Below are 144,179 nucleotides of genomic sequence, written 5' to 3'. Positions count from 1 at the left end.
CGCCTAATTCTCAGCAACACTCCTGGGGTCAGCTCGCCCCCTGCAGCCGAGCCCTTGCACTAAAAGTAGCCTGTCCAAGAAGGGGGCTGGCATTGCCTCAACACCAGGAAGGGGTCATAGTAGCGCCTCCTCGGGCTGGTGTACAGCTGCCCAATCCTCTTCACTGGGCACTCCGCTTCAAAGTGGGCAAGGGTTGCAAAGTCCGGGTGACAGCAAAGCAGAAATGCAGCTTGAAAAAGACATCAACCATGCGTGTCGCATGCAAAGCTGCCCGCGATGAGAGGCCACCACGGGGAAGTGGGCGCAGGGCAAGTGCAGCCACCCTCCCCTGGTGTAAGAGAATCCATGGGCCCCCTCCAGGTTGTTAGGACACCACTCGCGAGCTTAGGCCTCGCCTCCTCTGTGTTTCTGTAGAATGGCCAGTTCTGTCTTCAGAGGCCAGAGTAACTGGTGGCTAAACGCAGATTCTATAGATCTGGACAACATGAGTTCCCTGCTCAGAGGCTTACGAGAGAGACAGAGAGAAGAAATAAAGGGAGAGGGAGACACAGAGAAAGAAAGAGTGTCTCGAGAGGATAGCTCAGGGGCAACGCGCTCGCCTTGAATACAACACGACGTGGAGCAACACAGGTTCTGGGTGCTTTATAAATTACCAGTTAAAACAGCAGGAGAGACAGGGACATAGAAGGAGACAGATAGAGCGAGACATAAAGGGCGAGGAACAGAGAGCATAGGAGAGACACAGAGAGGGATGGAGCTAGAGAGAGAGTTATTGCAAATCAGAATTCTTTGCACAATAAAGACAAGGCTGTTCCTGGCCCAGGAAGGATAGTAGGAATGACTGCAATATGAGAAGGGAGAGGAGAGCAGGCTAGGCTTGCAAAGCTGGAAGGGGAACCCTTCAGACTTATTTCACAAAGGTGTCCGTGTGACAAATCAACTTCTGGGGCACCAGTGGTCTAGGGATGAATATCAGTTTCTAAACCATCAATCAGCCCCACACCTCAGAAGGGATCCGAACAGATTGGAAACACAACCAAATTATAAATCTCCTTTCCTAATTTTGGTAACGTAGATGGAATGGCAGGCTTATCTCTGCAAGGTCGTTGTGAGGAATTCGACCATCCACACGGGGAGAGTGCGCTCCCCTGGGCTTTTTGATTTTTTTTTAATAATGAGAATTAATGATGGGAGATCAACCCCCGAGGATGGTGTGAGGCTATTCTGTACACAGTCCATCTGCTTCCCGCACAAAACGCATAGTCACATGTACTCCGGGAAGGCACAGCCTACAGGTGCCATCTTCCCCTGTCATATTCAGCTGGAATGTGATAGCCCCGGGTACATCAAAGCATCTCCAGAAGGGTGAAGGCACATCTTCCTCCAGTCATGAGCAGCCTAATTTAAATATCAAAGGTTCTATGGATCTGCATTCTTTTTGGCTACTCCGGCTGGTGGCAGTGCATACTAATGAGATAATTGAAGCAAACCTCTAGGAGAGGCTTGGATGCTGGAAGAGACAACAGGAAGGCGGGACTAACACCCTTTTGGTATGCAATGTGTTAACTTGAAGCTAGATCCCACCTCTCTGTATGAAAGTCAGCAAATGGCATGTCTGCGCACAGCAATTACTGCATGTGTCCCTGCAGAGCAGATCCCTTTCAGAGGGACAAAGGATGTGATTTGGGAGAGACAGAAATTCTGCTCCAAGCACATACTTCAAGGGAAGACTGCGCTTTAATCAAGAGTCACAGAGGGCACAGCTAACCAGAGAGACACTTTAATCTACAACAGACAGGAGGATGGTTGGAACTTAAGTATATGTTGTCACCCCTTGTCTGTCCTGTTGCAGAGCAGCCTGGTCCTGACCTCATGCATAACATAAGATCGTTCGTGGGGACCCGGGATTTGTTCATTAAAGAAGGATATTTGGCTTTAAAAGAGGGCTAAACCCCTCACTTGACAGATCATCTGAAGACTTCAAAAGGAGTGAGAAAAGGGGTACAACGTCCTTTTGTCACGGCATGGTTTTTTCGCAATTTTTGTTAATGAAAAAACTCAGCACATTTTTTGGGGGCTTAGACAAATATATATATGGGGTGTGGGTGTTTGATAATAGGAAAATATTTAAGGGGATGGGGGTTGGGTAGGAATCCCCCCAAAACGTTTTTTTCATCAAACAATCTGCAGTAAAACCCCCCACCAAAAAAACATCCCACAATGAAATGAAATGGCACCAGAAGAAGGACTCTGTTGGACCCGAGCTCAAGGTACAGTCCAACATACATCTTCCGCCAGTGAAGTAGGCCAGGAGTTCCAAGAGGGAAGCAGGATCCCTACCCTAAACATCTCCCAGGGAACAGAGGGAGATACTGGACAAGGAAGACCCGTCCAGCAGCTCCAGAACCGGTACCTAGCCAACACACAGCATGCCCTGCTAGGTTCTGCCATCAAACTTCCTAGGTGGGAAGTGCCGGAGAGTCCCCGGACAAAGGACAAGGCCGTTACCTGCAATCACTCTTCTGAGCTTTGGGCCATCAGCCTTAGGACGATACCAGCCAAGTGAAGAAGCTAGGAGGAACGCCCCACAAGCATCATCCAGTGTCCATCTTTTAAGGGAATTTTTGAGACAGTTGAGTCCTCGAACTACCTCTGGCTCCACCGTTGACTGTTGGCATGCCCTAGTCACCAGATCCATCCGAGCCGCCTCGACCAGCATTCCAGATCCGCTAACCAGCACAGAGACAATGATTCTTGGCCCCGAGCTGCCACGTCGGACAGGCTGCAGACGTCCATCCAGCCTTGCCTGCTGAACTGCCTGCCGCCTAGTACCCGCAGCTGTCTCTCACCAGTATCTCTGTCTCATGGGCTACGAAGTGCCCAGGAACCACCTCGATGCTGACGAGGACCAAGAATATTTTCAGCACCAGGTACATTGTGGTGCCATCCCCCCTCCCCGTCCTCCTCCAAAGGCCCCTAGAGACGGATACAACCATTTCCTCCCTTGGTGCTGGAACCGAATAATCTTGAACTGTAAGACTAATTACTTTACCAAGTACCCTCCTGTCAGTATCAAGAGTGCATCCCTATCTTTCGTGAAACTGCCTGTCCTCTGTGTTCCTTTACAGGGTGGTCATATTTGTAGTGTGCTAGAACTATCTTTTGTAGCAATAATAAAGTAGATATGTTTATACAACCATGACTGGACAGTCCCTTTTATTATTGGGTAATAATTGTATTTTCGCTGTGATGCAACTAACCAACGATCCGTGACCTTGCAGAGATAAGCCTGCCGTTCCGTCCATGTTACCAAAATCCGACAAGTAGGTCTTAAAATTCACTTGTGTTCCAATCTGTCCAGATCCCTACTAGAGGTGTGGGGTTGATTGGGCTTCAGAAACCGATATTCATCCCTGAACCACTGGTTCCCCGGAAGTTGATTCATCAGATTGGTGACAAGCGGTCGGATCAGTTGGACCATTTAGCACAGCTTAGTCACCAAACGATAAATGTACTGCAGCAGTCAACGTTTAGTCACTGCTATGTAATAGTAATAGTCATGAAGCGTAACACTGAGACTATAAAAGACATGACAAAGGATGTCCTGCACATCTTATGTCAAGAGATGGGACTTCCCCACAGCATTAAGGTTAATAAACCTGAGTTGCTGACCAGCCTCCAAGCTTGGGTAGAAGCGGGGGCGGTTGGGGAGGTGACCCCAGAGGACGGGCTAGGCCCTGTGTACCCAAACGGACAAGACCTTCCGGAGGGGAGAAATGACAAAGTCGACCTCATGAACAGTGTCTTTGACCAATCATCCCGCTGGGGGGCAAGTGTGGTTTCTCTACACTTGATAGTGTCAGTGAGAAAAGGGGCTTGTGCGGAAAATCACAGGTCCCAGGTCTCAGGACAGTCTCTAAGTGGCCCAGTAATTGTTCCGGCTGTAAATGAGGTACTGGCTAGAAAGCTTGTGCTCGAGAAGAGGAGACTAGCACTAGAGGAACAAAAACAGTGGGACAAGGTCACCATAGAGATGTGCAAGGGGGTGCCTGAAGAGCAGAAAGAGGCCAACAAGTCTGCCTCTAGCAAAAGCAGCAGTAGTGGCTCAAACCAGAGTGCCCGGGAGAAGCCCCAGTGGCAAATTCACAAAGATTTAGTACTGGCTTTTAAAGTGGGGAAGATTATTTTCGACTGGTTTGAAGTGCTCGAGTTGCCATTCCAGCTGCAGAAGGTGGATGAGGTACTGTGGGGTGCAGCCCTGATGAGTGGCTTATCAACACCAGTGACTGAGGCAACTCTTCAGCTAACTCCTGAGGAAAGGCCTGTTTATGAGAGCATAAAGGAAGCCCTACTCAGGAAGTTCTGTAAAACCCCAGAACAGGATCTCAAGAGCTTCAAGGACTCAGAAAGAAAAGTGGCCAGACATTTGAAGCATTCAAATACTTGTTAAAATATCTGAGCGGGTGGGTGACTGGTAACAAAGCTGACACATTTAAAGGGATGTACAATTTGATTGCGTGTGAGCATGTGGTGAAAAATTCTGAGGTTGACCTACACCAGCATTGTGTGGACAAAACTACCACAGACCCGAGGGAGCTTGCAAAGGCTGCCGACAGGTTTGTGAGTCCTCGTGTTCATAAAAAGGCTCATGCGAGCACACCCAAACTAGAAGAGAAATCAGCAGGCAAAAAGTAAAGAAGGATGGGAAGGACAAAGGTCCGACCCAATCCTCTTCAAAGTCAGTTCCCCAAAAGAATGAAGAGAAACCCCGAAACTCTAGTTCAGCCGTGCACAGAGAAAAGAAGAGCGCAGGCACCCCTAACACTGGGGCACCTGCGTTCTCACCACCCAAAGGTTGTTTCATGTGTATGGAGCTGGGCCATAGGAAAGGGGATCCTGCTTGCCAGGGCTTACCCAAGCAAGCCATAGTGAATGTTGGACTTGTGGAAGAGGCCATCATTAGTGTGGGCCTCTCAGAGCAGGATTTTCCACTAGGCTAGGGAATGACCGAATGTGGATTGGTTACATTGAGTGGGAACGGTACTGGATCTTCAGAAGAGACCCCAGTTCCCAATAATACTTAACTCTATCTAGAGCATGTGTATATCAATGGACACAAAACTCCTGCGGTCCGAGACACCACGGCTAGCGTCATCTCTGGCACCCGGCAGTGGGTACAGCCAGGCCATTATATTGATGGGCCTGAGTTGTGTGCGCATGGATTTGATGGTAACAGTAAGTGCCCCTTGTCGATAGTAGAGTTCGGCTGGTGATGTGTAAAGGCCCAGCGCAGTGTAGTGGTGAAATACTCCCTCCCTGTCCCATGTCTGTTGGGTAATGATCTTCCTGATCCCAAAAAAGTCACAGCAGCTACACGATCGAGGGCCAAAGAGAACACCAGATGGAACGCTCTGAAAGCCGCAGGGCCTGGAGTGCTTCCAGAGGACTTGCTGGAAGGATCAGTGTGGCCGGTCGCCCATAGACCAGTTCTACAGACTACTGAGTCACCTAATCCTGTGGGAGATGTGCTAGTAGGCACTGAGGACCCTGTTTAGCAGGTGATTCAGTGACTTCAGAGTTGCATGGCATAGTGCAGGAACATGAGGTGGAGGACCAGGTGGGTGTAGATCTGAAGGGACTGCCCAAGCTGGATGAGTTTGCATCAGCTGGGGGCCCAAGTCAGACTGACTTCTTCACAGGCCAGAAAGTGTCCCACTCTGGCGGGTCTGCATAAGCAGGTGGCAGAGCAGGCTAAGGGCGATAACCCTGGACTGTTCAAAGTGTATTATTAGGACGGACTCCTGCACAGTGAGCCAAATGATTCTGAGGGCGAGGACACCAGGAGGTTGGTCGTTCCGTAATGCCACAGAAAGTTCCTTTTGGATTTGGCTCACCAAATTCCTTTAGCGGGTCACCGGTTGTCAGTGCACTTTTACTGCCCTCAGGTCAGCGTAAAGGTTAAGGCATTTGTCCGGTTCTGCCAACTTGACAAGCTTCTGGCAAGTCAGGTTGTGCCAGAAAGGTACCCTTAATTGCATTACCTGTGGTTGTGCTGCCTTTCGAGAGAATAGGCATGGATATTGTGAGTCCTTTGGATCCTCAAAACAGCTCAGGGAATAGATATATCTTGGTGGTGGTAGACCATCCCACAAGATACCCTGAGGCTGTCCCTCTGAAGAGCATCAAAGCCCTAAGTGCTTGAAATGGTTCTGAATGGGATATTCTCCTGCGTTGGATTCACCAAGCATATCAGCATATTTGAAGGCTATGTGGGAAGAGTGTGGAGTCACCTATCGGTTCTCTACCGCCTTCCATCCACAAATCAATGGGCTTGTTGAGCAGTTCAACAAGATCCTGAAAGGCATGATATGTGGCTTGGAAGAGCACCTGAGGAGAACATGGGATATTCTCCTGCCATGCTTTCTGTTCGCTTACAGGAACGTGCCACAGATCAGAGTAGGGTTTAGCCCTTTTGAGCTTCTGTTTGGACACATTGTACGAGGTCCCCTCATTCTAGTGAAGGAGGGATGGTAAAGCAAACCCTCATCCCTGTCAATGGGATGGACTATTTACTCGGCTTTCGGTCTAGAATGGCAAACTCCATGGAACAGTCGGCAAATAATCTAAAGGCCAGTCAGGAGCTGATGAAGCACTGGCATGACCAGAAGGCCACAGCGACAGTCTTTTCTCTAGGCCAGTGGGTGTGGATTATGAAGCCTGTTAAACACAGTGCCCTTCAGGACAAGTGGACTGGGCCTTACAGTGTGCTGGAAAAAAGACAGTGAGGTGAATTATCTTGTTGAGGTGAAAGGACCTAAACAGTTTTGCAGGGTCTTACATGTCAAACGGCTAAATCCCCATTACAGCTGGCATGACCCGGTCATGGCATTAGTGACTGACGGAGAGACTGAGATGGAGACCGACCTCTTCCCAGACCTCTGGTACACTGAAGCCACAGATGGGTCAGTTGAAGGTGTCAACCTTGCAACAGACCTGTCAGAACAGCAACTGACAGACAGTTGCCGGTTACTGGGACAGTTTGCCAGTCTGTATTCTCTGAATCCTGGTTGCGTAGATTGGTGCACCCATGATGTGGACACTGGAGACAGTAAACCGGTGAAGAGTAGAATTCACCAGATGTCCGATAAGGTCAGGGACACTATCAAGGAGAAAGTTTCCAAGATGTTGTCCTGAGGAGTGATAGAGCCATCCCACATCCCTGGGCTAGTCCAGAGGTACTCGTCCCTAAAAAGACCAGTGGTGGGAAGACTGAAGATCGCTTTTGTGTGGACTACAGGGGGCTCAATTCTATCATGAAGACAGATGCTCAACACATTCCTTGGGGTGATGAGCTAATTGACAAGCTTGGCGCTGCCAAGTACATGAGTACCTTTGAACTCACAGCAGGGTACTAGCAGATTGGCTTGACAGATGGAGCGAGAAAGAGGCCAGCAGTCTCAACCCCAGAAAGAATGCCCGTGCCACTTTTCAGAGGATGGTTAACCAGGTTTTGTCTGGGCTGGAAAACATCAGTGTCACCTATTTAGACGACATTTCTGTGTTCAGCCACACCTGGGAGGATCATGCATCCAACCTGTAACAAGTGCTTCAGGTGCTGCAGAATGCAGTCCTGACTATCAAAGCCACAAAGTGCCAGATAGCGCAGGGCACAGTGACTTACCTGGGCCACCTGGTAGGTGGAGGTAAGAAACAACCTCTCAAAGCGAAGGTACAGGCTGTAAAGGATTGGGACATCCCCACCACACAGATGCAGGGGAGAGCCTTTTTCACCGGGTACTACCGGTCATTGATCAGAGGGTGTGGGACCATTGCCATGGCCCTGAATGATGTAATGTCCAAAATGATGCCAAAGAAGGTAACTTGGACCCCCGCCTGTCAAACCTCCTTTCAGGATTTAAATAATGGATTGTGCAGGGCCCCAGTTCGGAAAGTGCCAGACTATGGTCAGGAATTCATTATCCAGACTGACACCTGTGTTTTTGGGATTGGAGCAGTGTTAGCGCAGCTAAACTCTGAAGGGTTAGAGCAACCTGTCGCCTACATTAGCAGGCAGTTGACAAAAAGGGAAAGTAACTGGGCTGTCATAGAAAAAGAGGCGTATGCAGTCGTATGGGCCGTAAAGAAGCCGAAACCCTACATCTTTGGTTCTAACTTTACGATCCAGATGGACCACAGGCCTCTGCAATGGTTAATGGCAAGCAAGGGGAGAACCCTAAGCTTTTGCGTTGGACCATATGCCTATATGCCTACAGGGTTTAGATATGGACATCCAACACAAGCCAGGCTTCCAGCTTTGGAATGCAGATGGCCTCAGACGGTTTGTTCACCTTGATGATGTACCATAGCCTCAGTAGGGTGGTGGTTCACATGTTGAGGCCTGGGGGAATGTGAGGAATTCGAACATCTGCATGGGGAGATTGCACTTGCCTGGGCTTTAGATTTTTTAATAATGATAATGAATGATGGGAGATCAACCTCCGAGGAATGTGTGAGGCCATTCCGCATACCGTCTATCTGCTTCCCGCACAAAACATATAGTCAGATCTATTCCGGGAAGACACAGCCTATAGGTGCCATCTTCCCCTGTCATATTCAGCTGGAATGTGACAGCACTGGGTGCATCTCCAGAAGGGGAAGGCACACCTTCCTCCAGTCATGAGCAGCCCAATTTAAATATCAAAGGATCCATGGATCTGCATTCCTTGTGGCTACTCTGACTGGTGGCAGTGCAGACTAATGAGATAATTGAAGCAAGCCAAGAGGAGAGGCTTGGTTGCCCGAAGGGACAACAGGAAGGCCGGACTAACACCCCTTTGGTATGCAATGTGTCACCTGGAAGCTAGTTCCCACGTCTCTGCATGAAAGGCAGTGAATGGCCTGTCTTGGTCCAGCAGTTACCACACGTGTCCCTGCAGAGCAGACCCCTTTCAGAGGGACAAAGGATGTGATTTGGGAGAGACAGGAAATCTGCTCCCAGCACATACTTCAAGGGAAGCCTGCGTTTTAATCAAGAATCACAGAGGGCTCAGTTAACAAGGGAAACACTTTGATATACAGCAGACAGAAAGATGGGTGGGGCTTAGGTATATGGTGTCACCCCATTGTCTGTCCTGTTGCAGAGCACTCTGATCCTGACCTCATGCATAACAGAAGATTGTTGGTGGGGAACCAGGATTGGTTCATTAAGGTAGGCTATACCTGCACCAATCACTGGGGCCCATTTGGCTTTAAAAGAGGGCTGAACCCCTCACTTGACAGATCATCTGAAGACTTCAAAAGGAGTAAGAAGGAGGACTCATTTGGACCCAAGCTGAAGGTACAGTCTACTTTACATCTCTCGCCAGTGAAGGAAGGCTGGGAGTTCCAAGAGGGAAGCAAGATCCCTCCCCTAAACAGCTCCCAGGTACAGAGGGAGATACCAGACTCAGAGCACCCGTCCAGAAGCTCAAGAACTAGTACCCTGCCAGCACACAGCATGCCTTGCTAGGTTCTTCCAGCAAACTTCCTAGGTGGGAAGTGCTGGAGAGTCTCTGGACAAAGGACAAGGCCATTGCCTGCAATCACTCTCCTCAGCTTTGGGCCCTCCGCCTTGAAAGGACTCAAGCCCTCCGAAGAAGCTAGGAGGAGTGCCACACAAGCATCATCCAGGGTCCATCTTTTAAGTACATTTTCGAGATAGTCAAGTCCTTGAACCATATCCATCTGCATCGCTGACTGTTGTCATGCCGAGGTCACCAGAGCCGTCCGAGCCACCTCGACCAGCATTCCAGATCCGCTAACCAGCACAGAGACAGCGATTCTTGGCCCAGGGTTGCTGCTCAGGACAGCCTGCATGCGTCCGTCCAGCCTCGCTTGCTGAACTGCCTTCCGGCTGGTACCCCCAGCAGTGTCCCGGCACTAACTCTGTCTCATGGGCTGCAAAGTGCCCTGGAACCGCCTCGATGCTGTTGAGCACCAAGAACTTCTTCAGCACCAGGTACATTGTGGTTCTACCCCCTGGTCCTTCTTGGAAGGCCCCTAGAGACAGTTATGACCCTTTTCACCCTTGGTGTTGGAACAGAATAACCTTGAACTGTAAGACGGATTACTTTATCAACTACTCTCCTGTCATTATCCAGACTGCATCCCTGTCCTCCGTGAAACTGTCTGTCCTCTGTGTTCCTTTACAGGGTGGGTTATATTTGTAGTGTGTTAGAACAGTCTTTTGTAGTAATAAGAATGTAGATATGTTGATACAACCTTGTCTCGACATTCCCTTTTATCATTGGGTTGTATTTTCACTGTGTTGCAACTAATGATCCACGACCTTGCAGAGATAAGCCTGCCGTTCTGTCCACTTTACCAAAATTGTACAAGGAGGTCATACAATTCACTGGCATTCCAATCAGTTCGGATCCCTTCAAGTGCACTAGAGGGGTGGGTTGATTGATGGTTTAGAAACCGATATTCATCCCTGGACCACTTGTGTCCCGGAAGTTGATCCGTAACAATCGTGGATCGTTGGTTAGTTGCAACACAGCGAAAATACAATTATTACCCAATGATAAAAGGGACTGTCATGTCAATGTTGTATAAAAATGTCTACTTTATTATTATCACAACAGACAGTTCTAACACACTATGAAATACAACCCACCCTGTAAAGGAATGCAGAGGACAGACAGTTTCAAAGAAGGAAAAGGGATGCACTCTGGATACTGACAGGAGCGTAGCCAGTATTGTAATTAATCACAAGAGTTTTAGATGTTAAGAGTCTTAAAATGTCTCTAGGGGCCTTCAGCAAAGGACCAGGGGGACACATCCACCGTGTACCTGGTGCTCTAGGTGTTCTTGATGCTCGACAGGTTTTTTTTTCAACTTCAGGTCACTTTACAGGTTTCTGGGACAGAGTTCAAGATGGGAGTCAATCTTGGGTATCTGCCAGCAAGACGGTTCGGCTAGAGAACCTGGGCGAACGGCTGCAGGCTGGCCTACACGGTGGCTTGGAGTCAGGAATCATTGTCTCAAGTGCTGATTGTCAGTTCTGATGCACTGGCTGAGACATCTCAGATGTCTTTAAGTGGCTGCAGCTTCACAACGGTCAGAGTTGCATTCAGTTGCAGCTCGAGGAACTCGACTGGCTCGAATATGTCCTTTAAGGCAGACGTCAATAGATGCTCGTCGAGGCACTTCTCCCAGCTTCTTCAATGGGCTTGTGTCGTCCTTTAAGGTGGATGGATCAAACTGTGGAGTGTGTTGCAGGCAGCTGCCTTGTCTTATGTTTTAGGTGCAGATACCTTCTGGCGATTCCCACCTAGGAAGCTTACTGCAGAGCCCAGCAGGGCACACTGTGTGCTGGCGGCGTACCAGTTCTTCAGTGGCCTGTGGGTCCTCTGAGGCCTTTATCTCTCTCTGTTCCCTGGGAGATGTTTAGTGGAGGGATCTTGCTTCCCCATTTGGAGGTCCTGACCTTCCTTCACTGGTGGAGGCTGTAAGGCAGGCTGTACCTTCAGCCAGGGTCCAATGATGAGTTCTTCTTGCTACTCCTTGCAAAGTCTTCAGATGATCTGCCCAATAAAGAGGCCCAGCCTTCTTTTAAAGCCAAATTGGCCACATTGATTGGTGTAGGCTAAGCCTCCCTTAATGAACCAATCCTGGTGTCCCCACTAACAATCCCCTGTATGCGTGAATTAATTCCCAGAGTACTTTTCACCAGGAAAGGTAAAGGGATGAAAACATGTGATACTAAGTCCCACCCATCTTCCTGTCTGTTGTGGATCAAAGTGTCTCTCTGCTTAATGGATCTCTCTGTGGTTCCTGATTCAAGCGACAGGTCTCCCTTGAAGCTGCAGTGCGACCAGACTCTCTGGATCCTGCAAACCACATTCTCGTACCTTATGAATGGGGACTCCCTGCAGGGCGAAATACTGTAAACCTGCAGTCCAAGACAGGACAGCTCACAGTCATAGATATTGAGGGCGGGAGCTCACTTCAGGTTGACACAGTTGCATATGAAATGTTGTTGGTGTTTCCTGTCTCCTTTGTCAACGTCTGCAGCCAGGCCCCATGTGTGCCTGTTTGAATTACCCTCTGATTGGTATGCAAATCATGCCAGCATCTGCAGGGCTCAACAAAAGAGCAGTGCGGATCCATGAGCCTTTGTTAATTAATCAGGCTGGCCCTGTCGTCGGGAGGATTTGGTCCTCCCCCTTTGGATGGGACATGGTGTATCCCTGGCTGTCATATCTCAACTAAATTTGACAGGCAGACTGTGCCTCCAGCCTGTGTCCACCCAGAGTACACAGGTCTATGCGTTTGTCGTGCTGTGAGAATAGGAAAATATGTGTGGATTAGCCCCACACATTTTCTGAGGTTGCTCTGCCATCATTCCATTTAATGAAAAATGTTAAAAATCCCAGGTGAGCGCATGCCCACCATGCGATGGACGAATTCCTCACAGTTGTTCACAGTTACCTTCAACACTCTGTTCAGATTTGGGCTGTTCGCCTTAAACGACGACACAAGCCCAGTGGACAAGCTAAGAGGAGTGCATCGACAACCATCAACTAGCTTACGCATAAAAGGAAATTTTTGAGCCAGTCAAGCCCCTCAAGCTGCAACGGAATGCACTGCTCACTGTTGTCACGTTGCAGTCGCTAATGTTGTCTCAGACGACTTGCCCAGTGCTTCAGACCCACCAAGCAGCAAGGAGACAACGGTTCTGTTGCATAAGCTGCAAAGCACCCTTTAACCGACTCTACACTGTCGAGTACCAAAGAACTTCTACAAGTAGAAGGTGCATTGTGGTTCTGTCCCCCTGGTCCTTTCTCAGAAAATCCCTAGCGACATTTTTTACGACCCATTGTTTCCTTTGTGCTGAAACCAAGTATTCTTGAGCTATTATGTTTGATTACTTTACCGACTACCCTCCTGTCAGTATCCAGAGTGGATCCCTTTTCCATCTTGAAACTGTCTGTCCTCTGCATTCCTTAACAGGGTGGGTTGTATTTTGTAGTGTGCTACAACTTTCTGTTGAATAATAATAAATTAGATATGTTTATACAACCTTGACTGGACAGTCCCTTTTTATCATTGGGTAATATTTGTATTTTCACTGTGTTGCAACTAACCAACGATCCACGACCTTGCAGAGATAGGCCTACAGTGTCGTCCACATTGCCAAAATGGGACAAGGAGGTGTATAATTGACTTGCATTTCCAATCTGTTCAGATCCCTTCTGTTGTACTAGAGGTGTGGGGCCGATTGATGGTTTAGAATCCGATATTCATCCCTGGACCACTGGTGCCCCGGAAGTTGATTTGTCACATTGGTGGCAGGAGTCGGATCTAGTTGGAGACTTGTGCACAGCTTATTCACCCAACAATAAAAGTACTGTTGCAGGCAACATGTAGACACTGCTAGGTATTTGTAATAATCATGGATCTTGATATAGAGGCTGTAAAAGGCATGAGCAAGGCTGTCCTGCACGTCTTATGTCAAGTAAGGGGACTTCGTCACAGCACTAAGGTTAATAAGCCTGTGCTGCTGACCAGCCTCCAAGCTTGGGTAGAAGTTATTGGGGTTAGGGAGCAGACCGCAGAGGATAGACTAGGCCCAATGTACCCAAATGGAAGTGACTTTCCAGAAAGGGAAGTAAGTGTAAGATGACGAGGAAGACAGCATGAGCCATGTTTCTCACCAACCATTCCGCTGGGGGGATGGGCAAGTGTGGTATCTCAACACTATAGCGTGTCAGTGAGGTCAAAGGCTAGTGCGACGTCCCGCAGGTCCCAGGCCGCAGGTCCCAGGCCTTGGCAAAGGTCTATAAGTGGCACTGTAATTGTTCCAGCTGTCAACGAGGTTGCGGCTAGAAAGCTCCTGCTAGAGGAGAGGAGACTAGCACTAGAGAAACAGAAGCAGCGGACAAGGTCACCATAGAGCTGCACAAGCTGGCGCTTGAAGAGAAGAATTAGGCCAACAGATCGACCTTTAGTGAAAGCAGCAGTAGTGGTTCAAACCAGAGTGCCCAGGATATGCCCCGGCAACACATCTCCAAAAACTTAGTGGAGGCTTACGAAGTGGGGAAGGATATTTTTGACTAGTTTCAAACACTCGAGCTGGTAGATTTTTGTATACAACCTTGACTGGACAGTCCCTTTTATCATTGGTAATAATTGTATTTTCGCTTTGGTGCAACTAACCAACGGTCCACGACCTTGTGGAGATAAGCCTGCCGTTCCATCCACGTTACCAAAATTGGAGAAGGAGGTTTATAATTTGCTTGTGTTTCCTATCTGTTCCGATCCCTTCTGGTGTACTAGAGGTGTGGGGCTGTTTGATGGTTTAAAAACTGATATTCATCCCTAGACCACTGGTGCACCGGAAGTTGTTTTGTCACAGTAAGATCCATCCAGACCTAAATATTTTACTGTGATTGATTAAAAGTATGTGTTCTTTTTAATCCCATTCCATGAAAATTCACGTTTTTTGACCTTGCTCACTTACCATAGAATTAAGTTGCAATATAATACTCGTTTACCCCAGGGGTACTGTGAATCGCAGATTAAATCTATGTGTGCAGCACTATAGAGGAAGACAGCAGAAGAGACTCAGTGACACTGCTAACTGTATTGGCAGAGAAAGGGTATAACGTGGACAAAGAGAAAATGCAATACTGTCAGGAGGAGGTTCTGTACATAAGTAAGCTGATATCGAAAGAAGGAAGGAGGGTGACACCTGAAACAGCAGAAGCAATAATGAAAACAGGCAGGCCAGAGACAGTGAAAGAGTAACAGCAATTCATAGGCCTTTGCAATTATTGTATGGCATGGATCTTTAATTATAGCCCATATGCCAGGCCACTTTTAAAAGGACCTAAGCACGCACAGAATAACAACAGTGACATAGCCTGGACAGGAGAAATGATAGATACCTTTGATGAGTTGTAGTTAGAAATTAGCACAACTGCAGTGTTAGGGATCCCCAATTATAATGAGAAATTCTTGTTGTTTTCCCAGTCAAATGGAGTAGTGTTGATGGCTGTCTTCGCACTGAAAACTACAGTGGTACAGAAACCATTAGCATTTTACAGTGGGATACTAGAACCAGTAATGAGGGGCAATTATCTGTGCGAGCAAGCTTTGGCCGCAGCGGCTTTTGCAATTGAGAAATCACAAACATAAAAATGGGCTGTCAGTTACATTATATGTTGAACATGCTGTTTGCCATCCTTGAAAATCCCAAACACAGATTGATAACAAAGAGAGCTTCTGGTTATGAAGTGATAATATCAAATCCATTTATCAAAATTGTCAGGTATCGAGTGTTAAACCCAGTCAGATTCATAGCATAACCAGTGAAGGAGGGAGGTTATGTGCACGATTGCACAAACTCCACTGAGTATCATGATGAGGTACCCCATGTCAAGGAATATGCCGTAGGAGGGGGGATAATTCTCCTCATTGACAGGTCATTGTCAGTAGACCAGAGCAGACGAGAGTGTCCGTTTTGAGACAGTGACAAGTGCGAGATTGCCAGCAAATTTCTCAGCAAAAGCGGCGGAGTTGGTAACGTTGATATTAGTGCTTAAAGCGGATGATGATGAGGCGGTAACAGTGTACTTTGACTCCGCCTACGTGACATCAACAATAAACGCAGTCACAGGACTGCCACAATGGAAAAGGAGGGGCTTCCTGCATGCAGACGGCACACTGTTATGAAGATCATTCAGACATAGCACATAGTGTTTAGTAATCATATGTTTATTCCAAGATCACAAGTAGGAAACGACCCACAGCCAGGGAACAGCCAACTTCTCCTCTGCAGAGGGATGCCCACAATCAAACCAATACATTCCAACCCCAGAACCTTGTTGTGGATGAATGGCAACAGTGACCCTGAAGCTCATGCTGAGAACTATGTGCAGTGAAACAATAGTAATAAATAAACTAAGTGTAAACAGTAACGAACATCCTAATACCTCCTTTCCTTATAATTCAACAACACACTTTATCTCCTCCCTTCCTAACACACTGAACAACCATCACGTTCTTAGACACCTCCCTCCATCCACCTTAATGACAGCCACCCACTCTTTGTTCCAGACACCACCACCTTTGAACAGAACGGAAGAGCCCAAATCCTACACAACTTGTTTGGGCTCCTGAAACACTGATGAACACTTCCATACTTTGATAGAAAGTTTCACTTCAATCCACTCCCCCACCTTCACTCTGAAGTCCTTGCAACAGTTCCTTTGATCGTAACATACCTTGGCCTTGGTACCATACTCAGAAATCTTCTCCTTCAAATTCTCCAGATCCATACCCACACTCCTAGATTTGCCCATCGACCCAGAATATAAGTGCGAGTTAGGTCTCCTTCCACGCAACACCTCAAAAGGAGACACTCCCGTCACACTGTGGGGCGACAACCTACACTGAAAAGTCCTTTCCATCACTGTTCTAACCCAATCGCCACCAGTAGCGATGATCCTAATTGCTTCCATGAGGGTCCTGTTAAAAACGCTCAATGCACACATTGCTCTGAGGTTGGTATAGTGACATGGTCACTTGCTCCAGACCACACTTGCTCAAAAAAATCTCTAAATTCCGTAAACACTAATTGTGAACCATTGTCAGATAAACACCTTCTGGGAACAACTGCTCCAGAAACTTGATAATGCTGCCGCTGGAAATATCTCTCAAAACACAAACCTCAGGCCATTTTGATAACAAATCAATCACTACCGACAAATAATTGTCTCTTCCCCCTCCAATGTTAAACGGGCCAAACAGATCTAATGCAAACTTATCCCAGGGCACCCTGGGACATTTTCTTGCCACCATGGGTACTTTCTGCACCCTCAGTCCTTTATCACCCTCTACACACTCAGTGCATTTTGCAACCTGCTCCTCCGTGTCTTTTTCTACTCCAGGCCACCAAAATTCTGCTCTCACCAAACCCTTTGTCATCGCTACTCCCAAATGTCCGAAATGGGCCAAATCCACAAACAATCTCCTCATACCACATGGCACCACCGACAGATGCCCCCTATGCAGATAGTTCTCCTTAACCCACAATTAATCCTTCACCCTGGAATAACCTCCCATGTCACCATTATATCTCCTTATGTCCCCACTAATGACCATTGCCAAAATCCTCTGATATACTGCGTCTTCCAAACAGGCAGTATCCCACTCATCTTTCTTCAAAGCGCTATGAACCTGACAAATCTCTGCCAACTCATCTGAAACTTGCGGTAGCTGCACCATGCTCTTGGTCTCCCTCTCCACTGACCTGGATAGGGCATCAGCCACCACATTACTCTCGCCAGAAACATGAACCATTGTAAACTGTAATCCTTGTAACGCGTTCATCCACTTTATAATATGCAGTGAAACTCCTTCCAAACAATGGTTTGTGATTCGTAAAAATCGTGAACTCCCTGCCCCAAAGGTACATTTTGAATTTCTCAACACCCCAAACACATGCCAGGGCTTCCTTCTCCACAACTGAATATCTGCCCTCTGGCCCCCTCAAGGACCTGGACGCAAATGCCACAGTATGTAATCCAATGTGATCCTCTTGCATCAATACTGCACCAATGCCATTGTCACTGGCATCCACAAACAACAAAGTATGTTTCCATTCCTCAGAAATCTTCAAAATAGGCCCCCTAAAAATGGCAGTCTTGATTTCTTCAAACTCTCTCATGCACACATCGTCCCACTTGAAAGCTACTCCCTTGCAATTGAGTACCCTCAAATTCCTTGACATGTCAGAAAGTCCCTGGATAAATTTCCCAAAAAATTCCACAAGGCCCAGGAACGACAGTACATCACCCTTCCCTTGCACTTGGGTGCTTCCATCTTCTTTATAGCTTCAATGGCCTCCTCCTTGGGTTTGACACCCTCCCCTGAGATATTGTGGCCCAAATAAACCACTTTTTCAGCCTTGAACTACTACTATGTCAAGCCTGCTTCTTTCAATATCATCATCACTTCTCTTTAGACACACAACATGCTCAACTTCATCACTCCCATACTCTAGCACATCATCTTGGTAGCACATTACTCCCCTCTCATCCTCAAGCAGTTTATACATAATGCTCTGGAAGACACTTGTCACCGACACTAGACCAAACGGCATGCGTATGCACCTGAAAAGTCCCACTAATGTGATAAAAGCCGTGAGAACTCTCGACTCCACATGCAGTTCCACTTGATGGTATGCCAATTTTAGATCCAATATTGAAAACACTTTAGACCCAGACACTCCCACCAGTAGATCATCTATCCTTGGCAAGGGAAACCTGTCTGCCACCACCCTTCTATTTAAATGTCTGATATCAATACATAATCTCAAGGATCCATTGGACTTCCTGAACACTACTATGGGACTAACCCATTCTGATGCCTCAATCCGCTCAATAACCCCATCTTTTTCCATTTTCCTCAATTCCTTTTCTGCCAGAGGTATGGTACACAGGTTTGCTGTCTTGGGTACTGCACCTTTCTTCAATTGGATCTTGTGCACAAATCCTCTCAAACACCCTAACCTATCGGCTGTGTTCCTCACTTCACCATCACTAGCCTCCACAACTTTCACTGACAGCACTTGCTCGGGGTGACTTGCATCAAGTCTTATTTTCAATGCTGACTGATCAATCCATGAAAGCAATTCTCCTGTTGGCAACATATATTGTTCCTGTAGACTTCCTCTCTTTAAATTGTAGTTGACCTTCAAAACTCCCTATGATCTTTATAGGCACATCCCCATATGCTTTTGCTCTCACAGAATTTTCCCAAAGCGTGCAACAGCCAAACATCTCCCTCCACACTTGTACACTAATCAGGGTATAGTCTGCCCCAATGTCAATAAGTATTGAGACAGGCACACCTCGAATCAACACAATGGCATAAGGTGTTTTTCTCTTCACCTTACCATCAACAGCATTTACAGAATACACCACCTCTCTGCCAACATCACTGCCAAATTCATCCTCATAATCCACACTGACTTCATGCACTTGTGCACTTGACCCGGACCAGAACTGAAATTTGCAACACTGGGCGAGATGCCCCCTCCTGCCACACTCATGACACATTATATGCACTGCAAAACATTCCCTGTACTATGCCAAATGTGAAAAACTTCCGCATCTATAACACCTCCTTCCAGCAGACCCCTTGGAATCTCTGGAGAAACTAATGTCTCTGAAATCTCTGGGAAAACCAGCCTCTCTTGGCATTCCCCTGGAGTCCTTCAAAGTTTCCCACTGACGCCCCAGCTTCTACTGTCAGAAGGTTTGTTCTCATGATGATCCCCAGCTCTTTTGTCACCATACTCTGTCCGCTGTGCAGTCACACCTGCCGCCCGTCTTTGGGAAGCCTTGGAAACCTTCTGCACCACTCCCTCTTCTGATTTCAGTTTATCAGAGGGCACTTCAGAGACCTGGTCCGCCTGGAGCGTCCTTATGCACTTGTCAGTATGTTCCACTATTTTCGCAATCTCAATGGCCCCGTACAAAGATGGATTCCTCTCCTTCCATAGCTCCTTCCTGATATTGTCATTGGAGCAGTTGATCATCAACTGATCTCTTAAATGTTTGTCCTGGCAGTGACTAAATCTTCATTTTACTGCCAGCCCCCTCATGGCTGTGATAAACTCCCCTATGCTTTCCCCACTTTTCTGGTCTCTGGTGGCAAATTTATATCTCTCTAGGATGATGTTCTCCTCTACTCGATAATGCTTGTCTAATTTTGCCAATGTTCTCTCATAAGGGCCCACATCAGGAATATCTATAGGTTCCGGCAACTTCTTCAATACTTCCTGACCTGCGAGGCCCAGACAATGACAGAGTAATGCCTCCTTCCTTTCCTTTGAATATTTTGCCCCAAATACAGCTAGGGCATACTTGTGAAACCCCTCTTTCCAGTCTGACCATCATAACCTGGGCTCGCCTGGAACAGAGAGGAAACATACCCGAGCTGGCAAATTCGTCATCCTCTACTCTGCAGGTGCTGTGTCAGCTGACCCACTCAGGGATGCAATTGCTGTATCAGTTGGAGCCAGCTCAAGACTGCTAATACAAGCACTTTTCTGTGGGGCCCCCACCCACAGTAGTCACTAATTGTCCCCAGTTCACCACAGACTCACCAGAGTATATGCACACAGTATGTCTTTCATTCGGACCACCTGGCACCGTGGTCAGGTATCGAAACCAAACCCACTGCACCTGCCAGCCAGTGCTCGCTGCTCGTAGTGCTGTCCCCCTGCGGCGAGGGGCCGAGTCCCAGACGGCCGCTACGTTGTTCACGCCGTTGGGTCCTTTCCTCATATCAGCCTCAAAGGCGTATCACGCTCTCTCTTGTCTCGTTGACTGGAGAGCGCTCAAGCAGCAGCGGTCATCATGGCAACATGGGCACGAGCGATGAGTTTTCAGTGGGGAACGGGCTCCATACATTTAAAAGTAAACGTCGCCCAAAATACAGTACCTCAGCCCATAGAGGGGGGCCTCGAAGACCACTGCTACCACTGGTGCTGGCCACCAGGAGAAGTGCGGATGGACCTGAAGAAGTCCTGACAAACTCCCAAATTGCTGGGCACACCAATGCGTATGCCAGGCACTTCGCGCCCCGCAAAGAGCTTTCTCTCACGTCGGACCCAACGGTTTGCTGAGGGTGCGCTTGCCTCGCTGAGGGTCCTCCTTGCGAGAACCAGGCGGTTTCCAGCACCCACCTTGTGTGGCCAGCTGGAAGCACTTCACTCACAGCAGACTGCTGGAGACCGTCTCCAGAACTCCTCAATCCTTGTCACCAATGTAATGAAGATCATTCAGACACAGAACAGAGTGTTTAGTGATCAGATGTTTATCCAAGATCACAAGAAGGGAACTACCCCCAGCCAGGGAACAGCCAACTTCTCCTCTGCAGAGGGATGCCCACAATCAAACCAATACATCCCAACCCCATAACCTTGTTGTGGATGCATGGCAACAGTAACCCTGATGCTCCTGCTGAGAACTATGTGCAGTGAAACAATAGGAATAAATAAACTAAGTGTAAGCAGTAATGCACATCCTTACACACACCAGTACAGCAGGCACCATTATTAGACAGGCTCATAGAAGCACTTATACGTCCATCGGGTATCGCCGTGGTGAAGTGCACAGTGCACACCAGAGGTGTGTATTTGATTTCTCACAGCAACGAGACCACTGAACTGGAAGCAAAACATGCAGCCTATTTTCCAAAAGTATCTGACATTGCGACTGCATCAAACAAACATACATGTGCACCCACCATAGTGTTAAAGGAGAGTTTTAATTCACTAACCATAGCACAAATTACTGAATTTCAGGGAGGGCACCACCAAAATATCAAGAGTAATGGAAAAGAAGAGGGTGCGTATTATCCCCCACGGATGCAATGTGGCAGCAGGACAGCACTGGAAAACCTGTTATGCCCTTAGGGCCGCTTGCAGTAGCTTTAGAACAACTGCATTACCCAGCACATACATCAAGAGAGAGTCTTGAGGTGCTGATTTCAAAGGACTGCTTTGTTCCTAATCTACCTGAGCATGTTGCTAACTTTGTCATAAATTGTTTGATATGTCAGAAATGCATGGGTGGGGATACTCTGCGAACAGTGAAAGGAGCAATACCCCATCCTAGAGGACCATTTCAGCATTTGCATATTGACTTAGTGGATATGCTGCACATTTCTATTAGTTAAAGGTATATGCTAGTGGTCGTATGTCTCTTTTCACAATGGATCGAAGCTGTTCCATGCGCATCCAGATGCCATATGTGCTGTGAAGTTCCTCATACATGAGGAATTTCAAAGATGGGGAGTGTGCAAAGTGTTCTGGTCTGTCAACAGGCCACACTTTGTAAATGAGGTCTTCAAGCACATCACTATCCTTCTGGGCATAAAGTATACATTCTGATGCACCTATTCAGCCACAAGCAAACAACATTTGCGAGTGTCTCAACAGCCTCCTAAAAGAAAGAATTTCCAAGCTCAAAGAAACTCTGAAAAAAGGTTGGCTGCATTGCCTTCCTTTAGCCTTATTTGCATTACACAAGTAGCCAGGCTACGACCATCACCTGACTCCACAAGAACTGGTGATGGGACGCAGAATGCACATGTCCATTGCTCCTCCGACTCAGTCTCATACTGACACATAGAATGCTGCTAATGTGTTAGGGAAGGAAATGCATGATTATTTGACAACTATGAAGGAATCTCTTAAATGGTGCTGACGCGTCAGAGGGGTTCGAAGACCATAGATGAAACCCAAGAACCAATTGACACTGATCATTCGTTATAACCATTGTTGTTGTACCCTGGAGACAAGGTTTTGTGCCGAAATTTCACAAGGAAGAGGCACACACCTCATTTTTAGTGTCCATACATAGTGGAGGCTGTCACTCTGTTTGCAGTGAAGGTGGAGAACAAGCATGTATGGATACACCCTGGCAACGTCAGGATATACAGAGGTGAGACCCCTCTGTCTGCAAACATTAAGTGCGAAGGTAAAGAAGATGTGAGATGACCACAGACAATATTGATGATGAGGGACAATCAGCAGCAAGAAGAATAAAGACACATTGGGTCTCATTACGACTGAGGCAGAATGGTTAACGGGCTCCGCTAAAGGAGGCGGACCCTTTAAACCAGTTCTGCCTCATTACAAGCTCCCCTCGTGGGACCCGGTAAGTAACGCCTGGTCAAACCAGGCATCCTTACCGGGTCCAGCGAGGGGAAGAGGGAGCAAACAACGGCCCGCTCGTAATCGGCCTGTTGTTTGCTCCCTCTCCCATTCCCATTGAGCCCTATGGGGGCTCAAATGGGAATGGGGAAGGTCTGGGCCTGGGTTCCTGGAAGGAAGAATTACCAGACCCTCAGAACCTGGAATGGCCCGGTAATTCCCCATTCAGGGAACCCAAACCCGATTTTGGCGGCAATGAGGCCCATTGTTTCATATATAAGGACAGTTGATCCAATAACCTTTAAAGACTATCACAAAAAAGAAAAGTAAAATTCCAAAGTAGAGGAGAAACAGAAAGTGTTCCCCATAGCCATTGTTTCCCATAGCCACACTACTCCTTTTGGTCTTGTCCTTTTTTATGGACATGTATCCCTTTTTAAGAGCCTGGAACATCTGTTTGGCCATATTGCTATTTAATTTAAAAGCTTACATTGTTTTAGAAAGACATTTTCTCTCACTCTTAACAAGATTTTTCTTCTGACCACTTGTTTCCTAACAAATAAAAGGAAATATGCGTTCCTTTAACAAAATGAGATATCGTTTTTTAGCACCTGGAAAGATTCATATCCGTACTTATTTGCAAAAGAGAGATACTATAGCCATGATGATAGGAGCAGTTTTTTCTTCTTTGTGCATCTGTAAATTCTTTATTGATTTGCAGTACAACACTATAGCACCTGTGAGCCGATAACGCCATCTTTTTCTGTTCTTTATGATGGTAACACCAGTACAATGCATATAGTAATGCCAACTGAAGCAGTCCCTGGGAAATACCCTATGCATATCACTCCATGACGAAGGGCAAAAAGAAGTGTGCAAGTTGACACAAGGCATCTGAACAGGTATATTTATGATTCTGCTTATGTAGCCAACAAAATATGTGGTATCAACACATGAGCAACCTGGGGAGAGAGAGGTCTAAGCAGAGTTGTTATGTGTGTTCCCTCACACCCGATGCCATGAGTGCCTCCTGGATATTTGTGGTCACAAAAACACCTGCACACAGAGCACACTGCCTAACAATCTTAGCATTTTGCACTACCAGGGGACAAAAGTCTGGTTCTATGTGATAATATCCCTGCATATAAGAATGGTGCCATTTTCTTGTGGCGATATTACCATATGGAACCTGTGAGGGACACCCCCGAAAACCTCATATTTTTTTAAAGGGAGCGGGGGACACCCCTGCTATCCCCATTCCCATTTACCCCATATATTGTCCCCATAAATAATGTTGCCTATACCGTTTCATTGTGACTATATTTATGGCAACATTATTAATGTTTTTGACACACCAAAAAAGAATATGATACAATGTACACTGGAAGGCCCAAATAGAGGAGAGGTTAAAATAATGGACCATAAGATGTCCCAATGCATCAATTCAGCAGGGTAGGAAATCAATGGGTGCTGGGAGAGACCCAAGTTACTAATATACAGACATGTATTTACCTCTCAGAGGGCTGGGTCGAAGGGATGATGGGTTGTAAACCACAGGCACTCCTAGCAGTACCCTTTGAGGTTGTAAATAATGCAAATGATATATGCCTCACAGAATGGACTGAATATTCCCGATTGCTCACATGGGTAGAGGATGAAGCAGGCCCTCTACCCATAATTCCCATGAATAATGCCACCTTATGTTTCAGAAATAAGTGCACAGTAGAAGAAGGGGAATATGAAGGGTGCAAATGCATTTTTTACATGCTTAGCATGAAAATAGGCACAGCTGTATCAGTGGTACAAAATAAATAATCAGCTTTAGTTGTATCCCAGAGTGAGGTGTGGATTGGTGATTTCCCCAATATGAACACACACATAAGAAACAAGAGGTCCCGTACACCTAAGCGCACAAGAAGGGATAAATATTACTCGGGAAAAAGATGGCAAAGGTGTATGACAACATACCAGATGAGTATACATTGGTTAGTAGAACAGAGATGTTCTTAACATCCTTTTTTACTCACGGTTTGCAAGCCATTACGAATGCTGAATGATTGCAAATAAGCCGATGGGAGTTGTTGCAGACAATAAATATAGGGAAAAGGATATAATGCCATAAGAGAAGAGCTGAGAGCAATAAGACTCATGACGTTCCAAAACAGCTACTTTTTTGATCTGATAACGACAATGGAGTGGGGTGTGTGTGCAAAAATTCGGCCTTCTTGCTTCACATAGCTACCCACCCACGATGAGGAAAATGGGACTCACAGAGGCAAAAGCAGAAATTCATACAAGAATGGTGGAGGAGGTGGAAGACATTTTAGATTATGTATTTTTCTTGAAATGGTAGTTATGTCATTTACGCCATAATTTGTATCAGCAGCAAGAAATATGTGGGGAGCACCATAAGGGCAATGAAGAACCGTCTCCTTGAACATCTGAGAGCCATACAAAATGGAGATACAAGATACCCCTTCGCAACACACTTCATTCAAGAACACCAATTGTCGCACATCAAAGACATCAAATTCTTGGGCCTAGAAAAAAGTTGACACACCGGAAATCATGAACTTTTATTGCGAAGAAGAGAAGCTAAATGGATTTGTGTTCTAGACACATGCCAATCAGATCTAAACACAGAGCATGAGATGGCCTATTGGCTTCAGATAATGGAGTAAATATATGTCTACCTTGAATGTATATTATGTACACTGTTTGGAAATTGTCCCTATTGATTATTCCTAAAAAAGTCCTTTTCTTTCTTCTCCTCCAGTCCTCCTTTTTTTTTCAAAAACTCCTTTTTTTATACAGATACATCGTAACTACTTACCTGTCATAGCATCTGTAGCACAATTAAAAACAGCACAGGAGTACCTTATTGCAAATTTAGATCCAGAATGAACATCATAAACTTAAATTTCTCCGAATCCTGTGCAAAGGACAATTTATATATCCAATTCTTTTTGCGGCCAACTCTCGTATCACGTAAGTACCGCATTACAAATTTAAATCTAAAAAGTCTCAGACACTGCCTTAATTTAAGCAAGGGTTAATCTATGCACCAAAGACTATTAGCGGCTAATTTTTATACTCGAAAATGGTCGCAGCTGGGGTTTCTATATACTTCAAAGACTATTAGCGGCCAAGTTACATACCCCAAAATGGCCGCTGTGCATTTTTAGTACGTGTGACGTCACCACTTTCAGATACATGATGACGCCACTACCTCAGACTATAAAATGGAAACGGAAATATCAGAGTCCAGCGCGGATCCTGGCATGAGATACAAGGCAATCGGACCAGTTAGCAGAAGGACAAGCAAAAAAGGTAACAAACTTCGGAATAAGAATTAGTATGTTAAACTGTAAGATTTTTCATTCATAGATTAGATTGCTAATACTTTAACGATTGGCTGTCAGATATCCTAAATAGGGAAAATAGGCACCTCTGTATACTAAATAGAAAGCAGATGTTGCCATTTCACATAGACAGGGGACATGACACAAGTCTTTCACAAACTTATTTGGACCTTCTGGCTTTCCTTTTCAGACTAGACACAAGAGGTAAAAGCCGTTTCTCTCAATAAAAGACCAAGATTGAGAAACATTAGGACGGATATCCTCAAGCATCATTAAGAGGATATTTTGGAATAAAGGGTGAGTGAGCCTGACTTACCTAAGCATTCCTTATCTAATTTGAAACATGTGCTGTTTTAGTCAACACAATCTTTTACTTTTATTCATAAGGTCCCTTTTCCTCATTCTTTCTTCCTTTTCTTTTTTCTTGTTTTCATTGCTACATAGTATCTCTCCTGATGAAACACAGACAATACTCTGGGGAAACATGTGTTGGGAGATAATGAGAGAGAAATTATGCATGGAGACAAATAATGCATGGAAATTAAATGTATTGCATTGAATGTATGAAACAAATACATGAAAAAATATGAGTTATTCACCAGAGGAAATGCTTTGAGACTATATAGAAAATAAAAATACCAGTAACAGACAAACTGGAGTTGAGTTACAAAAAAAGAAAACATTTGTGACTAATTCTTTCTATACTTGGAGCGCACTCAACATAAGTACAATTTCAAGAAAAATACAATATCTTAGTTTTGGCACAGTCGCAATATAAGTTCTTAGGGTGCATATCCCGGTAAAATCCAAACACATCGGCACAAAGGAAATTGCCCAGTGAAGAGGAACCAAAAGCCGACAAGGACTGGAACTTCCATATGAAAAGACATTTCAGATGATGACTGGTTTACCTAGCTGTTCTCATGGATACCCAACTGGTTGGCTAATATCTTCAACTTGCTAGTAGCCATATTTGTACTGGGCCTACTAGCTGCCTGTGTTTTAAGAATAGAAATAAGCCAATACAGAAAGAAAGCCAAGAAAGTAGTAGGAATGAAAATAGTGATATGTTTGGATACTCACGTGCACGAGTATAACCAAATGGATGACTTCCCCCATACCCAAGCAATGAAAAGCCCTATCGCCCATCCAGGGTTAAAATGAATATGTCCTTAGGACCCGGACAATTACACCTTGCACTGGGTATATTGTGATTCCAGTGGAGAATGCTGCTATATGACCTGGAGTTTGGATGACCTTGTAAGACGTGCAGGCAGCTTGAGGGGGGTGACTAAGATATGGATACCCAAGGAGCCCTATTTGGGGGAGAGCAAAAAGGAGAGTGTGCTCAGGGACTTGACCAGAGGGAGGAATGTTGGTAGGCAGATGAATATGCCATCCATAGCTTCCTCCCCTCCCCCAGCTCATTGTTGCACAGATGAGAAATGTTACCTACTAAGACAACTGGACCACCCTTATCCCAGGCAGGTATGGCAGAGATGGACACAGTCTAAGCTGAAGATGGCACTAGTAAAACCAAATAACAAGGGGGATACTGGGAGACTCGCTGCCAGACATTAGTCCTGGTTACAAGAGCCTTACGCAGAGTCTTTAGCTCACTATCTTTCACAGAGGAGAACTATCCCAAACATATTAGTCTTTGACCTGCCCTGGGGCAGTCCAGCACCAAAATGCTAGGCAATTCTCCTCTGAACAAGAGTACCAACAGCAACCCCAGACACGTGTTTCGGTCTGGTTGAACCTCATCAGTAGGGAGGAGCTGTGCCTCTCTAAGAATAGTGAGCAAGGTGTCCACGTCTGGATTCCCCTAGTAACTTAGGGTGAGACCCAAAGTTACTTGAAATATGCAAATAACAAGCCAACGTTGTGACAATACATGTGCATGCATTAGTATTCTTCATGTCTTATGAATGCCATGTTAATAATCTTCATGTTTATAAGCATGTGTTAACTAGTGTTCTCGTTCTTTATGTTGAGCGCACATTAACATGGCATTCATAAGACATGAAGAATACTAACATAAGAAATGTACAGGTTAAATGCAACATGAAAGACACATGAATGCTGCTCTCTTACATATAAAAACATGCATAATGGGGCAGACAACTTCTCCAAAATGGAAGCCGCAGCACGCTATTAAATATGCAAAGGCCCCAAGACTTCTAGAGAACTCAAAATGCTAAATCCACGGAAGTACAGACCCGTGCAGAGCTCACACAGTAGCTAACAACCCGAGCCAAGGGTACAGTGAAATAAAGGAGGATAGGAACGGCAGAGCAAAAGTACGAGACAGCAATTCCCAGGACATAAGCAATGACCTACTCGATTAATTAAAGTTTATAAAAAGCACAACTGACCTTTGTTTGTCCAGGCGCAGTCAAACTATAAGCCAAACGACTCCATGAAGAATAACTCAAAAGTGTCTCCAGTGGCAACAGAAAAACGACATTTACATTAATATTAGCAAAATTATCGATGAATACAGGATACATCTATTTCAAACACGTTCTCATCACACTTTATCCATAACTGGAAGACAGTGTCTATTCATTAGAAGCAAACACAGATAGAGCCTCTGCCATGCTCCCTATACGTACACACAGACACGAGACACTGCACAAGACCAAGTACAAAGAGATCACCCCGGCTCATGGCCTTGGAATAAGGGATGGTAACTTCTTTAATGAACATTGAACAGTCCCTGGGACTCTCTCCCCTTTCTCCTTGTCTTGCTCATGTCTTGATGGCCTGTCTAGTGTCCAAGGTCAGTTATCAAGAAGCCAACCAATTAGAAACTCCAGTGTTATGCTCCCCATGACGTAAGGTGCCAACCAACCACCTGTTGTAGAGATGATGCACTTTTACCTCTATCAATTTAGAGGAGGTTCCAGGTGGAGCTATGATGTAGGGGTAACGCAATAGACTATTTAACACCTATAGAGTGTATATGTAGTCACCGCCACTAACCAATCCCCATTCCCCGTAGCTTTTCATGAACCTATAAAATGTGATGACGTCATTTATGATGAAGTTGTACTACTTAAATCCTTGTTTGTAATGGATGCAGGAGAGATTTGAATGCTTGTATGATGTCCCTGCTTTATTTCACTGATAATGAAGCTGGATTGGCCTCTTCCTGGGTATACTTCATTTTCGAGTCTGGTTTGGATTGACTCCAGGTCCTCTGAGTTATTAGGAACTTTGTGTGTCCATCTTAACAATTGCTTTGTCAGTTACATTTCCAAGAATGTGAAATCACCACTACTGTGACCGTGTTGTGTATTATTCAAAGTTACCTGGACGTTCACCAATCACTGTTATTCTCCTGTCACACATGGGCATATTCCCATGGAAACAGGGTGGGAAGCGGTGACAGGCAGACTCTGGTTTCACATGCAGACAGAACAATTGGTAGACTTTGCACTTTGAGAAAACGCTTACCATCGCAGCGGGATTACGTTCTTCCACACCTCCTGCTCAGGTAACCTTTCTCCATGTGCTTTTGTGTGCATTCGCTGGAGCAGACCCTTATCCTGATGCTCCAGTTCACACGTGTTCGTTCATGCAAAAGGCACTTTCCAGAGTATTCAAATTAAAGAAAAGGAAAGTTCATGACCTCTCCAGTTGATGGTCCTGTCTAACTTGAGCAGAAACATGTGGCAACCTCTCTTTCTTAAAAATGACCCCAAAATACTAGTTGCTATTTTTTATTTGGGAGTACCAGCCCATAGTTTTTTGACATGCAAATAATGTGCACACAGAGGAACACAGGTATATTTGCAATTCTTTGGTGTCAAAATGACACATAGGGCCTCTTTCTGAGTTTGGAGGTAAGTAACGTCCCTTACCAGCATGGCGTAAATAGCGTGACCGTGCTGGCACCAGTCCGCTAATAGAGGACTAGTACGACTTTGCAGGCACAAGCTTTATGCCATGCCAGTAACGTAACTAGCACCATGCCGCAAAAGGCTCCCAAAAAGCCCTTACCGGCATCATGCGTAGCGCAGATAACACTACCGACATTGTCCAATGCATCATTAGCAGTGACAGTAATTAGCAGTCACCACTATTTACGGTCACTGCTAATAAGCGGAACCGGAAGTAGCGTCATCGCACAGGAACGGGAAGGAGCACAGCGGCCATCTTTAAAAATACAATCTATTGCCATCCTCACCACACAGGACCCCTGGGACACTGCTGATTGTCAGAAAACAACCACCTCCAAGACCACAATGCCCAAGGCCCTGAAGAAGGGAGCTGCCCGCCTGAGAAAGGAACGATTTAACGAGGATGAGCTCCAGATGCTTGTGTACAGCCTGCACAAGCATGCTGCGTCAGTCTTCTCCAGCAACATGAGGAGAGAGGCAGTGCTAAGAAAAAAAGAGATCTGGGCACTTGTTCCCCAGAAGGTTAGTGCTGTGGGCAACACACCACGCACAGCAAAATACTGCCGTAAGCGATGGGACGACCTGCGCCTAAGGGTGCGCAACATCCTCTCGGTCAATTGCAGCCAGCCCGTGGGAACAGGAGGAGGTCCGAGTTCCCCTATAAAACTCACCCCGTGGGAGGACATATGTGCAAGCATGATTGGGACGGAATCCATCGAAGGCGTGGGGGAGATGGAGTGTGGCGCCACAACATCGGGTGATGGAGGTGAGTGTCCAAAGTAAACACTGCTATACCAAATCTGATGAAAGTCAACCCCAATGTCAGTCCGAAGAGTCACGCTATGGTCGCCCACACACACAGACTCCCCGTAAAGTAGACCGATGCATGACAGACACATGCAGATGCCTGTTGTAAGGCAAAATCGTACATGATACATCCACACAAAGTAGAAAACTACACGAGGCACACAGTGTTCATGTGCAAAATAGTATGCAAGTCAGACAGCACTGTTCCTGGCCAACATGACTGATGCCGACATATGCCTGCATTTACCACCCATGTATCAAATGACGTGCCCTTCCAAACACAAATGCCTATAACCCCCAATGGTATGGATGAGCAATTGTCCCAATGTATGTATGATGCCTATCAAAACATCACTCATGCCGTCCCTCTCTTGCACCCCCACAAGCACTGACCATGACAGCGATGGGCAGGATGGCACCCCTGCACAGGCCACACACCGGAAGACGTCCCAGGAGGACAGCAACCGGCCGTCAACCTCGAGGGGACAAACCAGGGGACGCCGTGTACCAGCATCTAAGCCACTGCAGGTACCCATTGCACCTGTGCCACCAAGGCCCGTGGAGGGCACAGCACCACCTCCACCCACTGGTCAGCCTGATGACACCTGTGAGCCACCACATCACCACATTCAGAGGAGTCGAGTGTGGCTGGGGAGGTGGCAGCCACGGCACCCATCACTGTGGATGAAACAGAGGAGGACATCTGGGGCACCATGGAGGACGATATAATGGATGTGCAGGCCAGAGAGGTGTGGCGTACTGAGTTAGCACCACTAGGCGGTCCATTACGAACAACACTGCCTCCCTGGTGAGATCTTTCTCGGACAACACCAGTTGCCTCTGCGAGGAGGTCTCGGCCCTCTGGCATGTGTTAGGGTGCATCTCGGATGCCATGGAGGCAGGGCATGCCGCCACACAACCTCAGCAGGCGGCCACACCGTCGTCCTGCAGTTCCACACAAAACGAGCCCGCTCCGGATGACAATACACGCCGCCCCCTGGGTAAGGGAGTGCCGAGTAATAGTTATGGCAGCCTCATGTAGGCTTCGGGGACTCAATGGGACTTGTGTGGGGGAGTTGTGGGGGGAGGCGGAGGGGGTGAGGGTGTGTGGGGGAGTTGTGGGGGGAAGGGGTGTGGTGTGTGGGTGTGCTACTTTTGTACTGGGCCTGACTCCATTGCTTCCACCTGTGCTGATTGTGTGCACCTGTGGCAGTTGTGAACACTGCTCAAGGCATTTTACGGTAGGTCGGCGATGCCGGTATTTACAGCATGCTGGTAAGCACTTTTTCCGCCTTCATGAGGCCGTTATTTGCATGTCCGCTTCACTTGTGATCTACTCCAGTTTACGGAATGCCGCTAATGCCAGCATGGTGGGTCGAGTGCGCGTGCCCAGACCGCTATTAACGGCATTGTACTTTACGATGCTGCTAATAGCGGTTGGGCTGGTCAGAATATCCTGTAGCGGTAATAGATGCCGGTATCCCTTTACTGGCATCGTTGTTCCCTTAGCACCAAGCTCGGAATGACCCACATTGAAAGGCAAAGTCTGACCTGTGTTCCAATACAGACAGACAGATGGACGGACACACGCAACACATATATTGATAGGTTTACTAGAAACAGCCACAGTACTACTTATTAGAAGTGTACCTCCCAAAAGAACTGGTACAATTACTACCAGAGCAGCACGAATGTGATAGAAGTTACAGATTGCCAAAATGATCTTTAATTGACTGCTGGTGCCATAGTGTTACTTAAAGTGGCATTAATTAGCTGGCATTGCAACATCATGCTAAATCCTGCAATGCCAGTGTTTACAAACAATACATACAGGGGTGCTGCTAGGTATGGAAAAGATCCGGGGCTAAACTAATGTTGTGACTGTCGGGACACGGGGCTACCTACCCTTTGGCTGCTAGCCCCTGAGCTTCTATCCGGGACCACAACCAAAATACCAGAGACTATAGCCCTCCCCCTCATATCCCCTCCCCACAGGTCCCCTACCAACGCCTCTGCATGCCAAGATGCTTCCTAGCTGTCTGATTGGCTGTGAGTCTAATGGCGAAGGACCGGCCAATCAAGACGTCAAGTCACAAGGTGAGCTCCCTACTTTGCTGAAGTTTTCCGTCCCTGCTGAGAAGAGTGGTTGAAAGGAGAGAAGGCTCATACCCGCCGCCCCCCGCCCCCCTTCCTTGACACCTCCCTGATGAAATGGTTGCTTTCATAACACCCAGACTCTCTGCTGTCTGAGCATTGTCGCTTGCTTGCTCAGAGCTGGTCTTTAATTAGCAGAACATTCCGATTAGTGCACGGAATGCTCATTAGCTGCGGAGGCGCGGGCTCTGACAAGGTTCCTTCGCTCTTCCTACAGCGATCTGCGCTGCTACGGTAACAGTGATAACCCGCTGCACCGCAAACAATCTGGAGACCAGGGAGGGGGTCATTCAATCAGAGGCTGTGCTTTAGGAGCGAATGCGTCATGAGATTGCTTGGCATTGCCATGGCTCTCCCGGGCATCGGCACCATACTTTGGCCCAACAGGAGACTTCTTAGTAGAGGACAGAAGGAAGGGAGCACAGATTCAGCAGAAGGGTGAGAGCTGAAGGACATCACATAGGATATGAATGGCTGCTTAGGGTCCAACTGCAGGAGACACTAAACTGTCCCCCAAGGCTGAGCAGATAATCACAAAAGTGACCTGCAAATATCTGCGTCACGCTAATCAGCGGTGTAGCACAGAATTTGGGGGCCCTATGCTAGCCTTGCTGAGCCACCCCCCCAGTGCTTTAAGTGGGCCGAGACCAGATGGGGCCGAACCCTCACAGTCTCCAAAAAGTGGGACTGGGCCGGGGCCCTGCCGGGACCCCCTGGTCCCATCACAACATTGGAGGGACAAATTATCCCAACGCAGTCGCACCCGCAACTGGAGATGCACCCACCATTAAGTCAGGCAAGATGAAAGAAGTGCCAGCCAGCTGGCACTTCTGGCAGTCACTGCAACTTCCTCTAGTAACCCCTCGTGGGGGGTGGGGGGGGGGGCTCACCAGAGGAAGTTACCGTCCCTTTGTTTCCTGAGGTCATCGAGTCTTCTTTAACCCTCTGCAAACATGGGGACTCCTCGACATATTTAGAGGTTTATAAAAGATAGCTTGAAAAGTGCACAATTCAAGCCATCTTTTATAAAGCTTTGCCGATGGACAAAGACGCCTCAGGCTTTGTCCATCGGGAAAGCTTTGAAAAGATGGATTGAATTGTGTACTTTTCAAGCCATCTTTTAAAATATAGAAATGTTTAAAACAGATGGATTTAAAAGCACACAAACCATAAGGTATGCACACGGATATATAAATGTTATATATTTGTGTGCGTCCCTTACTATGGTTTGTGTACTTTGAAATCCCTCTTTTATAAATATAGGAATATGTTACATATTTCTATTCTTATAAACAATGGCTTGCATACTACACAAAACATAGTAAGGTATGCAAATATATAAATACTTACATATATTTATATACTTGTTTTTGTACCTTACTATGGTGTGTGTACTTTTTTAGGTCACGCCTATCCCACAAGCCACACCCCCAAATGAGGACCCCCCCTCGAGTTCTTACCCAACTTAAAGCCCTGGGTCTCCCCACTTCCCCGGGAACAAATAACAGGTCGCACCACACCCTGGGCTGGCCTGGACTACCTCCTCAACCACCAAAATCAGCTCCTCTGCCCAGAATTACCTCCATGTCCCTCTTCCTTGTCCCAGTACTTACCTATGAGGCACCTGGTCTCATAGGTAAGTACTGGGATGAGGAAGAGTGGGATTAGGAGTAATGAAGATTACAGGTAACTAAATCAGGCATTACATCCACGTCCCTCTACCTTGTCCCAGTACTTGTGTTTGCACAACGTGTTTCATACTCAAGTATTGTGATTAGGAAGAGTAGGAAGAGGAGCAATAAAGAATACTGGTAAGTAATCAGAGCATTCACCATACACTGTCACATGCACACCCAGTCACCCATACATTTACATGTGCATTCTTTCACCATACACTCACAGACACACACCCAGTCAGTCAGCCATACATCATGAACTCACGCACACACATTACATTATATACATATACACACTTACATGCACACACACACATTTGCAAAATGTTCTTACCTTTCAGTCCGTTGATCTAAGACAGGAAATGAGACCTCCAGCTCCATGCAGCTGGAACGCGTGTTCCTGTCATGGAGCTGGAGGTTTCTATGTCACGGTGTGCAGGAGAGCCCTGTGACTTCAAAAAGAAATAATTTATTTTTGAAGTCAATCTGCCTTCATAAAGAAACTATTTCTGTACTATTTCTTTTTGAAGTCACAGGGCTCCTCCCACCCTGTGACATAGAGGCCTTCAACCAGGAAGGCTCCATGTAATGGGGTGTGTGGGAAGGGGCGCCAATGACGCCAAAAGAAATAGCTTCCATTTGAAGTCCTTCTGCCTTCATAAAGAAATAATGTTCATACGCCGTCAGAGTGACTTCAAAAAGACATGAGTTATTTTTGTAGTCTGAACCCCCCCCCCCCCCAGGATATATGGCAGCAAGTCACCCACGATGCGGGGGCTGGGGGACCTCAGCTACACTACTGCCCCCTAATCCAAAAGTTTGGTAACACCATCATATTTGTTGGTGGGTTTTGGGAGTCGATCTAGCTCCCGCCCCACCCCCGTGCATCCATTCACATGGAAAGACATTGGGCCTCATTACAAGTTTGGCGGTAGCCGTGCCCTTATTAAGGGCACAGCTACCGCCAAACTCGCTACCGGCACTGACAGCCGCGAATGGGCAGTTATTATAATAGCCCATTCGTGGGTGCCGGTGTGGGCGGGCTCCCAATCCCCATTCTTCCCCATAGGGCAGAATGGGGGTGGGGAGCTTGGTTGCACCGGCACCGTTCATAACGGTGCTGGTGCAATCACGAGTAACGGCGCTTTTGTTGCCTTACCACCACATTCGTAAAGAGGCCCATTGCATTCATTATAGATTATGAAATGGAAGCCCACAGAACCTTCATATGGATCATGCAACTCAACCCAGCAGTACCTTCACATGGAAATACATTGCATTCTTTACAGAGTATGCAACGCAATCCTGGAGAACCTTCATATGGAAAAACATTGCAATCCTGGAGAACCTTCATATGGGAATACATTGCATTCTTTACAGAGTATGCAACGCAATCCTGGAGAACCTTCATATGGAAATACACTGCATTCTTTGCAGAGTATGCAACGCAATCCTGGAGAACCTCCGTATGGATCCGCACAATAGGACTGAGCAGACATGGGGCAAGGAATCAGTCCAGAGATCAGAGTGTTTTGCAATTAAGAGAAATATATTGTTTTAAGAAAATGAGAGTGTTTCAATGCTTTGCGTATTAAAGCAGGAAGTTCCTCTCTTGCCCCCTTTTCAACATCTTGAAATTTGAATTGGCTTTTTGGTAATTATGGATATGATTGTAAGGGGGACCTGACCACACAAAGTCAGTATCGAGAGGTCACGGGTGTGTATTGCAGTGCCTCTGCAGCCCCCTTAGTCCACCAGCCTGTATTGGGAAACCTGAACAATGAGGTTCTCGGGGAACACTTGGAATCTTCGTGAGGTTTGGCAGTCGGATATTGCGAGGGTTCATTGAGAGCAAGATAACCCTCCACTGTCCTGCACTGTTCCTCCAGAGAAACTTCCAACAGAAATCATTGTCAGCTTTGACCCACCTCTTCGCACCACCTTGTAAATATTTTTTGGCCTTCTTTTTGAGAAGGGACACTCACCCCTAATCTCCAGCCCTTCCTTTTATAGGGGATTGTTTTCCCTTCAGTCCCCTATATATCGGGAGTCTTGTACTTGCATGTCTGCCTTTACCTGGATATCCTTCGCTCCTGACACACTTCCTGGCATATGGACTTCTCGGAGTCATAGTTTCCTCATTCTTAAAGAAACCCTTACTGCCCTCTAGCCTGGACTCCATTTCCAGCTTATCGCTCTGCATCGGGCTGTGCCTGTTCTCTAACATCACTGCCTCTTGTTTCTAGCTCTCTGTACCTTTTTTTTTTTAACTTTTTGTTTATTGACAACATACACAACAGGGAGGGCCATACGGCCTATCCAAGTAGCAAAAAGAAGTAGAACAAGATGAAAATAATATTGTCAGTAACATTTTCTGAAAAGTTTCCCCCCCCCCCGCTACCCAAACTCCCAACCCCTCTTACCCCTTCCCGACCCCTCCCCCCCAACAATTAACCTGCCAGGTTCAGAGACGATGCTAATACTTTAAGCTTAAGGGAGAACACTTGCATAGCACACATTAGTGTAATGTGATCCTTGAAACAGTGGGGTAAAACCACGGAGCGGTTAGGCCAAGGTAAGACCTAACCTCTGAGGAGCTCTGTACCTTTTTACCAATCACTTTGGGAAGGGACTCGCACTCTTTTTGGGTTTGGTGCTTTTTGGTGGCATAATGATGGATGAGATATGATATGGCATTTATAACGAGCCTATACACAAGTGTTTCAAGGCACGGCGAGGCAGGGAGGGGGGACAAAGGGAAGACAGACAGCGATCCTACTAGGCCAAGTGTCATTCAGATCACGCAAGTGCATGGGACGGGGGGAAAAGGAAAAGTGCATGGGGGAAGGGAGAGGGGAAAGTGCAGTAAATGGGAAAAAGTGGAATAAATAAGAAAATAAATAAACTGCCAGCTCGTGGCAAGTGCAAGGAAGTGAAGATAAAAGTGCTGGTAGGGGGACTGTAGGGATACAGAACAACGGTCCCCAGGTGCAGGGGTTGCCAGGGAGGCAGTGCAGGTGGGCAATTGACGGGGCCAGGGCCAGAGATCAGAAAGGGTGGCCAGTTAACCCGAGCAGTTTCAGTCAGGATATCAGCAGGGGAGAGGGGAGAGAAAGCAGAGGCAAAGAGGAAGGTTTTGAGGTGCTTCCGGATCCGTATATGGTTCTCCTCGAGTTTCAGGGAGGCAGGAAGGCTGTTCCAGAGGGAGGACCCAGCCGAAGAGAGAGATCTACCACCAACTCGTTGCTTGGAGAAGCGACTGACACTGAGGGAGTTGGAAGGCGGATGAGCGAAGAGCTCGAGAAGGAATATATTTAGGAAGAGAGAGATGAAGGTATTTCGGCCCCCAGATCCCAGAAGGCCTTGTGTACGATGCAGAGGGTTTTGAACTTAATCCTCACAGCCACTGGGAGCCAGTGCAGGGATTTCAATCCTGGAGAGATACGATCCCTGGGCTTGAGGCCAAGGACAAGTCCTGCAGTCCTGTTCTGGATAAGTTGCAGAGTACAGAGAGTAGAGGCAGGCAGATTAAGATAGAGGCTGTTACAATAGTACAGCCTAGAGAGGACCAGGGCTCTGGAGACAGTGATCTTCTGGGGTAAGGAGAAGAAAGGAGGAATACCTCTAAGGAGGTGCAGCTGGTAGTGTGACTTCTTAGAGATGTCAGAGATGTGAGCGGAGAAGGAGAGAGCAGAGTCGAAGATGACCCCGAGGTTTTTAGCCTTGCAGGTGGGAGAGGGAAGAGGGCCAAGAGAGGCCGGCCAGAGAGCTGCAGGGAAGGAGGGAGTGGGTGTGCCGATGAGTAAAATCTCAGTTTTACTGGCATTGAGGCAGAGGTCGTTGGCGGCACACCACTCCTGGATGGCAGACAGACAGTCAGAGATGAGAGAAGGAGTTGCCTCCAAATATCACCAAAACAATTGCTACAAGACAAAAGGGGTATCAAGAAGCAGTCTTTGTGGTTGGCATGACAACTGGAAATGCTGTTGCATTCAATTCCCAACTCAAAAAGTGTTAATTCCTGTTGTATTACAGATGTAATCCGATAGTGGCTTGTTTAATGTTTTTTTTCTCCCAATCAGGAGTACTGTTACATGTCTGTGTGACTGTAGTGCAGAGTGATCACTTAATGTTCCTTATCCAAAGCTCTGTGGTGATGGGAGGAGAGAAATCCACATTGTACAAAACACATCAGCCATCTTGGAGTTGTAAGGGTAACGCTAGAGAACATGACACATTTTGGTGAAAACCACTTAGGGCTCGATTCATGGAAATGTGTGCAGAAATCCTGCAAGGCCTGCGTACCGAGAAGGATACTGTGCAAGCATGCATGCAGAATAAAAAAAGAACACCCCGCGTATTCATGGAATTGTTTGCGCAAAGTAACCATATTCGCAAGTCGCAGCCAGAACACCCCCAACACACCCACACGCAAAGCATGAACAGCCAGATCAGTTACATTTACACGCACTCGGGGGTTTGAATACACGCACACCTCAGACAGTTTGTGGGGTCTCGATCTCGTTCAACATGCACAGGCACCCCGTAACTGTTCACGGCACCCCCAAAACATGTGTATGAAAAATCATAAATTGGTCTAAACTCAGAAAATCTGCATGCGAACCACTGTAAACCATTCCTGCACCCTGCTAAACTGCTTACACGCACCCCTAAGTAAGTTTGGAGCCCCGGTTGCAAACACACACCCTTAAATCCAACATGCAAACCCACCTCTGCTCTGCGACTCCTCCTTGCAAGTGTACTTGCGTCTGTCTTCGAGTGGCGGATAGTATGAAGGACTCGCATGGCCATTTCCCAGCCATGAGGTTGCACGATTGAATCCATGAACACGCCTTGTGCCACACAATTGTGGGCATGTGAAGGACTGCCTGCCGCCCGTCCCTCGGAGTGGCCACTTTTCAGCAGGTTCTTCCCCATTTTTGGTGTTCCTCCCCCTTCCCATTCCTGTGCGCAAGCCACAGCCACACTGTGTAGAATCTCGCGCAAGGCTCTTGACAGCTCACAGAGACATGCAGAGCCTGCACGAACTACACGCAAGTCCTGGAAAAGTGCTGCGCATTTGATTCCATTCAGTGAGAAACGCGGATTTGCACGCAGTTTGGCATGCAAGTACCGTTTTTCCATGCAAAATTATTCCATGAATCGGGCCCTTCATTTGAAAAATAATGACGAAACACTACATTATGTTGCAGACATGTGTTTCAAATATTATTTTCTAAAAGTATTAGCCTTAAAAAATATACCGACATATGATTTTTATTAAGTTTCTACTATCACATATACTATCACAGATACTATCACACAGTGTTGTGTCATGGCGAATTGTTCATTCCGCGGAGTCCTGCTGTGACGCAATACTCCACGCAGCGTTCTTCCATAAGATGCGGACCATCTTGGCTAACCTTTATAGTTTCGACAAGCTAATTGACTCCGGAAGAGAATGAAAAAGTGGGCGTGCTGATCAGAAGAAGCCTGGAGAGATGCCCCCGCCCCCCACTGTCCAGCAGTGCACGTTCTTAGTTGCAGAGTGTAGTTCGTGGTGCGGTGTGGAAAGCAGCACTCTGAGATACCAGAGTGCTTCGCTGGCACTAACCCTGCACCCCGTGTGACGGCGTGCCCCCCAACCTCGATATCTAGCCTTTATGTCTGGCAGGAGACACGCTGATGACAGTGGTGGTGATTATTGCCACAGAGGGATGTTTGAGTTTGTGGGGCTGTCGTTTGAATGCCACTTTTTGCTGCTCATTCCCCTCCAGGAAGATGGACTTCCTGGTGCTGACCCACACCTGCCACCCTCTAGGCAGAGCCCCCGCGGACCCTTTGCCCGCCACTCATTACACTATCCGCCTCCTCCACTAGCAGAATCCGCGTGCCCTCTGCCTTTACACTGGTATGGCTCGTAAACCCTCCCAGGCATAGGTACACGTGGTGCGTATACCGAAGCCTAGAACTGCAAGGTGTGTCCCAAATGTGAGAGCTGTCCTACACAAGCAGACACGCTTGCTGAAGTGTGTACCCACTCAGTGTGTCATTTGGCACTCGGGTGCTGCATTAGCGTGTCTGATGTCACACAGCATGTATCACTTAAAACATGGCATCCAGGATAAACATATTTCAGTGCACTGCAAGCAAACATTAAAACTCGGCGATGCTCACATGCACCTGCAGTTCAGTGTCGACAGACTGTCTAGGGGCACTGGCTACTTACCTCTATTTCTGTAAACCTATTACCACTGCTGCCAGCACTGAGGTAAGTGGCAGGCCATGTTCCGCTGCTGCCATGGCACTGCTCGGGAGTGCATCCAGATGCGTCCACAGCAAAGCCTGGGGCACCTTCCCTGGCTGGACATAAGGGCTGTTACATACATGCGTGCTTTCTGACAATCCTTCTCGTGCCAACGTGCCATGGGAGCATTGCTTCGTGTTAAGGGGAGCAGACTATGATATGATACGATAGGTTATTTATAATGCACTTAATACCCAGAGGTTTCTAAGTCCGGACCTGGGGATCGAACCTGTGTTGCTCTATGTCCTTGCTTCCAAGGCGAGCACGTTGCCCCTGAGCTAGAAGATTTACAATCCTTGCTTTTAGGAACCGAGCGTTTGCTTTTGGGCTTCACTGAGTAGTGTTGCTTTCCTGGGTGGGTAGGAGAACGTAATAATTGAAAATGACTGTATGTGCAAGTAGGAGCCGGCATTCCCATGGATGATGGACTGTATTATTAGAGGATGTATGGAGCGTGACACAACATCTGGAAGTGAAGAGCCCAGAAGCAACATAGCGCTTTACACCACTGCTCATCCAACGCTCATTCTCTACTCAACCCTACCCCTTCTCTCTTTACCCCCACCATGCACTGTTCCCCCTCTCTCTGGCTCCACCCACCCTACACCCTTTATTCCCCCACATACCTTAACCCACTCTACCCCCTCCATTCCTCCATCCACATTACCCCCTCTCATCCTACCTCTCATACACTTGGCTTCCTCTCTTGCTCTATTCCCCTCCTCATTCTCTTGCTCATCATCAATGGTGCCCTCTCTCAACGGTTTCCTCTCTTGCTCTATTCCCCTCCTCATTCTCTTGCTCATCATCGATGGCACCATCCATCAGTGGCTTCCTCCCTTACTCTATTCCCCTCCTCATTCTCTTGCTCAACATCGATGGCACCATCCATCAGTGGCTTCCTCCCTTACTCTATTCCCCTCCTCATTCTCTTGCTCATCATCGATGGCACCGTCTATCAGTGGCTTCCTCCCTTACTCTATTCCCCTCCTCATTCTCTTGCTCATCATCAATGGCACCATCCACTAGTGGCTTCCTCCCTTTCTCTATTCCCCTCCTCATTCTCTTGCTCATCATCAATGGCACCATCCACCAGTGGCGTCCTCCCTTTCTCTATTCCCATCCTCATTCTCTTGCTCATCATCAATGGTGCCCTCTCTCAACGACTTCCTCCCTTGCTCTATTCCCCTCCTCATTCTCTTGCTCATCATTGATGCTGCCCTCTCTCAATAGCTTCCTCCTTTGCTCTATTCCCCTACTCATTCTCTTGCTCATCATCGATGGCACCATCCATCAGTGGCTTCCTCCCTTTCTCTATTCCCCTCCTTATTCTCTTGCTCATCATCGACGGCACCATCCATCAGTGGTTTCAACCCTTGCTCTATTCCCCTTCTCATTCTCTTGCTCATCATCAATGCTGCCGTCTCTCAACGGCTTCCTCCCTTGCTCTATTCGCCTCCTCATTCTCTTGCTCATCATCAATGGCACCATCCATCAGTGGCTTCAACCCTTGTTCTATTCCCCTTCTCATTCTCTTGCTAATCATCGATGCTGCCCTCTCTCAATAGCTTCCTCCTTTGCTCTATTCCCCGCCTCATTCTCTTGCTCATCATCAATGGTGCCCTCTCTCAATGGCTTCCTCCCTTGCTCTATTCCCCTCCTCATTCTCTTGCTCATCATTGATGGCATTGTCTATCAGTGGCTTCCTCCCTTGCTCTATTCCCCTCCTTATTCTCTTGCTCATCATCGATGGCACCATCCATCAGTGGCTTCCTCCCCAGCTCTATTCCCATCCTCATTCTCTTGCTCATCATCAAAGGTGCCCTCTCTCAACGACTTCCTCCCTTGCTCTATTCCCCTCCTCATTCTCTTGCTCCTCATCAATGGCACCCTCTATCTGTGGCTTCCTCCCTTTCTCTATTCCCCTCCTTATTCTCTTGCTCATCATTGATGGCACCATCCATCAGTGGTTTCAACCCTTGCTCTATTCCCCTTCTCATTCTCTTGCTCATCATCAATGCTGCCCTCTCTCAACGGCTTCCTCCCTTGCTCTATTCGCCTCCTCATTCTCTTGCTCATCATCAATGGCACCATCCATCAGTGGCTTCAAACCTTGTTCTATTCCCCTTCTCATTCTCTTGCTAATCATCGATGCTGCCCTCTCTCAATAGCTTCCTCCTTTGCTCTATTCCCCTCCTCATTCTCTTGCTCATCATCAATGGTGCCCTCTCTCAATGGCTTTCTCCCTTGCTCTATTCCCCTCCTCATTCTCTTGCTCATCATCGATGACACCGTCTATCAGTGGCTTCCTCCCTTGCTCTATTCCCCTCCTCATTCTCATGCTCATCATCGATGGCACCGTCTATCAGTGGCTTCCTCCCTTGCTCTATTCCCATCCTCATTCTCTTGCTCATCATCGATGGCACCGTCTATCAGTGGCTTCCTCCCTTGCTCTATTCCCCTCCTCATTCTCATGCTCATCATCGATGGCACCGTCTATCAGTGGCTTCCTCCCTTGCTCTATTCCCATCCTCATTCTCTTGCTCATCATCGATGGCACCCTCTATCTATGGCTTCCTCTCTTGATCTATTCCCCTCCTCATTCTCTTGCTCATCATCAATGGCACCGTCTATCAGTGGCTTCCTCCTTTGCTCTATTTCCTTCCTCATTCTCTTGCTCATCATCGATGGCACCGTCTATCAGTGGCTTCCTCTCTTGTTCTATTCCCCTCCTCATTCTCTTGCTCATCATCGATGGCACCATCTATCAATGGCTTCCCCCCTTGCTCTATTACCCTCCTCATTCTCTTGCTCATCATTGATGGCACCGTCTATCAGTGGCTTCCTCCTTTGCTCTATTCCCTTCCTCATTCTCTTGCTCATCATCGATGGCACCGTCTATCAGTGGCTTCCTCCCTTGCTCTATTCCCCTCCTCATTCTCGTGCTCATCATCGATGGCACGTCTACCATTTTCTTCCTCTATTGCTTGATTCCCCTCATCATTCTCTTGCTCATCATAGATGGCACCCTCTATCTATGGCTTCCTCCCTTTCTCTTCTCCCCTTCTCATTCTCTTTCTCATCATCAATGCTTCCCTCTCTCAATAACTTCCTCCCTCGCTCTATTCCCCTTCTCATTCTGTACACCTTATTGCATCCTCCTTTGGAACTTTGCACTCTGCTCCTTGCACCCAATTTCCTATAAGTGCAACATGCAAAGAAAGTCTGTAAACGCCCAAACTATTGCCATTGCCATTGCCAATGCTTGTTTCTCCCATGCCACCCCTTTTTCGTGCAGCCCTGCTTTGTGCCTGTGACCTCACTCCGCCTCCCTTCCCCACTCGCTCTAAAGTCCCTTCCCTCTCCCTGGTGCAGAATGATGTTCTCTCTCTTTCCTCCTCCCCTCTCTGGTGCAGAGCAATGTGTTCTCTCTGTTCTCCATCAGCTCTTGCAAACAATTATGTGCTTACTCCCTCCACCCCTCCCCTCCTGGTGCAGAGCTATTTTCTCAATCTGTCCTCCACGACTCCTGGTGCACAGTTACTTTCTCTCTCTGTCTCCACCCCTCCTGGGGAAGTGTTATTTTCTGTATCTATCCTCCAACCCTCCTGGGGCGGTGTTATTTTCTCTCTCTATCCTCCACCTATACTGGTGCAGAGTAATTTTTTCTCTATGTCCTCAACTGCTCCTGGTACAGAGCTATTTATTGTCTCTCTCCTCCACCACTCTTGGTGCAGAGGTATTTCCGCTTTCTATCATCCACCCATTCAAGCGCTGAGCGAATTCCCTCTGTTAGTTTGTGACTTCTATCCATCCTGGTGCAGAGCTAATTTCACCATCGATCCCCCACCACTCTCTAGTGCAGGGCTATTTTCTCACTATGTCCTCCACCTCTCCGTGGTGCAGTTATTTTCTCACTATGTCCTCCACCTCTCCCTGGTGCAGAGTTATTTTCACTCTCTGTCCTCCACCCCTCTCCATGACCTCCCCCTGATGCAGAGTTATTTCCTCTCTCTGTCCTCCAACTCTCCCTGGTGCAGATTTCTTGTCTCCCCCTGTCCTCCACCTCTCCCTGGTGTAGAGTACTTTTCTCTCTCTATCCTCCACCTATCCCTGGTGCAGAGTACTTTTCTCTCTCTGTCCTCCACCTCTCCCTGGTGCAGAACTATTTTCTCCCTCTGTCCTCCACCTCTCCCTGGTGATTTTCACTCTCTGCCCGCCACTCCTCTCCTACCCCTCCCCTTACCCTGGTGCAGAGTTATTTTCTCTCTGTCCTCCACTTCTCCCTGGTGCAGTGTTATTTGCACTATCTGTCCTCCCCCTCCCCCCCACGATGCAGAGCTAATTTCACTCTCTGTCCGCCACCTCTCCCTGGGGCAGAGTTATTTTCACTCTCTGCCCGCCGCTCTTCTCCTACCCCTCCCCCCACCTTGGTGCAGAGTTCTTTTCTCTCTGTCCTCGACCTCTCCCTGGTGTAGAGTTTTTTTCACTCTCTGCCCGCCACTCCCCTCCTACCTTTCCCCCACCCTGGTGCAGAGTTATTTTCACTCTCTGTCCAACATTCCCCCCCACCCTGGTGCAGAGTTCTTTTCTCTCTGTTCTCCACTTCTCCCTGGTGCAGAGCTATGCCCTCTCTCTGTCCTCCACCTCTCCCTGGTGCCGTGTTATGTGCACTCGCTCTCCTCCACCCCCCGCCGATGCAGAGCTAATTTCACTCTATGTCCTCCACCTCTCCCTGGTGCAGAGTTAATTTCACTTTCTGCCCGCCACTCCTGTCCTACCCCTCCCCCCACCTTGGTGCAGAGTTCCTTCCTTTCACTCTGTTCTCCACCTCTCCCTGGTGCAGAGTTATTTTCACTCTGCCCTCCACCTCTCCATGGTGCAGTCTTATTTGCACTCTCTGTCCTCCACCCCCCCCCCCCCGATGCAGAGCTAATTTCACTCTCTGTCCTCCACCTCTCCCTGGTGCAGAGTTAATTTCACTCTCTGCCCGCCACTCCTCTCCTACCCCTCCCCTTACCCTGGTGCAGAGTTATTTTATCTCTGTTCTCCACCTCTCCCTGGTGCAGCACTATTTCATTATTTTCACTCTCTGTCCGCCACTCCTCTCCCCCCGCCCCCCACACCTAGTGCAGAATTCTTTCCTCTCTGTTCTCCAGCTCTCTATGGTGCAGAGCTATGCCCTCTCTCTGTCCTCCACCTCTACCTGGTGCAGAGTTATGTGCACTCGCTCTCCTCCACACCCCCCCCCGACGCAGAGCTAATTTCACTGTATGTCCTCCACCTCTCCCTGGTGCAGAGTTATTTTCACTCTCTACCCGCCACTCCTCTCCTACCCCTCCCCTCACCCTAGTGGAGAGTTCCTTTCTCTCTGTTCTCCACCTCTCCCTGGTGCAGAGTTATTTTCACTCTCTGTCCGCCACTCACCCCCTGCCCCCCCCCACCTGGTGCAGAGTTATTTTCTCTCTGTCCTCCAGCTCTCCATGGTGCAGTGTTATTTGCACTCTCTGTCCTCCACCCCCCCCCCCGATGCAGAGCAAATTTCACTCTCTGTCCTCCACCTCTCCCTGGTGCAGAGTTATTTTCACTCTCTGTCCGCCACTCCTCTCCTACCCCTCCCCCCAACTTGCTGCAGAGTTCTTTTTTCTTTGTCCTCCACCTCTCCCTGGTGCAGAGTTAATTTCACTCTGTTCTCCACCTCTCCCTGGTGCAGAGCTATTTCATCTATCTGTCCTCCACCTCTCCCTGGTGCAGTGCTATTTGAACTCTCTGTCCTCCACCGCCCCCCCAGATGCAGAGCTAATTTCACTCTGTGTCCTCCACCTCTCCCTGATGCAGAGTTATTTTCCCCCTCTGCCTCCTCCTCTCCCTGGTGCAGTGATATTTGCACTCTCTGTCCGCCACCGCCCCCCCCAGATGCAGAGCTAATTTCACTCTGTGTCCTCCACCTCTCCCTGATGCAGTTCTTTTCTCCCTCTGTCCTCCTCCTCTCCCTGGTGTAGAGTTCCTTTCTCCCTCTATCCTCCACCTCTTCCTGGTGCAGAGTTCTTGTCTCCCTCTGTCCACCACCTCTCCCTGGTGCAGAGTTATTTTCTCCCTCTGTCCTCCACCTCTCCCTCTGTCCTCCACCTCTCACTGGTGCAGAGTTCTTTTCTCCCTCTGTCCTCCACCTCTCCCTGGTGCAGAGTTCTTTTCTCCCTCTGTCATCCACCTCTCCCTGGTGCAGAGTTATTTTCTCTCTCTGTCATCCACCTCTCCCTGGTGCAGAGTTCTTTTCTCCCTCCGTCATCCACCTCTCCCTTGGGCAGAGTTATTTTCACTCTCTGTCCGCTACTCCTCTCCTACCCCTTCCCCCACCCTGGTGCAGAGTTCTTTCTCTCTGTTCTCCACCTCTCCCTGATGCAGAGTTCTTTTCTCCAGCTGTCCTCCTCCTCTCCCTAGTGTAGAGTTCTATTCTCCCTCTGTCCTCCACCTCTCCCTGGTGCAGAGGTCTTGTCTCCCTCTTTCCTCCACCTCTCCCTGGTGCAGAGTTATTTTCCCCCTCTGTCCTCCACCTCTCCCTGGTGCAGAGTTCTTGTCTCCCTCTGTCCTCCACCTCTTCCTGTTGCAGAGTTCTTTTCTCCCTCTGTCCTCCACCTCTCCCTGGTGCAGAGTTCTTTTCTCCCTCTATCCTCCACCTCTTCCTGTTGCAGAGTTCTTTTCTCCCTCTGTCCTCCACCGCCCCCCCCAGATGCAGAGCTAATTTCACTCTGTGTCCTCCACCTCTCCCTGATGCAGAGTTCTTTTCTCCCTCTGTCCTCCTCCTCTCCCTGGTGTAGAGTTCCTTTCTCCCTCTATCCTCCACCTCTTCCTGTTGCATAGTTCTTTTCTCCCTCTGTCCTCCACCTCTCCCTGGTGCAGAGTTCTTTTCTCCCTCTTTCATCCACCTCTCCCTGGTGCAGAGTTATTTTCACTCTCTGTCATCCACCTCTCCCTGGTGCAGAGTTCTTTTCTCCCTCTGTCATCCACCTCTCCCTTGGGCAGAGTTATGTTCACTCTCTGTCTGCTACTCCTCTCCTACCCCGTCCCCCACCCTGGTGCAGAGTTCTTTTCTCTCTGTTCTCCACCTCTCCCTGATGCAGAGTTCTTTTCTCCATCTGTCCTCCTCCTCTCCCTGGTGTAGAGTTATTTTCTCCCTCTGTCCTCCACCTCTCCCTGGTGCAGAGTTCCCGTCTCCCTCTTTCCTCCACCTTTCCCTGGTGCAGAGTTCTTGTCTCTCTCTGTCCTCCACCTCTCCCTGGTGCAGAGTTCTTTTCTCCCTCTGTCATCCACCTCTCCCTGGTGCAGAGTTCTTTTTTCTCTCTGTCATCCACCTCTCCCTTGGGCAGAGTTATGTTCACTCTCTGTCCGCTACTCCTCTCCTACCCCGTCCCCCACCCTGGTGCAGAGTTCTTTTCTCTCTGTTCTCCACCTCTCCCTGGTGCAGAGTTCCCGTCTCCCTCTTTCCTCCACCTTTCCCTGGTGCAGAGTTCTTGTCTCTCTCTGTCCTCCACCTCTCCCTGGTGCAGAGTTCTTTTCTCCCTCTGTCATCCACCTCTCCCTGGTGCAGAGTTCTTTTTTCTCTCTGTCATCCACCTCTCCCTTGGGCAGAGTTATGTTCACTCTCTGTCCGCTACTCCTCTCCTACCCCGTCCCCCACCCTGGTGCAGAGTTCTTTTCTCTCTGTTCTCCACCTCTCCCTGATGCAGAGTTCTTTTCTCCATCTGTCCTCCTCCTCTCCCTGGTGTAGAGTTATTTTCTCCCTCTGTCCTCCACCTCTCCCTGGTGCAGAGTTCCCGTCTCCCTCTTTCCTCCACCTTTCCCTGGTGCAGAGTTCTTGTCTCTCTCTGTCCTCCACCTCTCCCTGGTGCAGAGTTCTTTTCTCCCTCTGTCATCCACCTCTCCCTGGTGCAGAGTTATTTTCACTCTCTGTCCGCCACTCCTCTCCCCCAGCCCCCACACCTGGTGCAGAGTTATTTCTCTCTGTTCTCCACCTCTCCTGGTGCAGAGCTATGTTCTCTCTGTTGGTGCAGAGCTACCTTCTCTCTCTGCCCTCCTCCCCTCTCGGGTGCAAAGTTATGTTATTCTCTCTCTCTCAGCCCCCCTGCAGCTCCCCGACCCCTCAGAGTTAATTCTATTCCCTGTCCTCCATCCCAGGCGTGTAGCTGGACAGAGCAATAAAACTTTAATGTGTCTCCGGAAATCGATTGGAAAGGTGGAAAACACCATAAATCGCGCCGCGTGATTATGTGGAGCTTAAAACAAACTGATCCCAGCACATTTAGGCAGTGAATCGGACAGCACAGTTATAAGAGGGATGAGCCGAGATTTACAAGTGTCAGGCGCTGAGCAGCACAAGGTCCTCGGCCCAGAAGATGGCGAATAAGCTCTCAGAAGCCTGCGGAGGTTTTTAGGAAACACGCTCTAGAAATATTAGCACGTATTACATTCAGACATAAGGATGGCACCGGTGCCGAGCAAGGAAGGATGGCACCGGTGCCGAGCAAGGAAGGATGGCACAGAACATGTGTGGTGTGTTTTAATAGACACGTGATGGTGAACTACGGTCCCCGAGGGCGTTCAACCTGTCAGCGCTTTGAGGCCATACCAATGATATATAGAGCGCTATATGAATGCCAAGTAACATAACATAACATGGTGAAAGACGTGTGCTGTCCTGATGAAGCTCTGTGTGAGCGAAACATGCATCAGTAATTCATAAAGACCATCAGGCTCTTCCACAGAAAATGTGCTGCAGGGAATGGCTGGGCATTACAGTACATCACAAGGTCGTGTCGTGCTGCTCTACTTGCCAGCACACTATAGTGCTTCAGGTAGATGCCCAATTAATGAACAAGGAACTTCTCTGTCTTCTTTTATTTGCTGGTAATGCTGTTTTATTATTCACTAGCCCGCAAGGCCTAAGACAGGTTCTCTCTGAATCTGTTTACTTACGTATCAAGAAGAATTAGTGAGTAATGACTCCGAAACTAAAATCATGGCTTGGCATGAGGAACATCGAACTCAAATAAGGTCCGAGTCAAACGGAGTAATGATAGAACCCGTGCAGCATGATTACTGCCTGGGGTCCAGCTTAATAGGAAGGGGGATTCGAACTCTCCGGGCGTAAAAAGCAGTCTTCTCCTGAACAGGCGTGCAGGGGCTTAGCTACGTTTTTCAAAGCAATTTGGGGGTCCGCCATTGATGCAAGAGGCGAAGCTTATAGGACACAGACCCAAGCGGCAGTGTTGTGTGTTGCAGAGCTCTGGGGCACTACGTCATGGGCAACATGCAAGCTAGTGAAAGTACTGCATCTAAACAGCTACCAGGGTTACCCATTGGTACTCTTGGCACTGCAGTTGGAAGGGAGCTGGCCAAACCGGTAGTGACACCATGCATCGCTCAGGCCAATCTTACTTTGGGTAAAGGTGTGGGCACGCAAGGAACAGAAGCCTTACAAAGGGCCCGAGCAGGTGAGTCCTGACAGGTAACCGCACTCAAGTGCAAAGAGCGAGGTGCACTAACAGAATTACACACATGCTATTTCTACCTGAATTCATGTGTATTTCAGGTGCAACGGGGTAGTGCTCCCGGGCCCTAGTAAAATAGCCTGTTTTTGCCGACAGGGAACTCAAATGCACTCCTGCAAGTCACTGTCCTTACACTATGATTAGAGTTTACCATACCATAATACATTAAAACATTTATGTTACACAAAACATTGTTTTACGCAACTGTCAAAAATGTTTTTTTTATTTTTTTAAATACAAAGACAAGGCTTTAGAGTTCATCCAACCTCTAGTTTTTCATGAGTTCTACCGCTAATAAAAGTTAAACTCATAAAGAATTTAGACCAACTCTCGATTTTTGGTACAGTTTATTGATTGGAGTCAACACAAGTGTCTCTCCCTTTTGCCAACACGTTTCGGGCAGGGCTATCCTTCTTCAGGGCTTTAAGGCTGTCCTTCTCTGTTCTTTTGTAAGCTAGAATCCTCTTCATTGTACCTACATAAATATTATTGACCTATTCTAAAATATTATTAAGAATTTCACGATTCTATAATATGAAATATATGTCACTAACCTCTTCTGTGCCCTAAGAGTCACCCTTAAAATGCGCCTAAAACCAAAAAGATTCTATTGTCAGTCTCTTTGCTATTTGAGATAGTCTGATTGTACTTTTAAAATACAGGCCATTCCGAGGCATGCTGTTCATTCTTTGACATTAAAAAACAAAAGCTTATTTGGTGATAGGTTCATTTAACCTCACTTAACCAGAGGCATTGGTTAATCATGTCAGAAATGTGTTAAACACAATTGGTTTCAGTTCTTACTGGAATAACCCAAATTGCATGGATATTGCAGATTTAAGGGCAAGACACGTGTCCTCTTTGGTTTGGGTATTCATGGAATACTTGAGAGGGGAGGACGAATCACGTGGGTCCCTCTAGGATCCCAGATCCGTCCAAACCCTAGTAACAAAAACATGTGAATGAGGGATTGCAAGACGCCGCTGAGCGCTGAGCGCACGGGTCTCTTGCTCCTGGTATTGTAATCCAGGACAGATGAGCTCAGCCTATTTAACTTTGGTAGACAAATTATTATTATCATTATTATTATCATCATTATTATTGAATGTGTACAATGCGCCACATGTCCTGGGCCTCGTGGCGCACAGGCATAGGGGAGTTGTGCACGAGAGCCCAGGATAACTTGGGTACCTCTATAATTGGTTTGAGTGCCCTAGTGGATGTTGGGGGAACCGTGCCAGGTTATGAAGTCCCTGACCGCCCTGATCAGCAGGACAGGGCATCTTTTAATGGACCAGCTGAGGGTTATTACAACTCCACCGGAGCCCCTGCACTGAGACGTGCGGGCGGGGGAGTGGGTGGAGATGGTGATGTCCGGGTACCAGTGGCAACTGATAGCACTTCTCATCCCCCTGGACTTCATATTAGTAACAGGTTTGCGATCTTGAGCGACGGGGAGATGGAACCCGGATGTGGGCATTGTACCCGTGTCACCTGGTTCCCCATGCCAGTCGGCTGAGGTGGAGGCATCCGCTGGCGTGGATTATGGATTGCACAGTGGCGGGGTTGTAAGCAAGCACTAAGGCTTGTCGCATCATTACATAAAGAAAACAAGGAACTGGAATTAGAACTGAGCAGGATTAACATGAAGTTGGAGGGATTGGTGTCACGCCTACAGCCTGTTCAGCAGGAGACGACAAACAAGGTTGTGTTGGTAGGCAGAGACCCCGAGTCTCATAGAGAGGAAACAGGGATGACACACAAGAGTAAGTCCTGTACCCAGAGAGGGTCCACTAAGAGGGAACGAGTGCCTATGTAGCTCCACCGCTGCGCCCTCACATGCAGGGCCACGAAATAAAGGGTAAGGGCATGGTTCCTTGCACCCTCCCCAAGCTCAGCAGACCTAATGACAGCTACACACCTCCTGACTGTTTTTTACTGGAAAATGTTCCCGAGCCTCTGGACTCAAGAAACAAACAGGGGGACAGCTGTACCAATAAGGTTACCCATTGGATGAGGGCAAAAGGGGGTTGTCGTTCGATTATTAGGAGTGCCATAGGGGCTTGGGTAAGACTGGCAGGCCTGCAGGACTCGGACGAAAATAAAATCTGGATGAAAGACAACAAGATGGTCGAGGACATATTGGCAATGGAACGACGGTTCTTACCCCCATGCGGGGTGGGCATATCAAGAAATACGAATCCACCATTGTGGCATCAGGCTCATGTGCGTGGGAGTAGTTATTTTGGTTCTCCTGAAGACCCGCTGGGCAGTATGGAACCACACCATGCCACTTAGTGAGCTCCATTTGGGAGTTGGTGTAGAAGGATGTCTAGCAGGGGGGAAAAGTTCATTGCCTACTAAAGTTGGGCTGAATAGGCTTCAGTGCAGGCTGTTGGAAATGAGCCAGAGGTGTGCCAGGAATTCTGTGGACTGAGGAGCCGGGCACCCCGACCAGGGACAGGCTCCAGTAGAAACAATAAGGGAGTTGGACCCCCTGGGGTCTATCCACATCAGCACCCTCCTGGTAGTCCTAACCGCCTAAGGCCCGGGTGTGTGTCCTATCTTGCAATATTGCCAGGGTGAATAAATATCTAGAATTTTATCCGGGGACATGCGATAGTAAGTTTCCAGGCCTACTGTATCCTACTGTATCCCAGTACTTTTTGAACTATGAAATTAGCACAGAGAATAGATTAACGTATAACACTATTCCTTGTTTGATTTGATATATCAATCTTCTAATTTGGTCAACCATTAAACATGGCTGACAGGAAGCAGAGGGTAGAACAAACTTTTAGTTTGAGCGGGTCTAAAATGGCCGACAGGCAGCAGCGCAGCATGACGCGATGATATCATTGACGTCATGACGTCAATGAATGTCACTTAATTAGTGACGCTACACATACAGTTTTAAAGATGGCGGCTGTGATCCCAAACAGGAGATGTCACCGCCACGGTGATTGAAATTCGATGAAATCGTTTTCTGAGCCATTTAAGGTAAAGAACTGTTAGCAAAGGATATACTAAACTTCTTTAAATCTTATGGTCACTATAACGTGTACATCTTTATTTTTGGATTGGGATGGTAGAGTTCTTAGAAGGGTTTTTTATTAACTTTTTTAGCAATCATACTCAGGAGACAGAATAAAGCATGCGGGTCATGAGATATTCCAATTAAAATGCATAGAAATGCTATGGGAGCACAAACTGACAGTTTTACAATATAGGAACAAATGAGTGTGGAAGTTACTTAAAAAACAAGCAGCAATATGAGGGCATGCAAAGGCACCCTAGCTGGGTAAGTGTAAAGACTGGAGGGGGGTGTCTGTACTTCTGCTCTCTATATGGCAGAGGGGAGGCACAGAGGACCCCAGCCAAGATTCTCTATTATTGGTACGTGGTCGAGCAATCAAGGCCTAGCTTCTCAGGAGGTGATGCAAGCTAGTTCTTAAGTACAGTGTAGTCCCCAAGCACCCACAAAGGAATGTCCGCACACTGTATTAGTTAAAACACAGTCTTTATATAATTAATATTCAAGGCTATGTACAATATCACGATAACTCACTTTGTACTCAGTTATCTATATTGGCAATTATACATTTCTACATGGTACCACAATTACTATTAGATCTCTTTAAAGTGCATCAACCGTACGGTTCAATGGCACACAAATCAGTTTGTAACGGAAACCAACAATTGATATAAGACGAAAGCAGTTGGTTAGAACAAGTGGCAGAATACTGGCCCCGATACCTAGACATAGTTCTGTGTGGAGATCCCCCCACCTGGGCAACCTGTAGAATAAAGATGTATCACAAGCCCAGTCCATATATTGCTCACAAGAGACTTTCCAATAGTTCTGCAACCTCAAAGTATCTGGTGTTATAGCGTTCCTCATCGGGGAATCGACGGCACTTCTGGAGTGCCCTCCCTTCAAGGCAGGAGTCAAGGGTCGTCGAACGTGCAACGGAGAACAGGGTGAACTACGATGGTGAAGTGGCAGCTTCTTTCCTAGCGGTGCTCGTTGAAGGGGAAGCGTAAACGTCCTGCAAGGGAGAGGTGTGCGGGACACCTCGGTGTCAATAGTTCAGGACCATAAAGAGTTTGAAGAACTGTGGCCCAGCAAGGGCGTTGAGTCGTCAGCGTCTCTTGTGTCTTTGGGTGGTGGGAAACCCACCAGCGGATGCTCCTTGGCGCATCGACGGCCTGGCCTTCTCCGGCGGGATAAGGCGGGCGGCAAAGTGGACAAGAGTGTCCGTGAATCAAAAGTTCTTAGGCAACGGGAGCACTATGGCTCCAGTCAGTGACGGCGGTCGTCGACAGTGGCGGACAACAGGCCGGGCGCTTCTCTTTGGGATTCCGCAGCAGTCCTCGTCTCCGGTCAGCAGCCTGTCGTAGGTCTGTCTACCAGGGAGCTTTGGCAAACATCAGCTGATGCACGATTGTCCCTCATAGCTCGGGAAAAGGGTGCCTAACCAGGTCCTCTCTGGGTCAGTTCTTGGAGACACAGCAGCTTTCAGATTGTGAAGGAGAGCAACAGAAATTCTTCTCATCCAGCAGGGCTTCAAGGTTAAGCTTCAGTTTTACTCCAGTTACTCTTCGTAGTGGACTTCAGCTTCTGAACACAATTCCTAGCAGTGAGAGTCCCCCAGATATACTAGTTGATCTCCCATTCATTCTGCTGGGTCACACTCAGGCAACCAATCGGACAGAAGGACATTCATGCAGGCAGGCATCCAATCAGGTGCATAGTGCATTCAGGCCATTCACTCCTCTCCAGACACTCACAACAAGTTATGTGTATTGGGACAAGCACCCAGCCATTCAATACTCCACACTGCATTCATACCAGTTTCGGGCAGAGCTGTCTAAGTCATTGTGTCAAACACCAGATACTAGAAACCCACAACACAAAATGCGTATTCGTCACACACTCCATTCACCCAGGTCCCCCCACAGGCATACCCACAACATACGGTCGTTATGAAGGCTCCACCCAGTCTGGTCAGCACTTCCCCACACTATCATATATGGAACGTCCACCCAACAGCCAGTCAGGGGGAAGGGACAGAGTCAGGGCTTCCTGTGACTTCGGGAAGATCAAAGTAACAGGCGATGGAAGGCAAGAGGCCACGGGAGCCATCTTGTTTCCATCAGGAATCTACCGATTCCAACGACAGGGCCTGGGCATCCCAAAATGGAGGACGGTCAGGGCACCAGTCAATTCAGCACAGAGCTGCCACCAGCCCGTACCCTGCTCTGTGAGCCATACACAGGTGCCCAAAAACATACACTAGGGGCACAGGGTTGTACCCCCACTCATGGGTGCCATAAGGGTATCCCATGGGTCCGTTCACCAAAACCAAAGAGAGAGAGCTGCACCGCCAGGAGTACCACATGAACTCCTACTCAGAAAACACGACAGAACACATAATAAAAGGCAATAAAGGACAAGGATACGGAGGCGCTGTCCCTCCGATGCATTTCCAGCATCACAGTAAGGATGTGCAACTATGTATCCAACATGTAGAGACTGCTAGGACTATATGAAGTACAGTCAAACACTATCACTATGATCCAGTTGGAATATTATCTTGGGTTTGCAGGAGGTTGAGAAGCTGTTGGCCCTGTTATTTTATCCAGAACGATTGACTGCGTGGCATAATTCATGGAATGTTGGGGGTGTCATGACAGGGGTGTGGACCTGGAACCCAAATTAAAATTGATTCTATATATTTACATGTTTATCTATTGATATTTTACTTGTTAACTGAGTGATGAATTGGCCTGATTCGTTTCCTTGATATCGCACAAAGCTGTGTGTTAAATCAATTTCCTTTAGATAAATATCTCTCAAGATTATGGAGTGATGGCAATTAAGTCATTATTAGGATTGATACTGATACATTTTACACGTGAACTAGGAATGTGGTTTCTGTAGACAATATCTACTGTATGTGGGTCATTTTTGGAATGAATCTACCTACCTAGACAAAGCCCAGGTGGGCAAAACATTGGCACGTGCTGTCTAGTCAGTTATTGTAGGAAATGGAAGGATGTGGCAGTCATGCTAATTGATTTACTATGAATTGTGAACCACAGCGCATTAGTCTCTGGGCTTTTCTTGACATTGCTGTCTACATTGGTTGTTTTTAGTGTTTCCACCCCCGGATCTCTGTTGCTGCAGTGGTGGATGTATGTTTGGGTGCCACTAGGTTTGCCGTATCTCAGAATTGAATAGATGTTATAGTTGGGGGGGGGGGGGGGGTTGGAGGGGCGCAGTGTGCTGTTCAATGAACACGTCACATTTAGATTATTAATACCATAGTCAATGTGCACGAGACGTTGACTGGGAAACTAGGGCAGGAACTGCTGCAGCTAGGACCCCTCGGTACCACACAGAGAGTAGGCAGGCGAAAGGCTAGTGAGGGAGGTTAGAAAGCAGCACTCAACAGGCATCTGAGATTTACGGGGACGGGGGGGAAGGATCGAGTAGCGCAAGCTCCTAAAAGACAACAAACGGGCCTGGTGTGGGGCCACCTGGGAATCCTTGTGGACTGGCGATAGGCAAAAGCGATTCAAGGGGCTTCTGGGGCATAATGGGGACAGGTCAAAATCCTCAGCACAACAACACGACGCAAGGTTATATGCAGGGATATATTATGGAATGCACTATGTTTCTATTTTTCTGGGCTGTATAGCGAAGAGAGATTCCAACTGTAGACTTTGCTGAGGAGGGGGACAGCACCACCCACCCACCACGTGTTCTTACAAGCGAGGAAGTGGGCAGAGCCCTTCTAAGCCAGATCCTGGGGAAAGCCCCGGGTCCCGATTGGGTCCCGAATGATCTGTATGCCACAGAACCCAGAACCAGTCATATGGATCCCATACTTGACTACATTACTTACTGCAGCCCTGAAACACAACGTGGTCCCTGCCTCGTGGACGGGAGCACAGATAGTTCCAATTCACAAAAAGGGATCTAGAGAATTGCCTGTCAATTATCGTCCAATTCCCTATTGGATGCGGAAGGGGGGGTCACCTCGAGTCTCGATCACTGATAACCACATCAGCTACCATCGACAAGCTGGGTTTTGCTGGGATTGAGCACAGCGGACCAAATCCTACGTCTGAGATTGATCTGTGAAAAGTATGCGGCCCGCAGGAAAATGTGTGTATGCGATCTTCATTGACCCGAGGACAGCATTTCACACAGTGCCTGAGGGTCAGCTGTTGGAGGTCCTACAAGGGTTACAAATGCCAGTCCACCTCCTGAGAGCCATTCAGAATCTGTACTCAGGTAATCGGGCTGTGGTCCAATGGGGAGTAGATGGGAGCACCTCTAGAACATTTAAGATTGAGAAAGGGGTATGCCAGGGGTGCACAATGGCACCTAAGTTATTTTGTATTTTTATCAATGGAGTACTTGACGGCCTCTTGGCCTCCGACTCAGATGGCTCTGTGCTAGCTGATGATAAGATTCTAGCCCTATTGTTTGTCATGATGCAGTACTACTGTCATTAACACCTACCGGTGCACGTAAACAATTAGCAATATTTGTGGACTTTTGCAAGGACAATGGCCTGGCCCTCAATGGTTCAAAAAAGAAATCAATGGTATTTGGTAAAAGAACCAGAGGTATGCAAAGAGGATTTAGCTGATCCTTGGATGAGAGCCCCATTGAACAGGTCGATTTTTACGACTGCCTTGGGGTAAGGGTAACGTCATCCTTCAAATGGAGTATGCAGTTGGACAAAGCGAGGGTAACACTGGCAAGATACAGTGGTGCCCTTACAAAGATCACTAGAGAACAGGGCAATGGTGCAGTCTGGGTTTCCCTGGAGGCCTGTAACGCCAGCGTGAGACAGGCTGCAATTCATGGTGCAGAGTTAAGGGGGCAGGAAGGCCTTGGACACCTAGGTGTTACAGAAAACAAGTATCTTAAGAATATCCTGGGGCTACCACCTTCTGCGCCCAATTTACCAATTTTTTGGAAGCTAGGAGGCAGAGCGTCGAACACATTTGGGCTATTAAGGGGCTCGCTTATGGTCAAACTGCTCCCTGTTAAAACACAAAGATGCTTTGATGGTTGTTATGAATCAAGCTGTCGGCCTCTGCTTACCGTGGGTCGTGCACGTTAAGAATATGCCAAGTGACCCGGGCCTGGGGGAGAATTGGACTAATCCAACGCATCCAAGGCAGGGATGAAGGCCGCAGACATAGATACGGTCTTGCGAGATAATAGTTCTCAGGCTGCAGGTGTGACGCTCTTGATAAGCTATCGCAGCATAAATTCAAAGAGGGTTATGAAGAGGATGAAGATGATGAAGACCCGAAATGCAGAAGATCCCTGTACATTAAGGTGTGGATAGGAATCTTACCAACTGCAAGCCTGTGGGGCTCATTACGAGTATGGCGGTAGGGGTTAACGGCACCGCTAAGGATGCTGGTGCCGTTAACCCCCTACCACCGTATTCCGATGTCCCTTAGCGGGTCCCACTAGGGCTGGCTGGTTTTGCGGGCCCGTTATTAGCTCCTTACCCATTCCCATTGAGCCCTATGGGGGCTCGAATGGGAATGGGGAATGGTTTTCGGAATTGGGGATTTACCGGGTCCGCAAGGGTCGGAATGTCCCGGTAAGTCTCCATTCCGACACCACGGACCCCGACACAGGTTTGGAGGCAGCCATGGTGCGATTAGCAACATGGCTATCTCCAAACTCGTAATGACCCCCGGAACAATGATATACCTGCCATGTGTCCACTGTGTGGCGTGTAATATTGTGCATTTGTGATAATATGCCCAGTCTCTTTGCCTCTGAGACAAGGATATTTAAAGCCATTATTCTTGGCTCGAGGCTGTCGGATGAGGGATGAGGCCGTGTCAGCCTGTCGCAGCACCAGCGATGGGCTTGCAGTCTATGCCACGTGTAAATACCTTGTATGGGTCTGGAGACGAAGAGCAAAAAGACACCAGTGCACTGATACTGCTGTCAAGCTTTTATAATCGATGAGAATGTTTTAATGATTGTTTTATTGATATGATATGATATTTTATTTATAGCGCGCCCATACACAAGTGTTTCCAAGCGCGCCTTTTGTATTCACTTTTGTAATGCTAACATTTGCCATTTCGTGTGCATTGCTAACGAATTGTTGGTGTATGTTGCTTTTATAACCCTTTAAGGGCCTGATTCATGGAACGTTTTCCTATGGGATTGTGCCATTATAAAATATTTCCATGAATATGTGTCGAAATAAAGCCTTTTAGAATAAAAGAAAGCTACAATGTCAGGGCGTACCTTCACAGGGTTTCAAAGTACACGTTACATTGTGAGATGAGCACAGGCAAACCCCACGGGAAACTATGTGTACCGAGTGCAAGGTGTAAACGGGTTCTTGGCGCTATTAACCGCGGCATGCACTTTGCACACGCCTGCAAGATGTGGTCACTGCGCCAATCGGCCGGTGCTTTGTGTGGGGTGACACACAGACTATACACACTGCACTGGAAGTGGCATGTGCTTCGTGTAAGCAATCGCACAGATTGACGGGGGGCGTGGGAGCGGGGGGGGTTGTGTCCTAGGACTTCTTGACGTTTAAGTGCGACAGAGCCTCCTCTATTAGCATCCCATGGGCTGCAGAAAGTCATGTCAAGTGGTTTGTGAGTTGTTTGGTTATTCGCAGTAATAATAGTACTGTATAGCGCTTAGTTCTGGACTTAGCCAGGTTGTAAATGCTCAAGCAGCCTGTCCCAAGGTGAGCCGCTAGACCGAGAGTTACCCTCCCCGGCCAACCAGAAAGCGTGTCTCTGCTCAGCAGCTCTTGTTCTGAAAACGAGGCGGGAAGCCATCTTAGGGGCATCACTGCAGATGTCCCCAAACAAGACAGCAGCCCCAGTCTGAGAGTCCACGCACTGGGGTGCTGCTGTGACACTCTGACGCTTTCCTGCAACACAAGATGTCACACTGACTCACACTCAAGTAACAGTGAGAGGGAAGATGAGACACGCGTGGGAGTGGGAGACACTCCCTTCAGAATAAGTTGAACGACACATCTAATGCCACTTTCAGAAAGAGGGACGCTGTCCTCTTGAGAGCAGCTAGCTCAGAACATACCTGCCTAACCTCCGGAATTTTTCCGGAGACTCCGGAATTTTAAGCATTTCTCCGGGTCTCCGGAAAAGTCCCGTGAATCTCAGGAATTTTGAGATTCTTTCCGGGTCCGGTCATATTCTCCACCTGATTGGCTGCCGCCGGTAGCCAATCGGGTGTAGAAGTGGCCGGGACCCGGAAACGGCGCTCAATGCGACCCCCGACCCCTGTAATAATAGTGCTTGCAATCCATATAATTGGATTGAAAGCAGTATTATTACGACGGCGGTGCCACGTTCATTTTGCTTACCAAAATCATTCATTCAATGCTATAGTAAGCAAAATGAAGGCGGCGCCGCAGTAGGAATAATGCTGCTTTCAATCCAATGACATGGATTGAGAGCAGCATTATTTCGGCGGTGCCTTCAGTTTGCTTACTATAGCACTGAATTAATCATTTTCAGTGCTATCGTAAGCAAACAGAAGCCGCCACCGCCAAAAATAGTGCTTTCAATCCAATGGCATGGATTGAAAGCACTATTATGAAGGCGGCAGCACTGCCTTCATTTTGCTTACTATAGCATTGAATGAATTATTTTCAATGCTATAGTAAGCAAACCGAAGCCTGCAACAACCGAGTTTACCTTTTGGGCGTGTGGGCGGAGCCATGTGCAAATGGGCGGAGTCTTGGGTGGCTGTGGGCGGGGCATAAATCTCAGGAATTTTGATTTTCAAATGTAGGCAGGTATGGCTCAGAAGGTTAAGGATCCTAAGGTAAGAATAAGTAGGGGCGTGGGCTTGAACCTCAGCAGGACGGATTGACCGTGTCGCCTACTTAAACTCAAGAAAGAGATTATGAAAAAGATGAGAAATGGCGTCTCCCGGAATGAGTGCTAGGCTTTTAGATCACTGGGGCAGCAAGTACATTAGAAACATGCTTCTCGTCCTCGGCTCCCATTCTGGGTACACAAGGCCAGAATGCCAGCGGGACTGAACATGGTGCAGTATTCTGCACCGTCGACACAGCACCGCAGCGTCATGCAGCGAGGTCGCTTAAACGCAGCGAGGCCGCAACGGTTCCCTAAAACTCCCCGGGGTCCCGAGGTCCCCCTGGGAGGGAAGCGAGGTGAATGCAAGCTCGTACATCTTCACCGCCTCTCCTGCTCCGCCTCTCCTACTCACTGAGCTAAAATAAGATTTCTGAATTCACAGAAGGGAACTGGAACACGGCATCAGCACTTTTAAAGAACTGCCTCTCGGCTCTGCTACGCTGCCCCAGCTTCGCCTTAATCCTCCACTCATCCCAGGGGGGCGAGCTGCAACAACAAACACCCCTACAACAGCGCCATCTGCAGGCTGGATGCAGCGCTGGCGGCGCAAAAGCAGCCCAAGATCATTAGGTACCAGCTGCACACATGCGCACCCTCCAAACTGAACCCCGGGTTCACACATGGTAAGGGTCTGCAAAACAGCACAAAAACACCCAGAGGCATTGTAGACGAGCAGGCGGATGCAGTTCCCTAGCTCCCGTCCCCTCACCGCCATCATACTGGAACAGCCGAAGAGCAGTATAATGGACCCCCTGTATTGTTCCTATACTGCACTGAGTGTATGAGAGACGATATGCACTCAGACAGCCATGCAGAATGTACCCTTACACTGAAGGTGTGGAAGGATGTCAGCACGCACCTGTGGACATCATGGAACGTTAAAGAGAAATCTGACGAGGGCAGAGTGAGGTCACAAAGAGGATTTATGAACCTATGCTGAAATGATATGAACATACTTAAGAGTGACGATGTAACTGAAGGACCAAGTGAAAGATGTATCTAAAGCTAAAGTCATCGTGAATACAAAGAAGATGAAGTAACTTACTGGTCAATAACTGTAAATATGCAGTCACGCAAGGTAGAAAGGAAACATATAGAGGCCTGCTATAGTGGAATATATAACGTGTCGAGGACGGCCATGATAGGGAAATGGACCCTGGCTCATGTCGAATTCAACCAAGCTACCTCAGAGACAGACCAAGGCTGCGGAACCAGCAGATGCTGGACAGCTCTGTGTGCAGAACAACAGAAAGGCTATGTTGGCCTAGGATCAAGGATGCTATTTTAAGGAATAATAACAAGGCACAAGGGGGGCTAACCAGGATAAGCTATGAACGTAGGGCACATTTCTCTTAGATTAAAGAAGAGGAAAACATCTGCAACGGCCAAAGTATTGGACAATTAAAAGTGTAAGAAGTCTATGCAAGGTGCAGTGAGCAAGTCTCTATTGGCCAAGAGGAGCAACAGCACCCGGCATAATGGAATCAAATGGCAGTAAATAGAAGGTCGAAATGGACAAATTTGTGGTCTCTTCACATGTGACTCAGAAGTCAAAAACAAGGGCTATTCATTAGAGCCTCAGACGAAAATAGTGATGTGCCCACAGTCCCTTGAATATTTTAGGGCATTGAGCAGACTACAAGATCAACTACAGATGGAAGACCTTGGCTTACGGCCGACTGATGAGAGATGATGGACTAATTGGGAAAACAGGGAGTAGTCTGACATATTTCAAACACCTACATTCTGTTTTGCGTACATGCTGCTAAAGAGTTGAAAGTCCAAGGTTGGGAAAGCATGCCAAACAATCAGTGGGGTTGAGGGAGAACCTAACATACAATGTTGCATAGACCAATCCACCACCATTTTGTCCGCAATAAGCGGTACTATTCGTATTTAGAGGTAGTTCAAGGCGTGCTCTACAGATAAAAGGCAGCCAATGTTGTATTAATTCTTACATAGTGTATATGTATATATGTTCCCTTCACCAATCCCTTCCCTCAATAGGTTTTAGGATTTGCCACGTAGGATGACATCATAGAAGATGCATATTGGGGTATAAGACATCTATGCAATCAAGCTACTGTGTGAGTGTGCAAGCATCAGTCCGTTGTCTGTGAGTTCTACCTACTTTATTAAATGAGAATAAAGTAGTACTTTGCCATCCTTGAGTGGGTCCATTTATTTGGTCTGAGCTCATTATTTGTAATTCCATCTAGCACACAAGCCGCTTCAAGGTGCTAAGTACAGCAGACTTCCCATGCTACACAGTGCCGCCTGAAGACTATATACACAGCGCAAACTTCTCATTATGGTGTCTCCTTTAACATTTAACAATAATACCAACTGATATTTCAGTGCTTAGATGCCCACGGGTTTGCAATGCTATATAAAACTAGATATTAATATTAATACTACGATTAATGTGTGCACAGTCTAAAAATCTCTTTCTCACACACACGCGCACACGCGCGCGCGCACACACGTTGCCAACATGATCCATTCCTATCTGTAGGTGCTTATACAGTGCTGTTTTTTCCCATAATTACGCGCACTGATTTACACACACACTTCATAATGAAACGCCAAGATCAGAAAGACACAATGACCAAAGTCTTTACCCAGGGAGCCCAAGAGGGGGCCCAGAACCCCAGCGCAGCTCTGCCATCATCTCCACGGGAGATGCTGTAAACACCGGACTCACCTGTCCTCTTCTCTCAGTCAGAGCCCAGGTTTATGGCTAGGATTTTAATGACTGACTCATTCTCTAAATACAATCCCCAGGCCCGCGGCGAGTGGGGGGGGGCAGTGGGGGCGCGAGTGAGCATAACGCCGGATTCGGCCCATGGCGGGGACCATATTTCATGTCACCTTAGAAGAGCCCTTACCTCTGATGCGAGCCACAAATTACAGGCACACAAAGTCCTCCAGGACCCAGAGGGAGGGGAAGGGGGCAGCCGGAACTTCACCTACACGGGGAGAGCAGGGGGGTGCAGAGACCCTCGCTTTCAGGATATGGAAGAACTCAGCCTCTATCAGACATAGAACAAGACATCTTAACCAGACTGCATAGCAAGGTCCACTCAATAAGTATTGAAGGGCACGGAAAGCGCCATCTTACACCCACAGGAGCACACAGCACCCTAGTGTACACATGCGCAGGAGCACCCAACGGCCCACGCGGCACATACACGCATTACCCTGTCCTACACCGACTGAAGGGCAACACACATCGCCATACACATACGCAAGAGCAGACAGTGCTGCACCACCCTACACACACGCGCACAGAGGCCTCCTCAAACAGAACCAAAAGGATGTGTGAGGTTCCATACTATGCGGGCTCTAAGAGGCATGTAATGCCCCGTCCTGCCTCAGCTAGACCCCCGACTTGCTCTCCAGGGGTTGCGCAGACTGAGATACCTGGACGATCTAGGCGATGTCCCCGCCCCCGCCCCCTCCCTGGGCGCATCGCCTTCCGGGGTCTGGGCAGTCAATTTGAAAAGCACACAACTCAACATAACTCTGCAGCTGAACTCTGCAGCTCCCTACGGTCAGGGGTGGACTGGGAGCCGAGTAAGGCCCTGGAAATATGTTTCAAAGTGGGCCCATATTACACATTTTTAGCAAGCCCAACCCTTTTCCGATGATAACGTTTCGAAATAAAATAGGATAATACAAAAAAGAGGCCCAGTGTGCAGAAGCCCAGCAGGAAATCTCCAGAGTTACCTAGAGGCCAGTCCACCCCTGCCCATGGTGCAGAGGCCCAGCAGGAAATCTCCAGAGTTCCCTATAGGCCAGTCCACCCCTGCCCAGGGTGCAGAGGCTCAGCAGGAAATCTCCAGAGTTCCCTAGAGGCCAGTCCACCCCTGCCCAGGGTGCAGAGGCCCAGCAGGAAATCTCCAGAGTTCCCTGTAGGCCAGGCCACCCCTCCCCAGGGTGCAGAGGCCCAGAGGGAAATCACCAGAGTTCCCTATAGGTCAGTCCACCCCTGCCCAGGGTGCAGAGGCCCAGAGGGAAATCTCCATAGTTCCCTATAGGTCAGTGCACCCCTGCCCAGGGTGCAGAGGCCCAGCAGGAAATCTCCATAGTTCCCTATAGGTCAGTCCACCCCTGCCCAGAGTGCAGAGGCCCAGCAGGAAATCTCCATAGTTCCCTATAGGTCAGTCCACCCCTGCCCAGAGTGCAGAGGCCCAGCAGGAAATCTCCAGAGTTCCCTAGAGGCCAGTCCACCCCTCCCCAGGGTGCAGAGGCCCAGCAGGAAATATCCATAGTTCCCTGTAGGTCAGTCCACCCCTGCCCAGAGTGCAGAGGCCCAGCGGGAAATCTCCAGAGTTCCCTAGAGGCCAACCCACCCCTGCCCAGGTTGCAGAGGCCCGGCGGGAAATCTCCAGAGTTCCCTATAGGTCAGTCCACCCTGCCCAGGGTGCAGAGGCCCAGCAGGAAATCTACAGAGTTCCCTATATGTCAGTCCACGCCTGCCCCGTGTGCAGAGGCCCAGCAGGAAATCCCCAGAGTTCCATATAGGTCAGTCCACCCTGGGCCAGGCAGAGTTCCCTATAGGTCAGACCACCCCTGCCCAGGGTGCAGAGGCCCAGCAGGAAATCTCCAGAGTTCCCTATACGTCAGTCCACCCCTACCCAGTGTGCAGAGGCCCAGCAGGAAATCCCCAGAGTTCCCTATAGGTCAGTCCACCCTGGGCCAGGCAGAGTTCCCTATAGGTCAGACCACCCCTGCCCAGGGTGCAGAAGCCCAGCAGGAAATCTCCAGAGTTCCCTATAGGTCAGTCCACCCCTACCCAGGGTGCAGAGGCACAGCAGGAAATCTCCAGAGTTCCCTATAGGCCAGTCCACTCTGTCCACGGTGCAGAGGCCCAGCAGGAAATCTCCAGAGTTCCCTATAGGCCAGTCCACCCCTGTCCACGGTGCAGAGGCCCAGCAGGAAATCTCCAGAGTTCCCTATAGGCCAGTCCACCCCTGCCCAGGGTGCAGAGGCCCAGTTGGAAATCTCCAGAGTTCCCTATAGGCCAGTCCACCCCTGCCCAGGGTGCAGAGGCTCAGCAGGAAATCTCCAGAGTTCCCTAGAGGCCAGTCCACCCCTGCCCAGGGTGCAGAGGCCCAGCAGGAAATCTCCAGAGTTCCCTGTAGGCCAGGCCACCCCTCCCCAGGGTGCAGAGGCCCAGAGGGAAATCACCAGAGTTCCCTATAGGTCAGTCCACCCCTGCCCAGGGTGCAGAGGCCCAGAGGGAAATCTCCATAGTTCCCTATAGGTCAGTGCACCCCTGCCCAGGGTGCAGAGGCCCAGCAGGAAATCTCCATAGTTCCCTATAGGTCAGTCCACCCCTGCCCAGAGTGCAGAGGCCCAGCAGGAAATCTCCAGAGTTCCCTAGAGGCCAGTCCACCCCTCCCCAGGGTGCAGAGGCCCAGCAGGAAATATCCATAGTTCCCTGTAGGTCAGTCCACCCCTGCCCAGAGTGCAGAGGCCCAGCGGGAAATCTCCAGAGTTCCCTAGAGGCCAACCCACCCCTGCCCAGGTTGCAGAGGCCCGGCGGGAAATCTCCAGAGTTCCCTATAGGTCAGTCCACCCTGCCCAGGGTGCAGAGGCCCAGCAGGAAATCTACAGAGTTCCCTATATGTCAGTCCACGCCTGCCCCGTGTGCAGAGGCCCAGCAGGAAATCCCCAGAGTTCCATATAGGTCAGTCCACCCTGGGCCAGGCAGAGTTCCCTATAGGTCAGACCACCCCTGCCCAGGGTGCAGAGGCCCAGCAGGAAATCTCCAGAGTTCCCTATAGGTCAGTCCACCCCTACCCAGTGTGCAGAGGCCCAGCAGGAAATCCCCAGAGTTCCCTATAGGTCAGTTCACCCTGGGCCAGGCAGAGTTCCCTATAGGTCAGACCACCCCTGCCCAGGGTGCAGAAGCCCAGCAGGAAATCTCCAGAGTTCCCTATAGGTCAGTCCACCCCTACCCAGGGTGCAGAGGCACAGCAGGAAATCTCCAGAGTTCCCTATAGGCCAGTCCACTCTGTCCACGGTGCAGAGGCCCAGCAGGAAATCTCCAGAGTTCCCTATAGGCCAGTCCACCCCTGTCCACGGTGCAGAGGCCCAGCAGGAATCTCCAGAGTTCCCTATAGGCCAGTCCACCCCTGCCCAGGGTGCAGAGGCCCAGAGGGAAATCTCCAGAGTTCCCTATATGTCAGACCACCCCTGCCCAAGGTGCAGAGGCTCAGCAGGAAATCTCCAGAGTTCCCTAGAGGCTAGTCCACCCCTGTCCACGGTGCAGAGGCCCAGCAGGAAATCTCCAGAGTTCCTGGCAGGTCAGACCACCCCTGCCCAGGGTGCAGAGGTCCAGCAGGAAATCTCCAGAGTTCTCTAGAGGCCTGTCCACCCCTTCCCAGGGTGCAGGGGTCGAGCAGGAAATCTCCAGAGTTCCTTAGAGGTCAGTCCACCCCTGCCCAGGGTGCAGAGGCCCAGCAGGAAATCTCCAGAGTTCCCTATAGGACAGTCCACCCCTGCCCAGGGTGCAGAGGCCTACCAAGAAATCTCTAGAGTTCCCTATAGGTCAGTCCACCCTGGGCCAGGCAGAGTTCCCTATAGGTCTGACCACTCCTGCCCAGGGTGCAGAGGCCCAGCAGGAAATCTCCAGAGTTCCATATAGGCCAGACCAACCCTGCCTAGGGTGCAGAGGCCCAAGAGGAAATCTCCAGAGTTCCATATAGGTCAGTCCACCCCTGCCCAGGGTGCAGAGGCCCAGCAGGAAATCTCCAGAGTTCCCTAGAGGCCAATCCACCGCCGCCCAGGGTGCAGAGGCCCAGAGGGAAATCTCCAGAGTTCCCTATAGGTCAGTCCACCCCTGCCCAGGGTGCAGAGGCCCAGAGGGAAATCTCCAGAGTTCCCTGTAGGCCAGGCCAACCCTGCCTAGGGTGCAGAGGCCCAGCAGGAAATCTCCAGAGTTTCCTGTAGGCCAGGCCACCCCTACCCAGGGTGCAAAGGCCCAGAGGGAAATCTCCAGAGTTCCCTGTAGGCAAGGCAACCCTCCCCAGGGTGTAGAAGCCTACCAAGAAATCTCCAGAGTTCCCTATAGGTCAGTCCACCCCTACCCAGAGTGCAGAGGCCCTGAGGGAAATCACCAGAGTTCCCTATAGGTCAGTCCGCCCCTGCCCAGGGTGCAGAGGCCCAGAGGGAAATCTCCATAGTTCCCTATAGGTCAGTGCACCCCTGCCCAGGGTGCAGAGGCCCAGCAGGAAATCTCCAGAGTTCCCTATAGGTCAGTCCACCCCTGCCCAGAGTGCAGAGGCCCAGAGGGAAATCTCCAGAGTTCCCTAGAGGCCAGTCCTCCCCTCCCCAGGGTGCAGAGGCCCAGCAGGAAATCTCCAGAGTTCCCTATAGGTCGGTCCACCCCTGCCCAGAGTGCAGAAGCCCAGCAGGAAATCTTCAGAGTTCCCTAGAGGCCAACCCACCCCTGCCCAGGTTGCAGAGGCCCGGCGGGAAATCTTCAGAGTTCCCTATAGGTCAGTCCACCCTGCCCAGGGTGCAGAGGCCCAGCAGGAAATCTCCAGAGTTCCCTATAGGTCAGTCCACCCCTGCCCAGGGTGCAGAGGCCCAGCAGGAAATCTCCAGAGTTCCCTATAGGACAGTCCACCCCTGCCCAGGGTGCAGAGGCCCAGCAGGAAATCTCCAGAGTTCCCTATAGGTCAGTCCACCCCTGCCCATGTTGCAAAAGCCCAGAGGGAAATCTCCAGAGTTCCCTATAGGTCAGACCACCCCTGCCCAGGGTGCAGAGGCCCAGCAGGAAATCTCCAGAGTTCCCTAGAGGCCAGTCCACCCCTGTCCACGGTGCAGAGGCCCAGCAGGAAATCTCCAGAGTTCCCTCTAGGTCAGTCCACCCCTGCCCAGGGTGCAAAGGCCCAGCAGGAAATCTCCAGAGTTCCCTAGAGGCCAGTCCACCCCTTCCCAGGGTGCAGAGGCCCAGCAGGAAATCTCCAGAGTTCCTTAGAGGCCAGTCCACCCCTGCCCAGCATGCAGAGGCCCGGCAGGAAATCTCCAGAGTTCCCTATACGTCAGTCCACCCTTGCCCAGGGTGCAGAGGCCCCACTGTTAGGCGGAATGACATGCAGTACCCTTTGGGAACACTACACACAATTAAGACTACAGGTGTAAGCATAATTTCACCTTTGGTACAAGCCTGTACCACACAGTTATGTGGTAGCAGGGCTGCGCAGCCAGGCTTATCTCAAAAGGGATGCAGTACAAGCTGTTACACAAAGGACTTGCAATCACAGTAGTTCAAACAAACACTATTCAAGGTTTCTTGGTAAAAGAATATACATTTATTTACACAGTCAGTTGCAAAACATTCCAATAGTAAGAAGCAGCTCGTGATCACACTATAATACACTACAGTACACAACCAATATGTTTCTGAACAAGTTAGGCTCCCCTGAAGTGGGAGCAAAACGGCACTTCAGTAACTTTCAAAAGGGGCAAAAAGACAAAGGTTAAAAGAATGAAAGCACAATTACTTTCATAGGCAGGGCAAATAGTTTCAGTTCACTACAACAGGCAATTCAATTCAATAGACCTGGGCCAAAGTCAATGGTTCAGAGTCTTGGATAGGATAGCACAGTTCTGGTAGTAAACTGTTAAGTCTTTGCCAATGTTCTGAGAAGTACTTTTCCAGAAAAAGAGTTATATGTCGGATTAGGAACAAACCAAACTCCAATGTTGAGAAAGTTTCACAAACTTTCACCGCGGCAAAAAGGATTTCCACACCGCGTTTGCACAGCACCTTGTAAGTGAAGAAAAGATGTAGCTGAGGCAGTTGTTCCTGGCACTTCCTGCAGATCTCGCTGTTCCTGAGCTTCAGTCGCGGGGACAAGAAGGAGGATGTTGGGAGGTTCCTGCACTGCGCAGGGAAGAGGCGCAAGCTTAGCTAAGTGTCGGTTTTAAGGTGTGAGTGCCTTAAAGTCCACAAACTGGTATCCTTCTCACAGGCTATCTGGTTTTCAACAGCACGCTGATGAAAATTTGACCAGTATGGAGACAGTGTCCAGGTAACTTACGAGTTGGTTGTTCCCACCATCTCAAGGGAAGACGTCGTCCTTGAAGGAGCTTCTCTATCGATGGAGTTTCAGGAAATTCAGACCTGCAGCAGGGCTTCACCGGGCAAACCAACAGTCCAGGATTTGCAGCAGTCTTCTTCCTTCAGCTCGTCTTCGGTTCTTTCATTCCGGTGGTCGACTTGTGAAAGCAAAAAGAAGATATCGAAGCTGTGTACCCCAAAAGGAAATACACCAAACACGGTTACAAAGAAAGATACAAAGATCTTTATTCTATACTGAACAATTTTAAAGGACAAAGCAACAGATAGCTATCGGCCCTCGGTACAACACAGCGCACTCCACCCCTGTTCTGTGTGCTCAGTGAGTGGGGCTGTACATTAGAATAGTCATGCTTTTTATGCAGTCCAAAACATGATGTTCAACCCACCTACAAGTCAATAAAATTGAATACATCACGGATCTAGGGTTTGTGCCCAGTTCATGCATCTATACATTTAGGCATAACACTTTCCCAACACAATTATTTAAATTTTACTATCATACTAGAATTGTTAAGCCACCCTAACATTTATGACTGCACAATTCTGTGTTATCCCGAGTATCCAGAACACGTGATGAGTCACGTGACCGGAACAGAACTACTTGGGTTCCATGGTAATGCATCTCCTCTGCCGATGCACCAGAAACTGCCCGATGGCGCATGACACAAGTCCTTGAATCGTATTCTTGCCGGTAAGGCTTATTTGTCCAGATAGCTCTCAATAACGAGTTTTAAACCCCTTGCAACCAACAAATATAGCTGAGTTGATTTAGGACTACAATGCACTCATGACGATCATTTATATATATATAATATATTATATTATATACATAATCTTAGATTAGGGCGTGATTTCCTGTTATGATTCCATGAGTTCCAATGAGGGCGCCTCGTATATAACAAAAAGATCACATTCCACTTTCAGGTAAAAATGGTAACTTACTTATTAAACCAACAACTAACGCACGCGCATTAGAAATACTGATATCTATACACAGAGAGTTCACTGCTGCTAATGTGTCTGTGATTTCTCCTTAGTCAATCCAAATACAAACAGATAATACCAAGGAGGCCCTGAAGTCTTTGGATATATCCAAGGGGAAAGATGACCCCGTTGTATTTGGAATAAAAAGAAAGAAATCTATGACAACCCCCCTTTCTTGCACGGACCGCCGAGTCCTATCCAACTTCATTGTAACATTGGAAGGTACAGAATCATTATTTGCCTCTGAGCACTTTCCGGCTCACTCCCTATAAAAAGTTGCACCAAATTGCATACAAACGCACAGGTACTAAACCTGGGCCCTAATGCTAAGTGGTATACAGCCACTGGTCCCTGTTGGTCTAATGCTCAACCTGCCCGCATGTGCGAGCTGTAGTTAGGGGAACAATCTTCTTTTACTTTTACTTTGTATTTAAAATGGTTTAAAGTGCATAAATGTGCAAAGCTTTGTTGTTCTATTCGGAATAAACTAGAAATAAGTATGTTTTAAAGAAATCTTAATGTACTGCCTCTCATGCCGCATAACATAAAAACTTCATGAAGGAAATGTATATTAACAATGGAGTAATGCTTGTAACATCATTTTAGGATGTTTGCCTACACATTCATTTCTTTCTTTTTCCTTATCGCTGTGTTTGCTTGCTCCCCATGCCTTTCTGCAACAGGAATTATAAACAAAATGTTTTTAAAAAATGCTGGTTGTATCAATTATAACTACCATTACGCCCTGAAGACGGCCTATTCAGGTTGAAACACGTGTTGGCGTGTCGTAGCTTTTTATGTGACTAATGAAGCAAAATCAAAGTCAATTGTAAAACTTATTTAAAAAAAGATTTTTACTTTATATTCAAGATTTGTTTTTGGAAAATACATTTTTCTTATGCAACTGTATGAAGGCAAATACCGTATGAAGTTAATACTATCGCTTATTCTGATTTGTACTTTAATACAGACACACATTTGAATCACATGGTTTCCTACATGTAATTATTTTTCAACCTAAATGCTGATAAACAATACAATTTGGTAGGACTTTAAGAATGCATGAGCCCAGTCGGTGTGGTTAACGCCCCATATGATATGCTTTATACATAGGTGATAGTGGAAAATCACCAGTCTAACCACACGGCTGCAGCCGCGCATACCATCAAGTTCACAACAAGGGGATTCATCACTCTAGTAGTGCACATCTACAACCTTCTTAAGGGCCACATTTCCACCAAAGTCAATATTCTATACATTTAGGGTTTACCTTTAATACATTCATCAACAAGTCACAATGGCAAGAGTATGTCTTAGGATTCCTCGATGAGCCTTCTCATACATTTCTGTACAATATGGTTAAACAAGTGTTCACATTTCAGTATTTGCATACATTGTGTTTAACATGTGCTCGCGGATTAGCTTTGTTGGCACAGGTAATCCTCTACACACAGGTCAACGAAGGACAGGGTCTCAGTTCATGACCCTAACATGTGGCCTGCAGGCAAGTTACATATTAGTTTGTACACAGAGGTCAAGACGCCCATGTTACATTCAGAATGACACTGTCCACCATCTTACAACACAGGGTGACTTTAGAGGGAGAATCTAAAATGGCGGATGGACCTAAAATGGCGGCTTACTCAGATGTAGGGTCAAGACCTTGCAACGCGGATTTTCTTTGTAAGTGGCTTGACGTAGGCCAATATACATATATTCATATGGTATAGGAGGCACAATATGATTTCCCGTTCGACAGACTCTGCCTTCGAAGTGCCAGAGACCTGCTTTTAAACAGTTTTCTACCATTCATTCCAGCCTAGCTGTCACTCACCCAACAGGGTGGCTGTCCTTGCTGGACAGTCAACCAGCCAATCACACCATAGTGCATTCAGGTCTCCTAGGTGACTAAGCACAGGGAGTCTTGGGCACCAAGCTCACATCCTGTCCACCCCAGACACTCAGGTGCCAGACAACGGCTTCAGCACTGAAGCCCACCAAGGGGCATCAAACAAAGAGACCAAACCTGGTTTGGCGCGCATAGTTAAACACAAGAAGGACCTGTCCTAAAAGAAACGGCAGAAAAAGATGACCCGAGTCTCTTTTTACAGAGGGGTCATGGGCGTCATATCGAAAAACATGGCTGACCCGATTTTTAGCTACCGGTGTTCGCGGTCAGGAAAAATCATGGTAGTCCATTCTAAAACCACTGCCACCAGCCATTTCAAGAGGAAAGGGTAACATTTGACTGTTACATGAGTGTTTAGACAGAGGGTATGCTAGGCCCCCCCTCCAGCACTCTATAGGAAGATAGTTTGTGCTGGGTCTATGAATTTAAAAGGACTAGCAAAGTCAATTTAACTTCACATGCTCTGGGAGACATTCTTCAGTTCCAGAGAAGGTATTTAAAACTCGGGGAGTCTGAAAGACACCCCTGTGCCACTGCACTGAAGATGCGGTGTGACACACAAGAAAAAGATGATGCCTATGGAGTTGTGTAAAATACCATATCCAAAGAACACAAAAGTAAAACACACATCAAAATACTCAAAAGAGTGGGAAAAAAAGGCTCACACTCTTTCGAGGTAAAAATTAAGATCCTAGAAGTCCAGCAAATATGCTGGGGGTCTCAAAAGGTAAGGGAAATGAGCACATTCTTGAGAATTCTCCCTAATACTCACCCCTGCCGACGGTACAGGCGCTCAAGCGCTTTAATGTGGGTTGGGGTGCGGGGGGCTTGCAGTGCCATCTGATGAAGTAACACAATTGTTATCACAGGCAGTAAAAATCAGTAGCTAGTCAGAGGTATTTACTTTCAAGAGAAGAGAGATGTTTCTTCACGCAATTAAGGCTATGAAAACCTGCATGTCTCGTGAGAATGAGGCAAAGAAAACTAGAATTCCCTCAAAAGTTCCAAATGCGTATATTTTCATCCTGAATTACACAGAACATAAAAGTAAGCTCCACCTCCTCTGCATAGCAAGTTATGGCACCAGAAATATGCACGCACTATGAGGGCCACTGCAAACACTGAGGGCAATGGGCACCACCATGAGTGCACCAGGAACATGTGCAGAGAGTGACATAGACCACCACACCCACTGAGAGCAAGGGGAGGGCCCTGGCTCAGCACCACAGACAGCATGTGTGCCAGAGGCTCCCAGAGAAGGCAGGGATAGACGGCGCCAGGGCTGTGGAGACGCATGCAGTTGCCTGTCTAGGCTGTCTTGGGTTCTGGAAAATCGCCTCCCTCACAGTGGGGGTTTTCCATGTGTGGTGCCTTTGGTGGGAGCCCACTGTCTGTGGTCAATAATCTCAGGCCAACGTTCCATGACCTGCAGACAGCACAGGCATCTTCAGCTAGGGGTGCACAAGGCACTTCTTGTCCAGATCCGGGACCCCAGGACCTGATGGCGATGCCGGCGAGTTGTAGGATAGAGAACGAGTGCCTGGTGTGAGTAGATTTCTAAGGTACGGTGTTGCCGAGTGAGTGTTCCGGTAACCATTGTCAGGCGGCTGCATTTGATCATGGGTAGGTAGGTGCACGTGTGGGGAGTTCAGTTTCAACTTCTTACAGAAGGTAAGTAGGGGTAAGAGCCCAGGCATTTCCTCAAATCTTGCAGAGACTGCTGCTGCTGCTGCTCGCTGGAGGAGCCAACATGCAAAGGACAGAGTTCTTATTGTTGGATGTACTTATTTCTTGGTTTTTGTATCTGTTTCTTTCTTTTTTAAAGGGTTCTCTTAAAGGGCTTCCTAGAGCCTCTTGTGTGATTTGAGGTAAGTGAGGACGTTGAGGAAAAACCTCATGTGGAGGAAGTCCATGGGCTACAGCGAAGCTGAAGAATTCCTCAGAAGAATCAGCCATGGGTGACGGGCTTCCTGTCAAAAAATCAAGAAAGAGAACATTCCCTGGTGGGGCTTCTTGTCCTGCCTTGTTCTTCCTTAGAAAAATCCTCATTGCTTAATGTTATGTTATGTTATTTGGCATTTATATAGTGCTCTATATATCATTGTTATGACGTCAAAGCGCTCTCAGGTTGAACACCCTTGGGAACCGTAGTTCTCGTGGGAATTTATGGCTGTGTGGGGAATTTGACCAGCGGCACAGTGGGTGTGCACTCACATGGGCCTTTTTGAAATTTTTAAATGAAATAAAATGATGGTAGATCAGCCTCCGAAAAATGTGTGGGGCTAATGCACACACATTTTCCTATGCTGACCGCACAACATACACATAGACCTCTGGACTCTGGGTGGACACAGCCTACAGGCGCAGTGCACCCTGTCATATTTAGTTGGAATATGACAGGAGAAGTACACAATGCATCAACAGAAGGAGGAGGGCCAAACCTCCCCCTGCCATGGCCAGCCTGATTAACTAACAAAGGCTCCAGGGATCCACACTGCTGCTTTCTTCAGCCCTGCAGCTGGTGGCAGCAATTAACATACAAAGAATGTACTTCTAACAGGCTCACATGGGACCTGGCTGCAGAGGTTAACAAAGTAGACAGGAAACCCCAACAACTTTCATATGCAACTGTGTCAACCAGTAGCCAGTTCCCGCCCTCTGAATCAAATGACAGTGAACTCCCGTGTCTGGGACTGCTTGGTTGCTGTAGTTAAACCCGCAGGGCGATCCCATTCATAAGGTACTAGGGTAGGAGAATGTGGCATGCATGAGTCAGAAAGTCTGGTCTGGCCGCAGCTTCAAGGGAGACCTGCCGCTTTAATCAGGAACCACAGAGAGATCAATTAACTAGAAAGACCGTTTGATCCACAACAGACAGGAAAAAAGGTGGGAATTAGCATTACATGTTTTCACCCTTTTACCTTTTCTGTCACACAGCACTCTGGCTATGACCTCATGCATGCAGAAGATTGATGGTGGGTACCCAGGATTGGTTCATTAAGGTAGTGTGACAAAGCAACTTCCGGGGTCCCAGTGGTCCAGGGATGAATATCGGTTTCTAAACCATCAATCAACCCCACACCACTAGTACACCAGAAGATTCGAACAGATTGGAATGCAAGTGAATTATAAGACCTCCTTGTCCAATTTTGGTAACGTGACAATTCAGCAAAAATACAGTTATTAACCAATGATAAAAGAGACTGTCCAGTCAAGGTTGTATACAAATATCTACTTTATTATTACAACAGACATATCTACCACACTACAATTACAACCCACACTGTAAGGAACACAAAGGACAGACAGTTTCACAAAGGAAACGGATGCACTCTGGATACTGACAGGAGGTTAGTTGGTAAAGTAATCAGTCTTATAGTTCAAGATTATTTGGTTTGAACATCAAAGAGGAAAACGGTCGTTACTGTCTCTAGGGGACTTTGGAGAAGAACCAGGGGGGCAGAACCACAATGTACCTGGTGCCGAAGAAGTTCTTGGTGCTTGGCAGAGTCAAGGCATTTCCAGGGCACTTTGCAGCCTGTTAGGCAGAGTTAGTGGCGGGAGACACCTGCGGTTACCAGGTAGCAGGCAGTTTGGCAAGCGAGGCTGGACGGACATCTGCAGGCGGTCACGCGTGGCAGCTCAGGGATAAGAATCATTGTCTCTGTGCTGGTTGGTGGATCTGGAATGCTGGTCGAGGCATCTCGGATGGCTCTGGTGACTGCAGCGTGACAACAGTCAGTGGTGCAGCCAGATGCGGTTCAAGGACTTGACTGTCTTGGAAATGTCCTTAAAAAGATGAACGCTGGATGATGCTTGTGTGGCACTCCTCTTAGTCTCTTTGCAGGGCCTGTGTCCTTTCAAGGCAGGTAGCCCAAAGCTCAGGAGAGCAATTGCAGGCTATGGCCTTGTCCTTTGTCAAGAGGCTCTCCGGCACTTCCCGCCTAGGAAGTTTGCTGTCAGAACATAGCAGGGCATACACTGTGCTGGCTGGGTACTGGTCCTGGAGCTGCTGGACGGGTCCTCCCAGTCTCGTATCTCCCTCTATTCCTTGGGAGATGTTTAGGGGAAGAGCTTGCTTCCCTCTTGGAACTCCTGGCCTTCCTTCACTGGCAGAAGATGTAAGGTAGACTGTACCTTCAGCTCAGGTCCAAATGAGTCCTTCTTCTCCTTGCAAAGTCTTCAGATGATCTGATCAGTGAGGGGCTCAGCCCTCTTTTGAAGCCAAACAGGCCCCAGTGAGTGGTGCAGGCTAAGCCCACCTTAATGAACCAATCCCGTTTTACCACCCATAATCTTCAATGACGCTTCAAGTAAGAATGAGAGCGCATGGCAACAGACAGAGGAAGGATGACGACTTATACTTCTAAGTTCCACCTATCTTCCTGTTTGCTGTACATCAAAGTGTCTCCCTAATTAACTGAGTCGTATGTGGCGCTTGATCACAACAATGACCTCCTTTGAAGTAGGGGGTTGCAGGCATACTTCACTGATCTGAAAGGAGTGGTTACAGATAGGCCATTCACTGCCCTTTCAAATCAAGGGGAGGTGTTAGTTCCAAGTTGACACATTGGTCTCCATTGTCACTTCCTGCAACGAGGCCTTTCCTGAGGCCTGCTAATTAACATTCTTCAGTATTCACTACCACCAGCAAGGTGTAACAATGGAGATATAAATCCATGGGGCCTTAACATGCTAATCAGGCTGACCACGGCCAGAGGCTTTTGATGTACCCACAGCTGTCAGGAGTCAGCTACACATGACAGGGGAGGGTGTTAAGCTGTGTCCTTCCAGAGTACATCACTATTTTTCTGCTGTGCGGTGAGCGCGGAAAATGTGTGCGTGAATGGCCCCACATATTTTCCAGATGTTGATCTCACATCATTCATTCTTTTTAAGTAAACAAAAATCAAAAAGCCCACGCTAGCGCACTCCCCCTGTGTGGATGGTCGAATTCCTCAGAGGTAGGCTTAGCTTACACCTACCCCTATGGTCCATTTGTCTTTAAAAGAGGGCTGAGCCCCTCTTTTGGGTAGATCATCTGAAACCTTCACCAGAAACAGAAGGAAGAACTCATCATTATTTTTCTACCATCTCATTGGTGCTGTGGCTGCTGGTGCGGCTGCAGTGCTCTTCACCCTTCTTTTTCTCCATGTGCACACGAGGCACGAACACCCTGGATGGTAAGCCCTTCACTCTTGGGCATTTACGAGCGGCGCGGACGGCGCTCGAAAATTGACTTAAATTGTGTTTTTGACTTCTGCCTGCATAGGCACCTGATTCAATCTAGATGCCACTTCACTTTGTGAGCCTAAGAACGCTCCGTTTAATTGCAATGTTTCAGTCTTAACTGTTGTTGCTTGCATTCACCAGTCCAAGATGGCTGTTCTTACAGCCTGCACTGGAGTGCTGGGCATGGTGCTGCTGGGGGTCACTGATTGGTTCTTGCCCTGCTCATATGGGCCAATGAGGAAGCCGGCAGGCTTGGCCGGCCCTCCTCACCAGGCCCACTCCTAAGGCCCCATCTACCCTCTCCACCATGGGACGCCACCCGCTGCCCCTTGACCAAAGTTTGTATGAATAAGCCCTCCCCACCCTGTCTGGTCACCTGTGTGTGAGAATGAGCCACCCCCACCCAGCTGGTCGCCTGTGTGTGAGAATGTGCCCCTTCCCACCCTGCTGGTCACCTGTGTGTGAGAATGAGCCACCGCCCCGGTGCTGGTCGCCTGTGTGTGAGAACGAGCACCCCCGCCACCCTGCTGGTCACCTGTGTGTGAGAATGAGCCCCTTCCCACCCTGCTGGTCACCTGTGTGTGAGAATGAGCCAACCCCACCCTGCTGGTCGCCTGTGTGTGAGAATGAGCCCCCCCCACCCTGCAGGTTGCCTGTGTGTGAGAATGAGCCAACCCCACCCTGCTGGTCGCCTGTGTGTGAGAATGTGCCCCTTCCCACCCTGCTGGTCACCTGTGTGTGAGAATGAGCCACTGCCCCCGTGCTGGTCGCCTGTGTGTGAGAATGAGCACCCCCGCCACCCTGCTGGTCACCTGTGTGTGAGAATGAGCCCCCACACCCTGCTGGTCACCTGTGTGTGAGAATGAGCCCCCCCACCCTGCAGGTCGCCTGTGTGTGAGAATGAGCCAACCCCACCCTGCAGGTCGCCTGTGTGTGAGAATGAGCCAACCCCACCCTGCTGGTCGCATGTGTGTGAGAATGAGCCCCCCCACCCTGCTGGTCGCCTGTGTGTGAGAATGAGCCCCCTCCCACCGTGCTGGTCGCCTCTGTGAGAATGTGCCCCTTCCCACCCTGCTGGTCACCTGTGTGTGAGAATGAGCCAACCCCACCCTGCTGGTCACCTGTGTGTGAGAATGAGCCAACCCCACCGTGCTAGTCGCCTCTGTGAGAATGAGCCCCCCCACCCTGCTGGTCGCCTGTGTGAGAGAATGAGCCCCCCCACCCTGCTGGTCGCCTGTGTGTGAGAATGAGCACCCCCGCCACCCTGCTTGTCACCTGTGTGTGAGAATGAGCCCCCCCACCCTGCTGGTTGCCTGTGTGTGAGAATGAGCCAACCCCACCCTGCTGGTCGCCTGTGTGTGAGAATGAGCCCCCACCCTGCTGGTCACCTGTGTGTGAGAATGAGCCACTGCCGCCCTGCTGGTCACCTGTGTGTGAGAATGAGCCTCTTCCCACCCTACTGGTTGCCTGTGTGTGAGAATGAGCCCCCTCCCACCGTGCTGGTCGCCTCTGTGAGAATGAGCCTCTTCCCACCCTACTGGTTGCCTGTGTGTGTGAATGAGCCCCCACACCCTGCTGGTCACCTGTGTGTGAGAATGAGCCCCCACCCTGCTGGTCACCTGTGTGTGAGAATGAGCCCCCCCACCCTGCTGGTCGCCTGTGTGTGAGAATGTGCCCCTCCCCACCCTGCTGGTCGCCTGTGTGTGAGAATGAGCCACCGCCACCCTGCTGGTCACCTGTGTGTGAGAATGAGCCCCCACCCTGCTGGTCACCTGTGTGTGAGAATGAGCCCCCCCACCCTGCTGGTCGCCTGTGTGTGAGAATGTGCCCCTCCCCACCCTGCTGGTCGCCTGTGTGTGAGAGTGAGCCCCCACCCTGCTGGTCACCTGTGTGTGAGAATGAGCCCCCACCCTGCTGGTCACCTGTGTGTGAGAATGTGCCCCTCCCCACCCTGCTGGTCGCCTGTGTGTGAGAATGTGCCCCTCCCCACCCTGCTGGTCGCCTGTGTGTGAGAATGAGCCCCCACCCTGCTGGTCACCTGTGTGTGAGAATGTGCCCCTCCCCACCCTGCTGGTCGCCTGTGTGTGAGAATGTGCCCCCCCCACCCTGCTGGTCGCCTGTGTGTGAGAATGAGCCCCCACCCTGCTGGTCACCTGTGTGTGAGAATGAGCCACTGCCGCCCTGCTGGTTGCCTGTGTGTGAAAATGAGCCCCTTCCCACCCTGCTGGTCGCCTGTGTGTGTGAATGAGCCCCCCCACCCTGCTGGTCGCCTGTGTGTGAGAATGGGCCCCCACACCCTGCTGGTCGCCTGTGTGTGAGAATGTGCCCCCACACCCTGGTGGTCGCCTGTGTGTGAGAATGAGCCCCCCCTCCATGCTGGTCACCTGTGTGTGAGAATGAGCCCCCCCACCCTGCAGGTCGCCTGTTTGTCAGAATGAGCCCCCCACCCTGCTGGTCACCTGTGTTTGAGAATGAGCCCCCACACCCTTCTGGTTGCCTGTGTGTGAAGTAAGCCCCCCCAACCCTGCTGGTCACCTGTGTGTCAAAATGAGCCCCCCCCCCACACCCTGCTGGTTGCCTGTGTGTGAAGTAAGCCCCCCCAACACTGCTGTTCGCCTGTGTGTCAAAATGAGCCCCCACCTCACTGATCACCGGTGGGTGTGCTTGTGCCCCTCCTGACTTGACCTCGCACCTGCATTTAAGTGCCGCCCTTCAGCTCAGAACTGCACTATATTCTAACTGTCATCCCGCATTAGAGCATAGTAGTTCCCTGGTCATCATGGCTGCTCCATGCATTTGTTAATGATCCTGACCCGGCATCTGTATGTCGTGCCGTCATGCAACATGTGATTGCTCAATGTACTTGCCCGCTGCTCCTGCCGCCCTTCAAGATGGGGTTTGCTTGAGCTCGATGCCACCACACACCCTATATAGGACTTTATGCACTATGCGGTGTTGCCACCCTGTAAGAACAGGTTGTGTATCATGTCTGTGCCACCTAGCCTGGAATGACTGCATTTTATAATGTTGCCACCCCTTAAGATGGGTTGTGTATCATGTCTGTGCCACCTACATTGTCACTAGGCATTGTATTCTACTACTGCCCCTCCAACTGGATCAGGCAAACTGTATTATTTGCCAGCACTTATTGTCCCCAAGTCTGTTTTATCATAAGCTCTTATGTAACCAAGTAAGCCTTCTTAACAGTGCCACGATGCCTGAGGGCAGTTGCGCGCTTTAGAAATGCAAATAAATACATGAATAAATAAATCATTGGACCCTGGCCGACGGTTCAGTCTGCCTTACATCTTCCACCAGTGAAGGAAGGCCGGGACCGCCGAAGAGGGAAGCAAGATCCCTTCTCTAAACATCTCCCAGGGAACAGAGGGAGATACTGAATCCAGAGGACCCTCCAGCAGCTCCAGAGCTGGTACCCTGCCAGCACACAGCATGCCCTGCTAGGCTCTGCAAGCAAGCTTCTAGGTGGGAAGTGCCAGAGAGTCTCCGAACTCTAAACCAAGGACAACGCTGCTGCCTGTAACACACTCTTCACCTTTGGGCGGTCCACCTTAAAGCACGACAAAAGCCCTGTGAAGAAGCTAAGAAACTTACATCCACGAGCATCTACTGACATCTGCCTTAAAGGTCATTTTTGAGCCAGTCAAGTTCCTCGAGCTGAAGCCAACTGCACCTCTGACTGTTGTTTTGCTGTAGTCACTTTAAGACTTCCGAGGCACCTCGACCAGTGCTTCAGGATCGCCAACCTGCATTGACACAACTATTCCTGACCCTGAGCTGCCGTGTTGGCCAGCCTGCAGCCGTTTGCCCAGCTTTGCTCCCCAGTCTTGCTGCCTGATACCCACAGCTGACGCCCATCTTGAACTCTTTCACAGAAGCCTGCAAAGAGCCCTGAAGCTGACTCGAACCTGTCAAACACCAAGAACACCTACACGCACAAGGTACGTTGTGGTTCTGTCCCACTGGCCCTTCTCCGAAGTCCCATAGAGACATTTTAAGACCCATTGCTGCCTTTGTGCTGAAACAAAGTTTCCTTTAGATCTTGCGATTATTTACTTTACCTACCACCCTCCTGTTAGTATCCAGAGTGCATCCCTTTTCCTTCTTGATACTGCCTGTCCTCTGCATTCCTTTAAAGGGTGGGTTGTGTGTTGTGTTAATAATAAAGTAGATATGCTTACACAACCTTGACTGGACAGACCCTTTTATCATAGGGTAAGAATTGTATTTTCACTGTGTTACAACTAACCAATGATCCACGACCTTGCAGAGATAAGCCTGCCATTCCGTCCACGTTACCAAACTTTGGACAAGGAGGTTTAGAATTTGTTTGTGTGTACAATCTGTTTGCATCCCTTCTGGTGTACTAGAGGGAGGTGTGGGGCTGATTTATGGTTTAGAAACCGATATTCATCCCTGTACCACTGGTGCCCCTGTAGTGGATTTGTCACAGGGGCAGCCTTCCTGTGAGGTCCAACCTGTGACTTGGTCATGGCATCCGCATTAGGCATATGCTGATGTTCCAGGGGTTATGAAAGGCGGGATCAGCTGCACTGTTCACCAAGGCCGGATGCAGCACAGAAGGAATGCATCTTCAGGTCTTTCCAGAATGGAAGGGCATCTTCAGAGAGTGCTAGTTGCAGAGGGAGGACATTCCAGAGCCCACCAAATGGACATCAAGGTTATAGGATGGTTGAGTTGCTGTCGAGTGGCGTCCTACGTAATTGATTAGGATAACTGAGAAGCTTTGAGTAACGGGCTTGGCATGTCCCTTTGAGGATACAAATGAGGTCGCTGAGGATTAGTGCCCTTGGATGGCAAATGTTCACTTCAGAAATGAGGAAGCCCCGGAGATTCAGCAGAGTCAAATGGATGGTCATTTGTGGCCGCTGGTCCCATGAGCAGGCGTTTGCTCTCGGAACAGTTCCCTATGCAGTGCATTGAGAAGGAAAGCTACCAGGGGGCCAAGTTATCAACATATATAATGTTGGCTCCATCCTGCATACATTTCTAGAAGGAACTGAACACTCTTCAAAGGAGCACCTTGTCAGTCGCTGATCAACATGGGAAAGCGGGATGTAGATGCTACAAACACAGTCAGGATGCCCCGACTGCAACCCATGTCAGGACCCTTGACTGGGTGGCTAGTCTTGAAATCGGCATCAATACGGTGGAAGTGATACCACGTCCATGGTCGGACCACATGCCGATACACTTTTAGGCAGAAACTGTCTCCCAAAATAGGAAGATTGAAGTGAAAAAAGTGATTACAACTTTTAGAAACATGCGTCGACTATCGCCAACGGCTCTGGCGCCACTTTTCTAAGGCACTCTGAAACAGCTGCCAAAACTTGATACAACACAAAAAATTGTAGAAGCATATCAAAATATGATGGCAACTGCAGTTAACACCTTAGCTCCTGAAAAGACATGTTGCAAGATGAAAAGAGACACAAAGGGCCTCATTACGACTCAGGCGGTAAGGGGTTTACGGCGGCGTAAACAGCGCCGACCCTTACCGCCTGATTCCGAGGTCCCTTAGCGCCATGGATTTTAACACCTGCTTTTAGCAGGTGTTAAAATCCATGGCGCTAAGGGACCTTGATGTTAATTACGCCACCGTAATTTACGGTGGCGTAATTAACGCCTTCCCCACTCCCATTATGCCCTATGGGGCAAAAATGGGAATGGGGAAGGGTAAATGGGTTAATGGGGACTTACCGCCCCGCCAACCTCGGAATGGGGCGGTAAGTCCGCCAACCACCATGGCGTAAACGTAGTTTACGCCATGGTGGTAAAGGTACGACCCAGGTGGTAACTTACCGCCTGGGTCGTAATGACCCCCAAAAAGTTGGTATTCCTGTGAAATTCTAAAACTCTAAATTGTTAAGAGCAATGCCTTTGTGACGTGGAAATCCTCACATCTGTAAATAAATACAGGCAAATATGCGAAGACAGCTAAAGAGCAAAAAGCAGCAATCATTAGGGCAAAGAGACTGCCCTACGGTCAGCGGATGGAGTAGGCCAACTCAAACTCTACGGAACTGTTTAAGATCCTCAGGGAATCGGGGTGCCATGCGCACATACCTCAATTACTATCAAAGGTGAGTAATTCTGGACTTCTATCCCGGATTCACTGAATAATAAAGTCAAAAGGATTCAGGCTGATATCAGTACTAAAAAGGACACATCCGAAAAAATCCTTCAGGTACAAATCACCCAGGAGGTAAGAAAAACCTCCGTCCTTTGACTTCACCTCAAATTCGGAGAGCGAGATACTCACATTGCTGAATCGACTGAAACCTACAACTTTTAAGGGAGATGTGTGCCCCTCAAAGGTAGTGAAATCATGTGCCCCCCAACTGACCCCTATGATCACTAAATTGGTGAATTCCTCCTTCAAGGAATGTTTAGTGACATCCTGTTTGAAGCAGATGCGGTTATCTCTTGACCCGGATGTCCTAGAAAATCTTAGGCCTTTATCAAACTTGCCCTTCCCGCTCAAGATATTAGATCAAGCGGCATATATACAGGTTCCGGACTAAGTGGAGAAATTCCAGATCTTAGGGCAGAGACAGTCGGGCTTTCGTAGAGCACAAAGCACAGAACTTGCTCTGACTGACCTCAAGGCCAACATGCTGGACATTGTGGATAAAGGAGGCACTGCCCTCCTCATGCTGATTGACCTCTCCGCGTCATTTGACCTGGTGGACCACGCCCTACTGATCTCTAGACGTTTGCACTCAGCCAGTTTCTCACCAAGAGCTGCAAAATGGCTGGAATCCTTTTTCTCTGAACGCACTCCAAGGGTCTTTGCGGACAACTGCAGGGCTGATGACTTCTAGGTGCATTGTGGGGTACCACAGGTATTGTGTCTGTCCCCGGTTTTGTTTAATCTATTTATGCTCCGCTGTTTGAACTTCTGGGTGCCAACGGGGTCTGTATACCAACTATGCTGATGATAGTCAGTATCCCGATTTCGGGAGGTTACAGCAGGGACACGGAGTTCATCAACTTGGTCTACTCGTGGATTCAGACCTGATGATGGTTCTGGCACTCAATGATGCAACGACTGAAGTAATGATTGTGGGGACAGCCTCACACCTAAGCAAACTAACCCCAGATTACAAGGAGTTGGTCATAGCAGGATGTGCTATCACCAGCTTCTCGAAAGTGAAGACCCTGGGGATGGTGATTGACCAGGAGCTGAACATGAAGGCTCACATCAGCCTCCTGGTGTCGTCCACCTCCTACTACCTCAAACTTCCTACACAGCTGAGGCCTTTTATGACACAGGGAAATTGTGTCTCTATCGCAAAAAACACTTGTGTATAGGCGCGTTACAAATGCCATATCATATCATATCATATCATATCACAAGGGCAATTACTGGTGCCAAATTGGACTACGGGGCCAGCCTGTTGCAGGGTGCAGGGAAAGGAGAAATCATGCGCCTCAGGTGATTCAGAATAATGCAGTTAGAATGGTTAAGGGCCTGAGGAAGCAGGAGCATGTCACAGAAGCTACGAGGGCACCACACTAGCGGCCTATAGCCAGTAGTGTGACATTTCTGCCTTCTATGTATCACACATAAATACTTCTATGGATTAAGCCCAGCGTAGCGCACTAATCGCTTTGCCTGGTTCCCGGCTTGAAGGACACTAAAATCAAATAATGTAGGGCTTTTAAGCACACCATGGTCTGAACTCTGAGGGTCAACCAGGGATCTTTTGCTTATGTGGCGCCGAAGAACTGGAATGCATTGCCTCCCAATTTAAGACTATGCCAGTTTTAAAAGGGACCTGAAAACAAAGATGTTTGGCTTAACTCTTGACTAGCGCAGCCTGCGGCATTCACCACTGTGCGAGTGCCGGACAATATGCTGTCCATGTATTTAGGGGTATTCAGTGCCCAGTGGTATCTGTTTTCCTATGCATGTTGTATATGTCCTGTTAGCACAACTATGCCTCCTGGCCCATGGCATGCGCTTTACAAATAAAAATACATAAATACAGGGAGGGGGGGATGCAGCCAGTCCATAGTAGCAATAGGGACATTGAAAAATAGACTGTCTGAAGGTGCATTTCCTTGGTAACAGAAGTTAAAGAAATTGGGAGCCAAACTAATAGGCTACCATTGAAAAAAGCTTGGAACTTTGATGTCACAATTCTGTGTCATGACATGCTAGACTTTATTTAGGATATTTCTTCTCTGTGAAAGATAGTGAGCTAAAGACTCTGGGTAAGGCTCTTGTAACCAGGACTCATGTCTGGCAGAGAGTCTCCCAGGACCCCCTTGTTATTTGCATAATTGAAGTAACTTTGGGTCTCACCCTAAGTTACTAGGGGAATCCAGACGTGGACCCTTTGCTCACTATTCTTAGAGAGGCACAGCTACACCCTAATGATGAGGTCCAACCAGACCGAAACACGTGTCTGGGGTTTCTGTTGGTACTCTTGTTCAGAGGAGAATTGCCTAGCATTTCGGTGCTGGACTGCCCCTGGGCAGGACACAGACTGATATGTTTGGGATATTTCTTCTATGTGAAAGATAGTGAGCTAAACACTCTGGGTAAGGCTCTCATAAGCAGGACTAATGTCTGGCAGAGGGACCCCCAGGACCCCCCTTGTTATTTGCAGACTTTATTTAGTTGACAGTCAGACTGGGTACTCCAGAGCAGGCTATCACAGTAGAGTAATGCATAACCACCTACAGGGCTTAATACTGCTGTAAAGGTATTTCAGTGAGCTGAAGGAGAAGATGATTGGTGAAAAGGAGGGAAGAAGGGAAGTGGGAAGAGATAGGGCAAGTCTGGAAGCCTAATCAAGGGCTGAAGCCATGGAGCATAGTCCCACACTGCAAGATTGAAGTCGGAGAGTGCGGTGAGTGAGGCTGTTGTAAAGAGATGTCTCAGGCAAGATATTGTCTAAGACACTTGTTTAGCGGGAGACATCTTTTTACATAGTTTTGCAGGACACCATATTCTATCATATTTATTTATTTTTGTATTGAGCATTTGTAAGGCGCATGTACAACAAAATAGTGTTTCAAGGCGCCACAGGGCAAAGTGGGGAAGGAACAAGGGGCAGAAAATATACATTCATGGTCCTGCTAGGCCTTGTGACAATTGGACATGCAAGTGATGTGAAGCAAAGTACAGGAGAAGGGGGAGGGAGCAAGGTGTGGGCAAGTGCTGGTGAGAAACTAGGGGGCAAGTGCCAAGGGTGCCAGGGGAGGGTCAGCTGGCTAAGTGCCAGGGTTGGGGAATCCCATGGGTGGGATGCATAGCTGCCCTGTAGGGGTCCCACAAGGGCTGTTTGGGGGGGGGCGGTGGTGCTGGTGTTGACTGGGCAGGGGCCTGGTACCTGTGAGATTAATTCGGGTCCAGGCCGCCAGTCTCAGCGTCAGTGGGGTAATTAGCAGAGAAGGGAAAAAAGGAAGTAGAGAAAAGCAGAGTTTTGAGAAATTTCCGGAACTTAAGAAGGTCCGGCTCAAGCCTGTGAGGGGCAGGCAGGCTGTTCCAAAAAGAGGCACCAGACAAAGAGTGACACCTGCCCCCCAACTCTCTGCTTGGAGAAACGTTTGACATGCAGAGAGTTGGAGTTAGAGGAGCGGAGGGCTCTAAAGGAGAAGTATTTAGGGAGAGAAAGTTGGAGATAGCGTGGTCCCAGGCCCCAGAAGTCCCTGTGGATGAGGCAGAGGGTATTGAAATGAAATTGATCCTTGTGGCCATCATGAGCCAGTGGAGGGATTTTAGGGCTTGGGAGATGCAGTCCATGGGCGAATCGCAAAGAAGTTTTGGGGCGTGACATTACACATCCAGAACTTCCCACAGGATCTTTGCAGCAATGTAATTAGTCGAGATCCTGTGATTATTTTATCGGAGGTTACCTATCGCAGAAATGAATAATGGGAATGTATGGTTTTCATGTGTCACACATTGGGGGAATCTTAATAACACTTATATGTCACATGAGCTTGAATACTGCAGCACTGGTACACCCAAGAACTCAACCAAACAAACCACCAAAAATAAGAAAATACTTTGTGAACATCCTGCAGTGCAGAGGGCCTCACCCTGCTCATGGACTCCATGCTACACAGAAATGGCTGATCAGCAATGGCAGGCCAAACACTACCAAACACCATAGCCAAGGTCACCAATGAATGCAGAGCTCTCAAGCACTGCATTAACCCACTGCCCGACCCACCCATACCGCACTCCATTGAAAATTCCACTGCCATCACGTCTTTCTTTATCAACAAGATCAGCACAATACACCAACACATAGACACAAATGCTACAACTGACAGCACACTACCCATCCCATCTTGCAAAACCACAAGTTCCCAGACAACTGTCAAGATACTCATTATGGAAGTCCTCACTGTCACCCTAACATCACTCAAAGCCACATTTGATGTGGTGGACATCCTCCCTGGCTCTGTACCCAAGACCCTTCTGACTGAAGCACTCTTCCCTTATCTGACAATCATCCACAGCTCCCTAACAGTCCCTTCAGTCCTACCAATCTGGCTTCAGATCCAGATTCAGCACGGAAATAAGCACCATAAAGGTAATCCACGAAGCCCTTAACATCCTAGATGATGGCCATCCTTGCCTCCTGGTTCTGCTTGACCTCTCAGCAGCATTCTACACAGTAAAGCGCCAGACACTCGCTGACAATCTACATCAGTGCATGGAGATCAGCAAGATCATCCTAGGTGAAATCAAACCTTGCTGATTGCTGCCAGTTCATACAAATGGATTCTTCCAGATCACCAATTCTATCACCTATGGAGTCCCACCAGGGTCTATCCTGCCACCTGTGATCTTCAATCTTTACATGGAACCACTCTGAACCCTCCTCTCTCCACTCAACATCCACCAATACACAGATGAAGCACGGATCTACCTCAAGAGATCCTCCATTGAAGACATTGCCAATCTGAAGGGCTGCCTCATGTTGATCCAGGCATGGATGTCTAGTGCTTCACGGAAACTCAACAAGCCTGAGACTGAATTCCTACTACTGATCATCAACACTAAACACCCGGACATCCAGACCTGTCTCTCTGCTATTAACCGTGTGTTCAACATCGTCATACACCTCTCCTTTAAACACCACATAGCAAGGAAGACACCAATATTATCACCCTATGGAGGGCTTATGCTCAATAAACAACTTCAGATCTGATGTCCAAGCCTTGATCCTCACTGAATTGGATGGTGGCAATGCCCTTCTGGAAGGGCTACCGCGGCAACCCTGAGATATGTCCTGCATGCTGCAGCACAACTCATGAAACGACTGCAAATTCGACCACATCACCTGCCACATATCGAACTGCACTGGCTCCCACTGCAAGCCTTCATCATCTTCAAATCCTGCTGCATCACGTACAAAGCTGGCTCCGTGAAGTCCTCAAGCTATCTCACTGAGAAACTCAGCATCCCTGGAGGCCTACGATCCACCGGTGCAGGAAGGAAATAACCAGAAGACAGGCATTCTCTGTCTACGTTCCAAGACTCTGGAACCTCCTCCCTGTCAGCATCAGACTCACCCACTCACTTCTATAGTTTAGAAATGAGGACACCCTCCTCTTCAAGTAGTGGCTTGCCTCAAATATCTAGGCGCATCCTCCACTCCCCACCCTGCCTGAGAATGGGTGATCTGCTCCACACTGTTTCCTCTCCTGGTTGCTTGTAGACCCATTTTTGACAAACTACTCGCCCTTCTGCTCCCTGCTTCCCCATTCTCTGCTTCCTTTGATCGTAATGAGCTACAATGCTTCCTGGAGCTAGGTCTGCACTCAATAAATTGCATAATAATAGTAATAATAATAATAATAGTAATAATAATAGATACATACATAAATGCATACCTGAATATCTAGCAATAGAAACTGTGCTTGTGTGTAGCAGTACAAACCACACTCTTCTTCTGCCTGTGAGAGAGAGCCATGGGGCCTGCTCACAGATCTGCCAGTGGAAACAGTGCTTGCCTCTAGGATTAGGAACCACACTCTTCTTCTGGCTGCAAGAGAGAGCCATGGGGCCTGCTCACAGATCTCCCAGTGGAAACAGTGCTTGTCTCTAGGATTAGGAACCACACTCTTCTTCTGGCTGCAAGAGAGAGCCATGGGGCCTGCTCACAGATCTCCCAGTGGAAACAGTGCTTGGAGAGGGAGAAACGGAGGGGTGTTGTGAAAGCTTGGAAACCTTGTTGTGAAACCTTGTGTCGGAAGCGGCTGCTTTTTGGTTTTTCAAAGCAGTGCGGGTTGACACACCCCTCCTTGCACGTTCAGAGAACGCTTCTGGGTCCTTTCCTCCAATGTTGCCTTTCACCGCTGCTGCCACCAGTGATAGAGCTTCGTGACTCTGCGACTTTGATTACTGACCCCTGGAAGTCAGGCAAGGCTGACGAGGATGGGGCCGGTGGCAAAAAGCTGGTGGCTGGTGCAGCTGGCGGCAGTGTCGTGTCACCAAGTTTCAAGGGGGCCGAGGTAAAAGAAAAATACAGAAAGGCTCTAGGGGTGAGCCCGGTTAGGCTAGGAAGTAAGGTGGTGAGTACATACTGCACCCCGCCTAGCCCCTGATGCCAGGTTGCTTCCCCCTTTCTTCTCTTTTCTTCCCCAGTCGTTCTATCCTACTGGTTACCTCTTCAACCTTGCCCCCAGGTGAAAGGCACCCTCCCATAATCAGCGATGATATCTCACTCCTTCTGACCATCCTCCACAATTTGCATGGATCCCCTGGTGGGGGGCTGTTAGTAGTATTGTCTGACCAGCACGTGCATTTGTTGGATTAGGGGGTGCTCCTTTTATCCAACGCTTCCTGCACTCTTAATTGACAGGGGGCTGCCTTACTGACACTAAACACACTGCCTTCCTTTCTGGAAAGCAATATTTCGGCCGTATTGCCTGTGCGGTGACTGTGGGCATTTTGCCTTTGAACCGACTCAGGCCGTCAGCAAGACTCAGTTAAAGTGTGATGCTTAACTTAAGGAGTGGCTTTGGTTTTTCCAAACAGAGCTTTGGGTGTGTCCAAAGTGAGGAGACAGCGGCACCCTCTGGGCCCGCTGAGGTGGGCCTGGTGATAATAGAGGATTTAACCTCTGGCTCTTTAATAAAGAAAAGCCAGGCTGGCATGTCTATTGAAAAATCTGATGTGCGGCCTATGAAAAGTCTATTGACCGATATAGGGGCCCTAAGGGAGTCACCATCTGCTCCCCCTGTTATGTTTACAAAAAAGATTGTAATATTCCACGCGTCTACGCCACAGCAGTAACATTGGAGTTGAAATAAAAAGCATGAGCAACTCAACAGTCATAAATCTAAGACATCTGGGACAGGTGCCAATCCGCCTGTTTTTGTGCTTGGAGATCTGTCTAAAGTGCACCAAAAATCTGTGGGACCCACTATCCAATCACCATGTGTACAATCTGCTCAGGAATTTAATTTAGGAGCTGGTGGTGGCCCTGGACCATGTGACGCATGTTATGACAATGAGTTATTAGAGAATTAATTCCACCTACTCTCATCTGCAATCAGAGACCTACTCAGAGACCTACTCAGAGCTGATCTGGAAATGGCTTCGGTACCGGAGGATCTGGCATCACTTAAAGGAAAGGGTAAACATTCTGGAGATGATGCTATATGTGGGAACGCAGTAAATCACCCTATGCCTGATGTATGGGGCCAAAAGACTGAAGAAAAGGAACATTCTTTGGACCTTTCTACTGCCGGGAACAGTGATGATTTGCTTATTTGCCCAGTCTAGACTGCTTGGAAAGGCATCCTGACATGAGAGAAAGTCCTCAATTTGGCAACTTTAAACGGGGCCTATCCATTCTCTCTACAAACACAGGGGCCTTAAAAAAAACCTGGAAAGGCAACAATTATCTGCTCTTAATATTTACCGAATAGTCATGATCAGCCCCATAACATCTAATGAAGAACACTTGACTGCGAGCAGAATTCTTGGGCCTCAAACACAGGATTTGGCACCTTGCTTTTTGACCAACTTGCATATTAGCCTGAATCTCGAGATAAAGACCTTGGCTAACACCCATGAAATATAGGGGGGCTTTAGTGGGTCAACAGTCAGCATTTAACAACTTGATGAATCATATGCAAACCTGGAAGGCTTTAAGGTCTTGTGATATTAAAGGAGTCTATGTGGGGTATAAAAGACATAGGGCCTCATTCCGAGATTGGAGGTAACCATGGTGCTATTAGCATCATGGCTGCCTCCAATACCTGGTCCGGGTCCGGTCTGGTTGAATGGGGACTTACTTCCGACCCTGGAGGACCGGTAAATCCCCATTCAACCAACCATTCCCCTTTGAGCCCCATAGGACTCACTGGGAATGGGGAAGGCGCTTATAACGGGCCTGCGAATAGCAGGCCCGTTATTAGCACCCTGGTCCCTTAGCGGGACCTGTAAAGGACGTGTGGTCAGACCACACATTCTTTGCGGCTCCCGCTAAGGGACCTTGGAATTGGGCGGTAAGGGTTTACCGGCACTGGTCTCCTTACCGGTGCCCGGTATCCATTTTCGCCCAACTCAGAATGACCCCCATAGTGTTGGGGAATTCACAAAAATTAACACAGTTGGAGGAAAGGGTGTGCTCTTTATATGACATCCTATTTACCGGGGAAAGGGTGCAGTTTGTGGGAGTGGATGTTGGTAGAGCTGTGCTGAGGTCAAATGAGGAATTGCTGGTATCTAAAGAAGTGGTGGAAATGGGTCAATGTTCTTTCCACATCTCTGTGCTCTCAGCTACAACAAACAGTCCTACTGCTCTTATAGAGTCAGCTGCCAGTCTGGAAAAACTGGCAGCGGTGACACAGAGCCCAAAGGTGTCGACCAATTATGTGACTGACATGAACGAAACCACTGTACTGAATAGTGAGTACCTCATTCTTATAGGGAAAAAATGCACACAGAAAAAGAAACATATACAGAAAACAAAAAATATGCCAACTCCTAAGTTAAGGGGGCAAAATGCATCTCTTAAAGAGATGTATCATTTGTCTAAAGCGGTTGAGCTGAATGACCATGACCCTGAGACGAGTCATGGTGCCTGGAAGGGAGAGGGAAACTTAGGGGGGGAACAATACTATGGCCAATGGGAGGGGCAAACAGTTGGTAACAAATGGCCACTCACCATCACCTGACGATACGGTAGATCAGCCGACATGCAGCTCTGGTGAAAGAGCAGATGACACTATGGAGAAGGGTCCCGAGTCTCCGCTTAATAAATCTAGTACTGGTCAGATGAAACTCGACCACTGGACAATGCTTGTGATCCTATGAGGCCAAAGGATAGATTGCTTGATTGACCGCACACCATACAAACTAAGATCACATCATTTGGGAAGATCAGAAACAGATCATATGCTCGGGTGACTGTGGCTAGTTAGACCACAGATCTGGATGGTGGGGGAATTGGGCCAATAGAGCCATGCAATAATGCTTCTGGAGTGGAGGCAGGGGTTCTTACTACTGTACCCCTTAGGGCTACCAATAAACCAGACAGAGAGGAAAGCTTGGGCATAACGCAATCTCCTGCCAACGACCAGTGTGTAGATGGGTCTATACGGAGCCCCTCAAAAGTATTGTTGTGGGCATCAATAGAACAAAACAGCGACTCTTCAAGGCTCAATAGGACCAAAGTACTGGGCATTTTTAAACATATCCCACAGTCGAGGTCAATTACATCAGATGATATTGACGGAATTTCCCTCCCTGTAGTGAATAACGTTTGGATGGTGAGTTATTTCCACTCTGAGATCGTAGCAAGTATGGTGTGAGAGCAGCGGTTGAATCTGAAATTGCTGGGATATAATATGTTTGGCCTTAAGTCTGTGGCGGATGCTAAGGTGTTTGTGGCCTTCAAGCACATGATTCCCTATTTGAAGGTCATATGGGAGGGCCTGATGGAAGACCGAAAGGGGGTGAGTGATCCTACCACAGCAATGAGTCTTCTCCAAAATGGACAGGATTGGTCTTGGGTGGGATCTGCACTCAAAACCTTTGAGGTTTGCACACGAGGTTTGGCTCAATCCTAGAATTACACAGTAGAACTCATCTCATGGAATGTCTGTGATAGGGTGAATCTATTTACATTTTGGGAGAACCCTCCCTGGGTGGGAGTTCACAAAATCTACATGTTTCAGGAGAACATGGCAATCGCCCACTTTGACTTAGGAGGCTATGACACGTTTACGAGTTCAGTTGTCAAAGGTGAATTGGGGCGTCCTTAGGGTGGGGGGGGGTGGCAGTGGTCATTGGTTGCAATAATAGTGTGAAATGTGACCTACTATTCCACTCAGAATGTCTTCTGGTCGTGAAGTTAACCCCCATTCCGACCCAACCATCCATACTGCTTATTCACATGTATTCAAATCCAATTGGTGTAAGCTTAGATTCCCTTGACATAGTTTTTTGAGGATTGGTTCATATGGGAGGAATAACAATCTTGTTATCTTGAGAGGGGATTTTAATGCCAACTCTGAGGAGGGATCAACCTACAATAATGGTGGGTCCATTCCATCTGCCACTCGGGGTGAGATACATAGTGGGATTAGCTGCGATCACTTTCTCCGAGAATGGGACGTATTTGGAATCCGAGTCAACAAATGAATCACAGGTATATACCTGGCACAGAGGGGTTAGAACCTCAAGGATCGATTATTTGAAAATATCCTCAGGCCTTCGAGCAAAGTGCGGCCCATTGGTTCTTAATGATTTAGGTCTTGGGGATAATTTATTATTGTCATTGCCCCTAGAACTCGTGCTAAACAACTATGCCCTGAGACCAGATCTCACTTGTATAACGCCTGCCAGGGGTGGGCTGTTTCTTAGGTGGAATGGTGGAATGGTTGGGAGATTTACTGAGTGCTTGGCCAACCCTCTCGCAAGTCGTGAGAACAGGGATTATGTCATCGAGTGCTCCGAAGGTTGGGGCACAGACCCATATAAGATTATTATGGACGGTCTGAGATCTACAATACATGGGAAAAGACAGGAGGGTAGAGATGAGACTAGGCACATCTTTGATGCCAGAATTAAGGTGTCTAAAACACACAAACACAAACATCTGGCTGTGCTCAAGAAACAGAAGTCATCCCCTATCAAATACATCAAGGGGAGACAAAGTGCATGCCAAAAGCATAGGAACCTGGTCGTATCACTTAAGAGAGATCTCTATGTTAAAGATAATCAGGTTATTCTGAAACAACTCTGTAGTGGAAATGAAGGAAAATTCTGGGGTACCATCAATAAGGCTCTGGGCATTAAGGGGGTTTCCATGGATTCACAGATTAGGGAGCAAACATGGGTTGATTTTTATGAGAAGAAAATACCTTCTACCAGAAGCCTTTACAAGTTATAAAGATCCCTCTCTGTGCCCCATTAGTTGGGGCACCTGCCCTTGGGAGGTTGATGATATCATCTGGGCCATAGCCCATCTTAAACCCTCACGGGCTCCTGGTCCTGATGGTATTCCCCTGTTTGTTCTGAAGAAATCACCATCTGTTTGGGCAACCATTCTTAAACCCCTGTTTGATCAAATCTTCAGGACCCACGAAATCCCCATGTCTTGGTTATTCCTATATTTAAAAAGGGTGACCCGGTGGAACCAAGAAATTACAGGCCTATTGCTTTAACAGATGCGATTAGTAAAGTGTTTGCTATGTTGCTCCTTAAAAATCTAAATGATAGCATCACCCAGTCTCAAGCTCTGTCCAGATTTCGGGTGGGATTTAGGAAGCAATGGGGACTTCCCTTAACGCAACTATGTTAGCTCATCTACATCATAACATCCACCATAGTAATGTCTGGGCGGTTTACATGTCCTCCCTTGACATGTCTAATACTTTTGATTGTGTGGTCAGGTCAGTGCTGTGAACTAAACTATTTTGGATGACTATCCCCAGAAAACTGGTTCAGTGGCTCTCTCTTCCGCAAAAAAGGCACTGGGCTGCGGATACGTCTTACTCGAGATGGCTCTCTCTCCTCGGTTATTAGATCTCATGTAGGATTGAAGCAAGGATGTACTTTAGCCCCGGCCCTTTTCAATGTACATGACTGTGATCTGGATAAGAGGAGGCAGGGGACAGCTACTAGGTCTGCCAGGCTTGGCCGTCTACGGCTGGAATGGCTAGCCTTTGCCGATGATTGTATTATTTTCAATCAAGCAGCCATGGTCTTACAATCCAAGATAATATATTCTATAAGTGTGCCCTGGATAATATGCTACCCAACGGGACTAAGTTGAAAGCAGTGGATTTTGCAAGGGGACGCAAACCCAAGATTATGTATCGGTTAATGGGACATGAAACTTTAGGTGTGGTAACATCTATAAAATATGTGGGTTACATTCTCAGTAATAACACTTCTATGGCTATGTGGAGGGATGCTCCTCTTGAAAAAGTAGGTTTTTTAACTCCTCAAATGAGATGTTCATTGGCCACACTGTGTACATTTTCTATTATACCTTCTGCACGCTATTATTTGGCTACGGTCTGACCGATTTTGCTTTATGCGCTAGACATAAGCCTACTCAATGTGGGTGGCGTGTTAAATACCATTCAAGGCAAATTATGGAAGGACGTATTAAATGTGTTTCTGGCGGTCCCCGATTTGGTAACTAGGCATGAACTCTGTCTCCATTCCTCTGAAGGCACGCCTCTTGTGGAAACATATGTCAACATACAGGCACATTCTGAATCCTGAGGCTAACTCGTTATATGGGGACCTGAATCCCATTATGATGGAAGAGTCCATTATGTCTTTTGATACATTTAAGATTCTGATTCATGATGTGTTAATTCTTATTGGGAGCTCCGAAGATGAGTTGACATGCAGACCTGGTGTTGAAAAACAAAATTGAGTCTGATTGGGTGGCGACAGTTGACAGTATTGGCAAATACTCTACCTATATCAAGTAGGCCAAGTTTATACATAAAAGAGACTCTCTTCCCAGGTATTTACAATGTTTCCCGTGTGGTAAGGCCCGGGCGACATACCTAAGATTTCGGCTGAATCCATTTCACTCCAGGGAAAGAGTAAAAGGGTGCACTGAGCACTTTGGTGCATTGTAGATTTTGTAATAAAATGGACATGAAGGAACGTCTGAAGCATTGGGTCATTGACTGCACATATTTTAGTGAAAGTAGGCACAGCTGTTTTAAGAACAAAGGATGTGGTGGTGACTCTGAAATTGCAAAGAATCTGTTTTGGTGTAGGCTAATGCGGGAGAAAATGTGTCACTGATTTTAGCATTGAATACATGTTTAGAATATATATTGGATCAACTATCAGAAATGTGTTGAATATTCAATATTTATCTGTTCTTTTATAGTTTCTTACTATGTATGTAACGATGGATGATTTATCCTTTTCACATTATGAAGATGAAGATTGTAATTGTTGTGTAAGACTGTACGTCATTGTATATGGTTTATTTCTGTTTCTTTTTTTAAAATCCATAATCACAATAACACATTTTTTTAAAAAAACAGTGCTTGTCTCTAGCATTAGGAACCACACTCTTCTGTCTACTGGAGCGAGCCACGGGGCCTGCCCATAGATCTGTCAATGGAAACAATGCTTGTCTCTAGCATTAGGAACCACACTCTTCTGTCTACGAGAGCGAGGCATGGGCCTGCTCATAGATCTTCCAATGGAAACAATGCTTGTCTCTAGCATTAGGAACCACACTCGTCTGTCTACTAGAGCGAGGCATGGGGCCTGCCCATAGATCTGCCATTGGAAACAATGCTTGTCTCTAGCATTAGGAACCACACTCTTCTGTCTACTAGAGTGAACCATGGGGCCTGCCCATAGATCTGCCAATGGAAACAATGCTTGTCTCTAGCATTTAGGAACCACACTCTTCTGTCTACTAGAGCGAGGCATGAGCCTGCTCATAGATCTGCCAATGGAAACAATGATTGTCTCTAGCATTAGGAACCACACTCTTCTGTCTACTAGAGTGAGCCATGGGGCCTGCCCATAGATCTGCCAATGGAAACAATGCTTGTCTCTAGCATTAGGAACTACACTCTTCTGTCTACTAGAGCGAGGCATGGGGCCTGCCGATAGATCTGTCAATGGAAACAATGCTTGTCTCTAGCATTAGGAACCACACTCTGTTGTCTACTAGAGCGAGGCATGGGCCTGCTCATAGATCTGCCAATGGAAACAATGCTTGTCTCTAGCATTAGGAACCACACTCTTCTGTCTACTAAAGCGAGGCATGGGGCCTGCCCATAGATCTGCCAATGGAAACAATGCTTGTCTCTAGCATTAGGAACCACACTCTTCTGTCTACTAGAGTGAGCCATGGGGCCTGCCCACAGATCTGCCAATGGAAACAATGCTTGTCTCTAGCATTAGGAACCACACTCTTCTGTCTGCTAGAGTGAGCCATGGGGCCTGCCCATAGATCTGCCAATGGAAACAATGCTTGTCTCTAGCATTAGGAACCACACTCTTCTGTCTACTAGAGCGAGCCATGGGGCCTGCTCATAGATCTGCCAATGGAAACAATGCTTGTCTCTAGCATTAGGAACCACACTCTTCTGTCTACTATAGCGAGGCATGGGCCTGCTTGCTCATAGATCTGCCAATGGAAACAATGCTTGTCTCTAGCATTAGGAACCACACTCTTCTGTCTACTAGAGCGAGGCATGGGGCCTGCCCATAGATCTGCCAATGGAAACAATGCTTGTCTCTAGCATTAGGAACAACACTCTTCTGTCTACTAGAGCGAGGCATGGGGCCTGCAAAGAGATCTGCCAATGGAAACAATGCTTGTCTCTAGCATTAGGAACCACACTCTTCTGTCTACTAGAGTGAGTCATGGGGCCTGCCCATAGATCTGCCAATGGAAGCAATGCTTGTCTATAGCATTAGGAACCAGACTCTTCTGTCTACTAGAGTGAGCGATGGGGCCTGCCCATAGATCTGCCAATGGAAACAATGCTTGTCTCTAGCATTAGGAACCACACTCTTCTGTCTACTAGAGCGAGGCATGGGCCTACTCATAGATCTGCCAATGGAAACAATGCTTGTCTCTAGCATTAGGAACTACACTCTTCTGTCTACTAGAGTGAGGCATGGGGCCTGCCGATAGATCTGCCAATGGAAACAATGCTTGTCTCTAGCATTAGGAACCACACTCTTCTGTCTACTAGAGTGAGGCATGGGCCTGCTCATAGATCTGTCAATGGAAACAATGCTTGTCTCTAGCATTAGGAACCACACTCTTCTGTCTACTAGAGTGAGCCATGGGGCCTGCTCATAGATCTGCCAATGGAAAGAATGCTTGTCTCTAGCATTAGGAACCACACTCTTCTGTCTACTAGAGTGAGCTATGGGACCTGTCCATAGATCTGCCAATGGAAACAATGCTTGTCTCTAGCATTAGGAACCACACTCTTCTGTCTACTAGAGCGCTTAGGAACCACACTCTTCTGTCTACTAGCGCAAGGCATGGGCCTGCTCATAGATCTGCCAATGGAAACAATCATTGTCTCTAGCATTAGGAACCACACTCTTCTGTCTACTAGAGTGAGCCATGGGGCCTGCCCATAGATCTGCCAATGGAAACAATGCTTGTCTCTAGCATTAGGAACCACACCCTTCTGTCTACTAGAGTGAGCCATGGGGCCTGCCCATAGATCTGCCAATGGAAACAATGCTTGTCTCTAGCATTAGGAATCACACTCTTCTGTCTACTAGAGTGAGCCATGGGGCCTGCCCATAGATCTGCCAATGGAAAGAATGCTTGTCTCTAGCATTAGGAACCACACTCTTCTGTCTACTAGAGTGAGCTATGGGACCTGTCCATAGATCTGCCAATGGAAACAATGCTTGTCTCTAGCATTAGGAACCACACTCTTCTGTCTACTAGAGCGCTTAGGAACCACACTCTTCTGTCTGCTAGCGCAAGGCATGGGCCTGTTCATAGATCTGCCAATGGAAACAATCATTGTCTCTAGCATTAGGAACCACACTCTTCTGTCTACTAGAGTGAGCCATGGGGCCTGCCCATAGATCTGCCAATGGAAACAATGCTTGTCTCTAGCATTAGGAACCACACTCTTCTGTCTACTAGAGCGAGCCATGGGGCCTGCCCATAGATCTGCCAATGGAAACAATGCTTGTCTCTAGCATTAGTAACCACACTCTTCTGTCTACTAGAGCGAGACATGGGCCTGCTCATAGATCTGCCAATGGAAACAATGCTTGTCTCCAGCATTAGGAACCACACTCTTCTGTCTACTAGAGCGAGGCATGGGCCTGCTCATAGATCTGCCAATGGAAACAATGCTTGTCTCTAGCATTAGGAACCACACTCTTCTGTCTACTAGAGCGAGGCATGGGCCTGCTCATAGATCTGCCAATGGAAACAATGATTGTCTCTAGCATTAGGAACCACACTCTTCTGTCTACTAGAGTGAGCCATGGGGCCTGCCCATAGATCTGCCAATGGAAACAATGCTTGTCTCTAGCATTAGGAACCACACTCTTCTGTCTACTAGAGCGAGCCATGGGGCCTGCCCATAGATCTGCCAATGGAAACAATGCTTGTCTCTAGCATTAGTAACCACACTCTTCTGTCTACTAGAGCGAGACATGGGCCTGCTCATAGATCTTGCAATGGAAACAATGCTTGTCTCCAGCATTAGGAACCACACTCTTCTGTCTACTAGAGCGAGGCATGGGCCTGCTCATAGATCTGCCAATGGAAACAATGCTTGTCTCTAGCATTAGGAACCACACTCTTCTGTCTACTAGAGCGAGGCATGGGCCTGCTCATAGATCTGCCAATGGAAACAATGATTGTCTCTAGCATTAGGAACCACACTCTTCTGTCTACTAGAGTGAGCCATGGGGCCTGCCCATAGATCTGCCAATGGAAACAATGTTTGTCTCTAGCATTAGGAACCACACTCTTCTGTCTACTAGAGTGAGCCATGGGGCCTGCCCATAGATCTGCCAATGGAAACAATGCTTGTCTCTAGCATTAGGAACCACACTCTTCTGTCTAGTAGAGTGAGTCATGGGGCCTGCCCATAGATCTGCCAATGGAAACAATGCTTGTCTCTAGCATTAGGAACCAGACTCTTCTGTCCACTAGAGTGAGCCATGGGGCCTGCCCATAGATCTGCCAATGGAAACAATGCTTGTCTCTAGCATTAGGAACCACACTCTTCTGTCTACTAGAGCGAGGCATGGGCTTGCTCATAGATCTGCCAATGGAAACAATGCTTGTCTCTAGCATTAGGAACCACACTCTTCTGTCTACTAGAGTGAGCTATGGGACCTGTCCATAGATCTGCCAATGGAAACAATGCTTGTCTCTAGCATTAGGAACCACACTCTTCTGTCTACTAGAGCGAGGCATGGGGCCTGCCCATAGATCTGCCAATGGAAACAATGCTTGTCTCTAGCATTAGGAACCACACTCTTCTGTCTACTAGAGTGAGCCATGTGGCCTGCCCATAGATCTGCCAATGGAAACATTGCTTGTCTCTAGCATTAGGAACCAGACTCTTCTGTCTACTAGCACAAGGCATGGGCCTGCTTATAGATCTGCCAATGGAAACAATCATTGTCTCTAGCATTAGGAACCACACTCTTCTGTCTACTAGAGTGAGCCATGGGGCCTGCCCATAGATCTGCCAATGGAAACAATGCTTGTCTCTAGCATTAGGAACCACACTCTTCTGCCTACTAGAGCGAGCCATGGGGCCTGCCCATAGATCTGCCAATGGAAACAATGCTTGTCTCTAGCATTAGTAACCACACACTTCTGTCTACTAGAGCGAGACATGGGCCTGCTCATAGATCTGCCAATGGTAACAATGCTTGTCTCCAGCATTAGGAACCACACTCTTCTGTCTACTAGAGCGAGGCATGGGCCTGCTCATAGATCTGCCAATGGAAACAATGCTTGTCTCTAGCATTAGGAACCACACTCTTCTGTCTACTAGAGCGAGGCATGGGCCTGCTCATAGATCTGCCAATGGAAACAATCATTGTCTCTAGCATTAGGAACCACACTCTTCTGTCTAATAGAGTGAGCCATGGGGCCTGCCCATAGATCTGCCAATGGAAACAATGCTTGTCTCTAGCATTAGGAACCACACTCTTCTGCCTACTAGAGCGAGCCATGGGGCCTGCCCATAGATCTGCCAATGGAAACAATGCTTGTCTCTAGCATTAGGAACCACACTCTTCTGTCTACTAGAGGAGCGAGGCATGGGCCTGCTCATAGATCTGCCAATGGAAACAATGATTGTCTCTAGCATTAGGAACCACACTCTTCTGTCTACTAGAGTGAGCCATGGGGCAAAACACAATGTACCTGTTTCTGGAGAACTTCTTAGTGCTCGAGATTGTCGAGGCAGTTCCAGGGCGCTTCATAGACCATGAGACAGAATTAGTGGCAGAAGAAGGCTGCGGGTACCAGGTGACAGACAGTTCGGCAAGCAAGGCAGGAGGGACGTCTGCAGGCTGTCCGGCGTGGCAGCTCAGGACCAGAATCATTGGCTCTGTGCTGGTTGGCAGATCAGGAATGCTTGTCGAGGCATATCGGTTGGCTCTGGTGACTGCGGCGTGACAACAGTCAGCAGTACAGCCGGATGCAGCTTGAGGACTCGACTGGCTCAAAATTGTCCTTAAAAAGAAGGAAGCTGGATGATTCTTGTGTGGCACTCCTCCTAGCTTCTTCACAGGTCTTGTTTCTTTCAAGGTGGGTGGGCCACAGCTCAGGAGGGGGTTAGCAGGCAACAGCCTTTTCCTTTGTCCAGAGACTCTCTGGCACTTCCCACCTAGGAAGCTTGCTGGCAGAACCCAGGAGGGTGCACTGTGTGCTGGCTGGGTACCGGTTCTGGAGCTGCTGGATGGGTCTTCTTTCTAAGTCTGGTATCTCCCTCTGTACCCTGGGAGATGTTTAGGGGAGGGATCTTGCTTCCCTCTTGGAACTCCTGGCCTTCCTTCACTGGTGGAAGGTGGAAGGTAGACTGCACCTTCAGCTTGGGTCCAAATGAGTCCTTCTTCTTAATCCTTGCAAAGTCTTCAGAAGATCTGATCAGTCAAGGGCTAATTCCTCCTCTTTTAATCCAAGTGGGTCCCAGTGATTGGTGCAGGCTAAGCCCACCTTAATGAACCAATCCTGGGTACCCACCAACAATCTTCAGTGATGCTTTAGGTCAGAATCAGAGCACTTGGCAACAGACAGGGGAAGGGTGACAACATATACTTCTAAGTCCCACCCATCTTGCTGTCTGCTGTACATCAAAGTGTCTCTCTAATTAATTGTGTCCTAGGAAGTGCTTGGTGACAACATGGGCTTCCTTTGTAGTAGGGGGTTGCAGGTAGACTTTCCTCTCCTACAATTCTCCTACTTCCCTGCTCTGAAAGGAGTGGTTCCAGACAGGGAATTTGCTGCCCTTTCATACCAAGGAGGGGTGTTAGTACCAAGTTGATACATTGCATTACAAAGAGATGTTGGTTTCTGGTCTCCATTGTCACTTCCTGCACCCAGGGCTTCCCTGAGGCCGGCTAATTAACATTCTTCAGTATTCACCACCACAAGCAAGATGTAACAATGGAGATGCAAATCCATGGGTCCTTGAAATGGTAATCAGGCTGCCCGCGGCCAGAGGCTTTTGATGTACCCACAGCTGTCAGGTGTCAGCTAGACATGACAAGGGGGAGTGGCGTGGATAAACTCTGACCTCCCAGAGCACATGATGATAATTTTTCTGCTGTGCTGTGAGCGTGGAATACATGTGCGGGAATGGCCCCATGTATTTTCCAGAGGTTGATCTCTCATTATTCATCCCTTCTAAATAAACAAAAATCAAAAAGCCCAGGCGAGCGCACTCTCCCTGTGCAGATGGTCAAATTCCTCACAGACAAATGACCTATTTTTTAAGACTTGCATCTTAGAGAAAGTCTGATGGGAGGAGGAGTTTGTTTACTGGGTTGAGTTGACATAACTCAGTTTCATGCAGTATGATTGTGGGGATTGCAGACTTTCACCACATGTGAATGCCACATCATTGTTGGGGTAGCAATAGACTGCCTTCCAGGTCTGGAATCCACACTATGGTTGAGGTAGAGGCAGATAGTGTTCCAGGTTGAGAATCTGCATCATTGTTGGGACAGTGGCAGATGGACTTCCATGCCTGGTTCTACAGTATTATTGAGGTAGGTTCCAACTGCATCTCTGGTCTGGATTCCAAACTCTGGATGGTGGAGAAGTAGACTGTCTATCTGGTCTGGACTCCGCAATATAGTTTGCGGTAGCAGCAGACAGACTCTCCTGTCTGGATTCGATGCTATGGTTTGGGGTAGCATTAGAGTGCCTCACAGCTCTGGATTCCACACTACAGTTGGGGTAGCAGAAGACTGCCTCACTCGTCTGCATTCCAAACTATGGTTTGGGGTAGCAGCAGACTGCCTCCCAGCTCTGGGTTCTGCACTATGGTTTGGGGTAGCAGCAGACTGCCTCCCTGCTCTGGGTTCCGCACTATGGTTTGGGGTAGCAGCAGACTGCCTCCCAGCTCTGGATTCCACACTATGGTTGGGGTAGCAGCAGACTGCCTCCCAGCTCTGGGTTCTGCACTATGGTTTGGGGTAGCAGCAGACTGCCTCCCTGCTCTGGGTTCCGCACTATGGTTTGGGGTAGCAGCAGACTGCCTCCCAGCTCTGGATTCCACACTATGGTTGGGGTAGCAGCAGACCACCTCTCTGGTCTAGATTCCACACTCTGGTTAGGGTAGTAGCAGACTGCATCTGTGGTCTAGATTCCACACCATGGTTGGGGTAGCAGCAGACTGCCTCTCTTGTCTGGACTGCACACTATGGATGGAGTAGCAGCAGACTGCCTCCCAGCTCTGGATTGCACACTATGGTTTGGGGTAGCGGAAGACTGTCTTCCAGCTCTGGATTCCACACTATGGTTTGGGGTAGCAGAAAACCAAATCGCTGGTCTGGATAACACACTATCGATGGAGTAGTAGCAGACTGCCTTCCAGCTCTGGATTCCACACTCTGGTTTGGGGTAGCAGGAGAACGAATCTCTGGTATGGATATCACACTATGGTTTGGGGTAGCAGTAGACTGCCTCCCAGCAATGGCTTCCACACTGTGGTTTGGGGTAGCAGGAGAGCAAATCTCTGGTATGGTTATCACACTATGGTTGGGGTAGTAGCAGACTGCCTCCCAGCTCTGGATTCCACACTATGGTTTGGGGTAGCAGGAGACCGAATCTCTGGTCTGGATAACACACTATGGTTTCGGGTAGCAGCAGACTGCCTTCCAGCTCTGGATTCCACACTATGATTGGGGTAGCAGCAGACTGCCTCCCAGCTCTGGATTCCACACTATGGTTTGGGATAGCGGAAGAGCGAATCTCTGGTCTTGATAACACACTATGGTTTGGGGTAGCAGCAGACTGGCTCTCTGGCCTGGGTTACACACTATGGATGGAGAAGCAGCAGACTGCCTCCCAGCTCTGCATTACACACTATGGTTTGGGGTGGCGGAAGACCGAATTTCTGGTCTGGATAACACACTATGGTTTGGGGTAGCAGCAAACTGCCTTCAGCTCTGCATTACACACTATGGTTTGGGGTAGCGGAAGACCGAATCTCTGGTCTGGATAACACACTATGGTTTGGGGTAGCAGCAGACAGCCTTCAGCTCTGGATTCCACACTATGGTTGGGGTAGTAGCAGACTGCCTCCCAGCTCTGGAATCCACATTATGATTTGAGGTAGCCGAAGACCGAATCTCTGGTCTGGATAACACACTATGGATGGAGTAGTAGCAGACTGCCTTCCATCTCTGGATTCCACAGTATGGTTTTGGATAGGAAGAGAACGAATCTCTGGTCTGGATAACACACTATGGTTTCGGGTAGCAGCAGACTGCCTCCCAGCTCTGCATTCCACACTATGGTTGGGGGTAGCAGCAGACTTCTTCTCTGGTTTCCATACTATGGTTGGGGTAGCAGCAGACTTCTTCTCTGGTCTGGTTTCCATACTATGGTTGGGGTAGCAGCAGACTTCTTCTCTGGTCTGGTTTCCATACTATGGTTGGGGTAGCAGAAACTTCTTCTCTGGTCTGGATTCCACATTGGGGTAGCAGCAGACGTCTTCTCTGGTCTGGTCTCTGGTCAGGTTTCCATACTATGGTTGGGGTAGCGGCAGACTTCTTCTCTGGTCTCTGGTCAGGTTTCCATACTATGGTTGGGGTAGCAGAAGACGTCTTCTCTGGTCTGGTTTCCATACTATGGTTGGGGTAGCAGCAGACTGCATTCCAGCTCTGGATTCCACACTATGGTTTGGGGTAGCAGCAGACTGCCTTCCAGCTCTGGATTCCACACTATGGTTTGGATAGCAGAAACACGAATCTCTGGTCTGGATAACACACTATGGGTGGAGTAGTAGCAGACTGCCTTCCAGCTCTGGATTCCACACTATGGTTGGGGTAGCAGAAGACTTCTTCTCTGGTCTGCTTTCCATACTATGGTTGGGGTAGCAGCAGACTTCTTCTCTGGTCTGCTTTCCATACTATGGTTGGGGTAGCAGCAGACTTCTTCTCTGGTCTGGTTTCCATAATATGGTTGGGGTAGCAGCAGACTTCTTCTCTGGTCTGGTTTCCATACTATGGTTGGGGTAGCAGAAGACTTCTTCTCTGGTCTGCTTTCCATACTATGGTTGGGGTAGCAGCAGACTGCCTTCCAGCTCTGGATTCCACACTATGGTTTGGGGTAGCAGCAGACTGCCTTCCAGCTCTGGATTCCACACTATGGTTTGGGATAGCAGAAACACGAATCTCTGGTCTGGATAACACACTATGGGTGGAGTAGTAGCAGACTGCCTTCCAGCTCTGGATTCCACACTATGGTTTTAGGTAGGAAGAGAACGAATCTCTGGTCTGGATAACACACTATGGTTTCGGGTAGCAGCAGACTGCCTCCCAGCTCTGGATTCCACACTATGGTTGGGGTAGCAGAAGACTTCTTCTCTGGTCTGCTTTCCATACTATGGTTGGGGTAGCAGCAGACTTCTTCTCTGGTCTGCTTTCCATACCATGGTTGGGGTAGCAGCAGACTTCTTCTCTGGTCTGCTTTCCATACTATGGTTGGGGTAGCAGCAGACTTCTTCTCTGATCTGGTCTCTGGTCTGGTTTCCATACTATGGTTGGGGTAGCAGCAGACTTCTTCTCTGGTCTGCTTTCCATACTATGGTTGGGGTAGCAACATACTTCTTCTCTGGTCTGGATTCCATACTATGGTTGGAGGAGCAGCAGACTTCTTCTCTGGTCTGGATTCCACACTATGGTTGGAGGAGCAACAGACTTCTTCTCTGGTCTGGATTCCACACTATGGTTGGGGTAGCAGAAGACGTCTTCTCTGGTCTGCTTTCCATACTATGGTTGGGGTAGCAGCAGACTTCTTCTCTGGTCTGCTTTCCATACTATGGTTGGGGTAGCAGAAGACTTCTTCTCTGGTCTGCTTTCCATACTATGGTTGGGGTAGCAGCAGACTTCTTCTCTGGTCTGGATTCCACACTATGGTTGGAGGAGCAGCAGACTTCTTCTCTGGTCTGAATTCCACACTATGGTTGGGGTAGCAGAAGACTTCTTCTCTGGTCTGCGTTCCATACTATGGTTGGGGTAGCAGCAGACTTCTTCTCTGATCTGGTCTCTGGTCTGGTTTCCATACTATGGTTGGGGTAGCAGCAGACTTCTTCTCTGGTCTGCTTTCCATACTATGGTTGGGGTAGCAACAGACTTCTTCTCTGGTCTGGATTCCACACTATGGTTGGAGGAGCAGCAGACTTCTTCTCTGGTCTGGATTCCACACTATGGTTGGGGTAGCAGAAGACTTCTTCTCTGGTCTGCTTTCCACACTATGGTTGGAGTAGCAGCAGACATCTTCTCTGGTCTGCTTGCCATACTATGGTTGGGGTAGCAGCAGACTTCTTCTCTGGTCTGCTTTCCATACTATGGTTGGGGTAGCAGCAGACTTCTTCTCTGGTCTGGATTCCACACTATGGTTGGGGTAGAGCAGACTTCTTCTCTGGTCTGCTTTCCATACTATGGTTGGGGTAGCAGCAGACTTCTTCTCTGGTCTGCTTTCCATACTATGGTTGGGGTAGCAGCAGACTTCTTCTCTGGTCTGGATTCCACACTATGGTTGGGGTAGCAGAAGACTTCTTCTCTGGTCTGCTTTCCATACTATGGTTGGGGTAGCAGCAGACTTCTTCTCTGGTCTGCTTTCCATACTATGGTTGGGGTAGCAGCAGACTTCTTCTCTGGTCTGGTTTCCATACTATGGTTGGGGTAGCAGAAGACTTCTTCTCTGGTCTGCTTTCCATACTATGGTTGGGGTAGCAGAAGACTTCGTCTCTGGTCTGGTCTGGTTCCCATACTATGGTTGGGGTAGCAGCAGACTTCTTCTCTGGTCTGGTTTCCATACTATGGTTGGGGTAGCAGCAGACTGCCTTCCAGCTCTGGATTCCACACTATGGTTTGGGGTAGCAGAAACACGAATCTCTGGTCTGGATAACACACTATGGATGGTGGAGTAGTAGCAGTGTGCCTTCCAGCTCTGGATTCCACACTATGGTTTTGGGTAGGAAGATAACGAATCTCTGGTCTGGATAACACACTACGGTTTCGGGTAGCAGCAGACTGCCTCCCAGCTCTGGATTCCACACTATGGTTGGGGTAGCAGAAGACTTCTTCTCTGGTCTGCTTTCCATACTATGGTTGGGGTAGCAGCAGACTTCTTCTCTGGTCTGCTTTCCATACTATGGTTGGGGTAGCCGCAGACTTCTTCTCTGGTCTGCTTTCCATACTATGGTTGGGGTAGCAGCAGACTTCTTCTCTGGTCTGCTTTCCATACTATGGTTGGGGTAGCAGCAGACTTCTTCTCTGATCTGGTCTCTGGTCTGGTTTCCATACTATGGTTGGGGTAGCAGCAGACTTCTTCTCTGGTCTGCTTTCCATACTATGGTTGGGGTAGCAACAGACTTCTTCTCTGGTCTGGATTCCATACTATGGTTGGGGTAGCAGAAGACTTCTTCTCTGGTCTGCTTTCCACACTATGGTCGGGGTAGCAGCAGACTTCTTCTCTGGTCTGCTTTCCACAATATGGTTGGGGTAGCAGCAGACATCTTCTCTGGTCTGCTTTCCACACTATGGTTGGGGTAGTAGCAGACTTCTTCTCTGGTCTGCTTTCCACACTATGGTTGGAGGAGCAGCAGAAAGTCTCGTGGGGCTGGATTGCATGCAGCATTGTTGGGGTGTCCTACCCCATCTGAATGACACACTATGGATGGGGACTTCCTTACCTCTCTGACCGGGTTTCTTTATAAACAAAATGGGGGTCGGGCAGGCTAAACTGTTTTTGGGGCGCAGACAGTGTGCGCTCCCACTGGACCCGAAACACTATTCCTGGGTGCAGGAGCCTGCCACCTCCTCCGTTTAGCGCAAATGGAGCTCTGGGTGGGGGGTGGGGGGGGCGCACTGGAGCTTTCCGAGCAGAGGTAATAAGTGCATGTGTTTTCTTTTAATTTGGAGGCTTTAATTAAAACTAAGGCCTGCGTGTGTAAAGAGGTAAGGCGCAGCGCTCGGGGAGCGCAGGTAATTTGGGGGGAGGATTCCAATATGAAGGGTAAATAAAGCGGTCAGGTGACAGCGATTCTCCGCTTGATATCAGCTGGCAGCGCCGGTCACCCGGAAGCACGAGGCTGGGGCGGGGGCCACTGCACAAGTGATTCTTAATGTCTAAATAGCAATTATAGGGGATCAAGAAGGTTAATTTTGCAAGTTCATTAAAGCAGCTCGTTACCATCGATGAGGAAAATATCCTGGGAATGAAATGAAACAGCTCGAGGAGAGGGGCACAGCTCTCACCACATCAGCCCTGCCTCGAGAGATGGGGGCCAGGGAGACCTAGCAGTCAACTCGCATTGGACTACTTCGGCCCAACCGCCAAACCATGAGTGGGTGGACATCCCCTGGGGGTGACCAGCTAGTGGCCCACGAGGATGAACCCCCTTCCAGAACTAGGCCATTGGCGCTGTGTAGTTTCTAGGCACTAATGCCATGTGATGTTAACCACCGATGTGAGCGTTAGATAGGACATGTGTGTTGAGTGTCACGCGCTGTAGTCTTGTATCCAAGCGCCCTGAAAAGGCATTCAAATGTTGAGGCACTCAAGAAAATCCGTTCATGAGATTTTAAAGAGCAGTCTGGCCTCCGAGGCAGAACATGGTTTACTGGACGTGTGCACTTAACTCTGTAAATGAAGGGGCGTCGAACAGTGAAGAATTTCCTGCAGCCCACAGTGCCTCTCGGAGCCCTGGGAAAACCTGGATACAGTCAAACCCCTTTCACATAAAAGAGTGTGTGCAGCACCCGGATTGGTGCACGCCCTGGCCTATCAGCGCACGTGAGCATCAGCGAACAGATCAGACCTTCGCCTGTTTCGTCACAGCACCTTCTTCAGGGACACCTGTTCAGTGCTGCTTCCTGGCTATAGCAGCGCACCTCTGGCAAGTGGTGCGCGCGTGAGCACCTCGTCCCCTTCCTGGCGTCGCGCCAAGTCAAGGGGAAGCTGCATGCATGCCCCTGCCAGCACTTATGATCCGATCGGTGACATGAATGGAGTGTCCGCCGGGTGAGTGGCCACCATGACGGGGGTGAGAACACCTGGGCGTCGTCTTTCCTTGGATGGATTAGTGTCACCATAGAATCTTTGATGCAGCACCAGACTCCTGGTTCCCCTCTTCTTCCCCTGGGAGAGAGGACCATGTTCTCTTCCACTGGGAAGCCGACGCATGTCTCAGTAACTCGCAGGGCAATAGTTTTCACTAGTGATATTTCAGTAGTGCAAGGGCTTAAAGTGGGCCAGAGCCTCACCAGTCTCCAGTATGGTCTCCCGAGCTAGGGCCCGTCTGGCGTCCACCCCGACTATCACCAGCCATGCGACACCTCAGGCAGCTGTGTAGCCGAAGCACTGCACAGTTACACGGACTGCCTGCAGGTGTGAGCACTTGAGAAGTACTGACACCTGCAGACAGCCAGAGTAACCGTGCAGTGCTTCGGCTACACGGCTGCCAGGTGACTCCAACCTCTGAAACAGGAGGAGGGCTGGAGGGTCCGTCTCTCCTTTTGTTTCCGAGTAAAGAGGCGCCATGGGGTGCACTGGTGTCACACCTTTGGGGGCGTTCCGCCCGAGGGGCTGAGTGCACCAAAGGTAATAGTGGCAGTGCCCCCAAGCTCCTCTGTTTCGCCAGTCCGCCTACCCCAATTGGTGAGGGGGGTTTGTTAGGGGGTGGGGGGCATGTACACACATACTTAAACCACGCCCCTAACGAGAGCACCCCTCGATTTAGCATCCCACTTAATCCACTGACTAGTCTGCAACTAAGCTGTGCACACGGCAGAGATGCAGAAGCTCAGGTGTTTTGAATGAATAGCTGCTCACGTCCATTATGTTACAAGGGTTCGACCTGCTCCCCACGATACCAGTGCTCATCCAGCTCCCTCACACCGTCTCAGGCACTCCAGGCACTCAGCACTCAAACACAAATAATACACAAAGCTGAAGTTGGGTGTAAAAGTTCTGTAATGCTAGCACACACACCAGGCTCTGGAGGGCTGCATTTGACTCTACCCCCTCCCAGGCCCGGCTCATACTTATGTACAAGGAAAGTACGTATTCATAACAACAAGTCCTTTTGCTGAAGAGGGGGAATAAGTACATTTCGTAACTCATATTGTCTTTGAAAGGCAGGCTCGTACCAGCCTTGGGACTTCAGCCAGCAGCTTCTTCACTGTGTACATTCCTGAGTGAGGGCTACTGATGCCCGTCTGCGAGGCCTATGGCAGGCATTCCACAGCTTGGCTGCCTGTGCTCTGCGACACCTCTCTTCATGGCTGTTGGGTGTTAGGCCAGTCTTTTCCGCCATAGTGGGTATAAGAGGCTGAGCCGGTCACTCTAGGGTGTCACATGTGGCTTCAGGCTACTCACAATCTTTGAGGTGGAGGCCTAGAATTCCGGGGGAACGTTCCCAGGTTCTCGATCTGGCGACGCGCTGGTGCCACACATGAGTGTACCAGCCCCATTTACCAACATGCTTCCTTTCTAGATATGCTTAAACAAGTCTTTAAAAAGAATTGAGGTATGCGGGTTGTAATTCACCGTGAGACATACGTTTGGTGGTAAATTGGTGATAAATACCGCCCCACCTGCTTACCATTAGAACTGCCGAGTCCCATGGCATTTCTTCAGGGTGATGAGTGGTGCTAGGGTGCTGTAAATGACTATTATTGGAGTCCGTGGGGCTCCATGGGAATTTGTAGTGGATTTACCACGAGCGGTAATAGCGGTAATACTTCGCACTGAATCCACCGATATTTTAAGATAAACTGAAGGACTCGCCTCCAGCATTTTACTGGATGGGAGTCTGCACTTTACCTCTGAATTGGGGATTTGGTGCACAGTAAAAGGGCCACTAATTCCGTTTAAACCCCAACAGTACTTTTTTACTGCACAGTAAAGCTCGTAATGACTCCCAGTTATCCTTAGATGTTTGGTGAATTAGGGCTCCCCTTATCTCCAGCTAAGCTGTGCACAGGCACGTCACACCTCTGAGCGCCCCGGCGGTTGCCTTACACATGAAGACTACATAAGGAAGTTGCTTGTGGGCCGGTGGCGGCACGTACTCCGAGTGGGCTGTGCTGACGTCTGATGCGGGTGTAACGTGAAGCAGTGAGGAGCGAGGGCGAGGGGGGTGCTTCCACTTCTAAAATGCTGCCCCTGCCCGCCAAGTATCTCATTAATTAAACAGTTTAATTAAAAATCAACTAATGTGGTCGGGCGGGTCAGCCAGTGAGACAAGCATTCGTGCAGTGTTACTTCACGTTCAGTAGAGGGCCAAGGACACAGCGTCTTGTGGAGGACTGGGGCTGGCGGAGACATGGCTGCGCGAGATTGTGAGCATTTGGCAGATACAAGATGGTAGGGTGCCTCTCCACACTGGCCTGGATGGTGGGCACTGTACGGCTTTTGGATGGTGATGTGGCAGACTGGCCTGGACGGTGGGCACTGTACAGCTTTTGGATGGTGATGTGTCACATTGCCCTGGCCGGTGGGCAGTGTACGGATGTTGGACGGTGATGTGGCAGACTGGCCTGGACGGTGGGAAGTGTACAACTTTTGGACGGTGATGTGTCACACTGGCCTGGACGGTGGGCAGTGTACGGCTTTTGAACGGTGATGTGGCAGACTGGCCTAGGTGGTGGGCAGTGTACGGCTTTTGGATGGCGATGTGCCAGACTGCACAGGATGGTATGCATCGTTTGGGCATGGGCAGGTACCAGCATGGGTTGCGGTTTAGGTACTAGCTGGTTAAGCGTCAGACTGTTTTGAATTGTTTGTATATAACGCTGGTGAGGTACTCAGTGGCCTCGCTATGCAGTGGTCTGATAAGGTGCCCGCGTGGCTTGGATGGTGGACATTGGACTTGGGTGCAGGGTATTAAGGTACAAAAGTGCGTGGAGAGTAGTCATTGTTTCCAAATATAATTTTATTTTAATTTTTGTTCTGTGCTGGCCATACCCAGAGGGACTCCGAGCACCTTACAAGGTTCAAAAGTACAAAAGGGGGCAAGTCTGATGGAATTCACAAAATCCTTTCAGGATGGGCAGGAAGATCAGGATAGACAGGCGAAGGCAGGAGCGGATTAAGGCTAGACCAGGTGTGGAGAGATGGGTTTGTTGTGAGACGTTTCCGGAAAGTGGCCTTGGAGGGCGAAGTGGGGGTGTGGAGTGGTAGGGTACTCATGACTCTGGGTGCCCGCTGTGTGAATGCTTGTCTGTGTGTGCCTGCTAGAGTGGTAGGGTGCTCAGACTCCGGGTGCCCGCTGCGTGAATTCTTATCTGCGTGCGCATGCTAGAGTGGTAGGGTGCTCAGACTCTGGGTGCCCACTGCGTGAATGCTTGTCTGTGTGTGCTTGCTATAGAGGTAGGGTGCTCAGACTCTGGGTGCCCGCTGCGTGAATGCTCGTCTGTGTGTGCATGCTAGAGTGGTAGGTTTCTCAGACTCTGGGCGCCCGCTGCGTGAATGCTTGTCTGTGTGTGCATGCTAGGGTGGTAGGGTGCTCAGACTCTGGGTGCCCGCTGTGTGAATGCTTGTCTGTGTGTGCATGTTAGAGTGGTAGGGTGCTCAGACTCTGGGTGCCCGCTGTGTGAATGCTTGTCTGTGTGTACATGCTAGAGTGGTAGGGTGCTCAGACTCTGGGTGCCCGCTGCGTGAATGCTTGTCTGTGTGTGCATGTTAGAGTGGTAGGTTTCTTAGACTCTGGGCGCCCGCTGCGTGAATGTTTGTCTGTGTGTGCATGCTAGAGTGGTAGGGTGCTCAGACTCTGGGTGCCCGCTGTGTGAATGTTTGTCTGTGTGTGCATGTTAGAGTGGTAGGGTGCTCAGACTCTGGGTGCCCGCTGTGTGAATGCTTGTCTGTGTGTGCATGTTAGAGTGGTAGGGTGCTCAGACTCTGGGTGCCCTCTGCATGAATGCGTGTCTGTGTGTGCATGCTAGAGTGGTAGGGTGCTCAAACTCTGGGTGCCAGCTGCGTGAATGCTTGTCTGTGTGTGCATGCTAGAGTGGTAGGGTTCTCAGACTCTGGGTGCCCGCTGTGTGAATGCTTGTCTGTGTGTGCATGTTAGAGTGGTAGGGTGCTCAGGCTCTGGGTGCCCGCTGCGTGAATGCTTCTCTGCGTGTGCATGCTAGAGTGGTATGGTTTTCAGACTCTGGGTGCCCGCTGTGCGAATGCTTGTCTTTGTGCGCATGTTAGAGTGGTAGGGTGCTCAGACTCTGGGTGCCCGCTGCGTGAATGCTTGTCTGTGTGTGCATGCTAGAGTGGTAGGGTGCTCAGACTCTGGGTGCCCTCTGCGTGAATGCTTGTCTGTGTGTGCATGCTAGAGTGGTAGGGTTCTCAGACTCTGGGTGTCTGCTGCGTGAATGCTTATCTGCGTGCGCATGCTAGAGTGGTAGGGTGCTCAGACTCTGGGTGCCCACTGCGTGAATGCTTGTCTGTGTGTGCTTGCTAGAGAGGTAGGGTGCTCAGACTCTGGGTGCCCGCTGCGTGAATGCTTGTCTGTGTGTGCATGCTAGAGTGGTAGGGTGCTCAGACTCTGGGTGCCCGCTGCATGAATGCTTGTCTGTGTGTGCATGCTAGAGTGGTAGGGTGCTCAGACTCTGGGTGCCCGCTGTGTGAATGCTTGTCTGTGTGTGCATGCTAGGGTGGTAGGGTGCTCAGACTCTGGGTGTCCGCTGCGTGAATGCTTGTCTGTGTGTGCATGCTAGAGTGGTAGGGTTCTCAGACTTCGGGTGCCCGCTGCATGAATACATGTCTGTATGTGCATGCTAGAGTGGTAGGGTGCTCGTGACTCTGGGTGCCCGCTGTGTGAATGCTTGTCTGTGTGTGCATGCTAGAGTGGTAGGGTTCTAAGACTCTGGGTGCCCGCTGCCTGAATGCTTGTCTGTGTGTGCATGCTAGAGTGGTAGGGTGCTCAGACTCTGGGTGCCCGCTGCGTGAATGCTTGTCTGTGTGTGCATGTTAGAGTGGTAGGGTGCTCAGACTCTGGGTGCCCGCTGCGTGAATGCTTGTCTGTGTGTGCATGCTAGAGTGGTAGGGTGCTCAGACTCTGGGTGCCTGCTGCGTCAATGCTTGTCTGTGTGTGCATGCTAGAGTGGTAGGGTTCTCAGACTCTGGGTGCCCGCTGTGTGAATACTTGTCTGCGTGTGCATGTTAGAGTGGTAGGGTGCTCAGACTCTGGGTGCCCGCTGCGTGAATGCTTGTCTGTGTGCGCATGCTAGAGTGATAGGGTGCTCAGACTCTGGGTGCCCTCTGCGTGAATGCTTGTCTGTGTGTGCATGCTAGAATGGTAGGGTTCTCAGACTCTGGGTGCCCGCTGCATGAATGCTTGTCTGTGTGTGCATGCTAGAGTGGTAGGGTTTTCAGATTCTGGGTGCCCGCTGCGTGAATGCTTGTCTGTGTGTGCATGCTAGAGTGGTAGGGTTCTCAGACTCTGGGTGCCCGCTGCGTGACTGCTTGTTTGTGTGTGCATGCTAGAGTGGTAGGGTGCTCAGACTCTGGGTGTCCGCTGCGTGAATGCTTATCTGCGTGCGCATGCTAGAGTGGTAGGGTGCTCAGACTCTGGGTTCCCGCTACGTGAATGCTTGTCTGTGTGTGCTTGCTAGAGTGGTAGGGTGCTCAGACTCTGGGTGCCCGCTGTGTGAATGCTTGTCTGTGTGTGCATGCTAGAGTGGTAGGGTGCTCAGACTCTGGGTGCCCGCTGCGTGAATGCTTGTCTGAGTGTGCATGCTAGAGTGGTAGGGTGCTCAGACTATGGGTGCCCACTGTGTGAATGCTTGTCTGTGTGTGCATGCTAGAGTGGTAGGGTGCTCAGACTCTGGGTGTCCGCTGTGTGAATGCTTGTCTGTGTGTGCATGCTAGAGTGGTAGGGTTCTCAGACTCTGGGTGCCCGCTGCATGAATGCATGTCTGTGTGTGCATGCTAGAGTGGTAGGGTGCTCATGACTCTGGGTGCCCGCTGTGTGAATGCTTGCCTGTGTGTGCATGCTAGAGTGGTAGGGTTCTAAGACTCTGGATGCCCGCTGCGTGAATGCTTGTCTGTGTGTGCATGCTAGAGTGGTAGGGTGCTCAGACTCTGGGTGCCTGCTGCGTGAATGCTTGTCTGTGTGTGCATGCTAGAGTGGTAGGGTGCTCAGACTCTGGGTGCCCGCTGCGTGAATGCTTGTCTGTGTGTGCATGCTAGAGTGGTAGGTTTCTCAGACTCTGGGTGCCCGCTGTGTGAATGCTTATCTGCGTGCGCATGCTAGAGTGGTAGGGTGCTCAGACTATGGGTGCCCACTGTGTGAATGCTTGTCTGTGTGTGCATGCTAGAGTGGTAGGGTGCTCAGACTCTGGGTGTCCGCTGCGTGAATGCTTGTCTGTGTGTGCATGCTAGAGTGGTAGGGTTCTCAGACTCTGGGTGCCCGCTGCATGAATGCATGTCTGTGTGTGCATGCTAGAGTGGTAGGGTGCTCATGACTCTGGGTGCCCGCTGTGTGAATGCTTGTCTGTGTGTGCATGCTAGAGTGGTAGGGTTCTAAGACTCTGGATGCCCGCTGCGTGAATGCTTGTCTGTGTGTGCATGCTAGAGTGGTAGGGTGCTCAGACGCTGGGTGCCTGCTGCGTGAATGCTTGTCTGTGTGTGCATGCTAGAGTGGTAGGGTGCTCAGACTCTGGGTGCCCGCTGCGTGAATGCTTGTCTGTATGTGCATGCTAGAGTGGTAGGTTTCTCAGACTCTGGGTGCCCGCTGCGTGAATGCTTATCTGCGTGCGCATGCTAGAGTGGTAGGGTTCTCAGACTCTGGGAGCCCGCTGCGTGAATGCTTGTCTGTGTGTGCATGCTAGAGTGGTAGGGTTCTCGGACTCTGGGTGCCCGCTGCATGAATGCTTGTCTGTGTGTGCATGCTAGAGTGGTAGGGTGCACAGACTCGGGTGCTCAGACTCTGGGTGCCCGCTGCGTGAATGCTTGTCTGTGTGTGCATGCTAGAGTGGTAGGGTTCTCAGACTCTGGGTGCCCGCTGCGTGAATGCTTGTCTGTGTGTGTGCATGCTAGAGTAGTAGGGTGCTCAGACTCTGGGTGCCCGCTGCGTGAATGCTTGTCTGTGTGTGCATGCTAGAGTAGTAGAGTGCTCAGACTCGGGTTCTCAGTCTCTGGGTGCCCGCTGTGTGAATGCTTGTCTGTGTGTGCATGCTAGAGTGGTAGGGTGCTCAGAATCTGGGTGCCCGCTGCGTGAATGCTTCTCTGTGTGCGCATGCTAGAGTGGTAGGGTGCTCAGACTCTGGGTGCCCGCTGCGTGAATGCTTGTCTGTGTGCGCATGCTAGAGTGGTAGCGTGCTCAGACTCTGGGTGCCCGCTGCGTGAATGCTTGTCTGTGTGTGCATACTAGAGTTGTAGGGTGCTCAGACTCTGGGTGCCCGCTGTGTGAATGCTTGTCTGTGTGTGCATGCTAGAGTGGTAGGGTTCTCAGACTCTGGGTGCCGCTGTGTGAATGCTTGTCTGTGTGTGCATGCTAGAGTGGTAGTGTGCTCAGAATCTGGGTTCCCGCTGTGTGAATGCTTGTCTGTGTGTGCATGCTAGAGTGGTAGGGTGCTCAGACTCTGAGTGCCCGCTGCGTGAATGCTTGTCTGGTGTGCATGCTAGAGTCGTAGGGTGCTCAGACTCTGGGTGCCCGCTGCGTGAATGCTTGTCTGTGTGCATGCTAGAGTGGTAGGGTGCTCAGACTCTGGGTGCCCGCTGTGTGAATACTTGTCTCTGTGTGCATGCTAGTTTGCAGAGGGGATTCTGCAGAAGGTGCTGCCTCGCTTGCTTGGCGTTTCTCTGGGGGAATGGTTTCAGTTTCGGAAGCAATTCTTCAAAAATGGTTTTCAGCTGAAAGGAACTGAATTGTAATATATGCCGATTTCTGAAAAAACGAACAGAAAGGAACACAGTAAGTGATAGACACCCACTGGAGTAATAGCTTTGCTCACGCCCATCTGAAATCCAAGTGGATGCTGTGGTGAAAATGGATCGGCTCTTGATCGACACATGAATCAGAAAGAGTTGAAAAACTGGTTCGGGAAGATATCTCGCGCTCACACCCGTGCTTTAACAAAATTCCTCAACACTTTTAGTCTAAACAACATCAATTAAAGTCCATCAATGCAATGATTCCTAACAAAAAATGTTTTTTAATTTGTCAACGAAAAAACAGCCGACACGTGTTTCGACCTTAGGTCGTTTTCAAGGCCCATATGTAAATCACTAGAATTCTCCTGTTTGAAGTGTAACGAATCAATCAGTTTACTCGGTCTTGAATTATCAATTCGATTTTGAGATCAGCTTTTAACGATTAAGTTTCCCGAACAATTTTTTATATAGCTGAATGCTATCACTTTCCATACTGTTTAACACATAAATGTGTATCTGGAAACAAAGTTCACCAATCAAAGGGTTAGATCCCACGTCTGTTATTTTCTAGACTCTGGGTGCCTGCTGGGTGCCGGCACCCGTGGGCCTTGAAAACGACCTAAGGTCGAAACACGTGTCGGCTGTTTTTTCGTTGACAAATTAAAAAACATTTTTTGTTAGGAATCATTGCATTGATGGACTTTAATTGATGTTGTTTAGACTAAAAGTGTTGAGGAATTTTGTTAAAGCACGGGTGTGAGCGCGAGATATCTTCCCGAACCAGTTTTTCAACTTGTATTTTTGTTACAAACTTTGTGGGAAGTTTGAGGGTAAGATATAACTTGCTGCCGACCCAAAATTTAAAGTTTTTTGGTGGTAAATAGCGCACATGACCTAATAGCGATCCCACAATTGTTGGCAATTTGAATCAGAAAGAGGTTAACAATCTTGCTTTCTTTTATTTAAACAATGTATCTACTGTATCATGGCCACTGCTACACTCTTTGTCACCAATAATCAGGCCGGCCACACAAGGGTCCCCCACATGGACCTGTACCCATCTCACTCACTTCAACAGATATAGCTACTAACACTTATGTATACCTTGATTTAAAACACCAAGCTCTGCTAGGACCATTAGCCTATGCCTCCCAGCCTAACTCCACGCACAATAGAAACAACAAATTACATGCTAGACTCAACAAACTTCACGAGACACCTAGACGACTCCTCCCCCGTATAAAACGTGAGACGAAACACCTAATTGACAAGAAATGTAATACTTCCAATATCACCTTAGCCCCTATGAACCTACAAACATCTAAATCTATGACAGAATCTAGTGCTAAAAGCACTCCAAATCCTACACAACTTAAAGAAGAAACCAAGGATCACTCCTACAAAGGAGCGCTTCTCAATGCTAGGTAATTAGTTGCGCATGCCCTTGATTTAGCTGATTTAATCACTGAGGCGAATCTGGACTTCATTGCAATAACCGAGACCTGGCTACATAAGGCAGCAGGCCCTTCACTCATGCTAGCCATCCCTGATGGTTACACTATATGTAGGCAAGACCGAGAGAGCACCCGCAGAGGTGGAGTTGCCATCATTTCCAAATCGAATCTATCATTAAGACTAGCCCCTACCCAAACCTTACAATCTTGTGAAGCCCTCACGGCCAAACTCCCTATAAACAACACTCAAACTTTAACCATTCACCTAATCTATAGACCTCCTGGCCCGCTTGGGACCTTTGAAGAGGATCTGCACAAGCTACTAACCAACAATGCTAACACCACCTCATAATGGCTGGTATTAGGTGATTTTAACCTTGGATTTAATGACCAAGCGGACGCGCACGCCTTGACCATTGCCAACGCTATTAACTCCCTAGGATTCTCCCAAAAAGTCAACAATCGTACCCACACGAAAGGCAGAATACTAGACTGGGTCGCTGATTCAAACTGTATAGCAGCTATCTCGTCTATCTACCATGGACTGACCACTCACTAGTGTCCTTCAACCTCCTAACCTCCCGACCATCCCCTACCGTCACTCCCACGGCACCATCATGCCCGATGAGAAATAAGAAGAATATGACAATAGACAATGTCATACCTGCCATCCTTCCAACACTAAATGCACTGCCCGACAACCTAGACCCTAGTATCTTACTTCATGAGTATAATAAAATCATGACCGATACCATGGACAAAATTGCCCCACTTAAAATGCGTACAAGCAAACCCAAAGCCCATTTAAATAAATGGTTTACACCTGAACTCAAGGCCTTACGCCTCACTAAGAGAAAATGTGAATCTAATTGGAAACTATGCCCAACTGCTGAGAATAAGGCTAACCTAACAGCTATCTCCCGCCAATACAAAAATGAAGTTTGCCTGGCAAAGAGGAATTCATACAATGATCGCATCGCCAACTCTAATTCAAGCATGAAGGAACTTTTCTCCATACTGAAGGAACTTGAATCACTCATTGCCATACCAGACACCTGCACTAAGGACCAGACCTGGTGTACAGATATCCAACATGCTCTAACTAATAAAATAAACACCCTCCAAAACAAAATTCAACTGAAAAAAGATTTGCTTAACCTTTCTAATCTGCCTAAGCCACTACCAAATGCCACCCACAATCCCCAGTCTAGCAAATTCTCCTTCACCAAAACCACCACACCAGAGGAAGAGAAAATCATGCTTACCTTCAAACCATCTAATTGCAAAGGTGACATCTGCCCAGCACAGTTAATAAAAGACGCTGCCAGAGATTTATCACCTTTTATCTCCAAACTTGTCAATGCATCTTTCTCCTCAGGCATCATCCCTGCTAACTTAAAACAATCCTGGGTGCTCGCGCTGCTCAAAAAGCAAACCCTAGACCCTCTTATCCAATTACTACAGTCCCATTTCTTCTGAAGATCCTGGACAAAGTGGCCTATACACAGATTCAAAAACACCTTGAACTGCATAAGCTACTAGGATCTAGACAATCTGGCTTCCGCCCACTACATGGAACGGAAACAGCCCTTATTGATTTAAAGACCCAAATAGACGAACTGAGAGATCAAGGCAAGACAGCCCTCCTCCTCTTACTAGATCTTTCAGCTGCCTTCGACCTTGTGGACCACAAGGTCCTCTGCAGACACTTGGACTCTGCCGCTCACTTCTCCTCCCAAGTCATCAGATGGATAGAATCCTTTCTGAGTGAGAGAACTATGGGAGTTTTTTCCCTATCGGCAGCAGCAGACCCGATACCCATCACATGTGGAGTCCCTCAGGGATCCTGCGTCTCCTCTACTCTATACAATATTTTCACCAAACCTCTGTTCGATGATCTGGACCTTCTGGGTATCACCTACACTAACTATGCAGATGATACACAGATTCTCCTGCCGCTTTCTGGGGATCACAGCAGGGACAGAGAGTTGGTGAACAGAGTGTATCTTATCATTCAGGCATGGATGGCCACTCACGGTCTCTGCCTGAATGATGATAAGACAGAGTTGATTATTCTGGGTACACAAGCCAACATTAACAAATTGGGCCCAGACTACGCAGCTTTCAGCATAGATGGAAATGTTATCAAAGTCTCGAGGGAAGTAAAAACACTTGGCTTTTACCTTAATTCTACCATGTCCTTCACCAAACAGGTCAACTCCTTAGCCTCCACTACTGCTTACACCTGTAAATTGATAAGAGCAGGTAAGCCCTTCCTATCCAATACTAGTTGTCTGATCCTGGCGAGAGCCTTAATACTTTCCCGACTCGACTATTGTAATGCCCTCTATAGTGGTGCCAACCAAGCCACTACCCAAAGACTCCAAACTTTACAAAACAATGCTCTCAGACCTGCATTTGGCATAAAGAAGAGGGAGCACATCTCTTCCATTAGGCGACAACACAAATGGCTTTCCACTGACAACAACATCCATCTTAAAATGATCTCCTTGACACATAAGGCTCTCAACAATGCTGCACCTAGCTACCTGACGGATAAAATAAAAAGGAAGACATCCAATAGACCCACGAGACTTGCCAATTCTAACTGCCTGGTAGTACCAAGATTCAGACTTGCCAAAATCGTTGGCACTAGCTTCCCTGTGAGAGCTGCTAACTTGTGGAACGCTTTGCCACCCAACCTAAGAGTAGACCAACCGTTCTCACGCTTCAGAAGGAACTTCATTAAACACATTAATGCCAACAATGCCTAGACACCTGTAAATGACGCCCTGCACGTCTAGCCCCACTCTATGTACATAGTTGCTATTAGCGACCACCACTATGTCTATAATTGTTAATATGGTGTGTATATACATTATATTGTTTCTCCTGGTTATCTCTTTAAATAGACTGTACGTTTGCAATTTGTATTCTCATGTAATATTGTAATATTGTAATTGTATTCATGTAACATTGCAAGTTTCGCACATACTTTTTGCTGCGCCCGGCAACCTTTGGGTCTGGAGCGCATTATAAATAAATAAACAAACAAACAAACAAACAAATATATATGTTACTTTAGTTCTAGTCTCTCAAAGGCTTGTCATCAGCCTCCACACTCATTCTCTGGATAGTGACTACCTCAGAGGCTTCTCGTCAACCTCTGTGCTCCATTTCAGGATTGTCCGTCTCCCAGAGGCTTGGCATTAACCTCTGAACTCCCTCGTGTCAGTCTCTCATGGGCTTTGCATCAACCTCTGTATTCTGTTTCCCTCAGAGGCTTTCCCTCAACCTCTGTGCTCCATTTCAGGATTGTCCGTCTATCAGAGGCTTTGCCTCAACCTCTGTGCTCCATATCAGGATTGTCCGTCTATCAGAGGCTTTGCCTCAACCTCTGTGCTCCATTTCAGGATTGTCCGTCTATCAGAGGCTGTGCTCCATTTCAGGATTGCCCGTCTATCAGAGGCTTTGCGTCACCCTCTGTGCTCCATTACAGGATTGTCCGTCTGTCAGAGGCTTTGCGTCAACCTCTGTGCTCCATTAAAGGATTGCCCGTCTATCAGAGGCTTTGCCTCAACCTCTGTGCTCCATTTCAGGATTGTCCGTCTATCAGAGGCTGTGCTCCATTTCAGGATTGCCCGTCTCCCAGAGGCTTTGCGTCAAACTCTGTGCTCCATTTCAGGATTGTCTGTCTATCAGAGGCTTTGCGTCAACCTCTGTGCTCCATTTCAGGATGGTCTGTCTATCAGAGGCTTTGGCTCAACCTCTGCGCTCCATTTCAGGATTGTCCGTCTATCAGAGGCTTTGCCTCAACCTCTGTGCTCCATTTCAGGATTGTCCGTCTATCAGAGGCTGTGCTCCATTTCAGCATTGTCCGTCTGTCAGAGGCTTTGCGTCAACCTCTGTGCTCCATTTCAGGATTGCCCGTCTATCAGAGGCTTTGCGTCAACCTCTGTGCTCCATTTTAGGACTGTCCGTCTCGCAGAGATTTCTGTGCTCAATTTTAATACTGGCAGTCTCTTAGAGGCTTCCCGTTCTCCTCTGTACTCCCTTTGTGGATTTCCAAACGCTCACAGTCTTCTCTTACTCTTCTGCAACTACTTCAATGAAGGTTCACAGCCTTTTAACTTTCTAAAGATGTAGCCGGTCCTTCTCAGAGACAATTGGAAGTCTCTTGGCATTTTCATGATACAACACTTTTCTGACCCTCGTGCTAGCCTCTTGGCCTCATCTGTATTAATGCCACCCTTTTCAGACACTCCCAGTAGCCCCTTGGCATTGCAAGGATAATATCAGTCCTTCACAGAGACTCTTGCTAGCCTATGGGGATTTTCAGGAGGAGTACAATACGTGTCAGAGACTTCCCGTAGCCTCATGCTTTGATCAGGATTAAATCCACCCTCCCCAGAGTCTATCAGTAGCCCCCTGGGATTTTGCCAGGAAGAATGCACTCTTTGAGGAATTCGACCATCCGCATGGTGGGTGAGCACTCGCCTCGGCTTTTTTGAAATTTTGAATGAAATTAAATGATTGTAGATTAACCTCTGGAAAATGTGTGGGGCTAATCCACACACATTTTCCGATGCTCATTGCACGACATACACATCGACCTGTATACTCTGGGTGGACACAGCCTACATACGCCACCCCTGTCATATTTAGTTGGAATATGACAGGTGCAGTATAGGATGCATCTGAGAAAGGGGGGGGGGCAAAACCTTCCTCCTGCCATGGCCAGCCTAATTAACTAACAAAAGCTTCATGGATCTGCCCTATCCTTTGTTAGCTTCTAGTGGCAGCTTTGCATACTAATCAGAGTTAATTTAAACATGCCCACGTGAGGCCTTGTTGCAGGATTAACAAAAGAGACAGAAAACCCCAACAACGTTTCATATGCACTGTGGTCAACCTGAAGCCAGCGTCCTTCTCAGTACCAAGGCCAGTGACCTGTTATTCACCTGTTATGTCTGGGACTACGTAATTACAGTAGTCATCCTCGCAGGGCGACCTGATATAGAAGGTACGAGTATGTGGTTTGGCGGTGACCAAAAATCTGGCCTTGCCCCAGCTTCAAGGGAGACCTGCCCCTTTAATCAGGAACCACAGAGAGCACAATTAACCAGAGAGACCCTTTGATCCACAACAGACAGGAAGATGGGTGGGACTTAGTATTACATGTTTTCACCCCTTTTTTTAAATTTTCTTTATTACATTTGTTATACGCCCAGACCCGGGGGTATCACGGCGTAGTTACAGACAATGGGAGAACACAATCTTAAAGCGAACACAGAAGTACACAGGAGTAACAGTCAATAATATACCACAATATACAAAGAAGTCAGGTATAAACAGTTAATTGGAAGGGATTAGTGCTCTGGTTCAGTTAAAACTTATTGAAGAGCCAAGTCTTCAAGAAGCTTGTGAATTTAGGGAAGGAGGTTTCATTCATAATGTGGGAAGGTAGCACATTCCAATGTCTGGGTGCCAGTGTTTTGAAGCTACTACCCCCTGCTTTCTCTCTTTTGTATCTGGGGGTTTCAAGGTATGCGTTTTTGTTGGACCTGAGGAGTCTGGTCTGGGGCTTCATCGTGACTGTGTTGTTGAGGTATTTGGGAGCTTTGTTAGCCCTGCATTTGTGGGTGATGCTCAGGGTTTTAAATAGAATTCTGGCTTGGATGGGGAGTCAGTGGTGGTCTCTTCTGGTGTTAGAGATATGTTCAGATTTTTTGATGCCTAGAGCTGCTCTGATGGCTTTGTTCTGCATGAGTTCAAGTTTGGCTATATTGGCTTTGGAAGTGCCAAGGAATAGGATATTACAATAGTCTAGCTTAGACAGTGTGAGTGCTCTGGCTAGAGTAACACAGTTGTTGGCTGAGAGGGATTTACGGCTGAGGGAAATGAGTTTGGAGGTGTAGGAAGTGGACGAGGCTAATGTGTTTACTTGTTTAGACATGGATAGTGTTGCATCTAAGTAGACGCCAAGGGTCTTGACTTGTTTAAGAACAGGGATTATGGTTCCATCGATGGTGAATGATTTGAAAGCGGGCCCAAGGGTTTTGATTTTGCTGGAGGAGCCTAGTATGAGGAGCTTGGTTTTGTCGTTGTTGAGACAGAGGCTGTTGTTAGCCATCCAGTTTTGGATGAGTGAGTAGATTTGGTTAACCAGGAGGGAGTCTTGTTCATGATTGCCTGAGAGAGGAATGAGGATTTGGGTGTCATCGGCGAAGTTGGTATAGATGACACCCATGGCATCCAAAGCTGCAAATAATAGCTTGGTGTAGGCATTATATAGAGTGGGGGGCAGGAACCTTGCGGCACACCTGCTGGGACAGGCACTGGGTCTGCTGATTCTATGCCGATGGATACTCTGGAAGTCCTGTCAGCCAAGAATGATTTGATCCAGTTGGTAGCGTTCTGAGCTAGGTTGAAATTGTTTGCTAGAGTGTTACAGAGTTTATCATGGTCAACCAGATCAAAGGCTGTTGAGAGGTCCAGGAGCATCAGTAGACAGAGTTTGCCTGCTTCTCTAGTGGCATCCATTTGGATCTTCAGATCAAGGAGGGCTGTCTCTGTGCTATGGTTGGGACAGAATCCTGACTGGCGGTCTCCTAGTAATTGATGTTGTTCCAAATGGTTCTGAATTTGGCAGTAGGCTATTTTGTCAATTATTTTTAGGAGAAATGGGACCGTTGTAATAGGTCGGTAGTTGGTGGGTATTGACAGGTCCAGGGATGTTTTTTTTAGAAGTGGTGTCACCCAAGCTTTTTTGATACTGGTGGGGACTGTGTTTGTGAGGAAAGTGGCATTGATGAATTTGGTGATGATAGGTGTGAGGGTGGGGGCACATAGTTTCACTAGGTGGGAGGGGAATTGGTCTTCTTTACAGTTGGAAGCTTTGAGTTTCATTATGCTGTCAAATACTTCTTTGTTAGTCACTGGTGTGAATTGAAATGGGAGGCCAGTAGTGGCATTTGATGTGGTCATTGATATGGTGGGTGGAGTTTTGTCAGCTAGGAGCGTTTTTTTACTATCGATTTTATTTTGCAGTAGGAGGATTTTCGATGAGAGTGCGTTTTGAATAGTGGTGCACCAGTCTTTGCTAGTGTTAGAAGGCGCTGAGGTTTGACAAGGGCTTTCGAGCTCTCTAAGGATGGTAAACCGTTCTTTGCTGTCTGAGGATGCATTAGTAATGCGGAGGTTGAAGGCATTGGCTTTTTGGGTGATTATTTCTGATTTATAAGTTTTGTTGGCTTCAGCGAAGGCTAATGTCGATTCTGGGGTATTGTTTTTCTTATGGAAGTGTTCAAGTGATCTTTTTGTGCGTCTTAAGGCTACAAGTTCCTCATTAAACCAAAAACAGGAGCGTTTGTCCAGTCTACGGATTTTAGTGGTGATGGGAGCAAGTAGGTCAATAGTTTGGGTAAGGCAGTTAGATTTCCTGTTGCAACACACTCTGGTTATGATATGATATGATAGGTTATTTATAACATGCTTAATACCCAGAGGTTTCTAAACACGGACCCGGGGATCACACCTGCGTTGCTCCATGTCGTCTTGCTTCCAAGGCGAGCACGTTGCCCCTAAGCTATCCTCCTGAGACCTATGACCTCATGCATACAGGAGATTGTTGGAAGGGACTCAGGGTTGGTTCATTTAAGTAGATTTAGCCTACACCAATCGCTGAGGCCCATTTGGCTTTAAAAGAGGGCCAATCCCCTCTTTTGGCAGATCATCTGAAGACTTTGCAAGGAGTAACAAGAAGAACAGCTCCAGAACCAGTACCCAGCCAGCACACAGCGTGCCCTGCTAGACTCTGCAGCAAGGTTCCTGGATAGGAAGCGCCAGAAGGTCTCTGAACCTACAACCAAGGACAAGACAGCTGCCTGCAACACACTCGTCAGCTTTGGGCCGTCCGCCTTACAGAACGACTTAAGCCCATTGAAGAAGCTGGAAGAAGTGCCTCAGTGAGCATCTACCGATGTCCACCTTAAAGGATATTTTTGAACCAATCGAGTTTCTCGAGCTGTAACTGACTGCAACGCTGATTGTTGTCAAGCCTCAGTCTTTTAAAGACGTCAATTCCTGAACCTGAGCCGCCTTGTAGGCCAGCCTGCAGACATTCGTCCAGCTTCGCTCGACAAACCGTCAAGCTGCCTGATACCTTCAGTTGACTCCCACAAAGCACCCTGAAGCTGACTTGACCCTATTGAGCATTAAGAACACCAACAGCACAAGGTACTTTGTGGTTCTCTCCCCCTGGTCCTTCCTTGAAGGCCCCTAGAGGCATTTTAAGACCTGTTGCTTCCTTTGTGCTGAAGCCAAGTAACCTTGAACTTTTTCGATTATTTACCATGCTGTCTACCCTCCTGTCAGTATCCAGAGTGCATCCCGTTTCCTATTTAAAGCTGTCTGTCCTCTGCATTCCTTTACAGGGTGAGTTGTATTTCGTAGTGTTGATAGAACTGTGTATTCTGATAATAATGCAGTAGATATCTGTGTACAACCTTGACTGGACAGTCCCTTTTATCATTGGATAATAATTGTATTTTCGCTGTGTTGCAACTAATCAACAATCCACGACCTTGTGGAGATAAGCCTGCCGTTCCGTCCACGTTACCAAAATTGAACAAGTAGGTTTATAATTTACTTGTGCTTTCAATCTGTTCGGATCCCTTCTGGTGTACTAGAGGTGTGGGGCAGATCGCTGGTTTAGAAACGGATATTCACCACTGGGGCACTGGTGCCCCGGAAGTTGATTCATCACACGACTACTCCTAGATCTTAAGCTGGTGTTTGAGAGAATGACAGCTCTGCAGAAAGACTCCACATTCCCTGGCTATTGCTCCCACGGGCCTCCATGAAACACTTTGCTAATAAGCCCATTAGTGCTAATTACACATGTCTGAAAATATTTACTCAGCCTGAGCCAAGCCAGCAGAAGGACCAGCAGGATCCCAGAGGTGATGATCCCCCTGGTGCCTTTGAGGGTGGGGGAGTCAGAGAGGGGACTCCACAGTATTTCCTGGACCTCGTCCACAAAGCAATCTGGACCCTTTGAATGGGGTTCCCTTACCCCAGAGCAGAATCTCAAGGGGCAGCAGTGCCATCCTGCAAGGGCGTGATTAGAAAGGCCTGCGCTTCCTGTTTGGGGATTTAGCCAATTTGTTGATGACTTCGAAGACTTGGGTTAAGCATGTTAATTCAAGACAGCGACATAAATGCACGCATGTTAATGCCCAGCGACATAATTGCATTTCATGCCAGTGCTTGCCAAACTGGCAGCTAGGGGAAGAGAGAGAGAGAGAGAGAGAGAGAGATATTGATTGGAGGCAGCAAACAGAAGAGGCGAATGATGCAGATCAGAATCAGAACATTGAGGAAAACACCAGGGAAACAGAAGCCAAGACTACAGTGTTAGGAGGACCAGGCGGCAGCGGAACCAGCACCCATGAGCAGTCCCGTTCCCCCTCATACACTGTGAGGAAGAGGACCGAGAGCAGCTCAAGAAACGAGATGCTTGCCTTCTGGATCATGAGACAGCAGAACGCTTGACTGCTGCGCGGGTCTCCCTCTCACCCACTCACATTCTGACGGTATATCCAGCGGTATGGTTTGGCGGCTTGGGGGAAAACCAGAGTGCCGACCAGGACGTCACAGCGGGTACTAATAATGGAGGCCCACACAGAGAGAGATCTGCCTTCAATGTCTGCTTTATTGTAACTAACTCCCAGTAGGCTTTCTTCTGCCTTCCAACATCACGTCCCCCAACCCGCCTCCCCCTGGTACCGCCCTCACATAACGAGGCAGATTGTGTTCAAAACTATGACATCTTCCCCCCTCTTAAACCAATGAATAACTGTCACCTAATTTCCTCAGTAAGTCTTACAGGTTTCATCTTGGCCCAGACGGGGTCCTTCACAGGCAGCAGCTGGACTGCGACTCGGGGGCGCTGAACTCCATGTCCCTCCATTCTTCCTCTGAGACCTCCCCATCTCCCAGGTAGGAATCAACTGACTCCCCCTGGGACCAAACCCCTGTGGGTTCACCCTACAATTCATTGCATTCCTCCAAGGTCCCATGGTACTCCTTGAAAGGGGACATGTTTTGAGAAATCTTGTGCCCCTCAAGGTCTACTGCTGAAATCATTGTACCTCTCACTTGTGTGACCACGAGGTGTCCTGGTGCTAAACCTGGAACCTTCTTTCGGACGTTGCATCTGGCGCACTACTACCCAGTCTCCCACTTCCACCGCACTTTCACAAGCACCCCTTTTTCTCATCAGCTGCCACCCTCATCTTCAATATCTCTCTTGCATCCCTCTCTTGGATCTCTTAGACAGATAATCTCAACAACTCAACAACAGGCGCTTGAGGTAGTCATGTTCCCAGCACCCGGCCAAACATGAGTTCTGCTGGGCATTTGTCCATGGTGCTGTGAGGCGTGTGCCTGTAATCCCTCAGGAGCCGATACAATGTTTGTTCAAAAGGTTTGTGAGATACAGGCGCAGCCTGCAATGCCCACTTGACATTTCCCATGAACCGCTCGACCATGTCATTGGCCTGGGACCAGAGGGGTGTGATCTGACAGTGTTTGAGCCCCATATATTGTGCAAAGTTGGCAAAGTCTAGGCTGGTGAACGGTGGGCCGTTGTCAGATTTGATGACCTTTGGAATGCCGTACACCACCAGTATGCGATCCAGGGTTGGTATGACGCCCTCCGCTGCTATGGTGGGAACGATCTGCCCCTCCGAGAATCTTGAATATTAATCCATCATCATCACAGCATACATGCCATCCCGGAGGGGCCCAAAGAAATCAATCGCCAGTTTTTCACACACTCCTTTTGGCAGTGGAGACATCTGCAGTGGATTTGGCTGTGGAAGGGGAGCTGCCACATAGCAGATGACACAGTCCTTTAGGGTTTCTTCGACCAGATTGTCTAGACCAGGGAACCATATCTTTTGATGGAGCAACTTCTTTGAGGACACCTCCCTGTGGTGTCCTTCATGTGTCAGATGCACGACCTGTTGATGTAGTGACTTGGGAAGAACAGTTTTGCAACCTTTCATAACAATGTGCTCTTTGGTAACGGCAAGTTCATCCTGGACCAGCGTCATGGCTCTCATTCTCAGCCTGCAAGTATTTCTGTTCAGTGGCCGTCAGGCTGCGGCTGGGTTAGGACACCACTCTCTTGATGTGCGGGGTCTTGGGGTCATATGCGGCCAACACCCCACCAAGGCCCACAGGGCTGGCGTCAACCATCACCTCTGTCTCTTTGGCTGAACTGGAATGCACCGTATCAGTGGCGGATGCAAAATTCACTCGAATGGTCTCAAATCTGGCTTCACACTCAGGGGACCAGATGAAGTTCTGGTTGTCTCTGGTCAGTTCTCATAGTGCAACGCTCACAGTGGCATAGTTCTCCAGGTATCGGGAGCAATAGCTTGTGAGGCCAAGGAATGATCTCAGGTCTGATATGTTCGCTGGACATCGGGCTCCTTTTGTGGTTGCTTCCTTGTCTGGTTCGGGGCGCATTCCCTGGACATAAAATATTTGCCCAAAGAATTTCAGGGTGGGTTTCCTAAACTCGCACTTGTCTTTAGGCAGCTTCAAGTGCTATGCAGACATGGCATAGTGTGTCATCATGTTCCTGGTTTTTTTTGCCAAATACTAAAATGTCATCGCTATAGTTGAGGTAGTTCGGGATATGTTTGATAACCTGGTGGATCTCCTCCTGGAATAATCTGCCACTGAGGATATCCCAAAGTTTAACCGCTTTTAGCGATAGAGCCGCATGTCAGTCACAAAAGTGGTGATATAGCGGGACTCCCGGGCAAGTTCCAGCTGGTGATAGCCCTTGTTGAGGTCCAGATTCAAGAACATGGTCGCCCCATTGAGGAGGTGGATCATGTCTGTGATTCCGGGGGCCCGGTGGCGTTCCCGCTGTATGGCTACATTCTGACGGCGCATGCCCACACAAAGGCAAATGGACCCTTCGGCCGATGTTTTCAGGAAAGACACAATTGGAGAGACCCACGGGGTGGGTCCAACTGCTGGCTCGATGATGTTGGGATCCAGTAGAGGCCTGATCTCCTCCTACACTTTTCTGGATGTTTATGGGAATGCCCTAATTGTGTTGTGCAACTGGTTTGACGGTTGGGTCAATGTGGAGATGCAGCCGGCAGTTTCATACCTTACCAACACCTTTGAAGAGGTTGGGAAAAGCCTTCACAATGTCCCCCCTTGGAGCCAGATACTTGTGGACCCTCATGTTATATAGAATGTGGATGAGACCCATGTCGATGGCTGTGCTAAAACTCAGGAGGCACTCACTGTTGGCTTTGGTAGAGAGTGCATGTAACTGGATGTGAGCTGTGTGGTCCTTGTGTGCGCAGATTGTACTAGTGAACACCCCTTTGCATGGCAGTGGGGAGTTGGAGCCATCTGGGTATATGTCTACCGTGCATGGTCTCAGCTTTGGCGGGTGTGGGAGCTGGTTGTATGCCTCTTCACTCATGACAATTACTGTTGTGCCAGTGTCAATCAGGAATTCAGTCGGTACGTCACTCACCTGGCGGACCAACGGAGGGCTATGTTCTTTTGCAGTATAATTTCCCAGTTACCACACATAACCTCTCTTCTGCTGATCATCTGGGGATGAGGAAGACTAATTTCTGGCGTGGGATCGTACCTCCACATACTGAATGTTTCGCTATGATCTGTACGTGCCCCTCCTGTCATGGGACCTGTGTGACCATCTGGACTGCTGCCTATCCCCTTCTCCTTCAGCCGAGCGATATTTCTGGTACTCCCGGCCGGGTTTTTGGTCATCCAGGCAGTATCGTGGGTCCGCCGGCTGCTCCTCCGTTAGCTCCCTTGTGGTGCCGGCATGGGAGCGTTCCTACATACAGCCCGGAAGTGGTCGTATTTTTTCTCCATTGCAAGGCACGTGCCTTCATGGGGCAACTCGCACCCACATCGGAATCATGTCTTGTTGGTGGTCTTAATGCTGTCATGAGCCACCGGTTATAGTTTCTTGACGGGATAGGGCGGGGTCAGTTTGGACTACACTAGGTTGACACAATGCAGTCCAATTTAATCCGACCTTTTATGTAGAAAGTCTTAAGTTAAGTCTGTCACTGAAAAGTGTGGTAGTTGAAGGTATTTCAGGTGCAGGGCAGACAAAGAACAACCTTGGCATCTAGGTTGTCGTCAATACAAAACCGGAAAGAAAGTTCCCAATTAGGGAATTTACGTCCCCTGCACACTACAGTCCACTTCACCGCAGACATTTTTAGGCTGAGTGCGATGAATTACTCACGAGACGAAAACTCTGCAGACGGATCTCTATAGGAAACGTTGAAGCATAGTCCTCATCCACTTGCGCAGTGTAAGTATATTGGTGACCCCTATGCACTCTTCGGTAGCTATGTTGTTATTTACCATTACTTAACCAGCTCTTTCCTTTGTTCCTTTGCAGGGAGGGAATTTTATAGACACCTTACTACTCATGTTATGGTGAATCGGAATATTTTGTACATAGCAGCGCGGATTCCGCTGCTAGACCTCAGGTGAGCTTGGCATGTACACTCTTATAACCCCCTTCTTTTGAGCCTTTTAGTGCTTTTTTGAATATTAGGTTGAGCTTTGGATCTAGTTAATAAGTGACTTTGGGCCTCATTACGACCCTGGCGGAAAGTGACTGACCGGACCGCAACAGCGTAAATAGCGTTTCCGCCATTGCACGAAGGAGCAAAGTGCGGCTAATTACGACCCATCGGGCACGAGCATTACGCCATGGCGGAATCCGAAAGGCTGCGATGGCGGAAATGACCCCAAAACGGCCCTTACCGCCGCCGTACGCTGCACCAGGTGCAATACCGCCACCCATCTTAGCGGTCACCGTAATGAGCGGTCACCGTAACGAGCGGGCACCGCAAATTATGGGCACCGTAAATATACGGAAACGGAAGTAAAAGCATGTGGCCGGAACGGGAAACAGCACGCCGCACAACTATAAAATCCGAATCCCAACACAACCATTAAAAATCCGACCCTGACACACATCCCAACCCGTTAGCAACCCCAGTTAAAAAAATAAATATGGGAAAGGTAGCCAAGAAAGCGTGTGATCGCAAGCGGCAGGTACACTTCTCCCGAGAGGAACTGACCGTGCTCACCGAGACCCTCCAGGAAAATGCCGCCGTCGTCTTCTCCAGTCAAATGACCAGGACGGCCCTTGCCAACAAGAAGGCCATATGGGCCCTGGTGGCACAGCGCGTAAGTGCGGTGGGGACAACACCCCGCACGCCACAGCAATGTCGCAAGCGGTGGGACGACCTGCGGATCCGCGTACGCAGCATACTTTCTGCGAACAGGAACATCGCCACAGCTACCGGGGGGGTTCAGAGTCGCCCATCAAGTTGACCCCCTGGGAGGATATCTGCGCCTCCACCATAGGAATGGAGAGCATAGAGGGAGTCGGAGGGATGGAGAAAGGAGTGCCGACATCCGGAGAATCAGGTAGGTTGGCCAAGAGAAACAATGCGAAATCCACAAAACACGAACATGTGCAGTACCATGTGACCCCATAGTGCAATACATACTTTGCCCTGACAGCGCCCTCTAAAAGTCAGAATGAATAAACAAATCAATCAAGATGCCATAAACAACCCCTACATGTGCAGCATGCACCCCCTAACTGCAGGCAGCCAAATGAATGCATCCTCAATCCACACGAAAATGAGACCACCTCCAAGGCCCAGTCCCAAATCAGCCTCATGAACCACCCCAATGCATTTGATACGTTGCCATTCCAAATCCGACAGACCCATAACTAACGCTCGCCCCTCTTTACTCCACCACAGGGTCCGATACCAACGACGAGCTGCAGGACACCCCTACCAGCACGCCTGCAAAGAGGGCCAGGACCAACGTCCCAAGAGCCTCCACCTCAGGTGCAAGGATCAAGACACGGCAGCAGCAGGAATCAAGTGGCAGCACACTGGAGGGGACTGCAACAGGCACCCCAGCAGCCAGCAAGTCCACAACCCCAGCACCACAGGTCCCCCCAAAGAACGTATCTGATGGCACTGCCTCTGGTGGTAGCAGCACCATAGGTGACACAGCTGTCATGCCAGCATGCTCCGACACGGAAAACAGTGCTGGCGACGTAGGTACCATCCATGACCTTTCCCAATCCCCCTGCATGTTCCATCCCCTACACCATGACGAAACCACGCAGGGGCACCCTGAAGACGACGACTGGCCAACCCCCACAAGTCCTGTGCCAAGGCAACATGTGTTGAGCAGCCCCCCTGTCACACCACCGCAAATGTCCATGGCCCAGCAGAGGCAACAGTCCCTCGACCTGCTGATCGAGCAACAGCAGGAAGTGTCCACGCTACTCAAGGACCATGCAAATGAATGCGGGGGTTCCAGGGCAGCCATGGAAACATCCACCGAGACACTCAGGGCACAAATAGAGAAAAGTAGTGAGAGCCTCAGGGGAGAAATGGAGAGAAGCACCGAGAGCCTGAGAGCACAAATGGAGAAAAGCACCGAGAGCCTGAGGGGGGAACTGCATGCGACGTCCAAAGACGTCTGTGCTGAACTTGCTGCTGTGCGCCGTGTGCTCTCGGAGCTCTCACAAACCCTCAGAGACATGCATGGACGCGAGCAGGCAGAGACATCATCCGTGGCAAGTTCCGTCCAGGGCAGCCCCCAACGCAGATCTGGCAGGAACCTGCGCTCCACGGGCAGGGGTGCCCCTGATACCCGTAGAGGGGGCTTGCAATAGCGTCTACCCACGGACAGCATGCATATTTGGACACTGGTGTTGGGGGGGGAGGTAGTAGGGTGGAGGGGGTGTGTTGGGCTTCACTGGGTGGCGGGTCCATAGGGTGTATAAATCAAATCACATTAACAATACAGCACCTCATTATCATCCAATGACATGTGTGGACATTGATATTTGCGTACGAGGCCTTCATAGGCGTACAGTCCACAATGTGCCTGTACTACACACACACAGTGCCACAGGTCCCCTTTCCGTGTAATAGGCACCATGCGTGGTTGCTAGAAGCATGCATCTATGATGCTCTGTCGGATTGCACGTGCATCCTGTGCCTCATGGACTCCTTGAGGTGCCTCCACATCCCCACCCTCATCATCATCATCATCTTCAGGTGCATGCAGTACAGCGTCAGGGGGCATGGGCACATTCCTACGTATGCACATGTTGTGCAGCATGACACATGCCATGACCATCTTAGAAACCTTCTCATGGCTGTACATGAGTGCCCCGCCAGACCTGCTGAGGCTGCGGAAACGAGCCTTCAGTAGGCCGAATGCCTGTTCAATGACCACACGGGTACGTGAGTGGGCATGGTTGTAGTCCTCCTCATGCTCGTTCTGTGGGTTCCGGATTGGTGTAAGGAGCCATCTCTTCAGTGGATACCCGGCATCACCTGTATGAGACGAATAAAGGGTGTCAGTGGAATGATAGTGCTAAGTAGCCCCCCCCCCTCCTGCAAGGTCATTGACGCATCAAATGGGCCACGATGTCATGCATGGAATGAGACTCACCGAGTAGCCAGGATCTGTGCCCTGCGTGTCGCTCCATGTAGCGTGGTATTCTTGTGTTCCTCAGGACCATAGAATCATGGGTAGATCCTGGAAATCTGGCACAACAATGCGTAAAGATCTTGTTGGAGTCACACACCATTTGCACATTGATTGAATGAAATTGTTTCCGGTTGCGGTACTGGACCTCCATGGCATGTGGGACAACCAATTCAACATGGGTGCAGTCGATGGCACCAATGCAACCCGGGATGCCGCCAAGTGCATGGAATCCCACTTTTGCGTTGGTAATCTCCTGGTACGTGCGTGGTAGTGTGATGTGGTCGTCGGCGTGCTTCAGGAGGGCATCGTGCACTTGGAAGAGTGTCCGTGAGAACAGTGGCTGTGAAATGCCATGCAACTGTCCCACTGTGTGCTGGTAGGTGCCTGTGGCCAGGAAGTGGAGTGCAGACACCACCTTCAGTAGGGGTGGGATGGCGGTTGGGCTATCTATCATGCTCACGAGGTCAGCATGTGTCATGTCCACAATGGCGATTATGGTGTCCCGGTCCAAACGGTAGAGGGTGTGGATCTGCTCAGCAGTGAGGTTGAACGGATCGGCTCGGAGGCGTGGGATTGCGGCCCGCCTGCGTGGTGGTAGTGGCAGTGCTTGTGGCCCTTGCTGACCCTGCCTTGCCCTCCTCCTCCTCCTTCTCCTCCGTCTCCCCTGTGCGCCCGGTTGTTGTACCTGTTGTTGTTCGTCGTCTTCTTGTAGTTGTAGCACTTGCAGTGCTATCTGGTCCCCCAGGCCCAACATCGCTAGTCCTGCCGGTAGCATTTTGGAGTGGGAGTGGTTGTGGGAGGGGTTTGGGTCTGCTATATATGTGCTGTCGGCCTGTATGGCCTCCACCTGTGCTGATTGAATGAATCTGTGGCAGATGCAATCCCTTCTGGCCGAGCACGTCCCGCACGTAAGGCTGCATTTGGCCGCATGGCATCTTGGGATTTGAATCATGTATCTAATCCCGATGGCAGTGTGATGTACTTTGACTGATCTTCATGCTATGCTCCCATTGTTACACATGCTATGATTGCAGCCGCTTACATACCTGTGAAGAGTCAGTGGTATGTAGGGCTCGATCGATGGCCGACCCTCATGCAGCACAGTAACGTACTTCACCGACGGGCGTGGCGTCCCATTTGTGATTGCAGCCAGTTAGCATTATGACACACAGCCGCACTACATTGATGTAATTGTGAATGCAAGCGTTCACAGAAGCCTTTTCGACGTAATGTTGCAAGTGAGGAATTCGAAGGCCAGCATTTTTGGTTTTGAAGTAGCGGCGAGGATACGCCCACAGGTCTGGCTGGAAATGTAACGTTCTATTGTAGAATGTCCTTGGGACATGGCCCATAACGAGCAAGCAATGAATGATATGAATTGAATGGGATGCGCAATAGCGTAGTGGACGATAAGGCAGGACGTTCCCAAATCCATCTTGCTTCACAACACTACAGATCCGGCCAGGAGCACAGTGGTTTTTGCAGACTGCATTACGCACAGACGCGATGGAAGTTTCACATATTATGTGAGTGAATATTCATGCGTTTTCATTGCGGGATGAGGGAATGATGAATGGATGCATGGACAGATGATTCCGTTTAGGGTCTGCCATGTACATGGGTTTTTTGAATCACTCCCCTTCCCCTGCGCTATGTGATGCAAGGCTGCCATAGTGGGACTTACGTCTATCTGCCCTTGTCGGATCCTCCCTGTCTCGACGCGCCTTCATACACTTGTGTCTAGGCACGTTACTAATCCCATGTCATGGGTTCTATCTTGACGGACGCATGCACAGTAACCGACGTTGCCAATGGTGTATTTACCTCGATTGATTTCGTTATGAATCGATACTGATTTAGGGGTCTGTATATTCCTTTGGAGTGGGCTAGCATGCATATGGGTGTGGATTTGGTGTGTTGAATGAAGATTGTAATGCATCATGAGTCCCGTAATGCAATCGGTTAATTTGTGTTTCATTTGGGTGACAGGTATCTCCTGCCCTATTGCAGATGCCATCTCTACGCCACTCCTCCAGATGGGTTTTACTCTCGACACCTGCAGCTTCGGGTGAATCAGTGGAGCACCATTTCGATCTTATGGGACGATCGCCAATGGGCCACATGCCCTTACGCTGTACTGGTGGCTAGGTGCAACATTTCGGCCTTTCAGCTCGACTAGTGCCTGCCTCATGGGACGGACCTGCGGTTCTTGCCGCTTCCATGTTGCCTTTTGGAACGTTGATGTAGGCCCTGTGTGCCATGATGGTACAGGGCGTCACACAAGTGGAAGCTGGTCAATTATTGCAGATGCAGCCCTCGGTGATGATGGATGTTTTGGTGTTATTTTGCAAATTGCTGTGGGGCCTTTGTCATTTGGATGTGCATTTAAATTGTATTCCGATATTTGTCGTGTTGCGTTATTCTTTGCAGGTGATGTGGCGATTTTCGATTTGTGGCGGTATGTATTGCGAGATGATCTGCATTGTGTTCCGCCTTCTGAGTTGAGTTGTGTGGTACAGTACTGGCCGCGTTTGCCTACGTAGCACAGTATGGTCACGGATAGGGGCTGCCATTGTGACTGTTTACATGATGTGCTGTTCAGGGGCGGGGGATTGGCTTTTGGCCGACTGGTGCCTGTCAGCCAGGTCGATTGGTGGAATGATGGGATGTTCAGAATGTGGCTGGTCACAGGTGACTGTGTTTGCGTGCGTTTGTTGGAGGGGGACTGGGGTCATGTCCATTGGAATAGCTTCTGTATTCATGCCATCTGTGCCCTGCAGCTCCCATCGGCCCCTCTTGGGATGAGCCTGGCTGCTCAGTCACTCTGCCAACTTGTGTGGTACATGCTTCTGCTGATGGTTGGTTTGTTTACTGGCAAGAGTACAGGGCTGGTGCAATCCCCCTCAGGATGCTGTTTTGGATGTTGCCTTGCGCTGGTGGCAAGCGATGGGGGACTACTGTTGTTTTGTGTCATGTGTTCTTGATTTTCATTTTGATGTATTGTACCTTCACATGCCTGTGCTGCATCAGTACGGCTATGGTGACATGCCGTACATGGATGCCCACTCACGGGGCGCTTTGAGCCCCTGCATGCATTTCTACGTTGGCATGCATGGGTGAATTGTAGATTTCACTGGTTGCATAGTGTGAGTACATTGCGCCTGCCAGGAGTTGTGCAATGTGGCCAGGGAGTGGAGTACAGGCACTCAGTGGGCCATTTACGGTTGGTTCACGATGCCGTATTTCTCGCCATGGCGGAATGGTACTTTACGACGTGCTTGATGGCGTTCAGTACATGTCCGCTAGGGTCAGAATTCGCGTACCGTTGCGCCATGGCGGTGATTCCGGTTTTGCAAGGCGCGCGTGCGCGTACTTGGTGCAGTTAGCGTTGCCGTTCACTGCGGTGTCGCTAATGGCATCGTACTTTACGGTGACGGGTCATAATCGCAACGAGCGGTGTTCGATGGCGGTATTGCATTTCCGCCATCATTTTTCCATTTCCGCCAGGGTCGTAATGAGGCCCTTTGTGATTGCCGAACATCACAGACCTAACTCCGGAACTACCTGTGCATAGATTGGCTTTCACTGATGGCCTTACATTATATCAAGGTCACTTATCTATAACGATGAGACAGATGGGTACCGTCTAATAACCGGGGCACAAACCGAAACCTTGTATGACATGAGGAAAGCATAACTGAATTGCGGGTTACTCTTGTGAACAGTTGTTACAAGCTTTTTCCAGGTTTGATATGAGGCAAGCATAACCTAATTGGGTGTTACCTTTGAGAACAGCTCTATCAAGTGTTTAGACGTTGATGAATATGACCGTTTTTTTTCTGCTTTTCCGTTTTTCCTTTTTGAAATTTTGCTTTTTGAAATTATGAATAATTTGTACTCATGAATTCCTGTGTTGCAATGATCTGATCTATATGGTGTATGTACCAGTCTTGAAATTTGACATTACTTTTTTGGATGTCTTTTTAGTGAAACATGGTTAAGAAGCCCCTGATGAAGAGTGAAAAACTCGAAACACGTTGGGAAATTTGTGAATTAAATGTATTTGTTATGAACTTCAGCCTAATGCGATTAATGCACATGCACTGTTTTACTTTAATAATTGGAAATGTTGCTGCACTAACAGACTTAGGTTTGACAAACCAAGTAGTGACGTAAGTGGCTCCCTGTACAGGGACCACTTGCCAATGACTCCCAACTGTTTGCCTGTGTTAGGCCTTAGGATAGTGTGCAGGGGACGTAAGTTCCCTAATTGGGAACTTTCTTTCCGGAGTCAGCTTGTGCCATGGCCAAGATCTCGTCCAAAGACTGTTTTTTCTGGATCCCCTACTTTTGAAATCAGGAGATTTACATCCTGCAATCCCTTGCGAGCACACAGCTTCCTCGTTCGAGTATCGGTGGAATGCGCCATGTTTGAGGTGAATGTGAAGTCACATAACAAAGTTATCAAGCTTTTCACTCCCTCCTGCATAGTAGTGTGAAAAATATGTCTCTCATAGTCTACATTTGTTTGTGGGGTAAAGTAAGTGGCGTGCGCTCCTGGACCTCTCGGAATGTGGCTTTTTCCTCGTCGACCCCTACTGCCAGGGTCAATATGTTCTTCTTGCACTTGTCTTCCATTGGGCCCATTGCCTCTAGGTATACTTTAAAGTCTTTAACTCATCGGACCCCACAGTGGGCCAAGGTTGCCGGCATCAGTAAGGTCGAACGATGTGGGCAGTTGCCACGAGGGACTGTCCCCCTGCGCCACTTGAAACACCACTGATGGGCGGGCAGGCACGGTGGCTGGTATTTCCTCCTCAGACATTGTGGTGGCGATGTATTTCTCTACTCCTCCGCTGTTATTCTGTACACCTTCCCCCGGCAGGAAGTGCTATTGGTGAGGGCCGGCCTGTAATGACTGTCTCTACGGTACTTAATGAAGCCAAACCTTGGATTTCCTTACTTTATGTGGGGCTTCCTTTTTCACCACAGTGCAGTCGGTCACGTGGGCTCCTCAGTGGCCCCAGAATGGCCGCCCTGGCGCCCCCACCATCATGCTGGCTGTATATGGGGTAAGGCACATGTGTTGGTGTTATTCTTTGGGTTTATCCCTGGGTGTCTTACCGTCATCACACTATTTGGGGCGGTTCACCACCACTGCCCGGGGTCAGGAACAATGCGCTCTTTGCTGTGGCGGCGCTGCCTCTCGCTGCAGCCACTTGGTGAGGAAATGGGCTGTCCTAACGCTTTCACCGCTGCGGCCGGATGGATAAAAACGCAGGCTGCACCGGGGCGAGCGTCGGAGGCACCGCCTGTGGTGAACTAGCCCACCAGGCCACTGGGATCTTCCCCCTTCGTCGCCAATGTTGGCTTCGGGAAAACAGGAGTGTCGACCCGCACGCGGGGTACAATGTTAATTGGCGCAGAGCGCACTAATAATGGAGGCCCACACAGAGAGGCCTGGCTTCAACTCCTGCCTTACTATAACTAACTCCCCGCAGGCTTTCTGCCTTCCAACGTCACTTCCCCCCAACCGGCCCTTCCCCTAGTACTGCCCCCACATAACGAGTCAAATTGTGTCTAAAACATGACATGGGTCACACTTACTACTTCAACCCAGAGACCACACGTTCAACTCCACTGCTAAGAGAGATAGCAAGTTGGTGTCTGGCGGACATCTTATCTAGAACGGGTCAATGTGCAACCCTCGCTTTTGGAGAGTTCGGCTTGAACTCGGCCTCTTTAACAATCCACTTCCTGGGTTAACGGGTTTATTCTGTCGGCCATCTTTCTGTGGCATCAGGATGGGTCAAAGCAGCGGGTGGCAGAAAGGCAGAGAAAAGGAGCGATTGCAGAAAGGTAACGGGGGTCCATGGGGATTCCCCGTGTGGAGGGAAAGTAGCATAAGGGGGTCACAGGCGGGGTTTTACTGTGAAAGGGGCCACCAAAAAGAGGAATGAGGACAGGACGCGGTTTCTCTGGTCCTCCACCAGTGCGCTGGTTGCACCCAGAGGCGGGCCCGGAGCAGCAGCGCTGGAACACAGAAAAAGAAATAAACATAAAAGGCAGACTAGTGAGGCGCAGCGAGGACAGGGAACATGCTGGAGCGAATCTAGGGCCATGTGGGGTGGGGCGAGGGAAGCAGTAACACAGCTGCACCCACAGGGGGAACCCCATAGTCAAAGTAACCCCTACACCAGGGTATACGATTAACACATGTTTCCACTTATTTACTTCACTCCCTCGTGGATGCTACCTTTGTTACCCCCAAACGAACGCACAAAGTGAAGAAAAGTCTGGCGTGAACCCCTCCATTCATCCAAAGTATGAACCTAGCGGTGATTCTGATCAGATTTTTATTTTTTAGTTTAAAGCACCTCATTGCAAATAGTCACGTATCTGCCAGGTTTGGTGCCATGATTGTCTCTTTCTCTGGCCTTCCACTGTCCCAGCTACACGTGCTCCCGCTCTGACTGGCGGTGTTACCCCATCATTCATGCCTATGAATGCCCCTAACAGCAATCCTTGCTTCCGGGGTGTCATGGGAGGACCTTTCTGTTGATGTTATGCTTTTAGGGCGTCCTTAAAACCCACGTGAAGTGGCAGGTTTGGACTGGGCCTTTCTCCAGACTAGCTCTCCATTGCCAATACTGGAGACAAGGGAGATATGCAAATTGTCCAGTTACCCTGATGCTGCCTTGGCGGCAGTCGGTGGCAATTTAAGGAAGGAGTGGGCAGAGCCTTGATGTCCATCAGCAGGGTGGATGGGCCCTGGGCAAAACCTTGGTTGCTGCCAGTAATGATGTGGAGACAGATGGTCCAGGGGCAAGGCCTTGGTGCCAGCCAGTAGCGGTTTGGGACTGGATGGGGC

The sequence above is a fragment of the Ambystoma mexicanum genome, chromosome 9 (genome assembly GCF_040938575.1).
Source record: "Ambystoma mexicanum isolate Mex_15411 chromosome 9, UKY_AmexF1_1, whole genome shotgun sequence".
NCBI lineage: Eukaryota > Metazoa > Chordata > Amphibia > Caudata > Ambystomatidae > Ambystoma > Ambystoma mexicanum.
This window is presented reverse-complemented; position numbering follows the sequence as displayed.